Source organism: Pan paniscus, chromosome 11 (assembly GCF_029289425.2).
Source record: "Pan paniscus chromosome 11, NHGRI_mPanPan1-v2.0_pri, whole genome shotgun sequence".
Taxonomy (NCBI): Eukaryota; Metazoa; Chordata; class Mammalia; order Primates; family Hominidae; genus Pan; species Pan paniscus.
In genome coordinates, this window is record NC_073260.2 from 24,658,925 (window position 1) to 24,802,274 (window position 143,350).

At 45.0% G+C, this 143,350-nt stretch overlaps 4 protein-coding genes across 12 annotated transcripts; 2 read left to right on the forward strand and 2 right to left on the reverse strand.

The window, feature by feature from the left end:
• The first annotated feature begins 36,481 nt into the window (after positions 1–36,481).
• On the forward strand, positions 36,482–52,644 carry TEX48 (testis expressed 48). 2 transcript variants are annotated; one of them, XM_003833077.5, is made up of 5 exons: positions 36,482–36,982; positions 47,243–47,350; positions 47,565–47,687; positions 50,735–50,866; positions 52,332–52,644. In XM_003833077.5, the coding sequence occupies exons 2-5, from the start codon at positions 47,347–47,349 to the stop codon at positions 52,433–52,435; spliced, it is 363 nt and encodes a 120-aa protein (XP_003833125.3). In that variant the 5' UTR covers positions 36,482–36,982; positions 47,243–47,346; the 3' UTR covers positions 52,436–52,644. The 2 variants fall into 2 exon arrangements, with proteins under 2 accessions (XP_003833125.3, XP_034784816.2); XM_034928925.3 differs by lacking the exons at positions 36,482–36,982; positions 47,243–47,350 and having other exon boundaries at positions 47,487–47,687.
• An 8,606-nt stretch (positions 52,645–61,250) lies between these two features.
• Positions 61,251–62,751, forward strand: TEX53 (testis expressed 53). The gene is made up of 2 exons (XM_024930132.4): positions 61,251–61,390; positions 62,423–62,751. The coding sequence occupies exons 1-2, from the start codon at positions 61,282–61,284 to the stop codon at positions 62,524–62,526; spliced, it is 213 nt and encodes a 70-aa protein (XP_024785900.1). The 5' UTR covers positions 61,251–61,281; the 3' UTR covers positions 62,527–62,751.
• A 10,622-nt stretch (positions 62,752–73,373) lies between these two features.
• On the reverse strand, positions 73,374–107,890 carry TMEM268 (transmembrane protein 268). Of its 8 annotated transcripts, XR_004664297.3 has the most exons (10): positions 106,956–107,890; positions 101,761–101,944; positions 94,655–94,764; positions 92,115–92,225; positions 90,869–91,018; positions 85,219–85,329; positions 82,022–82,102; positions 80,367–80,549; positions 75,669–75,934; positions 73,374–75,001 (listed from the first exon to the last, which is right to left on the reverse strand). XR_004664297.3 is itself a non-coding variant. In XM_034928922.4 (9 exons), exons 2-9 carry the CDS (start codon positions 101,864–101,866, stop codon positions 75,755–75,757), a joined length of 1,029 nt encoding a protein of 342 aa, XP_034784813.1. In that variant the 5' UTR covers positions 101,867–101,944; positions 106,956–107,890; the 3' UTR covers positions 73,374–75,754. The 8 variants fall into 8 exon arrangements, 7 of the variants coding, with proteins under 7 accessions (XP_034784813.1, XP_063449995.1, XP_034784811.1 ...); XM_034928922.4 differs by having other exon boundaries at positions 73,374–75,934; positions 92,115–92,222; XM_063593925.1 differs by having other exon boundaries at positions 73,374–76,402; positions 92,115–92,222.
• A 12,225-nt stretch (positions 107,891–120,115) lies between these two features.
• On the reverse strand, positions 120,116–131,820 carry ATP6V1G1 (ATPase H+ transporting V1 subunit G1). The gene is made up of 3 exons (XM_003833076.5): positions 130,269–131,820; positions 125,534–125,634; positions 120,116–120,922 (listed from the first exon to the last, which is right to left on the reverse strand). The coding sequence occupies exons 1-3, from the start codon at positions 130,348–130,350 to the stop codon at positions 120,749–120,751; spliced, it is 357 nt and encodes a 118-aa protein (XP_003833124.1). The 5' UTR covers positions 130,351–131,820; the 3' UTR covers positions 120,116–120,748.
• Between the last annotated feature and the right edge of the window lie 11,530 nt (positions 131,821–143,350).

A 143,350-nucleotide genomic window follows, 5' to 3' on the forward strand; every position in this document is an offset into this window, starting at 1 on the left:
TCCACATGGGTTCAGAGCCTCAGGGCAGCACTCACCCACTGGAGATCCTAAGCAAATCATCCCACTTAGCTGGGCCTCAACTTCCCTCACGTATTGAGAGAGCCAATGTCAAGGGCCTAGCAGTGAGAGGTGCCCAGGGAATTCCTCTGTCTGTAAGCAGGATAACCAGATTTGAGTCCCAGTTTGGCCACCTTCTAGCGCTGACCTTGGGCAAGTCACTCTCAGTCCCTTCAGCTCTTGATGCGGAACAATAATCCCGCCTCATGGAGTTGTCGTAGGGTGGAAATGAGTCAAGGTATGTGAAAGTGCTTTGTAAACTGCAAAGCGCTCTGCACAGGTCAGCTGTTGCCCTCCTTTGAGGATGCAACCCTGCAGAGGTCTTCGTGAGAGGGCGCTCACACCCACACACCCGATTCCAAGAAAAACACAAGAGGTGGGGCCCCTGTGGTTTCATGACTCACAGAGGCCACTCCTGCAGGTGCTTTTTGACTATGCGACCAGGTTTGCTAACCACTCCCTAAGGCTGCAACTCACACCCCCTCTTCCCTGGTCCAGAAAGGAGGCATGGCAGACCAAAGATGACTTGGAAATTTATTAGAAGGCAGGGGGAGTGGGGTGTCAAGGATGTAAACAAGGAAGTCAGGAGGGCCATGAATTTTCTGGTTGGGGAGAGTGGAGAGGACACCATCTTTGATGAAAGGAAACCCAGGTAGAAAACTTCAGGAGGTGGCTGGAAATGCCAGATAGGAGTCAGGAGAGAAGTAATGAAGATATTACCTACAGTGAGGCTAGAACTGAAGATGTGAAAGCCAGAGTATAGAAAAGAGAAGAAAGAGGGAAGAGTGGGAACAGGAAAGGGGAGAAGGAAGGGCATGGTGTAAGGGGCAAAACCTTGAAGAATGCCAACATCTAGGATTTTAGGGAGAAAAAGGAGACAGAGGATTAGACAGGTAAAGCAGTCTGAGATAAGGGGAAGAGCAGATCTATCAGGATTGAGAGATGTATTTTTCAGCTCAGGCTGTCATAACAAAATACCATGGGCTGTGTGACCTAAACAACAGACATTTATTTTCTCACAGCTCTGCAAACTAGAAGTCTGAGGCCAGGGTTTCAGCATGGTCGGGTCCTGATGAGGGCTCCCTTCCTGGCTTGCAGATGGCCACCTTCTTGCTGTGTCTTCATATGGTGAGGGGAGAGAGAGAGAAGAGAGAAAGAAGAGAGAGAGAAGAGAAGAGGAGAGAAAGAGAGAGAGAGAGAAGAGAGAGAGGAAAGAGAGAGAGAGAGAGAGAAAGCTCTCTAGTATCTCTTAAGCACCCTAAAATCCTTTTGGATCAGGGCTCTGCCCTTATGACGTCATTTAGCCTTAATTACTTCTGTAAAGGGCTTGTCTCCAAATACAGTCACCTTGGGGGTTAGGGTTACAACTTTTGAATTGGGGAGGGACACAATTCAGTCCACAGCAGGAGGGCAGAGGTAGGATGAAGATGGGAAAATGGTAGCCCAGGAAGCACACCTGCCCTAGAACACACACTGCCAGAACAGCACCTATTGGTAGCAAGAGCCTCTGCCGGCACTGGAGGAACTTTAAGCGCTTCCCCTATCTGTGTCTCTATTTCGCTGGTACACAATGTAGGAGTAGTGCTGTTCTCAAATATCCCCAGGATACAACCAAGCTCTCTTCCAAGGGCAAATGTCCCAGGGGCTCAAAAAAAGAGCCAGATAGTCTTTCAAACAAGCCCATTCAAGGCTAAAAGAAGGGAGGGGAGGTAATGCTAAGTTTAGAGACTCTAAATCCTCCCTTGGGAGTGAGTGAGCCTGTCTCATGCAGCCCAGGAGCAAGAGAAGAAGACACCTCCTGTCACTCTGAGCTGTAAGAGAAGAGAGAGGGGGGCTGCATGCCTCACCCACCCAAGTCCACCTCACTCCTAAATACAAACTTGTGTAGTGTTTAACTCTAGATGTAATTATGAGAGCCACTACCTTCTCGAAAAAGTTTTGGTCATCAAAGCAAAGGCTGACTTCCATTTCTTTCCATGTTTAATTAGGGAAAGGCTGTTTCCATGATGTGAGTCTGTGAGTCTCACCCACTGAGTCAGATTGTCATCCATCCTGCAGACTTTGACTGGAGCCCACGACTCCCCTGCTGGGCCATAAAAGGGTTCCCAGCAACAAGAACAATGGAGAGGGGAGGGCTGAGGCTGGGACAGCATAAAGAGTAGGAGGAGCCAAGAGGAGGACCTCTAGTTGGGACTAGAGTCGGGTAGGGTGAGAGAAGCCTGGGTGGGTTGGGGGGCTCCACGGAGGAGGTGCTATCTGAGATAAACTGAAAGAGGAACAGGAGTTCACCTGGGGAGCATTTGGGAAGTAGGACAGTGTTCCAATCAAAAGTACAGAAGGGGCCAGGTGTGATGGCACATGTCTATAGTCCAAGCCACACAGGAAGCCAAGGAGGAAGGATTGCTTGAACCCAGAAGGTCAAGGCTACAGTGAGCCATGATCATGCCACTGCACTCAGCCTGGGCAACAGAGCAAGACCCTGTTTCAGAAAACAAAACGAAAGTGCAGAAGGGAGATAAAAGCTGTTTCAGGTTGAGGGGGTCTATGGTAAAGAGTGGGCTCTTTCCAGAGGGCAATAGGGAGCAACTGGAAAGTTTGAGCAGGAGAGTGGCTTGATGCAACTTGTTTTGTTTGCTCCTTTATGTGTTTGGATGGGGTGGCAATTGGACAGAAAATACACTCATGGTGCTATTCATCTACTTTTGTGCGTGCCTTCCTCCCCTTCTCTTTTCCCATTTTGATTTACTTTTTGTTTGAGGTAAAAGAGTTTTACTGTTCAGTTTCAGCAAGCCTCCAAGACACACATAAAATGAAATTACAATAGTTGTTTTGCAGAATAGAACAAAGAGCAAAAATTACCTATCTCATTTTAAAGCTATTATAACCTTGATGCTTAAACCTGACAGGGATGGCATCATAAAATAAAATGTGAGACAAATTTCAATGTGGCCATAGCTTATTTTTATCTTATACAAAATGCTAGCAATTTGAATTCAGCAATGCATAAAATACCTCATGATAGTAGTACCACAAGAATATTTCAATATAAGATACCTGTTCTGAGCGGAATTATGTCCCCCCAGAATTCATATGTTGAGGTCCTAACACCCAGTACCTCAGAATATGACTGTATTTGGAGATAGAGTCTTTAAAGTGGTAATTAAGTTAAAGTGAGGTTATTAGGGTGGGCCCTAATCTGACTGGTGTCCTTGTAAGAAGAGGAAATTTGGGCAGAGGCATAGATATCTGCAGAGGAAACACCGTGTGAGGACACAGGGAGAAGACAATCATCTACAAGTCAAAGAGAGAGGCCTCAGAAGAAACCAATCCTGCTGACACCTTGATCTCAGACGTCCAGCCACCAGAACCATGAGAATATAAATGTCTGTTCTTTAAGCCACTCAGTCTGTGGAACTTTGGTAGGGCAGCCCCAGCAAAGTACTAGAGTAAAAGACCAAAGTAGAAAACCTATATAAACATATCAGTAAATGCAGAGAAAGCAGTGGCTACAATTCAATTCTTTTTAAGGCTTTCAATGAAGGATAACATACCTACAAAAAAAGTCTACAAATCCTCACTGTACAGTGAATTTTCACCAGCTAAACACACCTGTGTAATGAGCACTTGGATCAAGAAACAGAACGCAAGAAGCATCCCAGAGCCCTCCCCATGTCCTCTTCAACACCAGTCGGGCTGTGTGGGCTGAATTGTGTCCTTGTAAAGTTCATTTGTTGAATCCCTAATCATCAAAGTGACTGTATTTGGAGACAGAGCCTCTAAAGAGGGTAATTAATGTTAAAGTTATAAAGTGGGGTCCTGATCCAAAAGGACTGGTATCCTTATAAGAAAAAGAAGACAGCAGCAAGCCACAAGAGAAAATGCCATGTGAGGACACAGGGAGAAGGTGGCCATCTACCTACAAGCCAAGGACAGAGATCTCAGGAGAAACCAACCCTGCTGACACTTTGATCTTGGAATTCCAGCCTCCAGAACCATGAGAAAATAAATGTCTGGTTTAAGTAAATGTCCAGCCTATGGTATCTTGTGATGGCAGCCCAAGCAGACTAATGAATGCTTCTCTCCTGTTTTAATTAATTTTTATTACACACACACAAACACACTATATATATATATAAGTATATATATATACTTATAATAAGTATATATATATACTTATTAATCTAGTTTCTTGTGGGGGCATGAGGAGGTGAGTAATAAAAATAGTCCCTGGCATACAGTTCTGTCTAAGTGTTCACCGATAGCATAGTACTGAGTAAACAAGGCATAGAAGGAATTTAGGTAAATTTACAACACACAGGCCAGGCGCGGTGGCTCACGCCTGTAATCCCAGCACTTTGGGAGGCCGAGGCAGGCGGATCACGAGGTCAGGAGATCGAGACCATCCTGGCTAACACAGTGAAACTCCGTCTCTACTAAGAATACAAAAACAAAATTAGCCAGGCGTGGTGGCGGGCGCCTGTAGTCCCAGCTACTCAGGAGACTGAGGCAGGAGAACGGTGTGAACCTGGAAGGCAGAGCTTGCAGTGAGCCGAGATCACGCCACTGCACTCCAGCCTAGGCAACAGAAGGAGACTCCCCTCCAAAAAAAAAAAAAAAAAAAACACAGGTGCATGTTCTAGCAAAAACATATAGACATGTATTTTAAATTTATCTAACTGGCATGTGCAAAGGTATTTTTCAAAGTTAACTTGTGTGCCAGCTATGATTCTAATTGATTTCATTTAATTCTTACAATTGTTTAAGGCCTATCCATGTTGGTGCATGTATATCAAGTGGATGGATTCTGACTGTTGCATAGTATTTTAGTATATGCCTACACCATATTTTACTTTTCCATTCCCCTAGTGGAGGACCCTAGGGAACTCCAATGTCCTGCCACCAAAAACAATGCCACAATGAACATGCTTGACGATGTCCCCTTTTGGAGCTATGTAGCAGGGCTGGGGATGCTCATCAGTGAGATTGCTGGATCCTTCGTATGGACATGATATCTTGAATAAATTCTCCCTGATGGCTCTTCAAAACTCCTGCATTGGTCTACATCCTCAACAGTGGTATACAGGGGCTCCCAGTTCCTTTCCATCCCTGCCAACATTTGGCATTATCCAACTTTCTCATTTTTGCCAGGCTAGTGAATGTAAAGTAATAATTCACTATTGTGTTTATGTGTATCTAATTATTGAGTTTGAGCATCTCTTCATATACTTATGAGCTATTTGTGTTTCCCCTTCTGTGAATTGCTTATTTGTATACTCTGACTACTTTTCTTTCAGGTTCCCTGCCTTTTTCTGGACAATTTATAGGACTTCTTTGTGTAGTCTAGGATTAGGTTACATGTGGATTTTAAACTTGGAGTCTGCATATGGCATCCATCTATAGCATGGTTTCTCAATCTCAACATTATTAATATTTGGCCAGATAATTACTAGTTGTGAGGTATCCTGCACATTGGAGAATGTTTAGCAGCATTTCTGGCCTCTACCTGACAGATTTACCAGTAGCACCTCCCACCCAGTTGTGACAACCAAAAATGTCTCCAGACATGATCCCAGGTGAGAACCACTGGTCTATAACCAGCGGTTACTCATCCTATTGGGTTATAATTACCTAATTCTGTTGATTAGAAATCCATAACTTTTAATAAAATCCACTTTTATGTCGTGCTTTGTGTTTGGGAGGTATTATTTGAGAAGACTTTATCATTCCTCGGTTATAAAAATATTTCCCTATAATGTCTGGTCTCAAACTCTTGACCTCAAGTGATCTGCCCGCCTCGGCCCCCCAGAGTGCTGGGAATATAGACATGAGCCACCACACCGGGCCCTACAGTGTTTCTTATCAGATTTATTGTTTAACCTTTGACATTTAAGTCTTTAATTTATGCTCTACTTTTATATTCTGGATAAAGTAGGTTTCTAGGTATAATTTGATAGACATAGTCACCCAGTTTTTCAAAGCCATCTGCAAGTCAGTGAGACCTTTCCCATTAATGCATGATACCATATTTATCATATGTCAAGTTCCCATGTATGTGAGGTCTGTCTCTGAGCTATCTTATCTATTCATCTATTTTCCTGTCCTTCCATCAGAACCACACAATTCTTCTATTACTGTGACCCCGTAATATATCTTAATATCTAGAAGACAAGTCCCTCCTCTTTTTAAAAGCTGGCTCAGCTATTTGTGGACCTTTATATTTATTAATTTTAGAATATTTGTCAAGTTTATCAACATAGCCATCTGGAACTCTAATTCAATTATATCAAATTTATAGATTACTTTGAATAAAATTGACATTTTTACAAGGTTCTGTTATTCTATCACAAACATGAAATATCTCTTCACTTACTCAAAACTTCCTTTTATGTCCTTTGATTGAATTTAAATTTTTCTTCCATAGAGAACTTCTTCATTCCTTGATAAATTAATGGCTAGGTATATTTAGTTTCTCTTGCTACTGTGAATGGCATTTTATTTTCTTAGGTTTGATGGTTGGTTCTGTATTTTCTGGTATGGACACATGCTATTAGTTTTTAGTAGTTGATCTTGTATCTGGAAATCTTGTTGAATCCTCTTATCAGTTCTAAAACAGAGTCTGCCGATTCAGTTGGCTTTCTATGCAGATTACTATAGCACTTACAAATAATGATAGTTTTGCCTCTTCCTTTGAGACAGAGTTTCCCTCTGTCACCCAGGCTGCAGTGCAATGGCGCAATCTCAGCTCACTGCAACCTCCGCTTCCCAGGTTCAAGCAATTCTCTGCCTCAGCCTCCCGAGTAGCTGGGACTACAGGCATGTGCAACCACGCCTGGCTAGTTTTTGTATTTTTTGTAGAGACAGGTTTTTGCCATGTTGGCCAGGCTAGTCTCAAACTCCTGGCCTCTAGTGATCCACCCACCTAGGCCTCCCAAAGTGCTGGGATTATGGCCAGGCGCGGTGGCTCACGCCTGTAATCCCAGCACTTTGGGAGGCCGAGGCAGGCAGATCACAAAGTCAAGAGATCCAGACCTTCCCGGCCAACATGGTGAAACCCCATCTCTACTAAAAATACAAAAATTAGTTGGGCGTGGTGGCACACGCCTGTAGTCCCAGCTACTTGGGAGGCTGAGGCAGGAGAATCGCGTGAACCCGGGAGGCAGAGGTGGCAGTGAGCCGAGATCGTGCCACTGCACTCCAGTCTGGTAACAGAGCGAGACTCTGTCTCAAAAAAAAAAAAAAAAAAAAAAAAAAAGTGCTGGGATTACAGGCGTGAGCCACTACACCCAGCCTGCCTCTCCCTTTTAATCCTCACACACTTTTATACTAATTTGCTAGGGTGCCATTAAAAAAGAAACACACACACACCAGACTGGATGTCTTAAAGAATAGAAATTTATTTTCTCACAATTCTGAAGGCTCAGATGTTTGTAAAATCAGAGTCATCCAACAACAGTAGAAATTTATTTTCTCACAATTCTTGTGATCTTTTTGGCTTGTGGATGGCTACACTCCCCGTGTCTTTACAATGTCTTGTCTCTGTACCTATATGTGTCCTAATCTCCTCTTCTTATACAGATAACAGTCACATTATATTAGGGACCAACTTAATGACCTTATTTAATTTAATTACCTCTGTAAAGACCTTGTCTCCAAATACAGTCCCATTCTGAGGTTCTGGCGGTTAGGATGTCAACATGCAAACTGGGGATACAATGCACCCATAACAATCTCACATTGCTTGTTCTTGGTTTCAACTGTAGTGACAATCCAAAGTGCTCACATACTTTTCCATGTCACAGTTATGCCAGGCAGGCACTGATGCCCTGAAGCAATGCATGGGATAGAGGAAAGAGTAGGAGTCATGCCTGTCCCCTGGTGAGGCTCCCCATCCATCCCCATCTGTCTCTGGCTCACATTTCCTTCTGAGTTAAGATTCCTTCCCCTGCAGTACCCCAGAGTTTTCCCACAGGTTTTGTGCTATTTCTTCAGCATCTCCATGCTTCCCTCTCCTTCCATGTGCCTTCAGAATTCAAGTTTTTGTGGTGGGGGTGGGAAGAGGGGTAGGGAGAATGAAGAAAACTATCTAGCCAGAAATCCCCACAATCTGATTGCACTTTAGAAAGGTCTCTTCGGCTGGAGTGTAGAAACTGAATCAGACATGGGCAATATTAGAGGCAGAGAAACCAGATAAGGGACTATGGCAGCAGATGACCTGTTGACATCCTACACAGAGGTCCTGGCAGTGGGAATAGAGAAACAGATGGTATTGACAGGACTCGGTGCTTTTTTACATGTAGGATAGAAGGCAAGGGAAAGGTCAAGAATGATTCCCAGGTTTTTGGCTTGGGCCACTGGGCAAATGGTGGGGACTTTCACTGTGATACAGGATGTAGCAGAAAGGGGAGGTTTGGGGGTTGAGAGAGGTGGATGGGGAGTGCCCATAAGACATCCCAATTGAGGTGTTTAGCAGACAGTTGGAGCTCTAGGCCTTACACCCAGGGGAGAAATGTGGACTTGATGACTTTGGAAGTCAGCAGTATATGAATGGTAATAGAAGCCACTGGAATGGATGAGCTAAAGTGAGCTTCCTGGGATGGTGTGAGGAGGAGAATAGAGGGCCCAGGATATAAACCCTGAAAACCACAACATTTAAGGGCTGATCTGAAAAAGAAGAGACAGGAAAGGAGGCTCAGAAGGAGCTGCCAGTGAGATGGCAAGAAACCCAGGAGTGTCAAAAGAGCCAAGAGAAGAGCAGGTGTCAAGAAATGTGACCAAGATGGGTGCAGAGGCTCATGCCTGTAATCCCAGCACTTCGGGAGGCCAAAGAGGGAGGATCACTTGAGCCCAAGAGTTCAAGACCAGCCCCGGGCAACATGATGAAACCCCGTCTCTTCAAAAAAATATATATATACAAATATTAGCCAGGTGTGGGGACACATGCCTGTAGTCCCAGCTACTCGGGAGGCTGGGGCAGAAGGATCACCTGAGTCTGGGGAAATTGAGGCTGCAGTGAGCTTTGATCACATCACTGCACTCCAACCTGGGCAACAGAGCAAAACCCTATCTCAAAAAAAATAAGTGTGACCAGAGGACTGAAAGGTGTTCCCTGGATTTAGGGACATGGAAGTCATCAGCTACCTCTGCTCCCAATAGGGGAGGTTGTCATTTTCACCGCTGTGACAATAACAATGGTCAAAATGGTATCACCTTAGAATTATGTGACATTTTATACTTTTGTAAGCAGTTTATGTTCCACAACCTTCTTCTGTTTTATGGAAATTGTAGATCATAAAGTCACATATTAAGGAACTAGGGAAATTTGTTCCATAAACAAATTGGGGGATATTCTGAACATGCTGAGCATCTTCAAATTCCCAAAAGGCTGTGCAGTCTTCCAAGCAGAGCTTCAGAAGGCTGTGGGCATCAGGGCCTGACTCAGATGTCTGTAAAATCAGAGTTGTCCAATAACAGGATGTGCTACCTCCAAAGATAATGACAGCCTCACCCTCACTCTACCCACTCCACCTTCTCAAGCACTTTCAAGTTCATTGTCTCATTTCACCTTCAAAACAGTTCTGTGGGGAGAGAGAGGTGGTTTTCCCTGAACTTAACAGATGGAGAAACTGAAGGTCCACTTCTTGTTCCAAGAGCAGTGTTTTGGCCATGCCTTCCATTGGAGACATCTGGGCTGAGCAGTCACCTGTCAGGGAAACCCAGCAAGAATTACTGCCCAGGAGGTAGGGCGTGGTGGCTCACGCCTGTAATCCCAGCACTTTGGGAGGCCGAGGCGGGCAGATCACGAGGTCAGGAGATCAAGACCATCCTGATAACATGGTGAAACCCCGTCTCTACTAAAAAATACAAAAAAATTAGCTAGGTATGGTGGCAGACGCCTGCAGTCCCAGCTACTCGGGAGGCTGAGGCAGGAGAATGGCATGAACCCAGGAGGCAGAGCTTGCAGTGAGCCGAGATTGCACCACTGCACTCCAGCCTGTGCAACAGAACGAGACTCCATCTCAAAGAAAAAAAAAAGAATTACTGCCCAGGGGAAGGAGGGAGCGCATGTAGGGGCTGGCAGCGCATGTACTAGCTGAGATTACTTCTAGCTAAATAATCAGTAACAATGGTTTTCTTCATCACATAGGGTAACACTCTTTACAGATGAGGAAACTAAAGTACAGAGGAAATGTTATTGAAAAATAAAGGTCCTCCTAGGTTGCAGTGAGCCGAGATTGCGCCATTGTATTCCAGCCTGGGCGACAAGAGTGAAACTCCATCTCAAAAATAAATAAATATATATATAAATAAAATAAAGCTCCTCCCACAGACCCACCAAAGGCAGTGCTTCTACAGACCTCAGCAACAGCATTCTAATCTCACAGGGTTCAAACAATTATTGATCGGTTATTGATGGGTTTGCCTGGAGAAGTGTTCTCCACACTGATGGGGCACTGGTCAGGGAATCTCTGTCCATGTGCCCTGCTGCAACAACCCCTTAATGACTATGCCCTGCATGGGATCAGCAGTGCCCCACACTCAGACTCTGGGTTACTGCTCTTTTGTTCATACTCAGAAAACTCAGCTCTTCTTCTAAGAGTATCACCATGTCAGGGAATAAGGACACAAAGGACTGTGTAGAACAAATTATGAGCAGTGACACAACGCTACTATCCAGAAGCAAGGGCAGCCATGGACTGTTTCAACTCTTGAGCAGAACTGATCTCTTCAACCTAAGAAAGTCACTGAGACTCCCGGACATCTTGGTGGAGGGTGGGGGGAGGGGGGAAGTGGGAAGGTGGATCCTCATGGATGCAATGGAAACTTCCTGCTAATTGGGACAGGGAATGCTTCTGCAATTAATTTGAAAGAAATGATAAGCAAACCAAGTATCTGTCAACAAGAGAATGAATTAATAAATTAAGGTATTTTCACATAGTGAAATACTATATGGCATAAAAAAGGATAAAAAAGGATATTCACATGTAAAATATCACAGTAGATTTAAAAAAGGCAAATTGCATAAAAATCATGTCATATATGCAGTATGACATAATTTAATGTAGTTCAAAACCTGCAAAACAATGCTTTACATGGCTTAAGGACACACATGTGCCAGTGCAGTAAAAGTATAAGTAAAATGACCAGGAATGATAAAAAGCTCATTCAGCGAATTGGCTACTTGTTGAGAAAGGAGGTGGCACAGAGGAGGATGTGGTAGGAAAGGGATGCACAGGTGGTTCTACCATATTGGAAATGCTTTGTTTCTTAGAATTGGTTGGGTATACCCACCTTACATTATTCTTTATGCCTTATTTCTTTCAAAATATGTTTCCTAATAAATTTTTGTGACCATGCTTATCCCCAAAGCTAGTAAGACAAGTCACAGATATCACGTTTATTAACAAACCTGTCTCCTCTGCTGAAGTGTGAGGATATTCTTTCTTGAGGCCAGAACGACCCAGCTATAACCTGGTCCCAGATTCCTGGTCCTCAGAAACTGTGTAAAATACTAAATGTTTATTGTTATATCAAGCTGCTAGGTTTGGGAATAATTTGTTCCACAAGAATAGAAAACTATTACGAGGAACAACTGAGTATTTTTGAGAAAGCAAGGACACGATGAAAGTGGTATTTTTCCAGACTATCTTGTAACCTCCTAAGGACCAAATAACCAAATTTATTTTTGATCTGCAAAGCCCCAGGGGTTAGCACAAATCGGGAAGAGCTGGTGGCCCCAGGCTTGGTGGGGGACAGACAGCATGTTAGTAATTTCAGTGCAGCCTCGGCAGACCATTCTTGGTCAACTTTGCACTTTTTTCAATCAAATCTACTTGCCTCAAGGGGACACCCTCCCAAGGACAAAAAGTAGACCTTCAGGCTTCTCTGCAAACCTCCAAAGCTCAGGCAGGCATAGGGGAGGGGCAGATGATTAATGATGTTTCAGAGGAGATGAGGAAAACATCCTCATCCTGGCCAGGAGATACTGTGCAGCCATAAGGGACAAGATGGCCAGGAATGGAATCAAAGACCTCTGACCTTCCAGCTCTCCTTGCAGCCTGGAAGGACACGATTCCTGGTTTGATGTCTCATTTACCATCTTAGGCCAATGCTTCCCGTTAGCACAAAGGTGAGGGTAGGGTAGCGATGGGTACAGGGATGCCTGTGAAAAAAAATATGCAAAGGGAAAAAGAAAAACAATTTGGTAAAGCAAAGGGAGCAATCTGTTTGCCTGGGCTGCAGCATCCAAAGCTGATTCAAAAAGAAAGCTCTGCTGTCAAGTGGAAAATGGGTTTTTCCCTAAAGCAAGCTCTCGAAATTGTCCAAGAATTGAGTGTTCTGTCAGAGGGGGAGGGATGAGATTGATCACAGAAATAGATACAGTCCCCTGAGTGGAAAACATCTTCATTCTGATGTACTGTTAGGAGCTCAGCTCAAGGGCATGGTAGGGAAATATTGTACTGGGTTAGGAGTAATCGCTCTAAAGCTAAATTCATCTTCCCCATTTCTTGGGGGTAGAGTAGAGAATAATCAATTATATTTGGGTGCAGTTCACACTATAACAAGGAAATATGCCCTCTGCCAAAAAAGGTTTGAGAGAGAAGGAGTTGTTGCTTGTTTTGGGTGTTTTTATGAAACTAGTCTTTTAACAGAGCAAAATGTAAAAGACTAAGTAAGATCTTAGAAGTTTACACAGAAGCCAAAGAGGCCTCAGCCTGTTCCCTTAGAAGCTCTCCAAGGATCCCGTCCATCTGCGAATGGGAAAGCTGAGGTCCAGAAAAGGGAAGCTGCAGAGCCAAGGTCCTACAAAGATAGTTGGCAGAGCTTACACCAGAACCCAGGAACCCACCTGGAAGAGGGCAACAGCTATGAAGTGTTTGAGCCTTTGCAGTCCAGATGGAGGATGAATGTGAGTATGAAGCACTGCTCATTTTGTAGCCATTACTAACACTAGTCTTCTTGGAGAAAGCCTACTCTGGTCATACAAGATGCTGGTAAGGGAAAGAGAACTAGAAAGCGGGAGCTCGCTGACCCAAGCAGAGCTTATAACCAAGAGCAGCATCTTAGCCTCTGGGAATTGAGTTTTCTTGTGCCTGGGCCCAGCATGGACTTCCTCAGAGCTGTGTTTGGGGAAAAGTCAGCTTAGAAATATGGCAGCAGGGGCTACTTAAAAGAAAAGTAGCCATAGGCTGAATGAAAAGGCAGATAAAGATAGCAGGTGGAGTGTCTCAGTACCAAAGAGACCTGGGTGTAAATCCTAGTTCTGCCCCTTCCAGCCATGCGAGCTTGGCCAAGTCACTGTATATCTCTAGCCTCCATTTCCTCTGCTTTAAAATGGAGATAATAAATATGTATCTTGCAGTAAGCTTCCGGGTATATAGGAGGTGCTTAATAAATGTTTTTAACTTTTTCATGCTGAGCTTAAGAAAAAAAAAAGCAGGGGGAACAAGACACTGATGCATGCACAAACACATCACCTGCCCAGATTGACCCTACTTGCCTGCTGTTTGTAGACCATCCTTTTAGCTACCTTAATACATACTAATTTCCTAATGACAGAGATCTAAATACACACTGTGTGTATCTTGATCACCAAACTTAATGTAGGTCCTCCACCAGACTCACTCCCTGGCCACATAAAATTCCAATGGATTGGGCCATGTGTGGTGGCTCATGCCTGTAATCCCAGCACTTTGGGAGGCTGAGGCAGGCAGATCACAAAGTCAGGAGATCGAGACCAGCCTGGTCAACATGGTGAAACCCCGTCTCCACTAAAAATACAAAAATTAGCTGGATATGATGGCATGTGCCTGTAATCCCAGCTACTTAGGAGGCTGAGCAGGAGAATCGCTTGAACCCGGGAAGTGGAGATTGCAGGAGCCGAGATCACGCCACTGCACTCCAGCCTGGTGACAGAGCAAGACTCCATCTCAAAAAAAAAAAAAAAAAAATTCCAATGAATTTAGAAGCCAAGATACCCTATGCTCTCCCCTCCCCATCACCTAAATTTTCCCTGGCGGTTCCAGTGACAGGACAGAAAACAGTGGGCAAGCATGTAGGTCCCAGAGCAGGCAGAGCTGGGCTCAGATCCTGCCTCCAACTGGCTGAGTGAACTTGGGCAAAGTGTGGGCCCCTGTAAGTCTTAGTTTCCTCATCTGTGAGACTGCAGTGACAATCAATACCTATTTTGCTGGTTTTTATGATGTTTAAAAAAGAAGCAATTAAACATAGAGTCAGCCAATGTTTGTGGTGGTTGCCACTATTAATATCATATACCATGAAATCAGGGTAGGTTGCCCTCCCCAGAAGGGCAGCTAGGTGTGGCCAGTCTTGGGAATCCAGCCTCTGCTGGGGAGTCGTTACGTGGTTCTAAGCAAGTCATTTAACCTCCCTGAGCCCCCATTCCTTCTTATGGGCAATAGATTTTTTTTTCCCCCAGAGTTTTGCTTTTGTCGCCCAGGCTGGAGTGCAATGGCATGATCTCGGCTCATTGCAACCTCCGCCTCCCAGGTTCAAGCAATTCTCCTGCCTCAGCATCCTGAGTAACTGGGACTACAGGTGCGTACCACCACTCCTGGCTAATTTTTGTATTTTTTTTAGTACAGATGGGGTTTCACCATGTTGACAAAACTGGTCTCAAACTCCTGACCTCAGGTGATCCGCCTGCCTCGGCCTCCCAAAGTGCTGGGAATACAGGCATGAGCCACCACGCCTGGCGTGGAAAATAGATTTTAATACTATCCAGACCTCAGAATGTTTCTGTAATATTCAACAAAGACAATAGAAATAATAGTGGTTAGAAAACTCTGTAGCATGACTCCATAAAAGGAAAATTATGATTTAGATGTGACTGGACAACAGTAATTCTAAAATGCTTTCATTCCACAGTTACTCAGGATGCAGGCAGAAAAGAGATGAAAATTAGCAGTGGGAGAGGTAAGATAAAATCAAAATATTTGGGGCCTGGAGCAGTGGCTTATGCCTGTAAACCTAGCACTTTGGGAGGCCAATACGGGAGGATTGCTTAAGGCCAGTAGTTCGAGACTAGCCCCATCAACATAGTGAGACCCCATCTATGTTGGAAACCTCTAATAGCACAAAATCTACCCAAAGCAGAACATTTGGATCCCATCTTAAACCCTATTTCGTTATTTCTACTATTATTTCATTTTGGATTACAATCTTTTTTGTCTGTTTACTTCCCAAGAACAGTTGTCTTTTTTCTGTTCTCTGGTGTTACTAAACAATAGAAATACTCCAGTTAAGAGCTTTCATAGCAACAATCCTCCACGTGGCTAGTCAGGAGCCAAGGTAAAATTCTATGGGACAGCAGACACAAAGCACCTCTAAAGCAATACTGGTCTTTCCCGCAAAGGGAATGAGGAAGCCAGCTGAGCAAATGCAGGAATCCTTATGGTGGCCTAAAAACATCAGTTCCAGCCATGCATCATCTTTCCAGGTCTTAGAAAGTGGACAAGACCGAGAGATCACACTATGCCCGATTGAATCCAAATGCTGCCCTTTAAAAAGTTACCTTATGCATTAAAATGGTCTCCTCACCCAAAAACAGGGATAACAACATGTATCTAGAGGATTGTTGTGAGGGTTACATGAATAAACTATGTAAAAGGTTTATCCAAGGGCCTAGTGCCTAATTCCTAATTAAGTGCTCAATAAACAGTAGGGTTTTTTTTTTTTTTAATCTCCAGCTGGAACTTTGAGGCTTTCTGTTCTTTGCTGTTTGTATCTGATTTTCCACATAGTATCCTCTTTTGCTTTCCCAATAACCCAACCAGATGTCTATAGATAGGACTCATTAGCACCACTTGACCGTTGGAGAAATGAAGTGACTTGGCCTAGGTCACACCGGGGATGACTAGAGGGGAAGACTCAGTGCCTTCCAAGGCCTGCAGTAAAAGCTGGCCTCACAGGCCCCAAGGAGAAGCCCCGGAATCACCAGAGGAACAGAGCAAAAGCCAAGGATGCCAAATCCCATACAAAGCCCCCTACATAGGGTGAAATTCCAGACTCAGTACTCTTATGGAAGAGCAAATGTGACTCAGTTTCCCCACCCCCATCTGAGCCAGGGCCTGGTGCCAGTGCTGCCCAGCTGACTGCCGTCGGAGCCACCGGCACCTGACCACAGACAGGCACCCATCAGCTTCCCACAAAACTTGTCCTGTCGGCTTCGGATGAGCAGGCCCCTCTGTGACCGGAAAACCAGACGTTCTGCACCACAGTTTCCAGACTCTGACGTGGGCGCCCGCTGCTCAGCTGCCGTGGGAAATCTCTTTCCACAGACCATATCAGCAGGTTTACCATAAAGTTACCATCTCACAGCTTCCAGCCCGAGTCCCTAGTTAGTCATGCTCCTTCTGGTTTCCCGTTAGATATGGGAACAGAGAGACCCCAGAGATGTGGGAAACTGCTCCCATGATTTTCACTCTCATGAGCCCCATAAGGCCCTGAACTTGAACAGCACACCCTGAATTGTCTAGGCTACCAGGGCCCTAGACTTGTAGACTCTTGACAGTTGGAAAAACCCTCAGAGAACACCTAATCCAGGCATGGGCCAAATTTTTCTCTAAAGGGCCAAATTATAAACATATTAGTTTTGGTGGGTCACACCCAGTTTCTGTTGAATATTCTTCTATTTTTATTATGCCCTTTAAAAAAAAAAAAACCACTCTTAGCTCAAGAGCATACACAAACAGGCCTGGGGCAGAATTTGGCCTGAAGACCATGGTTGGTGGATCCCAGCTTCACCCAACCCTCTCACCACACAGAAGGAAAAACCAAGATCCAAAGAGGTTAAGTATGCTTGCCCAAGGTCACCCAGTGATTAAGACAGGCATTTTTCAGATCTGACTCCTGGGCCACTCTGCCTCCAGGATTAAGACTTCTTTACTGTATTTCATTTTTTTTTAAAATCTGCCAACTTCTGGTTCTTAACCAATATGCTTGATTAACTGCTTTTTCAATGCTCATAGTGCAATGTTCATAAATGTGAGAAGAAAAAAAAACATGTTATTTAAAATAAAAACTAGCTGTCATTGCTGCCTTTCAAAGATGATGTTGTTTCTATCAGAAGGAAGATAAATCTGTGTGGTGCCCTGTTGTCTGGCAGAGCTGGTAGGGAGAGAGAAAGGAATAGACTGACATTTCAGAGTCTTTCCCAGGTTCTCTGGCACCAGTGAAAGTAGTGGGAGGTGGGGAGGCATTGAAGAAGACTGCCCATGGCTTTAAAGAGTCTTTGGGCGTGCAAAGGGAGGCCCCATGCCACATGATCTGTGGTATCAGCCTACATTACTTAATAAAAACAGGGAAATCAGGAGGCCTGATGGGTGAAGATCCTAATAAGAGGTAAGTAGAGAGTGAGAGGAGAAACAGCCACATGACAGAGTGGTACAGACAGAATGTAAAGATCAGGAATGTCTGATGTTAGCATGAAGGGATTTCTGTTAACATGATCTAAGCCTCCTTTATGTCCCCCGAACCTCTAATAAAGGGCACTGCACACAAAAACCTTTGGTGAGCATTTTTAATTTTGCTTTTTTTGTTGTTTTTTGAGGAAATCGAAGACAGCTTGTTGGGGAAAGTGAGGTGGAATAGATCAGCACCTATAGGAATAGTCCATGTGCTGAACAAATCCAGCAGAGTGGGGCATCTCAGAGTAGGGGTGGCCAGGAAAATATAAACCTCTCCCAGTGCAGCGTCTCCTGCCCAATATCCTTCTCTCTTCCTTCTGGCTATCCACACCCCAATTCTTTTAGTGTCTCAAAATTTCCAGCCCTATTCAAGATTCTCATTTTCCCAGTTTTCCTCGCAGCTCAGAAGGGCCACTTGACATGGTTCTGGTTGATAAGATACTGACAGAAGCCTTGTAGGAATTCTAAAATAGTGTTTCTTTTTTAATAAAAAGGAACAAACATGGCTAACAGCATCAGCTTCTTCCTTTCTTCTTTGAACAGATACACGACACCTCCAGCAGGAGCCTTCTTGCTGACACTCACCAGAACTTCCCCCCATGATGGAAATGTTCTACATTTGCACTGACCCAGCACAGTAGCCACTGGCCACTTGTAATGTTGCTAGTGGGAAGGAGGAACTGGATTCTTTTCCATTTTTCTTTAATTTTAATTCATCTCAATTTAAATAGCCACCTGTGGCTAGTGACGACCTTATTAGACAGCTAATGTGAGACATTCCTAGAATCTCTACTCAGTGTTGAGCCACATGTCTTCAGACTCCATGTTATATAAGAGAAATAAATGCCTAATTTTTAAATCACTGTAAATCAATACATTTACCTGCAGTTATATGTATTCTAGCAGATCCTACTGAAATGGGACAATTCCCTTGACCCCTTCATCGGACCCCTCGTGAAGGGGGTGGCTTGTTTCCTCGGCTACCATGCTCCATCCCTTACAGGAGGGAGCACATGAGCAGATGGGTGCAGGAACCAGAGCAAAAAAGGCTGGAACCCCCAGCCATTCTTTCCAGCAGGAGCAGGCCCTGTATAGGCCTCATGGCTGCATCAAAGCATATTACAATGCTCTTTTAGCTCTGCCGTCCAGGATGGGGTGCCTGCAACCCCTGAGCCCCAGAGGGCATGTTACCAGCTTAGTGGCCCTTTTGCCTCATCGTATAGAGCAGCTGCCCCCTGCCAACAAGGGCAAAGGGCCAGTGTGACAGCCTTTTGAGGTTCCCACACCCAGTGGGTCCCAAATTCTTGTCCAGTGTTCAGGAAGAATCAGGTCACACGAACGGTTTGAAAGGTGATGAATGCGGAGTTTTTATTGAGTGACAGGGTGGCTTTCAGTGGCATAGGGAGCTGGAAAGGGGATGCAATGGGAAGATAATCTTCCCCTGGAGTTCAGCCGTCCCAGGATGAACTCCTCTCTGACTGTCCATAGCCAAACTCCTCACCACGTTCAGATGCTTCTTCTCTCCTCTGCCGCGCCACTCTGCTGCTCTGCTGCTCATGGAGCCTGGGATTTGGGGTTCTTACGGGCATAGGATAAGGGGTGGAGTGGGCCAGACTGGTCTTGGAAAGGCAACATTCAGGCACAAAAATAGGAATACCTGTTCTCATTTAGGGCCATAGGTCCAGGCTTGAGGGTGGAGCCCTCACCAGGGACCCTGCCCTCCTGCCTGTGTCACTACCAGAGAGAGAGAGCTTAGGAGATCCCCAGGGCTTCCACTGCCCATGAGATAACATTCAAGTCAATCAATCCCATTTTATCTGCATCACAAAGGATGGTTACTATCAGCTATCAATGAGTTAGGAGACTATCCCAAACAGAAAGGAAGGGGTAGAACAGAGTTCTCTTCTCTCACTCAGATCCTCTTTTTGACCAAAGTCACAAACTTCTGTAACGCCCAAGGTTGGGGGAAGCTGGCTGTCTAGAGTCAAAGTGAAGAGTAGAATGAGATGTGCCAGGTCTGTCATGTCCCGGCGCCGGTTCTTTTCCTGCCACGCCCACCTTGAGCAAGTCACTTCTCTCTGAAGTTCACATCCCTCAAGTGTAAGGTGGAGGATAATCAAGTTTTTCCTGCGTAGCTCAAGGAGTCATCGTAGGCTCAACTCAGAATGGATGGAAGTACATTGTGTAAATAGTAAAGCACTAGCGAGGAAATTTCTAGAGAATATCATTCCAGGCAACACTGAAGGCCTCAGCAAGTCTCACCACCTGCTCTGAAAAGTAGAGACACCTAACATTCTGCACTGGTTGGATGTTCGCCTCTAGCTGTACTCTTCACTTTGATTCTAGATGGCCAGCTTCCCCCAGCGTTGGCTGTTGTAGAAGTTTGTGACCTTGGTCAAAGAGAGGATCTGAGTGAGGGAAGACTCTGTTCTACCCCTTCCTTTTGGTTTGGGATATTCTTCTAACCCAATGTTAGCTGATTGTAACTGTCCTTTGTGATGCAAATAAAATGGGATTGATTAACTTGAGTGTTATCCCATGGACAGTGGAAATCTGGGCTCTTTAGGCCCATATTTCGTTTCCAAGTAGTAGAGGATTCCACCACCTTGCCAGGTGTTGGGAGAGTCCCACTCTCATAAATGAAGATGGAGTAGGCACAGGCACCCGTTAGTACCTGGAATGACTGCAGGTCAGTAACCTCAGACACGTGCAACATAGCTGAACCCTTATCACTGCCCCACGGTAGGTATTTATTCCCCCCAAATGATGATAAGTCAAATCTGAACACAGATGTAGGTAGTAGGCTAGCAAAGCTTCTAGTGTAGCTTGGAAGTAGGGAGCTGGGGAGAATGGATTCCCCTCCAGGAAACGCAGAGAGAGAAGCCCGGGATCCCAGAGCAATGGTAGCGCACAGGATAAGCAGAAGCCATAGGAAGCCTGCCGGGAGGGAGGGTGTCATGAAAAACGGTTTGGGCCAGAAAAGCAGCCTCCAGGCTGAAATACATAGGAAGGTTTATGTTAATATACCCCACCATCATCCTTTACCCACCAACAATGCCAAATATAATTGGATTATACTTACCTATATACCATTAAAGGATACTTGCTAGAAGAGCACATAATCATAACACTCACTGAAATATCAAAGAATTGCATATCAATGATTTAGCTCATTAATTTGTGAGAGAACTAGTAGGACGTCACATCTAGTCGCAAGGATAATTCCAAGAACCACATATACACAAGCAAGAAATACTGAAATGAATAAAGATGCAAAACTGGTTTATTCCACAGGAGATGTGGTAAGACAATTGTATTACCACCAGAAAATGTATTTGCATATCTACGGACAAGAACCATTTGCATCACTCTCAGTCATCTACAACTTACAGTTCTGAAACAGTTCAAAGGCAACGAAAGGCCCAGAGGCCCCATAGAAACACCTAGTTTTCTGATGAAGACACCCAGTCATCTTTTCGGTCCATTTCAAAGTCATTCACCATTTTTCCTACAATATCAAGATCTTATCCCAATCACCTTATGTCCTCACTCTCAGTTGTCCATGGGAGCATGGGAATGGACAGAACTTTCCAGGAAGTGATATGGCCTATTCTGGAGCTAGGGAAAATGAAAGTGAGCAGTAAGAAGTGGGCATGAAATATAGAATCCTTGAGCACAAAAAGACCTCATACCAAAGACTTTATTTTACAGAAGCAGAAATAGACCAGAGAGGAAAGGGGATTTTCCTAAAGACACAGAGCAGAGTGGACATGACACCTCCCCTTCTATAGCACACACTTTTTAAGGCAGATGGGCTGAAAAATGGAGGGTGCCAAGGGATTATTTATTCTCTCTGGTCTAGGGAGAGTGACTACCAGAAACCTCTCCCCTAAGATGTGTTCTTTACCTTCCTTGAGCCACATCTACAAAACAGGGGTGGTACTCACACCTCCCTCACTGTGCATTGTCAGGTTTAAATAGGACAGGTTTAGATAGAATGCCTATCCCATAGCAGGTGCTTCATAGACATCATTTTCTCTCACCCTCCTGAGTAGCTGTGTGACCCCAAAGAAGAGACAGGGGTCATTCTGCTTTCACTTGGCCAGGGGTTACAATCATACAAAAAATACTGTGGCTTCTTACCCACGATGAGTCATATGCTGCTTTCCATCTCAGTTTCAATTCATCTGGAGACAATTCTGATGATTTCAGACCCCGGGCTCTTTCAGCCCCAAGGCCTCAGGCCACTACCACATTTCCTATGCCAAGCTGCCCCCTTATAACAAATTTGAAGAAAACACAGAAAAAGAGGAGAAGACAAAAAAAAATTAAGTATAAAAGACTCCCCCCCATTCTCCAGGAGTCAGTTGGTGGGTGGGTGGGTGGAGAGATGGCCAGGCCATGGTGGGAAGAGCCCCAGTGAATTATACCCTTGGTGCAGGGAACCCACAAACAGAGACACTGGCCTTGTTTCCCATCACTGCGAAGCCATCATGACCTTCAAACAGCTTGCAGGGCGGGGCCCTTCACATCTTCTGAGTCCTGATATGACTGAGCATCCATTATATAACCATGTTGTGAATAACTTGGTCTCGGTCCTCGACCACAATCTCAATTTCGGGGCATCCCTGATCTCTCTCTGCAGAGAGATTCAGAAGAGGCCCCAGAGATAGTAAAAGTTGGGGGATGGTGGGAGTTGTTTTTTGCTGTTGTTTTTTTCCGATTCACACCACCATGTGATAATGGGACCTTTCCCTTTCTCTGGGAGTGAACCTTGCAAAACCACCCAAAGTCAGAGCAGGAAGGGACCCCCAAAGCTCCTGGGATTTAGTTCTCCACCTTCTACCAGGTGAAATGGCAAACCTAATAAGGGCAAAATCCTGGCTCTTCCAGAACTGATAAAAATGTAGACCCTGCCAGGCACAGTGGCTCACACCTATAATCCCAACACTTTGGGAGGCCGACATGGGTGGATCATCTGAGGTCAGGAGTTCGAGACCAGCCTCACCAACATGGCGAAACACTGTCTCTACTAAAAATACCAAATTTAGCCAGGTGTGGTGGTACATGCCTGTAATCCCAACTACTCAGGAGGCTGAGGCAGGAGAATGGCGTGAACCCGGGAAGTGGAGCTTGCAGTGAGCCGAGATTGCACCACTGCATTCCAGCCTGGGTGACAGAGCGAGACTCCATCTCTAAATAAATAAATAAATAAATAAATAAATAAATAAATAAAATCTTCAATGGAACCTTTGTGAAGCTCAACAAGGCTTCGATTAACATGCTGAGGATTGTAGAACCATATATTGCATGTGGGTAGCCAAATCTGAAGTCAGTAAATGAACTAATCTGTAAGCGTGGTTATGGCAAAATCAATAAGAAGCGAATTGCTTTGACAGATAACACTTTGATTGCTCAATCTCTTGGTAAATATGGTATCATCTGCATGGAAGATCTGATTCATGAGATCTATACTGCTGGAAAATGCTTCAAATAAGCAAGTAACTTCCTGTGGCCCTCCAAACCATCCTCTCCAGAAGGTGGAATGAAGAAAAAGACCACCCATTTTGTAGAAGGTGGAAATGCTGACAACAGGGGGGACCAGATCAACAGCCTTCTTAGAAGAATAAATGAAGATGTCTACCATGATTATTTTTCTAATCTGGTCAGTTAATAGACAGTACCTGCTCTTGAATTGAAAAAAAAAAAAAAAAAGGAAAACTCAATTATCAACCTTAGTTTTATCTCCTTTAAAATTTGTATCTTATTTAAAAAATATATTATCAGAAGCTCAAAGAACCATGAAGCCTGGGTTAAAATGCAGTGAGCCGAGATCGTGCCACTGCACTCCAGAGCCTGGGCAACAGAGCGAGACTCTGTCTCAAAAAAAAAAAAAAAAAAAAAAAAATGAATTCTTAAAACTTTTTCTGGCTGAGCACGGTGGCTAACACCTGTAATCCCAGCACTTTGGGAGGCTGAGGTGGGTGGATCACTTGAGGTCAGGAGTTCAAGACCAGCCTGATCAACATGGTAAAACCCCGTCTCTATTAAAAATACAAAAAAAAAAAAATTAGCCAGGCATGGTGGTGGGTGACTGTAATCCCAGCTACTCGGGAGGCTGAGGCAGGAGGATGGCTTGAGCCTGGGAGGCAGAGGTTGCAGTGAGCCGAGCTCATGCCACTGCACTCCAGACTGGGTGACAGAGCAAGACTTAGTCTCAAAAAAAAACAAACAACAACAAAAAAAACTTTTTCCTTAGCCTTCTCTCTTGCTGACAAGTTCTATAGTACTTAGAAATTGCCCAAGAGAGATTCCTACTTCTGATGTGTTTTGTTCTTGGTTTGCTTTTGTTTTTTTCCTGAGTTGGCAGAGGTGGGACTGAAACACACGTCCCTTGCTTCTCAGTTCAGTTCTCAGGCCACAGCACAACTGTTTTCATGTTATAAGCTCAGGACCTCTGAAAAGGCTTCTCATCTCCAAAATAGACTCTTCCCAACCTGAAAGTGAAGCTTAAGAAGCCTTTCGCAATGACTCACTCAGAAGCAAAGGTTCCCCAACAGAGAAGCAAGTCATGAAATAAACACCCCACAAGCTCCAAGCACCCCCGTGTGCCATGCGCAGTCTCCAAGCCAGGAGGGTCTCAGAGAACAGTAGAGCCATGGGAAACTGCTCTCTAGTGCTTACTTTCCCCCTGTATTGGACATGGTCAAGAGAACTTCCTCCCCTGTCTGCCTTTTTTCGCTGCCTTTCCATCCATCCCTCCATTCATTCAGTCATCCATCAACAATAGATTGGATCCATTAAGGCCCCAGCTTTCCTTCTACCCTACACCCATGACGTAGATATAAAAGTGAGGTGTCCTCCTACTCTGTCTCTGGGCCCTAGCCATGTGTCTTGATTTAGCCAGCAGAAAATCAGAGAACATGACACAAGCAGAGGCAAGAAAAATTACTAGCATGTTCCTATTTATCCCTTGTAGCCTCTTCCATGGGCATAAGCCAGCCTGCTGGAAGATGAGAGACATGAACCAGGGTCAAGTCACCCAGCTCTCCCAGCCATGCCCATTATAGACCATCCAGTAGCCAGCCAACTGCCCTGATGTATGACCAACCCCAACCAATTTCAGCAGAACTGGCCGGCCATCCCGGGCACAAGAGCAAGAAACAGGCATTGCCATAAGCCACTGCGGTTTTGTATTTATTGCTAAGCATTATTGTGGCAATAAATCACCTCTACATTCCAGCTAGCAGGAAGGAGGAAGGACAAAAGAATGTTTCCAGAAGTCACATAGGATGCTATCAGTTATTTGTCATTGTCAAGAACTCAGTCTCACAGCGGCCTCCACTGCAGAGAAGATTGGAAAATAATGGTCTTTATTCCAGACAGTTACATTTCCAGCCACAAATTGCAAGTTCTATTATTAAGGGAGAAGTGGAGAAAGGAAACTGGGAAACAATTAGAAGTCTTGCTGCAAGTGCAGACAGGTTTGGGATCAAACAGACGTAGGTCCATATCGCAGCTCAATCAGGGACTCAACTTGTGACCATGGGCAAAATGTTTCCTTCTGGGGGAACTCAGTGTTCCTATCTATACAGTGGGAGCAAGGGAGAGTTAGTCTGCATGGGCTCTTAAGCTCCTCCTGGCTCTTTCCTTGCTAGAAATCAAAGTGAAGATTTTGAAGGGGTTGGCCTTCCATCAGATGCTAGCAAAGATGTACCTATTTACACACCTAGGTGACATTGCCCCTTCAGTCTGAAGCTATTTAGTGAACAAAAAGGCCAACACCTAGCAGAAACTTGTGTTGGAAAAAGATCTGCCTGGGCTCGCTCTTGCTGCTTTTCAGGTTACATAGAAGCAGCTGTCTGGTGCAGGCATCTAGTCCATTAAGGCCTCTAGCTATAACCCTCAAGCACCCAGTAGAGGTCAGAGAACAAAGATCCAATTATGTTGCTCAACTCCTGCCTGGGACTCCATCTAAGGAAGCAGAGACCCAAAAAGACACAGAAAGGGAGTGGTCAGATAGTCAAAATCCAGCCAGGCAACATTTATATGGTCCTGTTTGGAGTAGGAATAGAGAAAACTACATTTTAATTTACCATCATCAAATTACATAGCCCATATGTGTACTTTATAAAGAGGAAAGAAACCTTTACTCAGAGTGTAATTACAGCTTTCTAAAAGTCCTATAAATCTTTATAGTTCTGCAATGAAAGAAACTTCCCACTTTATATTTGATAAATCAGACTTATGTAATTTACAACTCAAGAATCCTCTTACTTTTACTCTAAACCTCAAGTGTACTTATCTCTCCCCTTGAGGAAAAAAAAATTCAAAATAGCACTGAAGCCCAGGGCCCTCAGAATGCTCTATCTGCCACAAAATTCACGACTGTCCTGAATTTTGTAAGAAATGCATGAATTATAACAACAAAACAGCAAGATTAGGTATTGAGTGTTTACTCTGTGCCTAAAACTTTGAGTTCAATGTTTCAATGCATCCTCAAAAAGCCATTAGGCATTACCATGCCACTTACAGGCATGGACACTGAAGCTCAGAGAAGCCATATAAGTCATCTAAGGTCACACAGCTAACATACGGTGAGCTGGGATTTCACCTTAGATAGTTGTCTCCACAGCAAAGCACTTGGCACAGTGTCTTACACATAGTTAACATCACAAATGTTACTATTATGCTTACTTTCCTTAAAATGATTTCTGCCAGTCAGGCACAGTGGCTAATGCCTGTAATCCCAGCAGTTTGGGAGGCCGAACGGGCGGATCTCTTGAGGTCAGGAGTTTGAGACCAGCCTGACCAACATGGTGAAACCCTGTCTCTACTAAAAATACAAAAAGTAGCCGGACTTGGTGGCAGGCACCTGTAATCCCAGCTACTTAAGAGGCTGAGGCAGTAGAATCACTTGAACCCCAAGGGTGGAGGTTGCAGTGAGCCAAGATAACGTCATTGAGCTCCAGTCTGGGCGACAGGAGACTCAGGCTCAAAAATCAATCAATCAATCAATAAAATGATTCCTGCATATATTTGGGCAAGGTGGTCCCACAGATTCCTTAACCCACAGTGTCTAGATGATTTTCATTGGCAAATCCATAATTTTTCCTGTAAGTTTCCCACATCCCTGCCAAAGCCAGAAGATTTGTCTTATTTTATTGGTTTCTGAGAATGTTGATTTCACTTTTTAGGGTTTCATCAGAACAATCTTAAGAAATAATCTCCTCCGGCCAGACGCAGCAGCTCAAGCCTATAATCCCAGCACTTTGGGAGGCTGAGGTTGGAGAATTGCTTGAGTCCCAGAGTTAGAGACCAGCCTAGGCACCATAGTGAGACTCCACCTCTACAAAAAATAGAAAAAATTAGCCCAGTGTGCTGGTGCATGCCTTTAGTTCCAGCTACCCAGGAGGCTGAGGTGGGAGGACCACTTGAGCCAGGGAAGAAGAGACTGCAGTGAGCCATAATAGTGCCACTGCACTTCAGCCTAGGCAACTGAGCAATACCCGGTCTCAAAACAAACAAAAGAAAAGAAAATATCTTCCATATCTCTGAAAATTAGCACACTGTCTTGAAATCAGTTATAAGGCTCAGTATAGAATCATCATGAAGAAGCTTTTGAGCTTCATGAGCACAAAAGCATAGAGAGGTGGGTGGCTACCGAAAGACAGCACAGTGTGTCATCGGGGAAGGCACAGAAGTCTTTCCAAGATACAGCACACCGTGCAGTTCAAAATATAACTTCATACGTGCCAGCTCTTTTTGCCCTGAGCAAGGTGGGAATTGTGGGTGCCGTTTTAAAGATGAGCAAATGAGACTCAGAGAAGGAAAGTGATTTGCCCTGCATGGGAAAGGCAGAAGTCTGAATCCAACTAGGGGTGGGTAGTATGTTTGGCCACGGACATTCCAGATGACTTGGTGACAAGAAGAAAGCATGTGTGGAAGGAAAGGGAAGCCATATTGACTGTGAATCACATGCTGCCCTACACTGCGGCGGCTCCTTCCTCCTTCTCTTCCAAAAGGGAAGCACAAAACACAGCACCAAGAGGAATGCCCACCAGGTGCTCCTGAGAGATGACCTGCACTGTAACACTGTTCCTTGGGCCATCTATTGGGGGAGACAGCCTTAGAAAGGGACGGGCACCACCTCTTCGGAACCTAAGCCCTTTCCAATGCTGCCCAAGAAGCCTCAGAGTGATGCTCTCTAGCTTTGCTCCACAGCAAATAATGGCACTGTGAAGTTTCACTGTAATAAAGAGATGATTCAGTGATTACTCAGAGAAACCATAGAATTTCAGAGATGCGCTCCTTAACCACAAACGTGTACAGCGATGCCAGCTTCATCTCCCTGCTGCAGCCTTCGCATTTGGGGTCAGATCTGAGTAATAAATGACATCTTAAATGACTGGTGACAGTGTTCACTCTTCCTTCCTCCCCAGCCCCACCACACTCAGAACTCAGCCACTGTGGCAAAATTTTAATACAAAGCCTTCAACAAGAGCAGTGAAACTTGTCTTCTCTCCATTTTCTCACAAGCCTCAAACTGATACTGGAAATTTTTTTCTCTGTCTCCAGTGTAATCGAAAAATATATTTTTATTAAGCAGAAATCCAAAAGTCAAGCCTATTTTTAGAATGGGAAATTACATTACAGGGGATGATTTTTTTTCCAAAAGGTTTATAAGTATCAATTATGTATGAGCCACAGAAGGGTTTTGTTTGTGACAATCACCTTGGGGCTTTGAAGAGAGCTTAGGTGCTAGGATTCTTGGAAATCAAGAATCTGAAGTAGTTTGAAAGAATAAACCAAATTTCCAGCTCAGAAACCATGGACAAGTGACGAGTTTACATCCACAGTGATGCCCTCCCACAGCTTCTTAGGAGGGAAACAAAACACCATCCCATAACATTTAGTATATAGGTCATGGATACAATGGCTGTGACAGTTAATTGTATAAGTCAACTTGACAGGATCATGAAATGTTCAGCTATCTGGTTAAACATTATTTCTGGGTATGTCTGGAACAGATCAGCCTTTGAATCAGTGGACTAAGTAAACTGGTTTGCCCTCCTCCATGGGGGTGGGCAGCATCCAATTTGTTGGAGGCCTGAACAGAACAAAAAGGCAGAGGAAGGGAGGAGTCAACTTCTCCCTGCCTGACTGCCTTAACTTGGACATCCACCTTCACCTGCCCTCAGCACTTACAGTCCTCAGGCCTTCAGACTCAACGCGGGATTGTACACCATTGGCTTTCCAGCTTGTAGATGATAAGACATACATATAGATGGCGAGAGAAAGAGAGAGAGGTCGAGAGAGAGAGACTGAAAGAGGGAGGGAGGGGAGGGAGGGGGAGGGAGAGGGAGGGAGAGAGACAGAGACAGACAGAGAGAGACGGACAGAGAGAAAGAGAAACAGAGACAGAGAGAGGGAGACAGAGAGACAGAGAAACAGAGAGACAGAGACAGACAGAGAGACAGAGACAGACAGAGAGACACTGAGAGAAAGAGAGAGAAAGAGAGAGAGAGAGACACCGAGAGAGACAGACACCGAGAGAGAGACACCAAGAGAGACACGGAGAGAGAGAGAAAGAGAGAGGAAAGCAGGATCCTAGTGGTTCTGTTTTTTGGAGAACCCTAACACAATGATGTACCTCAAAAGAGTGTTTTCTAAACCCCATTTATTCACACATCACTGTGACTCTATTACCTCTACTCTTATTTCCTTAATATTTTTCTTTAAACCATATTATTCTTTTATATTAAAACAAAGGTACATACCACTACCATAAATAGAAAAGATCAACACAAAAATAAACATAACAAAAACAAAACAATGAGCTTAAATTCTAGCCTGATGCCATCACCTGCCAAAGACTCAGAGCCTGCCTGCTGTTCTCTTTTTATTGTGAGGGAGGTCAGCAACTGTTTGGAGGCATTACTGAGGGGGTAGCATCCAGCTAAATTTAGGTAACTGAAAGGACTAAAAAGGGAGTCATTCCTTCATGATGTGAACCAGTGCTATAGAATGTCATGTCCATGTTTGGCCTTAAATTTCCCCACTTCTCATCAGGGGACTGGGCCCCACACTGCAGGAAAATATTTCACTAATGTCTTCACCTACGAAATGTCCCAAGATCTCTGATTGATTAGAGCTCTTGTTCAAAAACAAAGGTGGAATGAAATAAATTTGTTCAACCATCATGGAAAAGTGTGGTGATTCCTCAAAGAACTAAAAACAGAACTACCATTCAACCCAGCAATCCCATCACTGGGTATATACCCAAAGGAACATAAATCATTCTATCATAAAGACACATGCACATCTATGTTCATTGCAGCACTATTTGCAATAGCAAAAACATGAATCAACCTAAATGTCCATCAGTGGTAGCCTGGATAAAGAAAATGTGATACATATGCATGATGAAATACTATGCAACCATAAAAAAGAATATGATCATGTCCTTTGCAGGAATATGGATGGAGCTGGAGATCATTATCCTCAACAAATGAATGCAGCAACAGAAAACCAAATACTGCATGCTCTCACTTATAAGTGGGAGCTAAATAATGAGTATACATGGACATAAAGAAGGGAAGAATAGACACTGGGGCCTACTTGAGAGTGGAGGTTGGGGAGAAGGAGAGGATCAGAAAAAATACCTATCAGGTATTATGCTTAGCACCTGGGTGATGAAATAATCTGTCCACCAAACCCCCAAGGTGTGAGTTTACCTGTATAACAAACCTGCACATGTACCCCTGAACCTAAAATTTTTTAAAAAAGAAGAAAGGGGAGTGAGTGATCTGTCCTCCCTCTCATATGGACAGTACTTCGTAGATATAAAGAGATCTTGTGCCCTGTATCTCACTTAACCACTCTGTGTAACAAACCACCCAAAAATTCAGTGACAACACCCAGTTTTCATCACTTTCTTATCTGTGAGTAGCATGGGGGTCAATGCTGGGCCTAGCTGGGTGCTTGCCTGGAATGACTGATCTATGTTTCTCGTTGTCCTCCAGGGACTAATAGGTTAGGGGGGGCATACTTTTTCTTGACACTGGCAGAAGAGCAAGATCATAATTGGCAGCATAGGGGAACTTTAAGGCATAAGCTCAGAACCCTAATACTATTCTTCTGCCCACAAGCCATTGGCCAAAGCAAGTTACTTAGTCAAATCCAAAATCAAAAGCATGGAAACACATACTGTCCACGATGAGGCCATGGCAAAGGTATAACCATAGGCAGGGATAAAGAATTGGGGACAACAGTTCAATCTATCACACTCAATATCTCCTTTGATCTTTCTGGAAACCTCCATTTGAGTATCCTTTAGAGCCAAATGCAACATGCTCAGAACTAAATTTAAATTCTTACCTTTATGATCAGTTGATTTTCAACAAGAGTACAATGACCATTTAATGGGGGAAAGAATTGTCTTTTCAACAAATGGTGCTGGGACAACTAGTTAGCTCCAGGCAAAACAATGAAGTTGGACCCCACTTCACACCATATACAAAAATTAAATGGATGATCCACCTACATGTAAGAGCTAAAGCTATACAACTCTTAGAATAAGACATAGGAGTAAATTAGGCCAGGTGTGGTGGCTCACGCCTGTAATCCCAGCACTTTGGGAGGCCAAGGCAGGTAGATAACCTGAGGTCGGGAGTTCAAGAAGAGCCTGACCAACATGGTGAAACCTTGTCTCTAATAAAAATACACAAAATTAGCCAGGCATGGTGGTGTGCCCCTGTAATCCCAGCTACTTGGGAGGCTAAGGTGGAAGAATCGCTTGAACCCAGAAGGTGGAGGTTGCAGTGAGCCAAGATCGTGCCACTGCACTCCAGCCTGGGCAACAAAGTGAGACTCCATCTCAAAAAAAAAAAAAAAAGACAGGAGTGAATAAATCTTTATGACCTTGGGTTAGACAATTGGTTTGTTAGATGTAACACCAAAAGCACAAGCATCAAAAGAAAAAAAAAAGATAAATCTAACATCAAAATTTAAAATTTTTTGCTTCAAAGGACACTATAACTATTAAGCAAATGAAAAGACAATCCACAAAATGCAAGACATATTTGCAATCCATAGATCTGACAAAGGTCTAGTATATAGAATATATTTTTAAAACTCTTAAAACTCAACACTAGAAAGACAAATAACTCAATTTCTTAAAGGGCAAAGGATTTGAATAAACATTTCTCTTAACAGGATATGAAAATGGCCAATACATACATAAAATGATGCTCAACATCATTAGTCATTAAGAAAATACAAATCAAAACCACAGTGAGATAATACTTAAAACACACTAGGCTGAAATTTAAAAGACAGACAATATAAAGTGTCATCAAGGATGTGAAAAGACTGGAACCTTGAAACATTGCTGGCAGCATTGCAGAATGGTGCAGCACATTTGGAAAAAGTTTGGCAATTCCTCAAAATGTTAAACATAGAATTATCATATGACTTAGCAATTTCACTTCTAGGTATATAGTCAAGAGAAACAAAAATATCCGTCCACACAAAAACTTGCACACAAATATTCATAGCAGCATTATTCATAGAGCCAAAATGCGAAAACAACCTAAACATTTGTCAACAGATGAATGAATAAACAAAATGTGATATATCCATACAGTGAAATTTTTTTTTTCTTTCTTTCTTTTTTTTTTTTTTTTTTTTTTTGAAACTGGGTCTTGCTCTGTCACCCACACTGGAGTGCAGTGGTATGATCATGGCTCAATGCAGGCTCAACCTCCTGGGCTCAAGATATAAGAATGACAAAAGTAAAAAATAGTGAAAACAAACAAACAAACAAAAAAAACCCTGGAGAGGATTCAGAGAAATGTGATTACTCATATATTGTTCGTGGAAATGTAAAATGGTACAGTCACTCTGGAAAATAATATGGCAGTTTCTTTTAAAACTAAAAATGAATTGACCATACAATCCAGCAATTGTATAGTAAATTGCGCATTTATCATACAGAAATGAAAACATTTTCACCGGAAACTAGTACACAAATGTTCTCAGTAGCTTTATCTGTAATAGCCAAAAACTGCAAACCATCCAAATATCTTTCGATGGGCGAATGGTCAAAAAATCTTTGGTACATGCATTACTATGGATTACTACTCAGCAATAAAAAGGAGCTAACTACTGATACATGTTCCTCATGTATATGAGGAACAAGGAAGTTGTGCTGAGAAAAGCCAACCTCAGAAAGATACATATATACTGCATGTGTCCATTTATGTAATATTCATGAAATGACAATTATAGAATGTAGAACAGGTTAGTGGTTTCCAGGGGTTAGAGATGTTGGGGAGAGGGGGTGGGTGTGGCTATAAAGAGGAAGCAGAAAGGAACCTTGTGGTGATGGCACAGTTAAGTACCGTGATTGTGGTGGTAGTTACACGAAGCTACACATATAATAAAATTTCATGCAGCTATACACATACACACACAAATGAGTACTTGAATAACGACTGAACTTTGAATAAGCTCTGTAGATTGGGCCAATGTTAATTTCCGATTTTGATCTTGTAATATAGTAAGGCAAGATGTTAACATTGGAGGAGGCTGGGGGATGGGTTCATGGGAACTGTCTGCAGAGAGAAAGTTACAAAGTTACCTCTTCGTTTCTCTCTGAAGAGAGAAAGTTACAAAGTTACCTCTTTGTTTCTCTCTGAAGAGAGAAAGTTACAAAGTTACCTCTGTAACTCTCTGTGCATTTGTAATTATTTCAAAATAAAGTTTTGGGCCAGACACAGTGGCTCAGCCTGTAATCCCACCACTTTGGGAGGCAGAGGTGGGAAGATTGCTTGCGCACAGGAGTTTGAGACTAGCCTAGGCAACATGGCAAGATCCCCTCTCCACAAAATTTAAAAATTAGCCTGGCGTGGTGGTGTGTGCCTGTGGTTCCAGCTACTCGGGAGGCTGAGGTGGGAGGATGGCTTGAGCCCAAGAGGTCAAGACTGCAGTGAGCCGAGTTCATGTCACTGCACTCTAGCCTGGGCAACAGACCGAGACTTTATTAAAAAACAAGGCTGGGCGCGGTGGCTCACGCCTGTAATCCCAGCACTTTAGGAGGCCGAGGCGGGCGGATCGCGAGGTCAGGAGTTCGCGACCATCCTGGCTAACACGGTGAAACCCCGTCTTTACTAAAAAAAAAATACAAAAAAAAAAAAAAAGAAAGAAATTAGCTGGGCGTGATGGCGGGAGCCTGTAGTCCCAGCCACTCGGGAGGCTGAGGCAGGAGAACAGCGTTAACCCAGGAGGCAGAGCTTGCAGTGAGCGGAGATAGAGTCACTGCACTCCAGCCTGGGCGACTGAGCGGGAATCTGTCTCAAATAAATAAGTAAATAATAAAAATAAAAATAAACAAAATAAAACTTTTGAAAACCTAAATTGAATTCCCTGATTTCACATCCACAGGTGTGAAAGCTAATCCTTCACTCTCAACACCAGATAATAATAAGGAAAATTTATTGAGTGCTGCCTCTCTAGCAGGCACTACATTTACAGCTTTCCATGGCTGGTCTAATTTACTCCTCACACCAACTCTATTATTATTTCTATTTTAAAGTTAAGGAAACTGAGAATTAGAGGAGTTAATGGCTATGGCCAAGGTCATGCATTAAGTTACGAAGGCAAGCGTCCCACCCAGGTACTCGGACCCCAGAACTTACGCACTGTGAAATCACCAGAGTAAAAATCCACCCACTTGTCTTAGCCCAGTGCATCAGGTCAAGATTTCATTATTCCCTACCTGAACCAGAAATTAATACAGAAGCCTGTTGGCCCATCTCCCCTCCCAGACCCAAGGAGAAGAAAGTAATCACACCATACATGCTTGAATGGTAAACCACCCCAAACAGAAGGCAGTTTCTTTATGCAAAGATTTTAAGTATTTTCTCCAATTTGAATATATACACATTTAGTGCTATGGGTGAAATAGTCAAGCATCAACTTATAAGTAGTCAGTACCTGATATGTGTTTGCCAGAGCATATTATATAAAATACATTAATTTGGAAATACCTGTGTTGCTATCCATATTAGTCTGTTTTTACACTGCTATAAAGAAATACCCAAGACCAGGTAATTTATAAAGAAAAGAGGTTTAATTGACTCACAGTTCTGCATGACTTGGGAGGCCTCAGGAAACTTACAATCATGGCAGAAGGGGAAGCAGTCTCATCTTACCTGGCAGCAGGTGAAAGAGAAGAGAGCGGGAGCAACTGCCACGTATAAAACCATCAGATCTCGTGAGAACTCACTCACTATCAGGAGAACAGAATGGGGGAACCACCCCCATGAGTCAATGACCTCCCACCAGGTCCCTCCCCCAACGTGGGGATTACAATTTTGATTACAAATCCAGAGGAGATTTGGGTAGGGACACAGCCAAACTATATCACTATCCTCAATCTTTCGTTTTCTGAAACAATTTCATTCAAATGCTTCATACACATCTTTAACCTCATCTAGCACAGGTTTTCAGAATATATTATCTTCATTTCTAAGTTATTTTTTAAATAATGCTTTTGAATCTGTATATAAATAATGCTGTTCCTGAAAAGCTCATCCCAAGCTAAAAAGCATCCATTTGTATCACATCAATGAAATTTATGATTTAAAAAAAACCTCTATAAATCAGTAGTTCTTAATGCTGGCTGCGAATTAAAATCAACTGGGGAGCCGTAAAATCTATTGACACCTGGGCCCTTGCCCCCAAAATAGTGATTTTACTGACTGGGAGCAGGTGCTAGGAGTGGCATTTTCTAAAGCTCCTCCCATGATGCTAATATACAGCCTGATCTGAGAACCACCGCTTACCTGTATATAATGACCTGCACGATGGAATTCAGCAGTTCTTGATTATACTCAAGAATCACCTGGAAATTTCTGTAAACATACTGCTACCCAGTTTCCACACCCTACCAAAATTATAATTTATCTGGGGTTAGGCCCCAGGTATTCTTTGTTTTAAAAACACTTCAGGTGAATCTCACTTGCAGCCAAAATGGAGAACCTTCAATTACCATTTAAGAGTGTGGCTTTAATCATTCTGAGCAAACTATCGCAGGGACAGAAAACCAAACACCGCATGTTCTCACTCATAGGTGAGAATTGAACAATGAGAACACTTGGACACAGGGCGGGGAACATCACACCGGGGCCTGTCGTGGGGTGGGGGGAGAGGGGAGGGATAGCATTAGGAGATATAACAAATGTAAATGATGAGTTAATGGGTGCAGCACACCTACATGGCACATATATACATGTGTAACAAACCCGCACATTGTGCACATGTACCCTAGAACTTAAAGTATAATTAAAAAAAAAAAAGAATGTGGCTTTACCTGTGAGCTTTCAAAGGCTGTTTAACTCACCATCAAATATTTATTAAAGGAATTCAGCACAGCTGTGGAGTCACATCACCCGCCCCAACCACATGAATGACCCCACAGCTGTGCTGAATTCCTTTGCTTTCTTCTGTTTCTATTGTATCCAGTGACCTCTCTATGCATCAAATGATAGCACTGATTGAGAATATGTTAATCCAATGTGGCTTCCCCATATGTGAATAGTACTTGGTTGTCCTAAATAAAGGAATGGAAAGAGTGACCCATAAGCTGAGAGATTTTGTCAGGACTCCAATACAAAGTGATTCCCTCTTTTCTGAAAAACAAATAGGGAAGAAAATGTCACTTTATTTTTGCGTATGTTATTAATAACTACCCTTTCTTAAAGTGCTTACTACATCTAGATACCATGTTAAATGTTTACCTGATTTCATTTAATACTTAAAAATGCAAACAGGACATATAATTATTATTATTCCTGGCCAGGCGAAGGCCACACCTATAATCCCAGCACTTTGGGAGGTCAAGGTGATGGGCTGGGGGGGGTCACTTGAAGTCAGGAGTTCGAGACCAGCATGGCCAACATGGTGAAACCCTTTCTCTACTAAAAATACAAAAATTAGCCGGACCTGATGGTGCATGCCTGTAGCCCCAGCTATTTGGGAGGCTGAGGCATGAGAATCACTTGAACCTGGGAAGCGGAGGCTGCAGTGAGCCAAGATTGCACCACTGTGCTCCAGCCTGGGTGACAAAGTGAGATTCTGTCTCAAAAAAGAAAAAAATTATTATTATTATTCCCATATTGCAGAGGGAGAACCTGAGCGTGAAGTCCCTTTGCCTAAGGTTACTACCCAGTGGGCGGACAGAGAGAGAATGGCACCCAGATCTACAGCGTCCAGTGTTGTACTGTCCCCTTCTGGCCATCCTCTAGGTGCTTCCCGAGGCCCCAGGACTTGTGCCCCAGTAAACAGTCTGGTGGACAGCATGGCATCGTGCTCAGCAGAACTTCTCCCTCCTCCTCGCTGTTGTGGTCCAGTCCAAACACCCCAGCCCCAACATTCCCTGGTTCCCCAGCTCTGTGACATCACAGACAGCCTGCTCTCTACTCTGCCAGCTGCAGGTGAGTGGAGCTCACAGTTTAAACCAAAGGGCGGGAGGTGATAGTTTTTCTGTACTAAAAGGCACAATGTCCCCACCACTCCTGGACGCCTATTCATTTTGCTCCAAGCAATCCCCATCCTTCATTTGCTCTAACCTCACTGTTTCTCTCTCTCTCTGGGTCCCAGTCTCCACCTGTGCTGAATGACCTCCCCCACCACCACCCGCCGCGCCAGAAGCCTTCCTGTTTGACCTCATTGATCTTTCTTCTGATCAAAGTGCAATGGGGTCACTAGAGACCTGAAGTTCATACCCACTAGGGACAACCCAAGGGCCCTCTTCTTTGGTTTCTGCTTCCCTCTAGAGGGGGTCACTGGTAGTGCAAGAAGTGCCACACATCCCCTAGGCATCTCCCTACATATTCATCAGCATCAGAACCTTCATCTGTATTTATTAAGCCTTTACGACACACCAGAAAGCTGTGCTAAGCACTTTCCATCATTATTTAATCCTCAGAACTACCTTCTATTGTAGATACTATTATTCTCATCCCCATTTTACAGGTCAGAAAACAGAGATTCAAAGAGGTCATAAATTCTAAATTTCCTAGCTAACAGTAGATCTCCAAGAATTATACCCCCAGAGAATGTGCTTGTAACTGATACACTGCTCTCCCTAAGAGCCGTTTCATTTCTGAAGAGGGTTCAAAAACTCAAAGCTCTCTGCTGTCAACACTTAGAGGAGAAAGTGGTTCTACTACCCTCTTTCTTGCAAAATTTTCTAGTAAAGATGTGGAGAGAGCATCAGCACAGGGTGTCAACAAACCTACGCTTCAGATCCCTGCTGATAATACGGACGATCTCCACGGTTTATTTTTAATTGAAAAAAATCAAGGTGCAAAACGTGGTGTATAGTAAGCTATCATTTGCATTAAAAAGAGAGAAAAAGAGAATTTGAATAACTACATTTTCTTGTATATCCATAAGCTGCTTTGGTGGAAGATGCCTGCATTCACTACATGAAACAAAAACTGAATTTATTTCTGGTTAAACAAGGGAGAACTGTGCTTGTATGGCAAAGTCTCTGAACAAAGCTCATGGCTGATGCATAAGGGGCTTTGGGAGGTGTTGAGTTAGTGGACTGGTGGTGTTTCAGAGGCAGCAGTGTTTAGGAATGGTAGACCTTTAGCTATGAAATGTACCTACTGGCATGTGTCTGTTAGAATGGTTACCAAGGGAGTTTCATTAATAGATTAAATGGGTGTCACACAGGTTCTGGGGATTCGTTGTTACCGTGGTTACAGGGCAATCCATCGTCACCTAGGAATGTGGGAGCTTCTCTTTTTAATTCTCATTATCTGCCTTCTGGTCTCCCTCAACTAAAGGTGCAGGAAAGACCCTCCAAGATTGTCCAGATCTTCACCACCGTCATTGGCTTTTCTTGAAAACACAGTTCCATTTTTCCATGTACAGAGATCTGGTTTTCATTTTGAGTATCAGTCTGCCTCATTTCTTCTCATTTTTTCTTTGAATCATTTGTTTCACCATTTGTCAAACCAGAGGCTACATAAAAGCATTCAGCTCTCTGGACAACAGAACCTGAATGATGCAAGACAACGATAATTAAGGCCAGGCACAGTGGCTCACGCCTGTAATCCCAGCTCGTTGGGAGGCCAAGGCTGGCAGATCACCTGAGGTCAGGAGTTCGAGACCAGCCTGACCCAACATGGGGAAACCCCATCTCTACTAAAAACTAAAATTAGCCATGTGTGGTGGTGCATGCCTGTAATCCCAGCTACTCAGGAGGCTGAGGCAGGAGAATCGCTTGAACCCAGGAGGCGGAGGTTGCAGTGACCCGAGATCGCACCATTGCACTCCAACCCTGGCAACAAGAGCAAAACTCCATCTCAAAAAAATAAAAAAATAAAAAATAAAGGACAATGACAATTAAAAGTATTTTCAAAAAGATCTGAAAGCCTCTCTGGAGTCATGCCCCATGATTTCCCCGGCATGACCATCTACCTTAGATAGCCAGGCTGCTTTTTCTTTGGGCTTAGCTATAGATTAACCTCACCTGTGATATTAATCCAGGCACAACAGGGAGTGTTAGCAATGGGGCAGACTCCCCTAATTAGCTAAAATAAAACCCGAAGGTTTCTGTGATCCATAATTACTCAAACTAAGGATTTTAAATTGGTCAGGTGTACCCTAGGATGTGGGCTACATGATTTGCTGTGTCAGTCAAGGTGAGGGGGAAAAAGGCACTTTAAATTGTTCAACTCAGAATCCTCAGAAGTCTGTTTCATCTACTAGTAGTTAAACCCCCCAAGAAGGGTTTCATCCCTTCAGACTCTGTGTAAGAAGACATAGTCCACCGTGGGTGCTGGAGAATCATGCACTGGAATGGTCTAAGTATTCATCATGCAGAACAATTAGTCTTAATTATAGTTGGAATAGAAGAGTCTGATCTCCACATAAGAAACAAACCATATCAACAAGCAAGCAGTATAGCTGTTCATTTATATTTATAGACAATGCCCTTTGGGAGTTTAGAGGCAAAATAGGAAAATGTTAAGTGCAAAGTTCTCCTCAGAAAGACTCAGCAGACAGATATGGACAGCTGTCCTTCTGACATGGAACTAATTAGTTCTTCTAATGGCCTTTCTGCATACAGTAAGTGCAAGTGTTCTCCACAGACTCCAAATTCTTAAAGAACAGAGGAGATTTGGGTCCTGTCTTTATTTCAGGGGCCAGTTGTTTTATCTAGTGGGCCAAAAGATTATCTCGATTTCTAGTTAACATTTTAGGACTCTTGGAAAATGATCAAGATATCTACACTAATGGAATTTCCCATTCCAATTGATTTTTTCTAAATCCTCTATTTTAGATATGAGCTTTTGCATAAAGAAAGGGCTCCTTTTACTTACACTTTTTGTTTGCCCCAGAATGTCCTTTGAAAGTGTCCTGAAGTCTATTAACTCACCTATTGATTCATCATTTTGTTTGTTATTCTTGAATCTTTGCCCTATCCACCCTTAAGAGAAAATCTTTTAAAATAGTTTCATGTGGCATACTTCCTATTTTTCTTACCCTCTCAAGTCCATGTTTATAAATATTATGCATAGATAGGTTATTTGAATCTTCTGACCTTTTTCATCCTGCTACTCTTAAACATTTTCCCCATTGTTGAAGGTCAACAATTTTTTTTTTTTTTTTTTTTTTTTGAGTCAGGATCTCCTGTTGCCTGGGCTGGAGTGCAGTGGCATGATTATAGCTCACTGAAGTCTTGATTTCTCAAATTCAAGCAATACTCTCTCCTCAGCCTCTGAGTAACTGGAAGTGCAGGTGCACACCACCATGCCCAGCTAAATTTTAATTTTTAGTAGAGATGAGGTATGTTGTCCAGGCTGGTCTCAAACTCCAAAACTTAAGCAATCTTCCTGTCTCAGCCTCCCAAAGTGCTCGGATTACAGGTGTGAGCCACTGTGCCTGGCCTAAAGGTCAACAACGAAATGAACTAATTGGTACAAATATGATAGTCCAAGACAATAAGTAACGAACAGAATCCTGAATTACACAGGATATACAAAACAAACTTTCTTTTGTTCTGAAATTTGGGAAGATTCTATTTTTACCCAACTCAACTCTTACTCAGAGTTTAAATTCGCCCTCTCTTGATCTACCTTCAGTGCAGAAGTTTTAGGTGGGTGTTGTGCAATGTGATTGTTCTTCTCTAGAAAAATGCTCCCTGAAAAAGTTTATTTGGGCAGCCAGGGGAAGGAGTAAGAGGAGTATATGTGGATCGTAAAGATCAAGTTGGGTGGAGAGAGAAAGACAGAAGCAAAGAAAACAGGTGTCAGAAGGTTTGAGTAAGAGTAAGGTCTTTTTTGTCTTTTTCTTCCTGAGGCCAGAGCATTCCAGACAAAGAAGCCTTCTATTTATGTTTGGCATTTTTGTCTTCTCTCTTCTCTAGAGCTCCTCTTAAATCTGATTTTTGACATCAAAACTTTGTCATCATGGCTACAGTAATCCTAAGTCATCTAGTGAACTTTTGCCATTTATTAAGACAAATACATGAGAGTACCTATAGTGAGAGTATATATACGGAGTTTTTCCAGGAAGAGGCAACAACCTTAATGCAGATGAGACCACGACAAGCAGGAAAGAGCACGCTACAATTGATAAACAGTTTCTACTTGTGCAGTGTCTTGAATTTCTTGGCCAAGCAGAGCCTAAAAGAGGCCACATGATCAAAAACCTGAAAATTACTGACTCCCGAATATAAGCTAAAAAAAAAAAAAGTGACCTTCTTTTATGATTTACCAAGACAGAACACATGCTGACAAAGGTTTAGAGGGACACAAGTCCAGGTTTTAGCAATTTCTTCTAGACAAATCAATTACCACTCCAGGAAAACTCCAGACACGCAGGGCTGACTCATGGTGGGGGCTTGTCAGAGCTATGCTTCCATTCCTTTCTTATGAAGTGCTTCCTTCTACATTCAACATACACAAGGCAGTCTGGAACAAAGCCAAACCCGGTGAGGCAAGCATTTTTATAAGTGGATGAAGACAACTGAAACTAAAGCAAGTAGCAGAATACGAAGCAGATTAATGGCAAGGATATTTGCTAAATGGTGTATCTCCAAAACAAAAGATCTAACTGCCTGTATAAATTTCTATTTCTTTATAAATTATAGGAAAATGAAATAAATCCACTAAAGAGAACCCAATGAAATACATCAGAGCTCAAATCATGTTAAGAAAAAAAAAAATCCCATGACACTGACACTAGGTCTAGGGAAAAACAAAAAAACAAACAAACAAACAAAACACCTCACCTGGCAGCAGATCCAAAAGACTATTGGAGATTGGAGCTAAATGGACCTAGTGAGTGCCCCCACTTTGACCAAAAAATCCACACAATGGTGACATCTGTATGTGTCTAGCCTGCATCGTATCTAACCACAAGGAAGAGCTTATGTGCAGAAAGTTAAAAATCAGTTAGTGGAAGGGAGGAAGGAGATCTGTTTGGCATAGTTTTTTTCCAACAGTCAGAGAAGGTTCATGTGTTTATTCAACAGATATGTATAAAGTACCTATTCTGTGCCCATCCCTGGGCTGAGTGCTGAGGATACAAAAGTGAATAAAGGCCAGGCGCGGTGGCTCACGCCTGGAATCCCAGCACTTTGGGAGGCCGAGACGGGCAGATCACTAGGTCAGGAGATCGAGACCATCCTGGCTAACACGGTGAAACCCCGTCTCTACTAAAAATACAAAAAATTAGCCAGGCGTGGTGGCAGGCGCCTGTAGTCCCAGCTACTCGGGAGGCTGAGGCAGGAGAATGGCACGAACCCGGGAGGCAGAGCATGCAGTGAGACAAGATTGCGCCACTGTACTCCAGCCTGGGCAACAGAGCGAGACTCTGTCTCAAAAAAAAAAAAAAGTGAATAAAATACTGTCCCTGCTTCCATGGACATTTGTCTATCCTGTGTCTTGTTCACTGCTATATCTCCAGCACCTAACAGTACCTGGATCATGGCAGGTTTTCAGTAAATACATGTGAAATAAATGAAGAAAAAAAAAAAGAAAAAAGCTTGGCTGGGCTCAGTGTCTCAAGCCTATAACCCAGCACTTTTGGAAGCTGAGGCAGGAGATCTCTTGAGCTGAGGAATTCGAGATGAGCCTGGGCAATACGGCAAAATCCCATCTCTACCAAAACAAAAACAAAAACAAAAAAACTATAACCGGGCATGGTAGTGCGAGCCTGTAGTCCAAGCTACTCAGGAGGCTGAGGCAGGGAAATCGCTTGCACCTGGGAGGTTGAGGCTGGAGTGAGCCCTGATGGTGCCACTACAGTCCAGCACGGGTGTTAGAGTGAGACCCTGTCTCAAAAAATAAAAAAAGAAAAGAAAAAGAAAAAGGAAAAAGCTCATGAACTAGTATCCAGACTGTCAACAAGAGGCAGTTACAAGACAACGTTTCAACAAGTATTTATTAAGCATTTACCATGAGTTAGGCAGTCACTGTACAATAACAGGCTGTGTACAGGAAAACATGGTGGGCCAGCAGGGGAGTGCTGTGGGAGCACAAGGGAGGGACTCCTAACTTATCCCATGCCTTCCTGTAGTCCCTGAGCTGAATCCTGGAGTTTGATGACTCAAGGATTGAGGTGAGAACATCCCAGGTAGAGGGAACAGGATGTGAACAGGGTCCATTCAGTAAAAGGTGATTGGGGAAGCTGCCTATACAGCATCTCTTATGGCTGTAGGGCGGTGAGTGCAACCCAGAGAAGATGAGGATGAAGAGAATAACAGTGGTGATCACAAAAGGAGTTGGATCTGCAGACTTGGGGACCCCCTTGGTGGGGCAGAGGGTTGTTGGGGCAGAAGAGAGATAGGATTTACATGTCTACCAGATAACTCTAGCTTTAGGTGGAGGCAAACAAACCAATGAGAAAGTTTAAGCAGTGGTCCAGGTGAGAAGTAATGGTGGCTTACACTACGGTGAAGGAAATGGCAAAGGATTGACTGGGCAGACAGACTGTTTGGAAAGTAAAGTTCAAAGACTGATGAACGTGAGCAGATGGCAGGAGGCTGGCAGGCTTCTGACTCTAGAGACAGAGTGAATAATAGGATCATCCCACGAAATAGGGAACATGGGAAGAAGATAGATATGCTTTGCAGTGGACGGGGAAGAAAAATAGTCCCAACCAGTAAACAGAGAGCAGAACTAAAATTGACTCATGAAACCATCAGAGTAAGCTTAGCATGTGAATGAGGTAAGCTGTGTCCTACAGCTTGTGATGTTCCTGGCACAAAAACTACCACCCACCTCTCTACTGCCCCCAGGGCCTGCAAGTGCTTTTACTCAAGACAAGAATAAATGCTAGTTTATTCTACAAACACCCTCAATTTTTATTCTACAAACAGTTATTGACTTCCCACACTGCACTAGGTACTGCTCTAGACACTGATAATAGAGCAGTAAACCAAACAGCTAAAATCCATGACCTCATGTGACTTCTAATTTAGTGGGAAGAAGCAGACCTTCAACACAGTAATTTAGCAAATTATGTAGAGTGTTAGGAAATGAAGCTGGGCACGGTGACTCACACCTGTAATCCCAGCACTTTGGGAGGCCAACATGGGAGGATCACTTGATTTCAAGACCAGCCTGAGCAATACAGTGAGACCCCTTCTCTTAAAAAAAAAAATAAGAAGAATTTGCTGGGCATGGTGGCATACACCCGTAGTCCCAGCTACTCAGGAGGCTGAGGCAGGAGGAGCCCAGAAGTTCAAGGCTGCAGTGAACCATGATTGTGCCACTGCACTCCAGCCTGAGCACAGAGCTAGACCCTGTCAAGAAAGAGAGTGAGAGCAAGAGAGAAGGAAAGAAAGAAGGAAGGAAGGAAGGAAGGAAGGAAGGAAGGAAGGAAGGAAGGAAAGAGAGAAGAGAGAAAAAAGAAAGAAAGAAGAGAGAGAAAGAAAGAAAAGAAAGAAAGAAAGAAAGAAAGAAAGAAAGAAAGAAAGAAAGAAAGAAAGGAAAGAAAGAAAGAAGAAAGAAAGAAAGAAAGAGAAAATGTTTGAAAAGTAAGCAAGGAAGAGATTAGGAAGTGCTGGGGTGCTGGGCAAGGGGGTTATAATGTTAAATACAACAGAGAAAGTCTCACTAGAAAAGGTGAAGCAAAGACTTGAAGGTAATGACAGAATGTTGTTATCTAAGAGAACTGAATTCCAGGCAGAGAGTAAAACAAGCACAAATTGTTGAGAGCTTGCTGTGTTTTAAAACTCAGCAGGGGGGGCAAATGGAATTGGGGTATTGGAGGAATTGAAGACAGAGTTGGTGATGAGGGTTGTGGGTGGACAGGAGGGAAGAAGGATGATTAGATTACAGAGTATCTTAAGACCCAGGTGAGAACTTTGGTTTTTCTTCTGAGGAATATGCAAAACCACTGAATTTTGGAGAAAAGAAAGACTAAGAGAAAAAATCTTTCTGGCTAGGCACGGTGACTCACTCCTGTAATCCCAGCACCTTTTGAGGCCAACGTGGGAGGATCACTTGAGCCCAGGAGTTCAAGACCAGCCTGGGCTACATAGGGAGACCCCGTCTCTACAAAAAATACAAAAGTTAGCCAGGTGTGGTGGTGCACACCTGTAGTCCCAGCTACTGGGGAGGCTGAAGCAGGAGGATCACTTGAGCCCAGGAGTTTGAGGCTGCAGTGAGCTGTGATCACGCCACTGTACTACAGCCTGGGTAACAGAGTAAAACTCTGTCTCAAAAAAAAAAAAAAAAAAAAGTTTGCATTTACCCCCACATATTTGCTATTTCTTATCCTATTCATCCCTTTCTGTAAATGTGAATTTCCATCTGGTATCATTTTCCTTCGATCTTAGCATTTTTTACAGCCTAGGTCTTCTAAAGACAAATTCTCTCTATTTTTGTTTATCTTATAATGTCTTCATTTTGCCTTAATTATTGAAGGATATTTTCATGGAATATGAAGTGAAAGGTTTACAGTTTCTTTTTTTCATGTTTATTTGTTCCAGTTGTTTTAAGAGCCTGTTCTTTACTTTTTAGCCATTTGACTAAAATGTGCCTAGGTGTGATTTTCTTTTTTTCTTTTTTTTTTTTTGAGACAGAGTTTTATTCTTTTTGCCCAGGCTGGAGTGCAATGGCGTGATCTCAGCTCACCGCAACCTCCGCCTCCAGGGTTCAAGCGATTCTCCTGCCTCAGCCTCCCAAGTAGCTGGGATTACAGGCATGTGCCACCACACCCAGCTAGTTTTGTATTTTTAGCAGAGACGGGGTTTCTCCATGTTGGTCAGGCTGGTCTCGGACTCCTGACCTCAGGTGATCTGCCAGCCTCGGCCTCCCAAAGTGCTGGGATTACAGGCATGAGCCACCGCGCTCGGTCGTTGTGATTTTCTTTTTGTTTTTCATGTTTGGTGCTCACTGAATACTTATGTTGATGCTTTCCATCAAATTTAGTAACTTTTCAGCCACTATTGCCAAATATTTTTTCTGCCCTTTGTCCTTCTGAGAGTCCAGTAACGCGCGTATGTTATACAGCTTGGTAGCATCCCGCAAGGTCAGTGGGGTACTCTTCATCCTTTTAAAATCTTTTTTGCTTTCTCTGTTTCAGTTTGGATAATTTCTATTGACCTTTTCGCAAGTTTACTGATCATTGCTTTTGCTTTGTCCAATCTGTTGTTAACCCTACCCAATACATATTTTCTTCAGATACTGGTTTTTATAGAACTAGAATTTCTATTTGATTCTATTTGAGTTTCCATTTCTTCCTTCCATATTATATCGCTCCATCTACTATACCCATTTTTTCCTATCCTTGGAAGTTTTGAGCTGAAGAGTGACATGATATATTTTAACAGAACTACCCCAACTTTTGTATTAATTATGGAGGAAGTTCAGGTTAAGAGAAATAAGGAGACCAGTCAGGAAGCTATTGCAGGAATTCAGGCAAGAGATGATGGTGGCTTAGGCCAGGGTATGGAAGTAGAGAAAATGGGACTCAAGTGCCTATAATGAAGGCAAAACTCACAAAGCGAAGTGAATTAGGTATTGTGAGGGACGCCTAAACAATACGATGATAAGAATTTCCTTTTAAAGGGGGTTTTGCCACAAGAAGGGGAGTGAGAACAGAATGTATCCAGAGATCTAAAAACTTGATACACAAATAAAGGGATCTGGGACCAAAGCAAGGCCTTATAATCCTGGACCTTCAAAACTAGAAAGATCCTTGCGGAGATCATCCAGCCTAACTTCTTACTACTGACGAGGAGCCTGAGACACAGAAAAAAGCATGGACCTACCCAAAGCCCTCCAGCAAATTAGTGGCAAAACCAGAATTTAAACCTACAAGTCCATATGCTTCCTTTCCATAGGACCTGGACCAGCTGGGATCATTGGAAGCCAGTGAGCTACATAAAGAGAAGGGAGGAAAATGGAATGACCATTGATTGAGCACTTACCATATACCTAGCTTCACAGGAGCTACTTTTCATATATATGATTCTTTACTCCTGCAAAGTAGGCACTGCTATTCTCATTTTTCAAGTGATAACAGTGAAGTTCAAAAAGGGTAAAGAATCCACCTAAGAACATGCACCTGTTCATGGGGTAGGACACAGAGCTATCTGAAACCTGAGCATGTTTATGTGCATGTCTGCATGAGGTGGGATTTTGCTGTCATTAGATCCTATCTGGAGTGTGAACACAGGTGAAGGACTAGCATTTTTCAGCCACGGTCTTATGTTTACTTAGGAAACAGCCCAGCCCAGTGAACTGGGCTCAAACTCAAGACTGGCTGATTCAACAAGGCACCCCTGCAGACAAAGCTGGCAGAGTAGAAGTTTCAACTCCTTTCCATGGGTAAGAAAACTTTGTACAGAATAGGAAAAAATGGCCTAGGCAGAAGGATCTGCTGGCCATGGGAAACTACAGAAGATTTGGGAGAGGGGAGGAGTATTGTATTAATGCCTTGGGAGAGGCTGACCCAATGATACCCCCACCACAGTCAATTTCCAATAGGCATCTGGAATTCAGATTCCAGAACCCATGCCCCTCATTCCTTTGCCTCCAACAGCAGCCCACCAGAACCTGATCTTGAAGATCTTCTGTTTATGCTGCAGGGACTGTCAGGAGCCCTATGCCATCAATGACTCCAAGGTTCCCAGTCAAACCCAAGAGCACAAGCCATCGACCCAAAGTAGGTATCAGATAAGGACACTCTGCATGGCCTCTCTAAACCTCACTTTGCTCACTCTCTGCCTGCTGGGATACCCCCAAACTGCCGTCATCACTATCACTGAGTGATAATTCCAATTTAAAATGAGGTGGGTGTTGGATGGCTAAGTACTCAAACCAATAAACAAGAGAGCTTAAACTCTTGTGCTTAAAGTGTAGTCTATGGGCCAGCAATATTGGCATCACTTGGGAGCTTGTTAGAAATGCATTTTCAGACCCTGCTCTGGAACTACTGAATCAGAACTGGCACTTTAACAGGATCTCCAGGTAAATTTGAATGTACATGATAGTTTGAGAAGCACTGGATTAAAGACTACAAAAATAGTGGTTAAGATCCCTGTTTTGGGGGCAATACATGTTAGTTCAAATCTCAGCTCTGCCACAGAAATTAGGCAAGTCTCTTGACCTCCCTGAGTCTCACTGTCCTTGCCTCTAAAACAGGGATATTCACAATACATTATTATTGTGAGGCAATATAAATAAGCATCTAGCTCAGGGTCTGGCACAGAGTAGGCACTCAACATGCAGAAAAAATATATAGGTATTGATCAGGATAGAGTATGTTCTGCTGCTGAAACAAATAAGCCTTGAAATCTCAATGGTTTACAAAATAAAAATGTATTTCTTGCTTGAACAAAGTCTAGTACAAACCAGCCACCCCCCTTTAAATCTTTAGCCAGGGCCTCTGGAATATGAGACTTCCTAGGCTACCATGTCAAGGGAAGAGAGAGAGACAGAGAAGTCACCCTGGCCTTCAGTTTGTAATCAAAACCTTCTTGAAGATCCATGAAAAGAGATCAAGCAGAGAAGATCAGGGATCAAAATCAACAATTTCAGACAGAAAAAAAAAAAAGAAGCACTATTGTCAAAATCAGCCAAAGTTAGGACTCACACAGGTGGGAGGGGGTGAGCACAGATGGCCAGGAACGTGGCAGAGTCCCACTGAGAGACAGGATAATACAATGATGTATTTTGACAGAAATCCACATGTGAGGGTCTTTAAAATACTTTCCCTGGAAGTAGAGTCACGATAAAAATCAGGAACCTTAAAAATATCAATGCCTTTTCCCAAGGTAAGAATGATGATAATTACTGAAACTCTATAATATGCAAAGCGCTGTCTAGACACTGGGGACCCAGCTGTGATCAGATAAATCCCTTACTGTTTCAGAGTGTATATTTCATATTTTAACAGTAAAATGATATTATTTAATCCCCAGGATAACTCTAAGAAGCACACATTAGTATTCAAATTGAGCATACCATTTTGCAGATATGAATGAAGAGGCAGGTGGGGGTTAAGCAATTAGTTAAGGCATGCAGCTAATAAATGACAGAGCTGCCTATCACAGAACACAGCTCAGACTATTGACAAAATTCTTTGTTGTTCTTCTAGAAACCTAGAACTATATAAAGACAAAGTCTCATATACAACAATGTTCATCACAACAGTATTTATGGTAGCAAAATCTGGGCCGGGCACAGTGGCTCACACCTATAATCCCAGCACTTCGGGAGGCAGGAGGATAACTTGAGCCCAGGAGTTCAAGACCAGCCTGGGCAACATGGGAAGATCCCACCTCTACAAATAATAAAAAATTAGCCAGACTGGGCATGGTGGTTCATGTCTGTAATCCCAGCACTTTCGGAGGCCAAGGCAGGTGGATCACCTGAGGTTGGGAGTTTGAGACCAGCCTGACCAACATGGAGAAATCCCGTCTCTATTAAAAATACAAAACTAGCCAGGCATGGTGGCACATGTCTGTAATCCCAGCTATTCAGGAGGCTGAGGCAGGAGAATCGCTTGAACCCGGGAGGTGGAGGTTGCGGTGAGCCGAGATCGTGCCATCGCACTCCAGCCTGGGCAACAAGAGCGAAACTCCATCTCAAAAAAAAAAAAATTAGCCAGCCATGGTGGTGCACACCTGTAATTTCAGCTACTAAGGAGGCTTAGGTGGGATGATCACTTGAGCCCAGGAGGTCGAGGCTGCAGTAAGTCATGATTGCACCACTGCACTCCAGCCTAGGTACCAGAGTGAGATTCTCTCAAAAAAATAAATAAGTAAATAAATAATCCAACATTGGAACTTTGGTTAAATAAATCTTACATTATTCAAAAACTAGAATATTGTACAACCATTTTTTAAATTTAGTGACATGAGAAAAATATTTATGCCATAATGTATATGAATAAAGTCAAATGCAGGGCTGGGTGAGATGGCTCACAACTGTGATCCTAGCACTTCGGGAGGCTGAGGCTAAAGGATTACTTGAGGCCAGGAGTTCAAGACCAGCCTGGCAACATAGTGAGACTCCCGCTCTCTACAAAAAAAAATTTAAAAATTAGCTGGGCGCAGTGACACATGCCTGTAGTCCTAGCTACTCGGGGGGCTGAGGCAGGAGGATTGCTTGAGCCTAGGAGTTTGAGGTTACAGGGAGCTATGATCACACCACTGCACTCCAGCCTGGGCAACAGAGCAGATCCCTGTCTCAAAAAATAAATAAATAGATAAGTAAAATTCATCCATAATACATAGGATATGATGGACTATGTAAAATATGCATAGGAAAAGACTGGAACTGTGATAATAACTTGGGGAAGAGATGTTTGGGGCACTTTTTCCTCCCTTATACTATTCAATATTTCCTAACTTTTCTATAAAGTGTATGCATTACATTTATAAATGGAAAAAAGTTAATGTTTTAAAAAGAATACATACTTTGCCCTGAATTGATCATTACACATTCTATGCATGTAACAAAATTTCATATGTAGCCCATAAATACGTACAAATACAATGTACTATTTTAAAATACACACTTTGAATCCAGCACCTGCTTATGAGGGGAAGCCCTCAGAGGACAGGAGGTGGTAGTTTCAGGTACACCCCCATCCCATAATAACCCCCACTTGCCTGTGTGTGCTGCTTCAGAGCTTGCAAAACACCTTCACTTCCGTGATCTCACCTAAGCCTCCCCCACGTGACCCTGTGGAATTCTCATTGCCAGATTTGCAGCTTCAGAAAGATGAGCTTGACAGACAAAATCCCAAGCGCATTAACGCAGTCTCCCATTTGCCTTCGAGAACACCCCTGATCCAGACAAAAAAGAGCATTTCCTCCAGCAGCAGTCAGTTTGAGGGTGAGTCCCAAATTGGGGTCCTAACACTGACCAGAAACTCCCAGACAGGGAGCCTGGTCCTAATAACCAGACCCCATTGATACTTCAGCTAAGCGAGATGAGGAGATGGAATTGCTCCCATCAAGCAGCCCCAGTCATATTCCAGAGCACACTGGGGAGACCCTAGAGGCTAAGACCTGACTCCACTATCTTCCAAGCTAGGAAGTGCATGAGAAGGAACAGGTCTGGGGGGAAGGGCAAACATCCATGCTTTCCTTTCAAAGCTTTGTGGCATCATCTTTTTCTTTCTTTCTTTTTTTTTTTTTTTGAGATGGAGTCTCCCTCTGTTGTCTAGGCTTGAGTGCAGTGGTGCAATCTCCAATCTCAGCTCACTGCAACTTCCACCTCCCAGGTTCAAGTGATTCTCCTGTCTCAGCTTCCTGAGTAGCTGAGATTACAGGCGCCCACCAACATGCCTGGTTAATTTTTGTATTCTTAGTAGAGAAAGAGTTTTACCATGTTGGCCAGGCTGGTCGCGAACTCCTGACCTCAAGTGATCCACCTACCTTGGCCTCCCAAAGTGCTGGGATTACAGGTGTAACCACTGCACCTGGCGGCATCATCTTACACGTGTATTTTTCATATGCTTACTTGATGTCTACTTTGGCCACTAGACAGTAAGTGCCAGGAGGGCAGGGGCCCACATCAGTTTTGTTCCCTGTTATGCCCCCAGATCCAGCCAGGTGCATGGCAAGTAAACAATGCCAGAAAACACTTGTGGATTGAGTGTAGTTCAACTGAGGGTGAAATGCCTCTGGGTCACAGAAGAACAGATGCCCAATCCCGGGACAGTGGCACAACCCAGGAAGAAGAAATGCAGCCACATTGCTGGGCACCAGTTCTATGCCCAGGTGGTCTCACATAACTCACAACCACCCCAGGAGTCCTGTTGAGAACTAAGGATTATCCAACCCAGTCATTTTGAATTCTCCTAACAACTAAACCCCCTTGAAAACAACATTTCACAGAGTCCAATTTCTATAAAAGATCAAAGAGGAACAGCTCTGCTTGAATCAAGCTTGAGAAGGTAGGAACCCCACTAGCTCGCCCACTCCTTCCTTCTGCCCTTCCCACCCCCCATAGGGGTGAGGCTCACAGAGGGAAAGGGACTTCCCACGAGTGCGCTAGGGAATGACGTAAGTGTCAGAGCCAGGATGGGCCCAAGTCTCCTACCTTCCATATCACTGTGCTTTGCAAGACAGCCTACTGTCACTGAAGCCACCAACGTAGCACGATGCAAAATACGCTGCAAGAAACTCCTCCTATCACAAAAGACTACCAAGTCCTAGACTAGGGTCTGCCTTGGGTCCCTTGAGATTCAAGAATCTGAGGAATGATCAGCAATGGATACAAACAACCAAAACAGTTCATCAAAGCCCAATTCAAAGGCCTTCACCCAGCATAATTTTTTCCTTTCTTCTTTCAGATCTGAATGCATATGCTTCCCAAAGAAATTTTTACAAGAGAAACTTAAACCGCTACTGCCAGGAGCGCTGGCCATTCCAGCCATGCCTCACTGGGAGGCCCTGAGCATTCTAGCCGGCGGCTGCACAGCTGCTGGGGCATCTCCATGAGGAAGAGGGCGGTGGACAGGAGTCATGAAGACTAATTCGGAAACTCCCCTGAAGGAGGAGAAGACGTCTGAGCCATCCTTGTGCCACCAAGCAAGAGTCACTCCAGCTCCTAAAAAGCCACCATGGGAAGAGATGCCTCCAATTAAAGTTCTTGATTGCACCAGAGGATGTGTCCTTCTCTTTTCCTTTCCCCCTTACCAACTAATGTCTTATTATTTTTAAATATATTGTCACATCTAACTAAGCTTAAAAAATTTAGCCTATTGGCTGGGCGCAGTGGCTCACGCCTGTAATCCCAACACTTTGGGAGACCGAGGCAGGTGGATCACATGAGGTCATAAGTTCAAGACCAGCCTGGCCAACACGGTGAAACCCCATCTGTACTAAAAATAAAAAAATCAGCCAGGTGTGGTGGCGTGCTCCTGTAATCTCAGCTACTAGGGAGGCTGAGGCAGGAGAATCACTTGAACCCAGGAGGCAGAGGTTGCAATGAGCTGAGATCTCGCCACTGCACTCCAGCCTGGGTAACAGAGCGAGACTCCGTGAAAGAAAGAAAGGAAGGGAAGGGGGAAGAGGGAAGGGAAGAAAGAAAAAAGAGAGAGAGGAAGGAGAAAACAGCTTTTTGGATACCTTCTGAAATAATTCCAAATTTACAGAAATGTCACAAGAATAATACAGAGAACTCCCATTTACCTTTTACCCAGAGTCACCAATTGTTTAATCTACATTTTCCCCATTTGCACCATTTCAGCTCACTGCAACCTCCGCCTCCTGAGTTCAAGTGATTGAACTCAGTTCAATCCTGCCTCAGCCTCCCGAGTAGCTGGGATTACAAGTGCCTGCCACCAGGCCTGGCTAATTTTTGTATTTTTAGTAGAGATGGGGTTTCACCATGTTGGCCAGGCTGGTCTCGAACTCCTGACCTCAGGTGATCCGTCCTCCTCGACCTCCCAAAGTGCGGGATTACAGGCGTGAGCCACTGTGCCAGGCCAAGGTATATCTTTATTAACAGCATGAGAATGGATTAATGCGGTGTATCTTTAGGGTTAATTTTTCAGCATGGACTTTTGAGCCAAATGGAAAAGATATATACAGTTTTGTTAGATGCTACCAAGTTCTGTTCTGTAAGAGTATATGATATCTGAGATACCTGTTTCCTCATGCCCTCAGCAACTGTTTAGGCTCTCCCAATCCTACAGGTGAGAAACGGTATCTCATTTTGGTTTTAACCTGCATTTCCCTTACCATGAGTGAAGACTAACATCTATTCATATGTTTAAGGGTCATTTTTATATGTTTTTATTAATGATCTGTTTATGTCTTCCACTCTTTTTTCTTTTTCCTGTTTCCTGTTAATTTTTGCGTGCTCTTTATATACTAGAAATACTAGCTCCTCAAAGTCAAGTTTATTAATGTTTCATTGAATCTGGACTTTGGGTTGTCGTTAGCCTTTCCCTACATCCAGTTTATAGAGGAATTCACCCACACTTCTTCGTTTGCTTGTATAGCATTATACATCAGAAATATAACCTATTCCATTTGGCATTTATTATTATGTATTTAGGAAGTATGGATCTAACTTTACACTTTCTCCAAATGATTATATAGTCATTTCAGCATATTTATTAAGGAGAATATCTTTGGTCCAATCATCCATCTGAGATGACACCTTTATTATCATATACTAAATTTTCATATATATTTGTGTCTCTTTCTGAACTTTCTATTCTACTCCACTGGGGAGTCTGCCTGTTTTTTTGTTTGTTTGTTTGTTTTTTGAGACGGAGTCTCACTGTCGCCCAATGCCTGTTTTATTCTTGCTTGTTTTTTCATGTAAATGTTAGGATCAATTTGTCTAGCTTCAGAAAAAATCTTGATGTTATTTTCGTCATGATTGTGCTAAATTTACAAATTAGGGAAAATTATAAATCAGGAAGAACTGACACATCTATAACATTGATTCTTCCTAACCACCAACCAATGGCTTTTCATTTGTTCAAACCTACTTTGTTGGCTTTCAGGACTATTTTCAAGAGTTCTTTATATTAATTTTGCAAATTTCTTATTAACTTTACTCCTAGGTATTTTATCTTTTGTTGCTATTGTAAATGAAGTTTTCTCTCTCACTATTGTTGTAGTTAGTTATTGCTTGCGTATAATAACACTATTGAGTTCAGTATGCTAATTGTATGCCTTGCTTCCCTTCTGAATTCTTTCATTGTTTGAGTAGTTTTGTTTTTGCTTTCCGATGGTTTACCAGTAATACTATTATGTAATCTGCAAGTAGAAATACTTTAACTTCTTCTTCTTCTAATTTTTATGTCTCCAATTTACCTTTTCTGATTGCAATGGTTAATGCCACCGCTACAATGTTAAAGTCAGTAGATATCTGTGCTTCGTTCCTGATTTTAAATAGCTCCAGTATTTGCAAATTAAGGAAGAAGTTGGGTTTAGGACAAAGGCATAGAGGTAGAGATAAAGAGAGAGAGAGAGAGTGCCATTTTATCATATTAATATAATATCCATCAATTCCCTCTTCTTTTTTCAGCATCTATAAAAAAAATCACAATTTCTTTACTCATATCGAATCAAACTTCCATTCCACAGATAAATTTCACCTGATCATGATTTATTATCTTCATACTGTGAGGTTGGATTCTGTTCACTAATATTTTATTAAGAATTTTTGTATCAGTATTGGTAGGTAACATTGCCTTGTAATTTTCTTTTGGATTATCCCTATCACATGTGGTTATCAATATATACTTGCTTCACAAAAAGAATTTGGAAGTTTTATTTTATATGCTCTAGAACAATTTATGTAGTACTGTAACTGGTCTTTAAAAGCTTGGTGAAACTCTCCTTGTGCAACCTTCTGGACCTGTTGCCTGTTTGGGGGAGGGTAGTTGCTTAATAAATTTCTTCTACAGAAATTGATAGTTTCTATCTTTAATGCAGTCAATTTAATAAACTATTTTCCCAGAAAACTATCTACTTCATAGTTTTTCAAAGTTTTTTACATAAAAGTATATTATGGACTCTAAAGATTTTTAAAATTTCTTTTGTTTCAACAATTTTTCCCCCTTATTCTTTCTAATTTTATATATTTGTGCTTTCTCCTTTTTTTCCTGATTAAGCTACATAGTATTTCTATTTTGTTAATTTTTTTCAAAAAAAGATTTTGATTAATTAGATCTGCTTTTTAATACTCTAGTAAATTCTGCTTTTAATCTTATACTTTCTTTTCCTTACTTTGTTGCTCTTTTTCCAGCTTTAAGAATTGGGAAATTATTTCATTCTTTTATTTTCTTGATACAAGTGTTTAAACACAGTGGTAGACAGAATAATGACCCCACTGCAAAAGATTAAAGTTGAAGATACAATTAAGGTTGCTAATCAGTGACCTTGAGATAATTCACAATTACCTGGGTGGGCCCCATCCAATCACATTGGGAGAATCTGCAGCCCACTCTGGGGCAGGTTTCTGCCACAACAGCACAGAGGCCAGGACAGGAGAGGAGGTGGCAGCAGTCAGGAATTCACCAACATCCCCTTCCTGGGGAGAGGGAACTAAATTGTCAAGTGACTTGCTTGGCCAATGAAAACATAACAGATAGGACACTAACAGGGGCTTAGAAATGTGTTTTCACAGTGGGGCTTGCTGTGTCTTCCTCTAGCAGCCCCAGAAGAAGAACACACCTGGCTAGCCTACTAACCCAAAAGGGGTAAGAGACATGTGAGGCAGAACCACTCCAGCCAACCTGATAGGCACAGTGGACATTACAGCATGGTGGACAAAGGAATGGACTGCTGGAGAGGGGTTCAGCATATGTCCTCCCTCCTCCCTGCCTTTGTGGTTCAGTCCAAACCCCACTGTCCCCAACATTCCCCAGTTCCCCCACTCTGTGACATCACAGACAGCCTCCTGTCCACTCTGCCAGCTGCAGGTGAATGAGGCTCATAGGTTAGACCTAAGGGTAAGAGGGGGTAATTTTTCTGTACTAAAACAGAAAATGTCCCCGCAACTCCTGGACACCTATTCACTTTGCTACAAGAAGCACCCCTTATTTGCCTTGACCCCACTGTTTCTCTGTCTCTGGGTCTCAGTCTCCCCCGCTGTGCTGAAAGACTCCTGAGGGCTCCCCTAGCTCCAGACGACTTCCTGTTTGACTTCATTGATCTTTCTTATTCTGATCAAGGTGCTGTGGGGTCCCTAGAGACCTGAAACTCACAGCCCACTGGGGACAGCCCAAGGGCCCTTTTCTTTGGCTCCTGCTTCCCTCTAGAGGCGGGCACTGGTAATGCAAGAAACACCACACCCGCCCCTACTCTGTCCCAGCCAGCATCTCAGTGATATTAAACGCCTACTGTGTACCGCATACCCTGCAAAGCACTTGACATCTTTATGTCACCAAATCCTTACAACGGCATTCTGCGGGTAGGTTTCACCATACCATTGCACAGACTGGAAAACTGAGGTTCAAGGAAGCTAAACGGCCCGAAATTACACAGCAAGGTGCAACAGGAATTAAGAACTGAAGTCCATCTAAGTAAAAAAGGAGTGTGCTCTTAACTGTTATGCTGTTCTGCCAGGCTTCAGATGGAGCCTTTCCATTTAAAAACCACTTACCATCAACTCTTGGAGGTCAAAGTGGTTCTGAACATCTCATTCTGGAATTGTATAGACAGAATAGAATCTGGCTTCAGATAAAACTACATTAAAATCCCAGCTGTTCCTCTTGGCTGCCACACCTGAGCAAGTCACCTTTCTTAGGCTCAATTCCCTCCATCTGGAAAATCAGACAAAGTCCTGCTTTGCAAGGTGGAGAGGAAAATGAAATGAGCTCAGCAATGTCAAAGGACCTGCCCAAATGCTCAATGAATGTCAGTGTTCTGTTTCTATTCCCATAACTTTCTGAGATTAAAGAAAAAAAAAAGCCTGTTCATGGAAGGGAGAACGGGGTGAAGGATTGAGCGTACCATTGTCCAACAGTCAGACAATGTTCCTGTATTTATTCAATCAGTATGGAGAGCATACACGTTCTGCACACAGCCCCGTGTTGCATCCTGGGACCCGAAGGTGGGCTGGACCCACCCCTGCCTCCTCGAGAGGGAGGCTCTGTTGCTCTTGTCCACGGCAGTATCCCCAGCACCGCAGTCAGTGCTTGGCACCAGTAGGTCCTCAGAAAGTATATGCTGAACAAATTTTTTTAATCACTGATTTTTTGTAGGCAAATAGGCAGTGAAAATACAGTCCATTCAACAAATATTACTGAGCATCCACTGTGGTTTAGGCAGACACTGGAATGACAGTCAGGTCCAGGACACAGGGAAGCCCAGGGGACAAGGGAACCATAAAGGAAATGCCTCAATTCATCCCAGGTTTAAGAGATGCCTTCCTGGCTGGGTATGGTGGCTCACACCTGTAATCCCAGCAACTTGGGAGACAGAGGCGGGCAGATCACTTGAGATCGGGAATTCAAGACCAGCCTGACCAACATGGCGCAACTCTGTCTCTACTAAAAATACAAAAATTAGCTGGGTGTGATGGTGTGCACCTATAATCCCAGCTACTCAGGAGGCTGAGGCAAAAGAATCACTTAAGCCCAAAGGGTGGAGGATGGTTGAAGTGAGCCAAGATCGCACCACTGCACTCCAGCCTGGGTGATACAGTGAGACTCTGTCTCAAAAAAAAAAAAAAAAAAAAAGGAATGGCTTCTTGAAGGAAGTGACACCTGAGCTGTCTTCAAGTGTGATGAGGAGAGGACATGGAGGTGCAGGTTTCAGCTTGTGCAGAGGCACAGAGATGGAACAGTAAGAAACAGTCTGGAGCACAGCCAGCAGCTCCTATGGCCGAAGAGTAGTGACTGAGTTGGAATGAACGGACCTGGCAAAGTCGACAGGGGCAGATCCTCAGACAAGTTCGAGCAGCAGAACAGGGGAGCCACTGAGGGGTTAAGGCAGAGGAGGAGTGACCTAACAGGATTTGCACCAGGGGCAGATCTTCTGGTTGCAGATGAGCCACCAGAGAGGCTAGTGGGAAAGCAGTGGTCAGGATCCAAAGGCAGGAGGCGCTAGTGGTGAGGGCAATGGCAACGGAGGGTGGCTGACAATGGAGATATTTATGGGATAGATTCAAAAGGCCTTGATGAATGTGAGCGGAGGGGAGGTAAGGGGTGCCCCATTTCTAGCTGCAGACACAAAATGAATAGTGGTACCTGTCCCCAAAATAGGAAACATGAGAGGAGGAAAAGCAAGTTTGGGATGGAGAGGGTGGAGAAGAGAGGTGGTCCCATCAGAAGGCAGCCAAAAGCAACCCTATAAGTCATCCATAAAGCCATCCATCAGCTTGGCAGGTGGATGAGGCAGGTGGTGTCTTACTGATTGTGACATTCTTTGCTGCTCCCCGGTGACAGCACCTGCTTGGACCCTGGACCAAAGTGAGATACATACAGGTTCATCCAACCATGCCCTAAAAGCTGTTAACCACCTGTCCTACACCCTGCACTGGGGACCCAACAGTGAACACAGGAGACTCCCTGCCTTCCTGGGTTTACTAATGGGAAAGTGAGTACGTGCTCATAAATAAATTCTAGGCTACTTCTGAACATGACAAGGGGTGCAGAGAAGCATGAGGTGAGGAAGGGAAATAGAGAGTGCTGGGAGCAGGGAGGAGGCTTAAACAGAGGGAATAAACAGAGAGAATTAAATAGAGTAAATAGGCCAGAGAAGGCCTCACTAGAAAAAGTGTTCATGGCCAGGCATGGTGGCTCACGCCTGTAATCCTTGCAACTTGGGAGGCCGAGGCAGGCAGATTTCCTGAGGTCAGGAGTTTGAGACCAGCCTGGCCAACATGGTGAAACCCCGTCTCTACTAAAAACACAAAAATTAGCCGGGCATGGTGGTGCGCACCTGTAATCCCAGCTACTCAGGAGGCTAAGGAATAAGAATAAGGAATAAGAATCGCCTGAACCCCAAAGGCGAGAGCTGAGATCGCCCCACTGCCCTCCAGCCTGGGCAATAGAGTGATACTCCATTCAAAAAAAAAAAAAAAAAAGATAAAGTGTTCTTTAAGCAAAGGCTTGAAACAAGTGAGAGAATGAGTCTTGTGGATTTCTAGGGGAAGAGCGTTCCAGCAGAAATGCAAACAGTGGTGTGTTTGGTGTGGCGGGAAAGGGGTGAAGGGTAAAGTAGCAGGAGACAGTGAGGGACAAGTGGATAAATGGTTAGATTATGAGTTTTTTCAAGACAGGCCCAGGGAAAGACTTTTCTTTTATTCAACATGATACTGGAAGCCACTGGGAGGTTCTGGGCAGAGGTGTGACATGATCTAATGTCTGTAGGAGGAGGATTCATCTGTGTTGGTGCTTAATGCTGATGCTTAGGAGCCGTTGCAATAATCCAAGCAGGAGATGCTGGTGACTGAGGCTGGAGAGGAGCACTGGACGGGTGGGAAGTCACTACCCAAGGATGAGGCCATGGAGTGAACCCAGTGTGCTGTGATCGACACACGACCACCGATGATGGAAATTTCCAGAGTGGGGCTTTGGCCACAGAGAAAGGGGAGCAACAGCAGATGGCCAGAGCCTGGAAAAGAGAAAGGAGGTTGGGAATAAGATAGACTTACAACCTTCGGTCATCAGAGCTGGGAGAATCCTTGGAAAGATAGATGACGCAGCCCACTGACTTCCTGTTGCAGATGCGGGGGGCCTCAGTATGGGCTAGCCCAAAGCCACACAGCAAGTTAGTGGCAGTGCCAGGACTGGGACCAGCAAAGCTGGGCTTCATCACCATGCTCCTGTGGGACCTGGGCCCAGCTGGAATAATGGAGTCAACAAACCATATGGGAAGACAATGAGCACAGAAAGTACTTTGGGGCACCTCCCATCAGAGCGGCCAGTTTACAGACAATTAAACACTCATTACTCCAAGGTGGTATTACTGTTCCCATTTTCCAGATAAGAAAGGGAGGCCAGTGGGTGGGCAAAGTGACTCATGCCTGTAATTCCAGCACTTTGGGAGGCTGAGGCAGAAGGATCTCTTGAGGCCAAGAGTTTAAGACCAGCCTGGGCAGAATAGCAAGATCCGGTCTCTACAAAAAGTTAAAGAAAAAAAAAATTAGCCAGATACGGTGTCACACACCTGTAGTCCCAGCTACTCAGGAAGCTGAGGCAGGAGGATCACTTGAGCCTAGGAGTTTGAGGCTGCAGTGAGCTATGATTATGCCACTTCACTCCTGCCTGGGCTACAAAGCAAGACCCTGTCTCAAAAAATAAATAAATAAAATAAAATAAAGTGAGGCACAAAGAGATTACAGAACCAACCCAAGAGCACACATACACCTAGAGAGAAGGCAAATCTGACCTTTAAACACAAGCTTGTCTGTGTGGGCTGCCGCATCTCCTGGGGTTCTGCTGCCATAGGACCTGGCAAAGCAGAGATTCAGTTTTCCAGCTACAGTCTTAAGTTCATCTAGAAAACAACCCTGCCCAGAGAACTGTGCTGGACCTCCAACATCTGTGGTTCAAGAAGGCAACGCTACAGGGAAAGACTGGCAGAGTGGAGGCTCCATGTCCTTTCCACAGGTAGGAGAAATGTGCACAGTTGAGGAAAGACTGACCCTCAGAGTGGTGGGCCCAGGCAGGTGGGCCTGGAACTGCTGGCCACAGGGAGCTACAGCAGGTCAGAGAGAGGGGAAGGGCCCACTATGACCCAGCGCTTAAATAACAATGGGTTTCTGGGATTGGAGCTGCAGAGCCAGGAGCCCCAGTGCCCTTTCCTCCTCCCACCACCCACCAAAACATGGGGTCCAAGATCTTCTGTTGTTGCCGCAAGACCAGCGAGGGGTCTTCCACCACTGTTGGCTTCCACAATCCAAGAATGTTTGAACAGCATCATCCACGGTCCTTCAGTAGGTTCCAGACGTGGGTGTGTGATAGTGTCAGGAACACCTGAATGATTCTCTGCGTCTCGGCCTCCCCGGCCACCTCCTGCTGGGACATAGTCAGACTTCTTTCAGCCTTCTGGGAGTGTGGAAAGGGCGTAGTTACTCAAGCCTGGAACAACACAGCCTAAAGACTCTATCAGTTATTAGAGATTAGTTATTAGGTGGTAGATATTCGTTGAAATCACTGGCTTTAGTCCTCCATGGCCGTTTGTTGATTTATTTAATTTCTCACTGAGTTTGTGGTACTTTATTAGATGGTAGTTTAAACTCTGCCTCTGCTGCTTACTGAGTTTGGGCATGTCGCCGACCCTCCCTCTCTAAGCCTCAGCATCCTTCTCTCCAAAATGAGGATAACGATAATATATTGCCCACTGTGCAGGCTGTTAGGAGGATGAAGGCAGGCACCGTGTGTAAGTGAATGCATATGGCCCCACACAAAGAAGACATTCAACAAGGCCGGGCACAGTGGCTCACGCCTGTAATCCCAGCACTTTGGGAGACTGAGGCGGGCAGATCACGAGGTCAGGAGATCGAGACCATCCTGGCTAACATGGTGAAACCCCGTCTCTACTAAAAATACAAAAAATTAGCGGGGCATGGTGGTGGGCGCCTGTAGTCCCAGCTACTCAGGAGGCTGAGGCAGGAGAATGGAGTGAACCGAGGAGGCGGAGCTTGCAGTGAGCCGAGATCGCGCCACTGCACTCCAGCCTGAGCGACAGAGCGAGACTCCACCTCAAAACAAAAAAAAGACATTCAACAAATGATATCTGTGGATGTGTATAAGGATCAGCTGGGCCACGCTGAGGTAATGAGTAAACTCTAAAATCTCCATTGCTTCACCCAGCTCGAGATCATTCTTAGCTCATACAAGCAAACTTTTATTTTTAAAGCGATTAATGATTTGAGGAGTCTCTGAGTGGAGTATGGCCAAGATAGGTTATACGCGCATCACTCAAAGCCTTTACCCAGGATAAGTTTATTCCTCTGTTCTTTCAGATCTGAACACAAATTCTCTCCACAGTGCTGTACCAAAAAGACATCCACGCCTCCCCTATGACAACCGCATGATGCTCAAGGCGTGCACCCTTAGGAGGCCATGAGCATTCTAGCCGGCGGCACCCACGTGGTCCCTGCGGCTGCACAGCTGCTGGGCTTCCATGAGGAAGAGGGCAGTGGACAGGAGTCATGAAGACTGATTCAGAAACTCCCCTGCAGGAGGAGAAGACGTCTGAGCCATCCCTGTGCCACCACCAAGAGTCACTCCAGCTTCTGAAAAAGCCACCGTGGGGGGGAGCCGCCTCCAATTAAAGTCCTTGGTCACATCAGAGGAAGTGTCTCTCCTCCTTCCCCCTTTGCCAGCCCTACCTCTGAGATTCCCAAAAACATGGAGCAATTAGACCCTGGCACCTCTTGGAAAGAAATGTGGTTTTGTCATTTTAACGCATTAACACATTTGTTTCAGTCACTCCTAACCAACCTAACAGGGAAGTGCTATATTAGGAGAGGCCAGTTTGTATAACAGGCCACTGTCATAAATGTCCAGAGCTCCAGGGCACAATTCTGCTCGCCTACTGTGCGACTCCATTTGATGCTCAGGGCCATAGGGAACAGCAGGGCATGTTGTGAAAAACTCTACAAACAGCAGCCCTAGAGTTATGCAATGCATAGCCAGTGCAGATACGCAGCACCGCTTGTGCTGAAACACGGAGTATGCAACTGTGAGTAATATGCAGAAGACCCCACATGGTTTCCACATTAGCCAGGGAGCCAGGCACGGAAGTGTATCACTCTGACATAATAGGGCAAAAACTTGGAAAGCAAAATGACAAAGGAGCATTTTGCAACTGACTCGGGGATTCATGGAAGGCTTCCTGGAGGCGATGGTGCTTGAAGGGAAGTTAGCTAAAAGGAGAAGGGATGATATTCCAGAAGGAGGGAATACAATCAGCAAAGTTGGAAAATAGGGACACGACCTGGGAGGGCATGAGGGTAGCAAAGTACCAAGTCTGGAAAGACTCAAGTGAAAACCTGAGCCAGGGTTTGGTGGGAGGTGAAGTGGGCAGAGCATCAAGAGCTTTGTATCCAGGGAAAGGGAGCTGAACTCTATCTTGAAAATAATGGGAAGCCACAGGTGAGTTTTAAGCAACAAAGTGACACAGCCTGATTTCCAACTTTTGTACTATGAACAGTGCCTTAGTCTGTTCAGACTACTAAAAGAAGATACCATAACCAGGTGACTTACAAACAACAGAAGTTTATTTCTCACAGTTTTGGAGGCTGGGAAGTCCAAGATCAAGGCTCCAGCAGCATCAGTGTCTGGTGAGGGCCTGTTCCTCATAGAGGGCGCTTCTCGCTGTGTTCTCACATAGCAGAAGGGGCGAGGGGTCTCTCTCAGGCTCTTTCATAAGGGCACTAATCTCAATCGTGAGGGCTCTGCTCTCATGACCTAATCCTCCTAAACCTCCCAAAGACCCCAATTCTTATACCATCACCTTGGGAGTTAAGATTTCAACACATGAATTTGGGGGAACATTAACATTCAGACCATAACAAACAAGGCGAGTTGGAAGACAACACTTTTTTTGTTTGTTTGTCTGTTTGTTTGAGACGGAGTCTTGCTCTGTCACCCAGCCTGGAGGGCAGTGGCATGATCTTGGCTGGCTGCAACCTCCACCTCCCAGATTCAAGGATTCTCCTGCCTCAGCCTCCCAAGTAGCTACAGGAACGTGCCACCACACCCAGCTAATTTTTTTTTTTTAATTTTTTTTTGAGACGGAGTTTCTCTTTCGTTGCCCAGGCTGGAGTGCAATGGCACACTTTCGGCTCACAGCAACCTCTGCCTCCCGCGTTCAAGCAATTCTCCTGCCTCAGCCTCCTGAGTAGCTGGGATTACAGGCACCCTCCACCATGCCTGGCTAATTTTGTATTTTTAGTAGAGACAGGGTTTCTCCATGTTGATCAGGCTGGTCTCGAACTCCTGACCTCAGGTGATCTGCCCGCCTCAGCCTCCCAAAACGCTGGGATTACAGGCGTGAGCCACCGCGCCCGGCCTAATTTTTGTATTTTTAGTAGAGACGGGGTTTTGCCATTTTGTTCAGGCTGGTCTTAAACTCCTGACCTCAGGTGATCCGCCCATCTCGACCTCCCAAAGTCCTGGGATTACAGGCGTGAGCCACTACACCCGGCCAGAAGACAACTTATTAATTAGCACTCCTTATGCCTTCCCCACCTCAGAAAAGAGAAGAATAAAGGAATATGATGTCTATGCCATGGCATTGTGGAGTAAAATTCATACCTTCAATGAAAAGCCCATCCTGGCTATAATGTGAAGGATGGATTTTGTTTTGTTTTGTTTTGTTTTTTGAGACAGAGTCTCCTCTGTCATCCAGGCTGGAGTGCAGTGGTGCGATCTCAGCTCACTGCAACCTCCACCTCTCGGGTTCAAGCGATTCTCCTGCCTCAGCCTCCCAAGTAGCTAGGACTTACAGGCGCATGCCACCACGATTTGAGTGTAATAGTAATCACAATAGACAGCCTGGTTCCTTGCTTACTCTGTGCCAGATCCTCTTCCAAGTGCTTCATCAATATCAACCCAATCAGCACAATAACCCAACAAGGTTAGAACTGTTACTACCTGATTTTACAGATTAGGGAACTGAGACACAGGTTAAATAAATCTTTTAAGGTTTACACTAACTCACATTAAGTGCCAGAGCTAAGACTTGAACTCAAGAAACCCAACTGCAGAGTCCACACTCTTAACAACTTGGTTATGCGGCCCCTCGATAATGGTAGAATGACATTCAGTTATTACTCTGGACCCCAAATTGACTGTTCATCGCCTGCTCTTCAAAAATGGAGCTGGCCCTTTAAATATTTTTCTTTTGGTAGTTGGTGCAATGCTAGGCTCTGTCAGGAGGGGGAGCTAGAGACACGGGAGGAGGAAGAGGCCTTCCTTCCTGGTTGTGCTGGGCTCATCTTAACAGCACAGAGCTCACAGCTTCTCCAACATCACCCTCCCGCAGTGCAGGCAACTTTTCCAGAACAGAAATCCTGCAGAGGATGGTGGTCAGTAGCACTTTGCAACTAGCAGCTTCTCCTAGTGTCCCCCACAAATAGGTGTGCCTCTAATCAGACACTGTTCCATGACAGCTTTCCCTGGCACCCAAGGGCAGTCTTCTAGAACATTCTCCCAGACTTCTCTGCCACTGTGAGTCACAGCCATGCCCTTCCCAGCAACATCTGGATCTCAGCTGGGGATAGAGCCTGGGGGTGTTCTTTCTTAGTTCTAGGGGTGCTGGCTGCTCCTTATGTCCATTATTCCTATATTCTTTAAAGCTCTCCTGACTTCTTACCACTCCTTCATTACTCCAATCCCCTGTTCTAGTTAGTATTTATATTAATCTTCTCATATTCAAATTGTTATGTGGTTTCTGTCTCCCAAGTGGATTATGACTAATGCAGAAATCAAATTAAGAGGCTGGGCTTATGTCTGTGGCCCCAGAAATACAGGAGGCAGAGGCAGGAGGATCACTTGAGGCCAGGAGTTTGAGATCAGCCTGGGCAACACAGCAAGACCCCATCTCTACCAAAACAAAACAAAACAAATTAAGCGACTGCGTAGGCAATCAGGACAGACAGTGATACAGGCCTAAAGTAGGGCAGCAGCAGTCAGGATGAAGAAGAGGACCTTGAGTCATATTTATCAGGCAAAGCTGGCCAATTCTAACTCAGAACCATACAGGAAAGAAGATTCTAGGGAATGAGGTCCTTGTGGTATTGAGGCCAAGTTGACAACAACAGCAGATCACTTAATTTTGGGCTATTCCAAGCTGGAGGGGCCTATGGGACATCCAGATGACCATATTAAGAAGGTTGGCAATATTTAGCAGGAAAAGGTAAAAGAACTATAGCTGGAAGGAAGCAGAGAGGCCTACCACATGTGTGTGGAGTTGTCAGCTCACTGCATCGTGGCACCTCTTCCCCATGGGATGAGACCCCACTGGCATCTGTTGGGGGAAGATACAGTTCACTTTCCCGGACCTCATGTCCAGAGTCCTCTTCCACTGCCCATTCTCATACTGTATCCCCTGGACCCACCCTCTTACCCAGATTCCCCTTGTCGTATGCATTCCTCACCTCCTCCCATGCAAAGGTCCCACTTTCCTTCCCCAGCAAACCCCATATTCCTTATTTCTTGGACTGCTTTCTGCAACAACTGTAGCAGGTGCTTTACACAAAAAAGATGCTCCTTAAATGTCACTTCCTGCTTTGATAATTTAGAAACTCCTTCACAGAAGGGATGCAAAGAAACCTCCATCCTGTGACTTTTTTAAAGGGCTCTCAGCCACAGGGTGACATCTTTCTTTGAAGGATTTTCAAATAGTAACAATAAAAATAATCATGGAAACCACAGCTGGATTTACTTCTGATCATGGTAAACTAGCTTGTATCAGACCAACCCTCCTGCTGACAGCAGTTTAAAAGCAATTGTTCTTTTCTCTTAAATGTGTTTGAATGCATCAGAGAGATATCAACATAGTCAGGACATGAGGGGCCAAGATGCTGAAGAGAAAAGTAGAGAGAGGAGATGAGCACCGAAGCCTTCTTATCCCCTTGAGGCACCTGCCGAGTCCTAAGCAGAGTCCAAGTAGCTGAAAAGTTGAGTAGAGCTTTCAGAAGTCTCACAGCGGCCAGGCGCGGGGGCTCATGCCTGTAATCCCAGCACTTTGGGAGGCCGAGACAGGTGGATCACGAGGTCAGGAGATCAAGACCATCCTGGCTAACACAGTGAAACCCCGTCTCTACTAAAAATACAAAAAATTAGCGGGGCATGGTGGTGGGCGCCTGTAGTCCCAGCTACTGGGGAGGCTGAGGCAGGAGAATGGCATGGACCTGGGAGGTGGAGCTTGCAGTGAGCCAAGATCGTGCCACTGCACTCCAGCCTGGGAGACAGAGCGAGTCTCTGTCTCAAAAAAAAAAAAAAATAGGTCTCACAGCTTGGGGTAACAAAAATTGGAGGTTTAGGACTCACCATGAAAGAGGAGTCCTGGTTTTATACACACACACACAGACACACACACACACACACACACACACACACACACAGGTTTTCAGCTAAAACCCCTGTAGGGCTACAACCTGAGAGTAAGGTTTAATCACAACTAGACTAGCTCTCACAAAGCCCAGGGTCAAGTTTATCTCAAGCCTACATTTCCCAGAAGCAAAAGTAAATCCTGCCTGAGGGAAGATCCAGAGCCTTGTATATCTCTTCAATATTTCATTTTTCAAAATGTCTAGCATTTAATGAAAAATTACCATGAATATCAAAAAATAAGACCAACTGACTGAAAAGCAAAAGGAAAAAAAAAGAACCAGATATTAGAGTTTGCAGACATGAACTTTAAAAGCAGTACAATTAAATATTGAGGAGAATAGAGGACAAGATTGGTAATTTCATTTGAGAACTGGAAACTATTTTTAAAAAAAACAAAATTATAGAACTGAACATTATGATGGATGAAATTAAAAACTCAGGCTGGGCATGGTGGCTCATATCTGTAATCCCAGTGCTTCAGGAGGCAGAGGCAGGAGGATTACTTGAGGCCAGAAGTTCGAGACCAGCCTGGGCAACACAGCAAAACCCTGTCTCTACAAAACATTTAAAAACTGGCCAGGCATGGTGGCACCTGCCTATAGTCCTAGCTACTTGGGAGTCTTAGGTCCCAGGAGTTTAAGGTTGCAGTGAGCTGTGATTGTGCTACTGCACTCCAGCCTGGGCAACAGAGCAAGACCCTGCCTCTTAAAAAAAAAAAAAAAAAAGATAAAAAAATTAGAAACTGGATTGATTTTTAAATGAAACATAGGGTTAACAAAAAAACTCCATTGATAGGATTAAACACAAATGAGGGCAAGATTAATGGAGAAGACGAGTCAGTAGAAAATATCCAGGCTGAATCACAAAGAGCCAAAAGAATGGAAAAATACCAAGAAGGGTCTTAGAGATATAGTGAAAAGGTCTAACACTTATCATTAGAGTCCTGAACAAGATGAGAGAGAAGAGCGTGAATGCTGTGATGAAAGATATTATGTCACAGTTTCAAGATGTGCTATGAACAAGCACAAGCAGGAAAAATACTTTAAAAGCTACAGCTAGGCACACCAGAATATAACTGCTAAAACTCAATGCAAAGAGAAAATATTGAGAGCAGCAATGGGGCTGACAGATGACTTCTCAACAGAAGCAACAGAAACCAATGACATCTTCAAAAGGTTGAAAGAAAATAACTGCACTAACCTAGAATTCCTTACTTACCAAAAATATCTTTCAAAAATAAAAACAAAATACAGACTTCTCAGCAAACAAAAATTGAATTTGTCACCATAAGATCTGTACTGAAAGGAAAATACTAAAGGTATTTCTAAATATACTATACTAAATATGATACTATATTGAAGAAAAATTCTAAAGTTAGTTCCAGAAGCAGGATCCAAAATAGATGTATGGAAATACAGAAAGGAACAAAGGGCAATAAAATTGAAGTAACAAAGAGCAATAAAAAGTAACATGTGAATAAATCTAAATGAATATTGACTATAGAAAGCATTAATAAGAATGTCTGTTGTGGCTTAAAATACATAGAAAATTGAAATCCATGACAAGACTACCGTAACAGGTAGAAAGGTGAAAGAATTGTATAGTTGTTGGGGCCAGGCACGGTAGCTCTCACCTGTAATCCCAGCACTTTGGGAGGCTGAGGCAGGTGGATCACTTGAGGTCAGGAGATCGAGACGAGCCTGGACAACATAGTGAAACTCTGTCTCTACTAAAAATACAAAAATCATCAGGGTGTGGTGGTGCACACTTGTAATTCCAGCTACTCGGGAGGCTGAGGCAGGAGAATCACTTGAACCTGGGAGGCAGAGGTTGCAGTGAGCCAAGATCGTACCACTGCACTCTAGCCCGGGCCACAGAGGGAGACTCCGTCTCCAAAAATAATAAAAATAAAAAAAGAATTGTATAGTCGCTGGGTTATCCAGGAAATGATAGAAGTGATCATGTATAATACACTTCAATAAGTCAAGGATGCTTGTTAAATCTAGGGTAAGAACTGAAAGAAAAGTATACTTCATATGCTAATAAAGGAGAAATTACCCAAAACAAACAACCTTAATCCAAAAGAAGGAAAAAAGACAGAAAAAAGAAAAGAACACAGTAAGAGAAAAACCGATAGAAAGAATTATTAGTAAGATGGTACATTCAAACCCAAGTCTATCAGTAAACACATTAGATATAGTGTAGTAAATACTTTGAATTAGAAAAAAACTTAATTTCAAAAAAGCAAATCTTACATGCCTACAAGGGTGAAACCTTAAATGTAAGAATGTGAAGAGGTCAAAAGTAAAAGGATGAACAAAGATATACTATGCAATGACTAACCAAAAGAAAGCTAATTTCCTCTCAGTAAGCAAGGAATAGAGAAGAAACTTTCTCAACTTGTTAAAGGATATCTCATCTAGGCATGGTGGCTCAGGCCTGAAATCTCAACACTCTGGAAGGCTGAGGTGGGAGGATCAACTCCAGGAGTTCAAGATCAGCCTGGGCAACATAATGAGACCCCATCTCTACAAAAAACTAAAAAATTATGGCTGGATGTGGTGGCCCAGGCCAGGCACAGTGGCTCACGCCTGTAATCTCAGCACTTTGGGAAGCCAAGGTGGGTGGATCACCTGAACTCAGGAGTTCAAGACCAAACTGAGCAACATCAACATGACAGAACCCTGTCTCTACCTTTTGGTAGCCAAGCATGGTGGTGCATGCCTGTGGTCCCAGCTACTCAGGAGGCTGAGGTGAGAGGATCACTTGAGCCTGGGAGGCAGAGGTTGCAGTGAGCCAAGATCCCACTACTCCACTCCAACCTGGGTGACAGAGTGAGATCCCATTTCAAAAACAAAAATAAATAAATGGCATATAGACCCAGATACTCAGAAGGATTGCTTGAGCTCGGGAGATCAAGGCTGCAGTAAGCTGTGATTGTGCCACTGCACTCCAGCCTCCAGCCTGGATAACAGAGTGAGACCCTGTCTCAAAACAAAACAAAAAACCTACTAGGGCCGGGCACGATGGCTCACACCTGTAATCCCTAGCACTTTGGGAGGCTGAGGCGGGCGGATCACAAGGTCAAGTGATCAAGACCATCCTGGCCAACATGGTGAAACCCGATCTCTACTAAAAACACAAAAAAATTAGCTGGGCGTGGTGGCACACGCCTGTAGTCCTAGCTACTCGGGAGGCTGAGGCAGGAGAATTGCTTGAACTCAGGAAGTAGAGGTTGCAGTGAGGTGAGATCGGGCCACTGCACTCCAGCCTGGTGATGGAGCAAGACACTGTCTCAAAACAAAACAAAAAAAACCTACCAGAAAGTCCGGAGCTAACATTATATTTAATAGTGAATGCCAGGCATGGTGGCTCACGCCTGTAATACCAGCACTTTGGGAGGCCAAGGAGGGCAGATCACCTAAGGTCAGGAGTTTGAGACCAGGCTGGCCAACATGGAGAAACCCCATCTCTACTAAAAAAAAATAAAAATAAAAAAATAAACATATAAAAATTAGTCGGGTATGGTGGTGCAGGCCTGTAATCCCAGCTATTCGGGAGGCTGAGGTAGGAAAATTGCTTGAACCCAGGAGGTGGAGGTTCCAGTGAGCTGAGATTGTACCACTATACTCCAGCCTGGGCAACAGACCAAGACTCTGTCTCAAACAAACAAACAAAAAATAGTGAGACACTAGAAACTCCCACTACAATCATAAACAAGGCAAGAATGTTCCCTCTTACCACTACTCTTCAACATCATACTGGAAGTCCAAGCCAATGAAATAGGACAAGAAAAGGAAATAAAAAGTATACAGATATACAGATGAGGAAGGAAGAAATAAAACTGTGTTTGTCTACAGGTGAGATGATTATCTCATCAACAAAAGAATCAACAAAGAAACTCCTAAAACTAATAAGAGATTATAGCAAGGTTGCAGGATACAATGTGAGTAGATAAAATTCAATCACTTTCCCATATACTAGCAATGAACAAATGAAATTTGAAACTAAATACACAATACTATTTTATTAGCACCCCCAAAAATAAGATATTTAGGTATAAATCTTATAAATCTAACAAAATATGTACAAGATCTATAAGAAAAATTACCAAAAAAAAAACTGTAGGAAAAGGGAAAAACCCCTACAAAACTGATAAAAGAAATCAAAGAACAACTAAATAAATGAAGACAGATTCTATGTTTGTGGATAAAAATCAATATTGTGAAAATGTCAGTTCTTGCAACTTGATCTATGGATTTGATGCAATCTCAATCAAAATAAACAGTGAGTTAGTTTGTGGATATTGACAAACTGATTCTAAAGTTTACATGGAAAGGCATAAGACACACAATAGCCAAATCAACATTGGGAGAGAAGAACAAAGTTGGAGGACTCACACTACCCAATTTCAAGACTTACTATAAAGCTACAGTAATCAAGACAGTGTGTTATTGGGAAAGAACAGACACATAGATCAATGGAACAAATAGAGAGCCCAGAAACAGACCCACATAAGTATAGTCAACTGATTCTTGAAAAAAAAAAAAAAAAAGCAAAGGCAATACAATGGAGCAAAGAGAGTCTTTTCAACAGATGGTGCTGGAACAATATGCAAAAAATTAATCCAGATGGAGACCTTACAACCTTCAGAAAAACTAACTCAAAATGAATCACAGACCTAAGTGTAAAAACACTCAACTATAAGATAACATAGGATAACATAAACTAGGAGCCAACAGCAGCCAGCAGCTGCAGAAGAAACGCCCCCACTGACTGAGCCCTTACTGTGGACCAGGCTTTGTGCTTCACATCAATCACTCCCATTAATCCCCCTTATTATCACACTCCCCCCTTAATACATGAGGAAATTAGGTACAGAAAGTACAGAAAGAGTGAGTATCTGGCCCAAAGTCACCAGCTTGCTCTTTATCTCCTTGCTATATTATCTCTGGATGCTGAATTCCAGAGATTTGACTAAAATCTTTATTGACATAAATATACCCCATGGCACTGAAATAGCTGAGGTCTGAGGCAGACTGAATAATCTTAACGGTTAATGACCTGCTAGATCAACAAAAATATACATCAGGTATCTACAATATACGAGACAAAAAATTTTTTAAGTAACAATTTATTGAGCTTTCACTCAAGTTTGGTATTCAAAGTTGCAAGCACTTGACATTTTTTTACATCATTTAATCCTTACAACAACCTGCCAGGTACATGCTCTTATTCCCATCCTATAGATGAGGAATGAGACTCAATGAGAGGAAGAACATTGTTTTTAAGTGGAAGAACTTGGATTAGAATAAACAGAACTCTAGAATCCATGCAATGAGTTACCACCTTCACTCTCACTCGAAGACATCGCACTGCCTCCACCATGGCCACATCTATCACTAACACAGAGCCTTAAGACTTAGGAGCTGGCTGGGCATGGTAGTTCACACCTGTAATCCCAGCAGCATGGGAGGCCAAGGCAGGAGGATCACTTGAGGCCAGGAGTTCAAGACTAGGCTGGGTAACATAGCAAGACCTTATCTCTCTGAAAAAATTACATTTAAAAAAAATAAATAAAAATTAAATAAAATTTAAAAACTGATGAGCATTCCTGTGTGTAGTATGCGATCTTCACAGCAACCCCGTAAAGTAGGTGAGACAGAGATCATAGGGATTTTATAAATGAGGAAACTGAGGCACAGATGCCGAGAAATGTACATTGTGGGCATACCCTGAAAGCCCCACCCACCAGGTGAGACCATCAAAAATTCTAAAGAAAGGAAAAGTCAGGAAAAGAAACACACATCAAAGGCTCTCAAGCAGACCTTACAATTGAAAAACTGCTGCTTTGTCATTTAACAAACACATTTTTATTCTCTGTTAATTACTTACCAGGGTTCTAGGACTGACTGAGAAATACGGGCTTCTTTCTATTGGTCACATTCACAGCCAACATTTCCTCTGTGCCAGGTCAGAAAGACAGTGGTCACCTTCGTGAATAATTTCCTTGAGCAAAGCTGCTCTCAGCCTTGACCAAAGCAGCCTTTCCAGGGGCTGGTCTATACCCATGATCTCTCTTCTCTGGCACACAGAAAGTGAATGGTCAGACTCATCTCTTGAATGGCAAGCCACGTGTTTATTACATTTCTTGTTCACCAGAACCACTTTATTAAAAAGCGAAATGACAATCAGAAAGGTTAAGTGACTTAGCCAAGGTCACACAACTTGGAAGCAGCAGATCAGGAAGAAAAATCCAGGTCTGCTAGGTATGCCAGTCTTCTGTCCAAGGGTGTCCTAGGACCAGGTCATCTCAGCCATGTGGGGTTGCCAGATGTTTCTGCATGTGGATAAAGATAGATAGGCCAAGGGCTACGAGGGGGCAGAATAAGCTAGAAATTCCCAGAACTTTGGTCCTAGAAGGGCCCTTAAGAATCATCCAGGCCGGTTGTGGTGCCTCACGTCTGTAATCCCAGCACTTTGGGAGCCCGAGGCGGGTGGATCACCTGAGGTCAGGAGTTCAAGACCAGCTTGGCCAACATGGCGAAACCCCATCTCTACTAAAAACACAAAAAATTATCCAGGAGTAGTGGTGCACACCTGTAGTCCCAGCTACTTGGGAGGCTGAGGCATGAGAATCACTTGAACCTAGGCGGCGGGGGTTGCAGTGAGCCAAGATCGCGCCACTGCACTCCAGCCTGGGTGACAGTGCAAGACTCCATCTCAATTAAAAAAAAAAAAAAAAATCATCCAATCCACCCATTATATTGATGGGCAAACTGAGGACCAGGCAAAGAAAGCAACTTGCCAAAAATTACACAGCTTGAAGTGGCAGATCAGGTCCAGAACCCAGGTCCATAGCAATGTCATCATTCAAGTGAGTTTGGAAAGCAATTTGCAAAAGCTGCTGTGGGGATGGCAAAGCAATCAATCCACAGGATTTTTTTTTTCCTTAGCAGGTCCAGGTCATGCACAAAGAGTACAAGGTGTAGTCTCTGTCCTTAAGGAGTTTACAGTCTAGCTAGAAAAACTGGCATATACACAGGAAAACAGAATCAATACCATAAAACATCAGAACAAGCAGCAGCTGTATCAAGAATTTAAAGGAGGCAGAGAGCAGCAGGGTTGGCTGTGTGGGAAGGCTTCCTAAAGAAGGGCTTCAGAAAGCTGGACTTTGAAGCATGAATAGGAGTCCAACAAATGGAAAGGAATAGGTAAGTCAGTCCAGGAAAGAGCGTGAACTCATAAAGGGGTTTTGTGGGAGATGAAGCCAAAATCGCAGACAAAGGCTAGGTCTTGGGGGCTGGGGATCCTTTAGATGCGTTTGGTCTTGGGTCTATGAAACAATAGGTCTTCAAACTTGTTCAGGAGCAGATCACTTGGAAGCCTCTGAGCTCTTCAAAGAATTCCACAAGTGGCTGATCACGCTTCATTCCAGGACAATGTTCATGTCGGGAAACATAACCGTTGTTCTACATCTGTAATATAAAACCACAACCACAAGCGTGCATGCCTGTGAACAAAATAAGTCCTCAAGTCAAACAGGATCAATCTTTCTCAAATATTCCTATCAACAGTTATCTGCCCTTGATCTCTTTCTTCTGTCTCTGTCTTCTGCAGCCTGTGTACTGGTAGACAACACGTACACATACCACTGCTTTTCACAAAATATGGGGGAGAAAAACTTAAAAATTGAGAGAATTCTGAAAACTTACTTTTTTTCTTTATATTGGAAAAAGGCAGTCTGATAATTTTAGGGGTTCAAGGCAATGCCACATAGAGCAGTATCCTCTCTGAGCCTCAGTTTCCCCATCTGGCATGAAGGGGTTGGAGATGGAAACATCATCTGAGGCCAAGTTTTGGACACATAATTTGCCCAGTCTGGTCATCTTCATGTCTCCTGGGTTCTCTGAACAATGAAAGCAATGGGGGTCCAGTCTTTCCATACGTGTCCACAGTTCTAAGCAGCAGAGAGAGTAGCTTTGGTGGGACTAGCTCTGTAACCATCAGCTTCTGCAAAGGCCAGGGGGTCAGCATGAGATGTCAAACAAGGATTTTTGTGCTGGGCCCTGAAGTGAGCACAACACCCCAGTGGCTGACATCACAGGCCCCTTTTGGAGTGCCCCCAGATGCTTCTCTCCTCACCTGGGGCTCCCCATTGGCCATCTTGGGCTCCTGAAGCCTTCCTGACTGCTCAGTCTTGAAGGAAGATGAGTACCTTCATCCCTAGGTCACCTCGCCAGGAACGGGCAGCACCCTGTGCCTAGGATGTAGGCTTCTATGAGCTGGCAGGGGCATGGAATTCTCGGAGAGTTCGTGTGTCGTGTCCCCATTGCCTGAGGGAGCTGGGAGGTCACTAGAAGCCGGATGTAGTAACCGCCAAACACTGCCAGCAGCTGGCGGGCCATTTCCTAGAAGAGGCAGGGAAGCAGATTGAATACCACAGGGGAGCCCCTTGAGGAAAAAGGGCTTAGGCACCAGGGGAAGGCCATGCTGCTTTCTTGCCCCTGGACCCAGCAGTGATGCTCACTAGGAAGAACCAGGCCAGGTCAGCACCTGGGACTCTCAGAAGATGCCAGCCTGGTCCAGAAGCCCAGTTCTGCAACTCATGGCCTGTGGGGCTCCTGCAGCCTCAGTGTCCTCGTTGCCAAGGTGGGTAACTAACTGCTGAATGGCAATAATAATACGCACAAAAAAAATATGCAACCTCGAAGCCCTAGAGAAATTACCTAATTTCTAATTATCTAATTTTTTAAGCCTAGCTGGCCAGTCATGGTTGTTCAAACCTGTAATCCCAGCACTTTGGTAGGCCGAGGTAGGAAGATCACTTGAGGTCAGGAGTTTGAGACCAGCCTGGGCAACAGAGCGAGACTCTGTCTCTACAAAAATAAAATTAAAATTAAAAATATATTTTAAAAATATAAAAAGAAAGTAAACCTAGCCAGCCACAAATACATTTTTTCCACTTTCAAATGTCTATGAGTCTGTAAAGTACATGAGATCAAAGTGACTCACTTGAAGAAAATTACTAGTTAAATGTGGAGGCGGGGAGAGGAATATTCCCATTATAGCAGAATTATTTAATTCATACAAGGTACCTGGTAGATTTCTTTACACAAGTACTCCTAACATATTAAAAGAAACTGCTTACATTGAAATATGATCACTGACAGTAAAAAAAAGAAAGAAAAACATAAAAAAGGGAAAAAAAGAGATTGCTTATAAAAATTAGGTTTATCACAAAAGGACATGTACTGTATGATTCCACTAATACGAGGCACCTAGAGTAATCAGTTCACAGGGAGAGAAAGTAAAATGGTGGTTTCTAGGGGTTGAGGGTGGGGAGGAAGGAGGGAAGGGGAAGTTAGTGTTTAATGAGCACAGAGCTTCAATTTGGGAAGAGGAAAACATTCTGCAGATGGCTGATGGTGATGGTTGCATAACGATGTGAATGTACCTCATGCTGCTGAACTATATACTTAAAATGGTTAAGATGGTACATTTTATATTATGTATATTTGCCACAATAAAAAAATTTTAAGTAAAAAAGGATTAAAAAATTGAATGTAATGTACTTTTTTTTCTTTTTTAAAGACACAGTACAGCCGGGTACAGTGGCTCATGCCTGTAATCCCAGCACTTTGAGAGGCCAAGGCAGGAGAGATTACTTGAGGTCAGGAGTTCAAGACCAGCCTGTCAACATGGTGAAACCCCGTCTCTACTAAACACACAAAAAAAATTTAGCCAGGCGTGGTGGCACATGCCTGTAATCCCAGCTACTTGGGAGGTTGAGGCAGGAGAATCACTTGAACCCGGAGGCAGAGGTTGCAGTGAGCCAAGATGGCGCCATTGCACTCCAGCCTGGGCAAAAAGAACAAAACTCCGTTTCAAAAAAAAAAAAAAAAAGACATGGGATCTTACTATGTTGCTCAGGCTGGTCTTGAACTCCTGGGCTCCTGCCTTGGCCTCCCTACAGTGTTGGGATTACAGGCGTGAGCCACGGCGCTAGGCCTTAATGCACATTCTTATTAACACAGTTGGTCTGTAAAGATCCATTCACTGGTCTAGAAGATGGGATCTCAGGGGAAATGCTTAACTTCCTTAAGCATGGGGTTGAAGCTCTTTCGCAATACTTGTGTCCACTCTGAATGTAATGAAATGAAGTGTGGGTTACACTAGGTATGTCTGTAGAGTTAGTAATTAAGGATAGGCTTTAAAGTCAAAAAGGCCAAGAGGGAGTTTCAACTCAGCCACTCTATGACTAACCCAGAGCAGTCACTTCACATTACTGAGCCCATTTCTTCATTGGTAGAATAAGGAAAATAGTGGCACTGACCCCTCTAAGTTAGAGTGAGGATTAAAGAGACTAATAGAGGCCGGGCGCGGTGGCTCACACCTGTAATCCTAGCACTTTGGGAGGCCAAGGCAGGTGGATCATCTGAGGTCAAGAGTTCAAGACCAGCCTGGCCAACATGGTGAAAGCCCATCTCTACTAAAAATACAAAAATTAGCCAGCCATCATGGCGGACGCCTGTAATCCTAGCTACTTGGGAGGCTGAGGCAGGAGGATTGCTTGAACCTGGGAGATGGAGTTTGCAGTGAGCCGAGATCACACCACTTCACTCTAGCCTGGGCAAAAGAACAAAACTCCCTCTCGAAAAAAAAAAAGAGAGAGAGAGAGACTAATAGACAGAAAGCATTGAGCCCAGTGCCTAGTGCTCCACAAATGGCATCAATATCTTTCCATCATTATCACTCAAAAAAGCAGAAACCCCACATGGTTCATAAGATTAGCTTTTGTTTCAAGTTATCCTTTGTGCTAGAAAATATAAAACACTTCAAATAGTTTACCACTCACTAACTCAGATTGGTCTTCTCGCCAGTTTACTCTAAAATCAATAATGTAAGAAGCAAGGAACTGTAGCCAGAACATTGGCCTACTTAGAATCAGCAGGGCTGGCTTCTGCCATGGGCTTACTGCACTCTCCCTTTCTGGCAACCTTGGGCCAGTCAGCTGACCTCTTGGAACCTTATTTCACCCACCAAGGAAAAAGGGAAAATAATTCATACCTCGAAGAGTATGCTAATGAATTTTATGCATGAGAAAAATCTGTAAAAATGTAAGAGGTCATTATCACTATCTTTCCATCTTTTACAGACACTAGGTTCCTACTGAAATGTGACCATCTGGCCCAGGTTGAGACTTGGGCATCGATTATATTTTCATTAACTAAATTATAAGGGCAGCTACTTTAAAAACATGTGCACACACTTGATACTTATGATAGGAAATTATATTACTATTGGTTTGAGTAAATCTAAAAATAATCACTTAAAAGACCCATATTTAATGGGCTATTGCACAAAAACCCACACACGCATGTCACAAGAAAGTACACAACCTTATCAATCTCTTCTCTTTAAAAAAAAAAAAAAAGTCAATAGGATAAAGTGAAGAGGTTAATACAGTTATCATTTCTCTTTTTGTTTTTTTAAATATTTTGGCAGGGCACGGTGGCTCACACCTGTGATCCTAACACTTTGGGAGGCCGAAGCAGGTGGATCGCTTGAGCTCAGGAGTTCAAGACAAGCCTTGGCAACACGGTAAAACCCCGTCTCTAAATAAAAATTTAAAAATTAATATAAAAAGATAAAAGATTGTAATAGAGGCCGGGCATGGTGGCTCATGCCTGTAACCCTAGGACTTTGGGAGGCTGAGGCGGAAGGATCAACTTGAACTCCTGGACTCAAATGATCCTCGCGCCTCAGCCTCCCAAGTGCTGGGATTACAGGCCTGAGCCACCGCACGTTCCTGTCATTTTCTCTTTTAAATAGTACTACTTGCAGGCTTCCTACTCCCCACCAGCACAAAAGAGTAAGCCTGGACTGGTTTGGACCTTGAATCCCCAAATCTCTTGGCTGAAAAGATATAAGTGCTCTTCTGAAGTTTCAAACGTCACCTGAGGTCACCATCACTGCTTGTCTCCCTGACAGTGGGTCTGTCCTCATCATGAGAAGAGGTAAGCACAAGCTGCACATTTTCAGATTTCTGGTCTGCCAGTGCTTAGCCATAGCCAAGAGACAGTATGGATGGCAGGACCCAACAGAACTCTGGGGCTGCAGGAACTGAAATTCAACAGAAATGCAAAGAAGTGGGAGGTTGAGGTGGGTAGATCTCTTGAGCCCAGGAGTTGGAGACCAGCCTGGGCAACATGGCAAAACCCTGCCTCTAATAAAAATACAAAAAATTAGCCAGGTGTGGTGGCACATGCCTACAGTCCCAACTACTCAGGAGACTGAGGTGGGAGGATTGCTTGAACCTGGGAAGTTGAGGCCATAATGAGCAGTGATCACACCACTGCACCCCAGCCTGGGTGATGGGAGTGAGACCCTGTTTCAAAACAAAAAACAAAAACAAAAAAAAAATTCAAAGAAGAGTCAACTCTCTAACTGCAATTAAAGTAGATGGATGAATGGTTGGATAGATGAATAAATAACTGATTAATTGACTGAGACCCAAATGTTCATCAATATGTTCATGGTTAAGTAAGCTATAATCTATCAACATGCAACTACCCATCCAATGCAACCATCAAAAAGAATATCCAAGATATTAAATAATGCAACAAAAAGTCCCAATAAATATAAAATGCTTCCTGTTAACTATCTTTTTAAGTGCTAGGGTGAAGAATGAAAAGATTGAAAACTCCTGAGCTAGATTTGAATGGTGTCTACTAACTGAGAGAAGCATGTCTCAGGGAATCTAAGAAGCCCCCACATAGGCTTTCTCTATGCAAATTCCCCCGAGGGAAGATGGCCCCAACAAGCCCCAGTGCCTGTTACCTCCGGCTCAGCCTCAGGAACAAGCTGATGAAGCTCAGTCTGCATGAGTGGCCTCTCGTTAGGGCAAGAATTGCCGGGCAGGAGAGGAGCATCCTCCAAGTTCTCAGGCCCCTCCGCTGTTGCAGGGCTCACCCCAGTCTCCATGACAACACACAACTGGCTCAATCTGCTTCTCAGCAAGGACTGCAAAGGAAACAGAGAAGGGGCTCAGGAGTGCCTAAATCAGGTGGTATCTGCGAGGCTGAGTCCCTCCCCAAGCTGCAGACTGAGCAGAAGATGAGGTCTCAGACTCGGATGATGACCTCAGAAAAAGCTAGTCGCATTCGGGATATTACATAATTCCCTACAGATGGTCATTAATAGCTCTAAATATTTTTCCTTTTATAACCAGGCATGGTGGCTCATGCCTGTAATCCCAGCACTTTGGGAGGCCAAGGCAGAGGGATCACTTGAGGCTAGGAGTTCAAGACCGGCCTGGCCAACATGGTGAAACCCAGTCTCCACTAAAAATACAAAAATTAGCCTGGTGTGGTGGCACGCACCTGTAGTCCCAGCTACTCAGGAGGCTGAGGCATGAGAATCGCTTGAACCTGGGAGACAGAGGTTGCAGTGTGTCAAGATGGCGCCACTGCACTCCAGCCTGGGTGACACAGCAAGACTCTGCCTCAAAACAAACAAACAAATATTTTTCCTCTCATGCTCTCACTTGCTCAAAGCAGCCTGGGATGTGGGTATCTTTATCCATATGTTGCAAATGAATAAACTGAGACTCAAAGGCCCTGCCTGAGGCCACACAGGAACTAATGAGCCAAATTCAGGGCTAAGTCACAACTCTGACTTCAAGACTCACTGCAGCCGGGGCTCAGAAAAGGCTGATCCTAGAGAAGGAGCCCAGGGCTCGGAGACAGGAGGCCTGGCCTCCAAACCTGGGCATCACCAGCCAGCTCCATGACCACAGGCTGGTAACAGGTCATCCCGGAGCCTGTTTCCTCCTCTGTAGAAGCAGAGCAAGATCCCTCTGATTTTCTTAATAAACGGTAGAAAGGCACTGTGAACAAGTAAAAGTTGCCTCAATGCGTGATACTTTGGAATTCACCAAAATTTATTAATATTATAATTATAAAGAAATATATGGCCGGGTGTGGTGGCTCACACCTGTAATCCCAGCACTTTGGTAGGCCAAGGCAGACGGATCACCTGAGGTCAGGAGTTTAAGACCAGCCTGGCCAACATGGTGAAACCCCGTCTCTACTAAAAATACAAGAAATTAGCCAGGTGTGATGGCAGGCACCTGTAATTCCAGCTACTCAGGAGGCTGAGGCAGGAGAACCGCTTGAACCCACGAAGCGAAGGTTGCAGTGAGCAGAGATCACTCTACTGCACTCCAGCCTGGGCAACTGAGTGAAACTCTGTCTCAGGAAAAAAAAAAAAAAAGAAGAAGAAATATATGCTCACCATAGGAAATGCAGAAGAAGCGAGGCATTAAAAAGAAGCAGAAAAGCAGCCATAATTCCCTAGGCAAAACAACCACTGATTGCTCGTAGGTATTCTTCCAAGTAACTTCTTCTCAGACATTTTCCCACCCTTAAGATAATGCAATTGATACAACTTGGCCTCCTGGTTTTTGTTTTGTTTTTTCACTGAAGATATCTTACCTCTTGGCTAGTCTTCATTTCTTGAACATGATCAGACAAAAACTGCACACAGTTCTCCAGGTCGAAGTAGACAAACCAAAGCTGTGGGGAGAAGCAGCAGTGACCACCGTGGCTCAAGGGCAGCCCAACCCTGAACTCTTCCTCCCTGAGACAGTCCTATTTAGCCTGCTGTCTGGCAGGAAGGTGCCATTTGGCACCATGACAACGTCTCATTTGTATGGTTGGTAGAAAAATGGCTTTGTGTGCAAGTTTAGAAAAGGTCAAACCCTAGGCCAGATGCAGTGGCTCACACCTGTAATCCCAGCACTGTGGGAGGCCGAGGCAGGCAGATCACTTGAGGCCAGGAGTTCAAGACCAGCCTGGCCAACATGGTGAAACCCCTGTCTCTACAAAAAAATACAAAAAATTAGCTGGGTGTGGTGGTGGACGCCTGTAATCCCAGCTACTCAGGCGCCTGAGGCACAAGAATCACTTGAACCTGGGAGGTGAAGGTTGCAGTAAGCCAAGATCACACCACTGCACTCCAGCCTGGGTGACAGAGAAAGACTCTGTCTGAAAAGAAAAGAAAAGAAAAGAAAAAGTTAAACCCTGTTCAAAATGGCTGCGGCCCCATTTCCCACAAGCTGCTGAGCATCCCAGACAGACTCCGAACCCTCCTGGACATCACCTGTCCACCTGAGGCCACCTTCATCCTCAATGGGCGGGGCGTGAACATGCAAATGAGTGAAACCCTTCAGAGCTGACACCTGTGGCCCACAACCAGGTCTGAGGTAATCAACCTGGGTGCCTGTGGGGACAGAAGCAGGGCGAGAAGTCCGTACCCCACCCGTGCCTCCCCTTCCACCCCAGGGGCCGGCCAAGCTAAATTTAACCAGGCTGAAATCTTCCACATTCACATTACGACAACCTGTCAAGACCACAGCTGCCACACATCCTAATTGAAGTTCTTGGAGAAACTGGTGGCCCTTGCCCCAAACTCCCATCCACTGGCCACCTCCTCTGGTTCCCAGACCTCCTTCCTCCCACTGACTGACCCATGAGACCCAAAGTCACAGCCTTCTTGCCAACTAGTCTCCCAATGTCATACCCACAAGGGAGGATTTCTCAAATGGTTCCTTTAAAGCTTTTTACTATGAAAATTTCCAAGCATATACAGAAGTAGATGACAGCAACCCATCCTCCCGCTGCAACTGTTAGGTCACCTCATGGCCACTCTTGGTTCATCTCCATCCTCACTTGGTACCCATCCCCAACACCCTAACCTCCACTGCACCCCCCAGTGAATCTGAAGGACATGCCAGATAGTGTATCACCTCATCCCAAGATACTATTTAGAAACTGAAAGACTCAAGTTGTCTAAAAAGATGTGTCCATTCTTTTTTTTTTTTTTTTTTTTTTGAGACAGGGTCTCACTCTGGCACCCAGGCTGGAGCGCAGTGGCGCGATCACAGCTCACTGCAGCCTTGACATCCCGCGCTCAGGTGATCCTCCCACCTCAGCCTTCCAAGTAGCTGGGAATACAGGCATGCGACACCATGCCCAGCTAGTTTTTGTACTCTTTGTAGAAACAGAGTTTGCCATGTTGCCCAGGCTGCTGGTGTTGAACTCTTAGATTCAAGCAATCCACCTGCCTCAGCCTCCCAAAGTGCTAGGATTATAGGGGTGAGCCACTGAGCCCACCTGATGTGTCTCTTTTTTGTTTTGTTTTCTTTCTATTTTTTTTTGAGATGGAGTCTCGCTCTGTTGCCCAGGCTGGAGTGTGGAGTGCAATGGCACAATCTCAGCTCACTGCAACCTCTGCCTCCCGGGTTCAAGTGATTCTCCTGCCTCAGCCTCCCAAGTAGCTGGGACTACAGGCGCACACTGCCAAGCCCTGCTAATTGTTTTATATTTTTAGTAGAGACGGGGTTTCACCACGTTGCCCAGGCTGGTTTCGAACTCCTGAGCTCAGGCAATCCATCCGCCTCAGCCTCCCAAAGTGCTGGGATTACAGACGTGAGCCACCACGCCCAGCCCATTCTTTAGTCATCTATCCATCCGTGCATTCATCTAACACATGCCAAGCCACTCCTATGTGCCAACGGATAAAGGAGATTCAAAGATAAACGAGGCTAAAAAGGACCCCCACATTCCAGGAGCTCCCAGTCTACAATGTCACACTTGAACTGCCGAGAATCTTGTGATGTCATCTGCTTCACTCCAATGATAGGCAAGATCATCTTATACCTACACCATCTCGGGTGTGATAGGCTCCACAAACATAGGGACCTGCATGTGTTCTCTGCTGCAGCCTCAATCCCTGGGACAGTGCCTGGTACACAATAGGCTCTCAATAAACATTCGTGGAGGAACTGAGGCAGGTGCATGAGGAGCCTCTTCCCAGGTCCCCCGTGCACACCTACCTCTGGGCTCCCACCAGGCAAGGGGCCATGACTGGTGAGAATGCAGATGTGGTGCCGAGGAGGTTTTGCAATTCCACTGGGCAGATCAGGCATGGATGGAGGAACAGGAGAGTTCAGCCAGGATCAGGAGATCTGGCCTAACTGTGTTCTGACCCACCCTGCCACGCCATACTAGTCACTTTCAGATCTCCCCCCCCAGCGTTCGGGGCAAAGAGAATGACCAAGCCAGGCAAACAAGGCCTTCAGCATCTGACCTGCCTCTCCGGCCTCATCTCTCCCCGCTGTGTCACTCTGGTGTAGCCCCAGCCATGGTGAGCTCCATGCAGCCCTTCAAAGGGACCCTGTGTACCTTGCCTCTCAGCCTTGTTGGGGGCTGTCCCTTTGCTATAAGGCCAGAGAGGCTACTGTTGACTGTCTCACTGTATGCCTGTCATCCTCTGCCAGGACAGGGACCTTGCATGGGCCCCTCAATGTCGCCAGTGTCCAACCGAGGGCACAGCACAGAGGAGGCTCCGTCTGCTGAATAAATGCCAGGTGAGCAGCAAGGTGTGGACATTATCTGTGCTTCCCTTCCAGCCCTGCCACGTGGAGGTTCCAGGCCACTGGTTACTGCACAGAGAAGGTGTCTTGAGGAAGAAACACCAGGGCAGGGAGGAAGGAAAGGGCTGCCAACAGCCATCTCATTAGCAGACTACTGCAAACACTGTGTAGGCTGGGAGAACATGAGGCCACTGCTCTCCATTAGCCCAACATAAAACTAGGCCATCAGGAAGAGGTCACTATGAGACACAGCACCTGAATCACACTCTGGCATCCTTCCACTGTGTCTGTCACCCCCAGCAGCACCCGGTGTCTCAGGAGGGCTCCATTGGCAGCTGCCAGCCTCAGGTCCGTGTTGGTGTTGGCCTGTAAGACAAACGCCAGGCCCATCACCAGACCTCCATGCTACTGGGGAGCTCCCAGGCTCTGGGCAGTAGAAACACACCATCCCACCCCCAGATGCCAAGGGACAATCCCCACCCTCAGGACTGTCCCATTTCCTCCCCTATTAAATGGTCAGGGGTGGAGGCAGGCGCAGTGACTCATGCCTGTAATCCCAGTGTTTTGAGAGACTAAGGCAGGAGAATTTCTTGAAGCCAGGGGTTTGAGGCCAGCCTGGACAATGTAGCGAGATGCCGTCTCTATAAAAAATTGTTTAAAAATTAACTAGGTGGGGCCAGGCGCGGTGGTTCACGCCTGTAATCCCAGCACTTTGGGAGGCCGAGGCAGGTGGATCACAAGGTCAGGAGTTCGAGACCAGCCTGGCCAACATGGTGAAACCCCTTCTCTACTAATAATACAAAAATTAGCTGGGCGTGGTGACACACGCCTGTAGTCCCAGCTACTCGGGAGGCTGAGGCAGGAGAATTGCTTGAACCCAGGAGGTGGAGGTTGCAGTGCACAGAGATCACGCCACTGCACTCCAGCCTGGGCAACAGAGTGAGACTCCGTCTCAAAAAAAAAAAAAAATTAGCTAGGCATGTTAGCGTCCACCTGTAGTCCCAACTACTTGGGAGGGTGAGGCGAGAGGATCACTTGAGCCCAGGAGTGTGAGGTTATAGTAAGCTATGATTGTGCCACTGCACTCCAGCCTAGGTGACAGAGTGAGACTCTATCTCTTAAAAATAAGGGAAGAAAAATAAAATGAGATGGGGGATAGCTGGAACAGTAAATTCAATAGTGTCAGACAGCCCTGGGATAAAGCCCAGCTCTGCTGCTTCCTAGCTATATGGCCCTGGACAAGGTATGTCCCTTCCCTGAACCTTATTTTCTTCAGTTGTAGAATAAAAGAATGTCTCTGCCTCCTAGGAATGGAGTGAGATTTCACTGAGATTGTGTGTAAAGTACTTAACCCAGGGCCTGGGACTCTGTCAAGGTTCATAAGATATTTGCGGAAGATGGGAGATCAAATGGGTTTGATCTGTTTGAGCTGACACATCAAATCTGTTGTGTAAGTGAAGCACTCACTCCATCTAGAAAGCACCTACTTTAAAGTACCTAACACAGCGCCTGGCCCTCAGGAGGGACTCTGGGAATCAGCCTCCTGCTCTCCTACCCAAACCAATGGACGCCACACATTCAGCTGGGAAAGTGGATGCTAAACAGGTGGGGGAGAAGAGGAGGGACAAGGGGACCCCAGATGCTGGTTTGGGGAAGTGAGCACAAGAGGACTTTCAGACTCAGTTAGAAGAGAGCAGCCTGATCAAGAATAATAGTTCTCAAAAGGGGCAGCACCCTGTAAGGGAGATTTTGGAAATGCAAGGAGGACCCTTTGGTTGTCACAGGGATCGGATGGACAGTGCTGGCACTTAGTGGAGGAGGTACAGGGGTTCTGAACCCATGCCTTCCACTGAAAGACATGTCCTATTAGAAACCATTCTGCATGTTCAAGACTGTCCCCTGGGCTGCCTGGACTCCAAATGTCCCACTGAGCATACATGCAGATAAAAAAAAACTACTTAGAATTCTCTGGTCAGCCAACCTAACTCCAGTTTACATTTATACCTAAAGTGATTGTTTTTTTGTTGTTGTTGTTTTTTGTTTGTTTGTTTTTTTGGAGACCTAGTCTCACTCTGTCACTCAGGTTGGAATGCAGTGGTACGATCACAGCTCACTGCAGGCTTGACCTCCTGAGCTCAGATCTTCCTGCCTCAGCCTCCCAAGCAGCTGGGACCACACATGCATGCCACCACACTCAGCTAACTTTTAAATTTTTTGTAGAGATCGAGTCTCACTATGTTGCCCAGGCTGGTCTCAAACTCCTAGGTTCAAGCAATTCTCCCACCTCAGCCTCCCAAAGTGCTGGGATTACAGACATGAGCCACCACGCCCAACCACTTAACGTGATTGTTTGCATGAGTTTAATGTACACTGAGTTTTCCAGGAATGCCTCTACTATGAAAATTGAGGAATAATTATATTTTGTTTTGCCTAGATCTGTAGTAAGAAGATTTGGATGTGGATTTGGATTTGATGTGGATTTCTTCCTTCTAGAAATCTATATCACCAATAGTTCAATTCCTAACGTATCTCTCACTGCCCATATAACCTTGGGCAAATTACTAAACATCTCTGTGCCTCCATCTCCTTACCCCCAAATGGAGATAATAATGCCCCTACCTCAGAGGAGTATAATAAGGATGAAATGAGTTAATCCACGTAGAATAATTGAAAGAATTGAACACTTAACACATGTCAGCTGATAATATCACAGTGAGGATGACAGTGAACTTAAATCATTGTGTTTTCACTGTGCCATATTAGCCACAAATATTTGTAGGAACTTGGAACTTCTCATGTGTCCTAGCAATGTGCCAGGACTTGCCTGCCTTTACAAACCAGCCAATCTTTTTTTTTTTTTTGAGGCAGGCTGGAGTATAATGTTGCCATCACAGCTCACTGCAGCCTTGAACTCCTAGGCTCAAGCAATCCTCCCACCTCAGCCTCCCAGGACTATGGGCATGTGCCACCACACCCCGCTGATTTTATTTTTTGTAGAGACAGAGTCTCACAATGTTGCCTAGCCTGGTCTCAAACTCCTGGGCCCAAGTGATCCTCCCACCTGAGCCTCCCAAAGTACTGGGATTATAAATGTGAGCCACCATGCCCGGCCCAAATCTTCCAATCCTGAGAAAGGCTAACAGTGCGCCAAAGGGAAAACGAGACAGTTATGCCAGACATTGATGCTCTCAAGGACATCAAGTAACAACACAGAGAGGATGCTAACAGTAAGAGTGACAATGGTCAGGAAGAGGGGATCTGCATAGTCCTGAGTGACAAGGGATCTAGGGAGGAGGAGGTCCTGGAGCTGAGACCCAAAAGAAGACCTGAGAAGGGCTGTGTGGCCATGGACTGGTTACTTAACCTCTCTGAACTTCCGTTTCCTCACTGGCAAACAGAGTTAATAACAGTTAATACTTACAAAGCATTTACTTTACACCAGGTACTATTATAAACACTTTGTGTGTCTAAGTCATTTAATTCTCACAATAACCCTATGAGGGAGCTACAATTATTATCTCATGTTTTAGATGAGGAAACTGAGGCCCTGATAGATTAAGTAACTCACCCCAAGTTGCAGAGCTAGCAAATGGCGGCGGTATCCTGCCTCCTTATAAGGTTGTTGTTGGGTATAGACGTGAAGCCCCAAGCATACAGCACACAATAGGTGCTCATGAAATGATGGACATTATTAGGAAGAAAATAAGGAGTCTCCTAAATGAGCAGACAGTGATGATGGCATTGCCAGGATGCACCTGGGACCTCCATGATGCACACAAGCCTTGCGCATTTTCTGGGATCTGTGCCTGGCACAGAGTAAGACCTGTCTTGGATGGATGGATGGATGGATGGATGGATGGATGGATGGATGGATGGATATATATTGTTGGAACAGTAAATTCAATAGTGTCAGTCCTGGGCCAAAGCCCAGCTCTGCTGTTTCCTGGCTGTGCGGCCCTGACAAGGTATGTCCTGGTACTATCAAGGGCTTCATAAATACCAGCTGAATAAAAGGAGGAAAGAAAAGACAGAGGCAGAGAGCCAAAGCAGGCATTCCCTCCACCATGTGAATTACATCCACATCCTCGAAGCACCTGTCAGGTGCCAATCTTTTTTGCTTGCTCCTGCTAACTAAAACAAAACACTTTGCTTCTTCCCCTCCCCAAGACAAAGTTCTTGCTGCAGGAGTAGCCAGCTCGATTTATGTTTTATAGGCCAAACACAAGGGCCATGAAAGCTTCAACAGACCCCAAGGGCAGCATTATTTTGTCAGTCTTGTGGCAAAGCCCAACAAAGATCCTTACAGAATGAGTACACCATATAGTTCCCGTTTGTCTCGTGAACACACGCACTAAGTGGAATTCACACCCCAAATGCTGATTTACATTTCCCAACATCCTGCCCCCTCTTTCTGAGTCAGGCAAGATCAGAGTCCAGCACTGTGCCAGGGATCGGGGGATGGAGGAACAAGAGCTTCCCAAGTAGGTGGAAAGACAACATAGGTGTGGTAGCAGAGAAATGGTCCCCAAAGATGTCTAAATCCTATTCGCCAAAACCAGTGCAAATGTTGTTACACAGCAAAGGGGAGTTAAAGCCACCGATGAAATTTATGTTGTTAATCAGCTGACCTTAAAATTAGGAGATTATCTCAGATTATCCAGCTGGCCCAATGTAATCACAAGGGTCCTTAAAAGTAGAAGAGGGAGGCAAAAGAGCCAGAGAAGGAGATGTGGAAAAGACTGGATCTGCCATTGCTGGCTTTGAAGATGAAGAAAGGGATCACGAGCCAAGGAATGCAGAGGACCACTAGGAGCTAACAGGCAAGAAAACAGATTCTCCCCCAGAGCCTTCAGAAGGAAGCAGCCCTGCCTGTACCTAGATTTTAGTCCAGTGAGACCTATGTCAAATATCTAACCTACAGAACTGGAAGATAATCAATTGGTGTTGTTTTAATCCAGTAAGTTCATGGTAATTTGTTACAGCAGCTTTGGAAAACCAACAGTTTTCTCTAGCGTTGTGGCTAAGAACACGGCTTGGAATCTGAGGCCCTGGCCTTGATTTCCAACTCTGGCATTTATTAGTAGCATGGCCAGGGCTACTCTATGAGCCCGAGTCTAGGGTTCCTCGACTGCAAAGTAAGTGTAACAGCCTCTACCCAGATTTAATGTCGAAGGATTTAATGAGTTAATGTGGTAAGCATTTAACAGGGGACCTACTACATATGATGTGCTCAGTACATATCAAAAGACAGACACTGAAGAGACAGAATACAATTAAAATCATACATCAAGCTGGGAGGTATCCACCTCCTTTCTGAACATGATCAAGAACCAGAGGGCTCAGGGTTTGAACCCTGGCTCTGTCACTAACAGTGGGATCCAGGACAAGTTACCTAAACTCTCGGACCACCCACCTTGCCTCAAAGGTCATTGCTGGGATTAGAGACATGACTGTCAATAGAGCACCAGGTCGGCATCTGCCCGTCACAGGAGGGAATAATGTAAATTACCTCTCCCCAGACGTCAACTTTAGGCACCCTGTGCTGCAGGGTGGGTTCAGTAACCCTCCCTTGTCCACAGGGCTGTTGTGAGCACCCAGGGAGAGGAAGTGCATGAGAGGGCTCAGTTAACTAAAGTACTGTCAGGATACGGGCAATTACTGCTCTCCTCTCACATTCCCAAAACACAGCTTGCTTCCAGAAAAACAATCCACAGGGATTAGACAGGAAAAGCAGAGAGAACAATCACATACACAATTTGATTTCTTTTAGTCACTGGGCTTATGGGCTAGTGTGAATTTTCATGGCCAGGGAAATTCTTTGAGGGAGGCAAAAGGGAAAAATCTGATTGTCACGCCTGCACCGCTCTTCTGGAGAGAGTGTGGCAGGGATCTCCAGACATCTCACCTTCTTCTGGTGTCTTTCAAAGACCAGCACAAGAGTCAAGGTCAGGCTCACCGCGGCCAGGGTCACGAGCAGCATGCCAGCCCAGTGGTTCCCCAAGGCAAACATCTGACTGGTAGAGTAGATATTGGCCCACACCACCACGTAGAAAACCTACAAGATGCCAGACAGAGAGCATGGTCAGGAACTTCAGTCCTCGCATAAAGCAGCTCCATTCAAAGGGACACCTTTCAGACACGACTGATACCCTCCTTGGATTCAGACAGCTCACAGCACCAGTAAGAGATTGATGCAGACACCTGGATCTGTGAGAATGAGCTAATGTTCCTTGTTTATAAGCAAAAGTAGACAAAAAGGGTTAGTAGCTACTCCTAATCCTTGTTTACCTTAATTTTAAATAAAACAGAAAAAGGCAGGTGGATCTGAAGTGAGACAAATATCAGTTCAAAGACCATAATGATCCTTCAAGCACTATATGGCTTTGGACAATTTATAACTCCCCTAAGTCTCAGTTTCCTCATCTGTAAAATGGGGATAATAACACCTATTTCACGGCATTGTAATAAGGGTTAACAAGGCAACATAAGTAACAGCCCAGCACTCACCACGGAATGAATCAATGCTGGTTCCCACCCTTTTCCCTTCTCCCTAGAAGTGGGACCTGGGAGTCAGGTGTGCTATTTGACCATTTATACATACAAAACAGCAGCAAATCACAGTGGTTCCAAGCACAGACGCTGAAACCAGACTGCCTGGGTTCAAATCCTGGCTCTGTCATTTATGTATGTAAGTGTTTATATGTATCAATATGAAGATGTATACATATATTTTATATATATATATACATATGTGTATACACACATATATATGTACATGTATATATGACTAGAGCTGAAATAACCCATCTGTTGAGCAGATGGGGAAACCAAGTTCCAGAGAGGAGGAAAGTCTTGGCCAAGGCCAGATATTGAGCCCAGAGCCTGGGTGGATCTGCAGACTCCCAATCCCAAGCTCTGCCCACAGTAAACCCTGACTCCCACCCTTTATGCAACGACCTGGTTACAACTCTCTCCCATAAATTTCCTCTGATCCCAAATCAATGTCCATATGTACTGCTCGTTTCCAGGCACCTGGGCCAACAGTCCCCAAGCCCCTGACCCACACCAACAGGCTCCAAGACACGGTGCTGAATTTGGTGGTGCCACAAGCTGTCAGGGCAGGGTCAGTGTGCGGGCCACCTCCCCCTTACCACGGCAAAGGCCAGCCGCATAGGCCTCGAGTTGTAGATGATATATCTTCTCACTTGGGGCTCCAAGAGGGCACTCTCAGCCAAGCTCCTGTACTGGTCGGCCGGGACCTGCTTGGAACCCAGGGAAAGAGATCAGTCAGCCGCAGGACAGCCAGTTTCCAGTGCATGTGACTATCATGTGGAAGGGGGATTAGGCACATTCTGGGCTGTCCCAAAGGCAGAATGAGAAGCTTGGAGCACTGGGTGGAAGTCACACGGTGCAGCTCTCAGCTCAGGGAAGAACAGGCATCATGACATCTGGAGAAGGATCCACACAGCCTCAGACTCAGTACCTTGTAGCAGACACAGGGCAGCCTGATGGTTAAGGCATAGGCCCTGGAGTCAGACAGCCCTGGGCCCAAACTCTGGCCCTGCCACTCATGTGCTGTGTGACCTGGAGCAAGTAACCCCACTCCTCTGAGCCTGTTTTTTCCTCTGTAAAATAAGGATAATAAAAGTACCCACTTTGTAGAACTAAGGTACATATTAAATAATACATGTACAGTGCTGAGCAAAGGGCCAGTCCCTCAGTGAACACTCAATATAGAGTTGCCATTATCAATACTGCAATATCAATATATATTAATGCTGTCCAAAAGACTGAACACTCACATCTTCCTGCCCAAACAAAAGCGTCTATAGACTATAAAGGCCCCGTGAGAGTAGAACTAAGAAAACAGAACTTAACCATTAAAATGATATTTAGGCCAGGTGCAGTGTCTCACACCTGTAATCCCAGCACTTTGGGAGACCAAGGCAGGTGGACTGCTTGAGCCTAGGAGTTCAAGACCAGCCTGGGCAACATAGCAAGACCCTGTCTCTTTTTATAAAAATAAAAAAGAATGCCAGGCACGGTGGCTCACACCTGTAATCCCAGCACTTTGGGAGGTCAAGGTGGGCGGATCACGAGATCAGGAGTTCGAGACCAGCCTGGCCAATATGGTGAAACTCTGTTCCTGCTAAAAATACAAAAATTAGCTGGGCATGGTGGCACGTGCCTGTAATCCCAGCTACTCGGGAGACTGAGGCAGGAGAATTGCTTGAAGCCGGGAGGCGGAGGTTGCAGTGAGCTGAGATCACACCACTGTACTCCAGCCTGGGCCACAGAGCAAGACTCTGTCTCAAAAAATAAATTAATTAATTTAATTGAATTGAAAAAAATTATATTTAGGAACACAGTAGAACAATACATAAACTGTTCACCCATAAGAAAACCCAATCTGCCAGGCGTGGTGGCTCATACCTATAATCCCAGCACTTTGGGAGGCCGAGGCGGGTGGATCACTTGAAGTCAGGAGTTCGAGACCAGCCTGGCCAACATGGTGAAACCCCGTCTCTACTAAAAAATATAAAAATTAGCCAGCCGTGGTGCATGCTTGTAGTTCCAGCTACTTGGGAGGCTGAGGCATGAGAATCACTTGAACCCAGGAAGCAGAGGTTGCAGTGAGCCCAGATTGCGCCACTGCACTCCAGCCTGGGCAACAGAGCAACACTCTATCTTGAAAAAAAAAAAAAAAGAAGAAGAAGTAAATTCTAAAATCTTCAGGCTAAAATTAGCAGTATATCTTCCCTATTCATAATTAATCCTTAATCCTCCTTGGCCTTGACTAGCACAGGAAAGGCCTGATCATGTTGGGGGCTTTGGGAAGAGAGTAAAACCCATACATATAGGTACTTCATAACAATAATAGCTACAATGTATTGAGCATTTACTATATACTAGAGACAATGCCAGGGTTCCTCAAGCATTATTGCATTTAATCTTAACAAAAACCCCTTGTAATAGGGATCAATATTATCCACATTTACCGATGATAAAACTGAGGCTCAGAAAGGTTAAATCACCTTCCTAAAGTCACATAGGTAGTGAGCATCGGAGCTAGATCTGCATCCAGTTCCACAGGTCTGTGAAGCCTGGCCTCAAATCACTATGCTTGAAGGTACTGCATCATTATCTAATGAATTCATATGCACTTTCCCTTGTATATGCAGTTCCCTCTCCTAAAATGCCCTTCCTCCTCTCCACCCAGCATATTCCTATTTATTCAAGATCCCAGATCAAGCATCTGCTCCTCTGCAAAGCTTTCACAACCACTGCCCTCTTCCCCCAGGCAAGTTTCTCATTTTCTCCTGTGAATGTCTTCACTGCCTGTGCATTCCTCTTCTGTGGCATTTATATGATACTGTCCCAATTTCTCCCACACACGTCCATCTTCCCCACTGGGATCTGTGGACATAGGTACTGTGTCCTGTCCACCCCCATTATGTTTAGCCAGTTAAGTGCCTGGCACAGAGTGGGCACCCAAAAAAATACACATTTGTTAAGTGAGTTAACCGGGAAGAGAGGAAAGAGAGGGCACTTCTAATATACCTTCCTTATATACCCTACGACAGCTGGTACAGACTGTTTCATAAAGATTTTGTGAAAAACTGGATGAAAAGATAGAGGGATGAATGGATGAAAGAGAAAATGGTAGGGATTCAAGGAAATCAGCACTCACCTGGATGCCCCAAGTTTGCAGTTGCTCTTCTGCGGCTCCCAGGTCGAAGGAGATGGGTGCACAGGTATTGTCAATCCGGAGAACAGTGAGGACCTGGCCATTGTGGAGCTCTGGAAGCAGACCAGAAGCTTCATCTGGCTGAGTGATAACCATACCAGGCTCGTGGGGTGAGCCCAAAGCCTGGCGGCATCACACCTCTGGCCATGAGAACCTCCTCGCAACAAGGAGGGACACGGTGGCCATCCTCAAATCCTCTTGAGAGAAGGACTAGATTTGACTGGGAAGCCCCCAGGAGGCAGAATTAAGGCCAGAGGGAGGAGGCTCCTAGGACCACAATGTGAGACCGTATAAGGAAGAACTTTCCAAGAGCAAAAGCTGTCCCCATAAAAAATAGGCATTTTTTGTCCCCACAAAAAAATGTTCCCCAACACAAGGAATATTTAAACAGAGACTGAAAAACTACATTGAGGGGGGTGATGCAGTGGACCTTTATTTAAGCATTGCAAAGAATGCTCAGCTGAATAAGTTAAATTCCCAGTAGGCTCAGAGAGTCTAAGTAAGAAATAACTGGTCACAGTAGGCAGAACAATGGCCCCAAAGATGTCCACACCCTAATCCCCAGAGCCTGCAAATATACTGCCTTCCATGGCAAAGGGTGGAAGTAAGGGGGCTCATTACCTGGCCTTTAATAGGGAGACTATCCTGAATCATCCGGGTGGGCCCCATGAAATCACAAGGAACCTTAAACATGGAAAAGCGGGACAGAAGTAGAGTCAGAGGGAGATTTGACTATGGATGAAAGGCAAGGAGGGATGTGGCATCGATCGCTTTGACCATGGAGGGAGAGGGCCATGAGCCAGGGAACGTGGGTGGCCCCAAGGGGCTGGACAAGGAAAGGAAATGGATTCTCCCCAGAGCCTCCAGAAAGAAAAACAGTCCTGCCACCAAGGGGATTTCGGCTCAGTGAGATCAGTGTCAGACTTCTAACTTACAGAACTATGAAATAACAAATCCAGCTGGGTGCAATGGCTCACGCCTATAATCCCAGCACTTTAGGAGGCCGAGGCAGATGGATCACCTGAGGTCAGGAGTTCGAGACCAGCCTGGCCAACATGGTGAAACCCTGTCTCTACTAAAAACAAAAATTAGCCGGGCATGGTGGCATGTGCCTGTAATCCCAGCTACTGGGGAGGCTGAGGCAGAATTGCTTGAACCTGGGAGGTGGAGGTTGCAGTGAACCGAGATCACGCCATTACACTCCAGCCTGGGCAACAAGAATGAAACTCCATCTCAAAAAAAAAAAATAAATAAATAACAAATCTGTGGTTGGTTTGGCTTGTTGTTGTTGTTGTTGTTGTTGTTTGGAGACAGAGTCTCTCTCTGTCACTCAGGCTGGAGTGCAGTGGCACGATCTCAGCTTACTACAATCTCCACCTCCCAGGTTCAAGTGATTCTTGTGCCTCAGCCTTTCAAGTAGCTGGGATTACAGGCATGCACCACCATGCCTGGCTAATTTTTGTATTTCAGTAGAGACACAGTTTCGCCATGTTGGCCAGGCTGGTCTCAAACTCCCAGCTTCATGTTATCTGCCCGCCTCGGCCTCCCAAAGTACTGGGATTACAGGCATGAGCCACTGCACCTGGCCCAAATCTGTGGTTTTAAGTCAGTATGTTAGTGGTAACTTGTTATAGCAGCAATAGAAAACTAATACACTGATTTACTGTAATCCCTCCTACGTATGGCTGCAACACACTCCGCATTTCAAAAGCATAAAATATGTGTTTATTCCCTCAAAAAACACGCATCAACCCAGGCTGCTCACAACTGCTACCAAAGCCCCCGCCCTCCAAGGGTAGGATGAAGCCAGACCATGAGACCAGCTGGAGAGAAAAGTCTGGACTGAAATCCCCTCAAGACCAGGGAGGAATGGCAGCAGCACAAAGCCAAACCTACCTGCCTGCAGTTCCAAGTAGAGAAACTGGACAAAAGGATCGAGATCTCCTTGCACCACAGTACAAGGCCCTGTGAGCCACTGGTCAGCAGCCAGGAGGTCTGGGGGGTGGGAGAGATTCCAGCCCTGGGATTCTAGGATCCCAGGTTTCAGCCATGCACTGCTGAGGACTGGATATTTTGGCATATTCTCTATGGCAGCTGCTTAGACAATGAGGCAGGACAGAAGAGATTAAAGCATAAGTGTGTTGTCTGCTGATCCAAAACTCCTGTCACCCCAGTCTAGCTCTGAACAGTACTTGAGTCTTCAAAGCCAAATGACTCACTCCACTTTCCAGGAAATTCCTGGCCTATCCAAACCCTCTCTCTCCCCGCTCCCCCAATGTATCACCAAGCCCTGCCAACTAGGCAAACAAAACATCTGTCCACTCTGTGCCCTCCTGGCATCCTCACCTCTCCCTTGGCCCTGGGCAGTAGCCTCCTAAGTGGCTTCTGCTGCAAACCTACCTTTACTTCTACAATGCATCTTCCACACAGTGGCCAGGGTGCAGATCAGATGATACCAATGCCTTGAGAAAACTTTCAATCGCTTCCTGGTGCTTTGCAAAAGCCAACCTTGTTACCACATTCTTCCAGCCCTTAGGAAAACTAGCCTCCTGCCAGACTCAGCTTGAGCCCCTCAGCCTCGTTCTATGTCTCACCACACCCGCCTCCTTCAGTCCCTGAACACGGTGTTCTCCCCCACCCCAGGGCCTTTGCATATACTGTTCCTCTCTCTAGGACACATCTACCTAGCTTCACCCAGTTACAGCCCATGCATCATTTATATCCCAGCTCATGATTCACTTTCCCCAGAGAGGCCTCCTTGACACTCTAAACTCCTAACTGATCAAATCCTCTGCTAAACCTACCATAACTGACGCTCTTCTCCTTAATACTCGCCCAAGCTAAATACCTATGTATGCAATTATTTGATTACATATGCATGAAATTACTTGAATAAAATCTATCTTTTCCACCAGACTATACACTCTCACACTGGTTTGTTCATCACTGAATCCCCTGATCTGATACAAACAGGAGGCACATTAAATACATGTTTGGTGTATAAACAAATTAATAAGATAGGAAAAGGTTCCTTTTTTTTTTTTTTTTTTGAGACGGCATCTCACTCTGTCACCCAGGCTGGAGTGCAGTGACACTAACATGGCTCACTGCAACCTCCACCTCCCAAGGCTCAAGCAATCCTCCCACGTCAGCCTCCCAAGTAACTGGGATCATAGGCATGCACCACCACACTCAGCTAATTTTTTTTTTAATTTTTTATTTTGTAGAGATGAGGTCACTATGTTGCCCAGCCTGGTCTCAAATTCCTGGGCTCAAGGAATGCTTCCATGTCAGCCTCCCAAAGTGCTGGGATTACAGGCCTGAGCCACTGCACCCAGAGAGGAAAAGGTTCTTTTTTCATACCCTGGGATATCATCTCTGATCTCAAGGGTTCCACAGAATTCTAAATTCTACCTCCTGCCAAAAAGAAATTTATTTTGCTTTTTTTCTCTCTCTCCTGTTTTTTTTTGGAAGTGGTGGGGGACAAGGTGGTGAGTGGTGAAAACACAAGCTAGATAGCTTTGGAGTTCAAATTGGAGCTCGGCCTCTCACTAACATGGTAAAGTTGAGGAGGCAACTTAAACACTAGAGGACGCACACATCCACTGCAAAGGACTTTACAAATAATTAACGTGATAAAAATAAAGTGCTCAGCACAAGATGGGTACAAAATAACTGGCTGCTATTTTCATAATTTAAAAGCAAGCTTGTCACAACTCAAAAGTTACAATCAAGCAACATTGATTTATTTGTGTTTTTACCCTCCCACACCTTGTTCCATATTTTATTTCATAAAAATAAAATATGAAAAGATAAAACTGGCCAGGCATGGTGGCTCACGCCTGTAGTCCCAGCACTTTGGGAGGCTAAGGCAAGTGGATTACTTGAGCCCAGGAGGTTGAGATCAACCTGGGCAACATGGTGAAAAACACCGTCTCTACAAAAAAATACAAAAAATTAGCCAGACGTGGTGGCACGTGCCTGTCGTCCCAGCTACTCGGGAGACTAGGGTAGGAGGATCACCTGAGCCTGGGAGGTCAAGGCTGCAGTGAGCCAAAATCACGCCACTGTATTCCAGCTTGGGCAACAGAGTGAGATCCTGTCTCAAAAAAAATAAGTAAATAAAACTATAAAAATAATTTTTTTTTTTGAGATGGAGTTTCACTCTTGTCACCAAGGCTGGAGTGCAATGGTGCGATCTCAGCTCACTGCAACCTCCGCCTCCCAGGTTCAAGCAATTCTCCTGCCTCAGCCTCCCGGGTAGCTGGGATTACAGGTGTGCGCCACCACACCCAGCTAATTTTTTGTATTTTTCATAGAGATGGGGTTTCACCATGTTGGCCGGGATGGTCTCAAACTCCTGACCTCAGGTGATCCGATCCACCCACCTAGGCCTCCCAAAGTGCTGGGATTACAGGCATGAGCCACCATGCCCAGCCTAAAAATAAATTTTAAAATAAGCAAATGAGGAAAACCAGAAAAAACAAACAAAAAAAAGGCAGACAATAAGAACAGGTTCCGGATATGGAGCCATTTACTAAGCACCAGGCACTATGCTTGGGCTTCATTCATGATTTCATTTCATCCTCCAAGAGCCCCCGAAGCTTGGTACCATCAGCATGGAAAAGAAAACTGAGCCTTTGAAAAGTGAAGAAACTCCCTTGTAAACAGGGAAAATGAAAGTGAGAACAAGAAGCGAGAAGGGAAGGTAGTGCAAAAATGCAGGCAGTCAAGCAGATCCGGTCTCAGACCAGCTCTCCAGTCCACAGCAAGAATGAAAACTCCACGTTGATTTGGACTCCACGCATGGAGACTCAGAACCATTCCCAGGTCTAGGTCGTTGTACACTGAATTACGTGTTTGCCCAAGCAATGCAAAGATCTTTCAGGATGTCTTTGTTTGCCTTTCGAACCAAGAGTTCCTGGATTCTTGGCAATACCAGCTCTCATCTGTTCCTTAAAGTGAGAACAGCAAGTCCTCCGCTTAAAAATACTTGTTTTTACACCTAGGCTAAGTAAAGCTACCAAAGAAAAATGTGTGTGTCTGTGTGTGTGTGTGTGCACGCGTGCACGCACACGCAGAGGGGGAAGCAGTTTCCTACAAAGGAACAAGAACTGACGTGCCAAAAATCAGTGAAGCAATGTCTTCAAAGTTCTGATAGAAAAATTATTTCATTCCATCTTGTTCTACTTTTGTGTGTGTGTACACACTGCTTTCCTTACATATATACACACACATTGCTTTCCTAACAACACTAGTAACAAAAGAAGCCTTTGTTTTTAAGCAGTCAAATTTCAAAGCCTCTAAAAAACCCTCCACATTCCCGTGGACCCCCACAATTCTGGATGCTGTTTCCCCTTGCCCATATCCAGCTACTCATTAATTCTTTCATTCAACAAAATATTGATTGAGCATCTACTATGGGCCAAGGTCTGTGCTAGGTACTGTAGATACAGGGATGAAAAAGACAGGAGCCCCTTCCTTCAGGGAGCTTATGCTCTAGTGAAGAAGCCAGACTTCAACACTTTATACATAATTATTTACAGACTATGATAAATGCTAGAGGGAGAAACAGGAATATATCAGAGGGTCCTGACTTAGGCTGAGCCATCAGGAAGATTCTTCAAGGAAGGGATATTGAACTAAGTTCTGAAGAATGAATGGAAATTCTTTTTCTTGCTTTTTTTTTGAGATGGAGTCTCACTCTGCCACCCAAACTGGAGTCCAGTGGTGTGATCTCGGCTCACCGCAACCTCTGCCTCTCCAGTTCAAGTGATTATCCTGCCTCAGCCTCCCTAGTAGCTGGCATTACAGGCGCCCGCCACCACATCCAGCTGATTTTTAGTAGAGAAAGGGTTTTACCATGTTGGCCAGGTAAACATGTACTCAAGTACTGTTTGAACTCCTGACCTCAAGTGATCTGCCCGCCCTGGCCTCCCAAAGTGCTGGGATTACAGGTGTGAGCCACCATGTCTGATGGATGAATAGAAATTCATCAGGAGAAAGGAGGCAAGGGAAAAGCACAACAGGCAGAAGGGAACGCAGGTGCAAAGGTCCTGAGGCAAAACAGCACAGCAAAGAATATGAAGGCAGGCCTTCACACTAAGCCCCATGGAAAACACTGAGCAGAAACTGACATGGTTGGACTAAATGTGTATTTTAAAAAGATATCTGGGGCCAGGTGTGGTGGCTCACGCCTGTAATCCCAGCACTTAGGCAGCCCGAGGTGGGCGGATCACCTGAGGTCAGAAATTCGAGACCAGCCTGGTCAAGATGGTGAAACCCCATCTCTGCTAAAAATACGAAAATTAGCTGGGCGTGGTGGTGGGTACCTGTAATCCCAGCTACTCGGGAAGCCGAGGCAGGAGAACTGCTTGAACTTGGGAGGTGAAGACTGCAGTGAACAGAGATCATGCCACTGCATTCCAACCTGGGCAACAGAGTGGGACTCCATCTCAAAAAATTAAAAATTAAAAATTAAAAAACCTCTGGGCCCCATTCCTGTAACCCCAGCATTTTGGGAAGGCAAAGCCAGAGGACTGCTTGAGGCCAGGAGTCTGAGACCAGCCTGGGCAACAAAGTAAGGCCCCAACTCTACAAAAAACATTTTTAATTAGCAGGATGTAGCGGTGGATGCCTGTAATCCCAGCTGTTCAGGGGGCTGAGGTGGGAGGATTGCTTGAGCCCAGGAGTTCCAGGCTCCAGTGAGCTACAATCACGCCACTGCACTCCAGCCAGGATAACAGAGCAAGACCCTGTCTCTAAATAAGTAAAAACAAATTAGAAATATAAATAAATAATAAAGAGCTCTCTGGCTGCCATGTAAAGAATAGATGGAAAAGAGAAGATCAACAAGCAAGCTACAGCAGGGGCTCAGCAGAGAGTGATGGTGGCTTGGTCTAAGGCCAAGAGACAGAACTGGTAAAAATGACAGAATGTGGCCTCCAAGACACCTCCCCCTGACCTTATCTAAAGGAACTTCTGTGCCCTGTGAGTCCAGTTCAGCATGAGGTAGAAAGGGGGTGGAAAATGAAAGGTCATGATCTTACCTTGCCCCCAGCCGGGAGGGCTCCCTCCAGGCAGGGCACTCCAGCCAGGGGAGGAGGGGGGCAATGGGCCAGCGGCCCCCGGGTCCACCTGTGGTTCACAGGCCATGGCAGGGCGCCAGCTGTTTCTACTTCCCCTTCTCAGAGCTGTGGTTCATTCTGGAGCAGCCAGCTCAGCATCATATGCCTTCAGAAAACAGCACAAAAAAGAACTTCAGGCCTGAGCCTGGGCAAGCCGGGGTTCCTAGGGGCTGTCTCCAGGGCCAAAGTCACCAAAGGCCAGGGAGAGTTACCCGGAGTCTTTTTGCCGACTTTGGCCTTTTTGAACATGCTGAGAAAAATTCCCAGGAGGAGAAGGAGGAGGAAGAGAAACTAAAACCTTCCAAGGCCCAAACTGAGAACTTCCCTTCTGGTCTTGGGTCTTCTCCAGCTCAGGCACAGCCAGGGGCCCACAGGGAACTCAAGAGCTGACCAGGCCCCACTGCCAGGCAGTTGGGATTTCTGTTCCCTTACGGAGGATGCCCCAGGCAACCAGGCACAGGACAGGTATATTCATTACAGGGAGTCTTGTTTACACACAGGATTTCAAGTAGCTTCCTGTAAGACACTGCAAAATACACATTAAAAAAAAAAAATCAGCCAGGCACGGTGGCTCACGCCTGTAATCCCAGCACTTTGGGAGGCTGAGGTGGGTGGATCACCTGAGGTCAGGAGTTTGAGACCAGCCTGGCCAACATGGTGAAACCCCATCTCTACCAAAAACACAAAAATCAGCCGGGTGTGGTGGTGTACACTTGTAATCCCAGCACTTTGGGAGGCTGAGGTGGGTGGATCACCTGAGGTCAGGAGTTTGAGACCAGCCTGGCCAACATGGTGAAACCCCATCTCTACCAAAAACACAAAAATCAGCCGGGTGTGGTGGTGTACACTTGTAATCCCAGCTACTCAGGAGGCTGAGGCAGCAGAACAGCTTGAACCCGGAAGGCAGAGGTTGCAGTGAGCTGAAATCGTGCCACTGCACTCCAGCCTGAGAGAGCAAGACACTGTCTCAAAAAAAAGAAAAAAGTAGCAGCCACAGAGAACAAAAATACCCAGATATTCAAGCAATCAGGCTCCCTAGCAGAGACAGTGGTGGTTTGTTTTCAAGAACATGGTCTCCAAAGTCAGACTAACCAGTTTAAATGCCAGTTCTAGGCTGGTCTGAAAGTAGTGCATTATCTCAATTGCGTGTTCACAGTCAGTTACAGACCAAACTCCTTGTTCTACTCTTTTCTCCCCTTCTCACTACTGCACTTGACTAGTCTCAAAAAAGAAATTTTTTTAAGCCAGCTCTACCACCCCTTAGTTATGTCAACTTGGGCAAGTGGTTTAATCTCAGACAGCTTCAGCTCTCCAAATCTGGGTACCCTCCCCACAGGGTTGCTGCAAAGGATCAATGGATGACACATATAAAGGACATACAACAGCATCTGAACAAAGGACACACTCCAAAGCCCCCACAGCCAGGTCATTGAGAGGCATAGCAGGAATCACTCAGTCACGTTCATCAGCAAAAGCAGTGACACCACCCAGCACGGTGGCTCATGCCTGTAATCCCAGCACTTTGGGAGGCTGAGGCAGGTGGATCACCTGAGGTCAGGAGTTTGAGACCAGCCTGGCAAACATGGTGAAACCCCGTCTCTACTGAAATTACAAAAATTAGCCGGGCATGGTGGCAGGCGCCTGTAATCCCAGCTACTCAGGAGGCTGAGGCAGGAGAATCACTTGAACCCGGGAGGCAGAGATTGCAGTGAGCTGAGATCACGCCACTGCCCTCCAGCCTGGGCGACAGAGAGAGACTCCATCTTTAAAAAAAAAAAAAAAAAAAAAAAGGCAGTGACACCTGTCATGGGTGTTTCTTTAATGAGAAACTGAGTTTCCAGTGCCACTCCCTCCAGCAGCAACCTGCACATTTACCTCTGTTATGTGTCCTCCAGCAGGCCTGAAAATCACCCCTCACCAAGGAAAATCAGGCCTAAGTCCCCTGGGATGACACAGCAGCCCTGCTAACTAACCATCTTGGTGAAAGGTCTACTAGAATCGTCTTTTGCTGCCATGGTTCTAGATGTTTGTGAAGATATGAAGTGGCCAGTCAGCACACATCTTCATGATTCCAAGCTGGCCCAAGGGCTGATGGCCACTGATCAGGCCCCCTAGAGGGGGAACAGGGCTCTCATGCCCTCACCATTTTTCACTTCTCTCAATACTTTAAACAGCAGCAGCTACAGAATGGGCCCAATGCGAAATGAAAATGTGGGGCCTCTTCTACAAAAATAATGAAGAATTTCAAGATGGCGACAGCACAGCATTAAACCAAATGGGAGGGGCTTCCTAAGTGGGGGACCCTATGTGACTGCACAGGTTGCATGCACCTGAAGCTGGCCCCGATTTTCAGCTCTGGATGATCACTTAGGAGCCCCCTCTCCCAACCAAGACTACGTAAAAGACAAGCCTTTAACAATTATCATGTATCTGCCCTGCACTGGGCTCTAAGGCTACAAAGCAGCAAACTATGAAAACATTGAAGACTTTAGAGCCAGAAAACCTGGACTTAAATTCCCACTCTGCCACATACATGCTCTTTGACATTAGCTGTCAAGGTACTTAACAACCCGAACCTTGCTGTTCTCATCTGTAAAATGGGGATAGAGAGGTCTACCTCCTATAGCTGCTGTGGGGATGTAACAGAAGGAAATGCAAGCATAATATCCAGTACTCTGCTCACCAGACAGGCCCCTTTCCTCAACATGATTTTCCTATTTTACAGGAGAAAAAACCGCAGGTCAAAGATGTAAAGTGACTTGCCCAAGGTTGGGAAGCTATGCTACCAGCCATGGACCCAGGAGGTAAACCCAAGCCATCTGGCTCCAGGGTCCAAGCCCATAATTTCCATGCCCTTGCCCCTCTGCACTCTAGTGTGACTGTCTCTGAGAATGTTCATGAAATCACCCTTACAAAACAAAACAAAACAAAAAAGAGTGAGTCAAGGGAGACTGCATTTCCCAGGCAAGATCAAGCAACAAATGCAAGTCAGCCCTGAGATGCTACACTGGGGATGGCAGGGGCCTTCTCCTCCTCACCTGGCCCACAGCAGGAGACTCTCCTAAATATGCTAAGTGTTTCTCACTCTCATCACGCCTTACTTTCTTCCTGTACCAACAAAAATAGCCACAAGGATCTCTGCCCTGCACTTGATAATCACTGAAGCCCTTCCCTCCTTCATTTGATCATCTCTTAGGCCCCTGAGGCAGATATAATTCTGAGATCCATGTTCCAGACAAGAAACAAAGGGACATCGTAGCTAGGGGCCTACAGCCCAGAGAAGCTGTACTAGAGTCTCAAAAAGGCCTGGGGGACCGAGCAGCCACGAGGGACCATGCCCAGGCTGGAGTGGCACAGGTAGCCTTCCAGACTGCGTGGAAGGTTCCATTTGTTGCAAAATCCCACCATGAGGCATTGTCTTTCAGAAGAAACCACAGCACTCTACTTGGCCCCATCAGCCTCTCACAAAGTACTAATCAGCAGGCTTTATTCCATTCACCTGGAGGCTGTTTCCTGTAATAGCTAAGTAACCGGCCCTGTCCTGCCGCTTCCCACCTGTGTAACCTTGAGTAAGTTACTTCTCTCTGCCTCAGTTTCCTTACATGTAAGTGGGGATAACGACAGTAACTTCAGGTGGTTGTGAGGTTTAAAGAGTTCACACATGTAAATCACTCAAAATAGCACTGGGCAAATAGGAATCATTGAAGAAATATAGCTGCCATCATTTTTACTCCACAGACATTTCCTAAGCACCTTCTCAGGCCAGGCCCTGTGCTATCTTGAGCACGAAACTGGAAATAAAATCTGAAGTTCCTACTCAGTCCTCCCTGCTAGGGATTACCATCTGGTAGGAAAGACAAACTCAGGGAAAGACACTTACAAAACAAACAATTGCAACAAGGCAGTGAGAGGGAGCACCTTGGTTGGGGTGGGGGAAGGGTTCTCCGGAAGGCTTCCTGGAGGAAGGAGGCTCCTGGGCTTGGCAAAGGTGGAGGTGAGAGCCAAGAGAGGCCAGTGCCAAGCAGAAAGGGATACGGACCAGAGGCCAGGACATGCCCATCAGGGCAGCCTGTGTGGTCACCTTGCAGCCCCTCATTCAACCAGGAAGCTGCAGAGGGCAGGAGGGGTGCTGGCAAGACCTCAAGGGCAGATGCCTATCATATGTGCTGAACCCCATTTCCTCATCCAGCTCAGCCCTGCACCAGCCCTAGGATAACACAGAAGGTCAGACAGACAGCAGGGTGGAGGCAGAGCAGGGGGAGTGAGCACAGCCTTGAGGCCCCTGCAACTAAGCAGGAAAACTAGAGCTTCTCTGGGTCTCTTTTGCTGATTCTGCATTTTAACCAGAACTTCCAGATATCCATCTTGCACAAGGTCAACTCCCCTCTTTTTCAGCCCGTAGAGAGCATCTGCAAAGGAACATACTCTTGAGTCCTATTGCGCAAAGGCCCCCAGCTCTGCAGACACCGAGTGCCCAGCCTCCCCGGGAACTATGTGCAGCACTGAGATTCGTCAGTTTCCTAAGTCAGGTTTTGTTTTGTTTGTGAAAAACCCAACACGAGACCCTAAGAGGGCCTGTTACAGAAGTTTCGGGGCGGAAAAACCTTGAGACACAATGAGTCCGAGCTCTCCATTTTACAGGTGAGGACGTTAAGACCCAGAAAAAAAAGTGTACCATCCAAGGTCAAGGAGCCGGTCCTGGACTGGGCCAGAATTGAAACCCAGGCTCCTTCACGCCAGCTGGAGCTGTCTCGCCATACACGGCCTTGGCCTTGGGCAGCTGTCTCGTCCCAGTCTCAGTCTCCGCCCTCTGGAACTGTCCAGGTCGGCTGAGGATGGGGGATCTCCTTCTCCCCAGAAATCAGTCTGGCCCTCCCCAACCGCGGGCCCCCAGGAGGCTTGTCAGAGCCGCTCCCACGGCCGGCACGCGGGGGAGGGGCCCCAGGGCGCACGAAGGACCCCCCCCCCGCAGGCTGCCCGCCGCGCCGACCCCGGGCCGTCGGGCCCGAACGCAGGCCAAGGCGGAGGCGCCCAGGCTGCTTCCCGGCCCCGGAGCCCCACAGCACCAAGCCCGGATCGCAGGACACGGGCGCGCGCCCGGGCCCGCGCACACTCACCGCCCGCGCCGCCGCCGCCGCCGCCGCCGCCGCCACCCCGGGACGCGGAAGGTCGGGGGCGCCGAGCCCCTAGTGCCGCAGCCTCTGGGCACCGCAGCCCCGCGCCCCGCCCGCCTCCCGCGCCGCGCGGCGCCGCCTTCACGGGCCCGCCCCCCTCCCGGCCGACCCCGCTCGGTCGCCCAACCCCGAGGAGCCGCCGGCCGGACTCGCTTTGGGGCCAAGAGGGAACGCGCCTCCCGGGCCCGCGGCGGAGCGGAGCTGGAGGCCGCGTTTCATCAGCCGAGCGCCCCCCCGGGACGCCGGAAGTAGCCTCCGCGCGGAGCCGACCACGTGCACGGCATCTTGGGGCACGGGTTCCCGCCGTCTCCCCACTGTAAAGGAGCGGCTTACTCCAGAGGTCCAGCCCCCTCACACACAATCACGGAACCCGTGGATGAGGCAGTATTTGAGACCAGAAGTTTATTGGGGACTTGGGTTTGGTTTTTGTTTGGTTGGTTTTGTCGTTGTTTTCGCTGTGTTGCCCAGGCTGCTATCGGACTCCTGACCTCAAGCGATCCTCTCGCCTGGGCCTCCCAAAGTGTTGGGATTACAGGCGTGAGCCACCGCACCTGGCCGGGGACTTGTTTCTAATGGAAAATTGTGTATGTGCTGTATTATTAAGAGCATTGGTTTGGGGTCAGACTATCTAGGCTGTGATTCGGGTCTCTCCACTTCTTATTATCATCTTTGGTAAATTATTTAACCTCTTTGTGCCTTCGTTTTCTGTAAAAAGCAGATAATTATAGCTACTTCATGAGGTCGTGTGAAGATTTAATGAGATAGTGTGTGTGAAATGTTCACAGCTACCAGACACATACTCACTCGTGTTCCCGATTGCTATACTCACAAGGGCTCACTCCCATCGCCATCATTCGTAATTTCAAAGGGTCTACGGTTAAAAGTAAGTAACCTTTCCCCTGAGGAAAACACTAACCTTGTGCTTTCCTTGTATTTTTCCTTAGAGCACATATGTACCTGTGCGTGTGTGCGTTTACACAAAGGAAGGCCTTTTCTATTCTGTTGGGCACTCTGCTTTTTCATTCGACAAATTACCTTGGCGCTCATCGGCCAGAACGCGCCACACTGCCTCATTTCCTTTTAAGGGGCACATAAACGTCCCTATATTAATATTAGGTTTGCGCAAAAGTTATTGCGTTTTTTTGCCGTTAAAAACATTACAGGCTGGGCGCGGTGGCTCACGCCTGTAATCCCAGCACTTTGGGAGGCTGAGGCGGGAGGATTACCTGAGGTCGGGAGTTCGAGACCAGCCTGATCAACATGGGGAAACCCCGTCTCTACTAAAAATACAAAATTAGCCGGGCCTGGTGGCGCATGCCTGTAATCCCAGCTACTCGGGAGACTGAGGCAGGAGAATCGCTTGAACCCGGGAGGCGGAGGTTGCGGTGAGCCGAGATTGCGCCATTGCACTCCAGCCTGGGCAACGAGCAAAACTCCATCTCAAAAAAAAAAAAAAAAAATTGCAAAAACCGCGATTATTTTTGCACCAACCTAATAGAAAGGGTCTTTGTTTTCTTAACCCTTCTTTCTTGGTGGACATGAAGGTGATTTCCAGCCTTGCTGACAGGCCTTGCCCTGATACACATAGCAGCATTGTTGTGTACACGCAAACATGCCACAGCCTGCATTTCTTTCTTTCTCTTTCTCTTTCTTTCTCTCTTTCTTTCTTTTTCTTTCCTTCTTTCTTTATTTCTCTCTTTCTTTCTTTCTCTTTCCTTCTTTCTTTCTTTCTCTCTTTCTCTCTTTCCTTCCTTCCTTCTTTTTCTTTTTCTTTTTCTTTTTCTGAGACAGGGTCACTCTCTGTTGCCCAGGCTGGAGTGCAGTGGTGCAGTCACAGCTCACTGCAGCCTCGGCCTCTCCTCTCAGGCTCAAGGGATCCTCCCACCTCAGCCTCTCTGGTAGATGGGTCTAAAAGTGCATGCCACCACTCCTGGCTAATGTTTTTGGTTTTGTTTTTGTTTTGTAGATGCAGGGTCTTACTATGTTTCCCCAGCTAGTCTCAAACTCCTACACTCAAGTGATCCTCCCACTTCAGCCTCCCAAAGTGCTGGGATTACACGTGCAAGCCACCATGCCTGGCCCATTTCTATAAGTAGATGTGCTGAGTCAGAATGTACATGCTTTTTTGTTTTGTTTGTTTGTTTTTGAGATGGGTTCTCGCTCTGTCACCCAGGCTGGAGTGCAGTGGTGCGATCTTGGCTCACTGCAGCCTCCACCTCCCGGGTTCAAGCGATTCTCCCACCTCAGCCTCCCGAGTAGCTGAGATTACAGGGGTGTGCCACCACGCCTGGCTAATTTTTGCATTTTTAGTAGAGACGGGGTTTCACCATGTTGCCAAGGCTGGTCTCGAACTCCCGACCTCAGGTGATCCACCCGCCTTGGCCTCCCAAAGTACTGGGATTACAGGGGTAAGCCACCGCACCTGGCCTATGCATGCATTTTTTTATTTTAACAGATATTCCAAATTGTTGGGAAACTCTCAGACCCCAGAACTTAGCTGGCTGCATGCTCGGCTAGCCCTCAGAGACAGCATGATTGGAGGCAGGAGCAGGAATTGGCAACCTGAGCAGTAGATACCACCCAGACACCCTCATTCACCAGGTAAGTAAGGATCCAGGTAGTGGGCTACTAAAAATGAAGTTCATTCATTTATTTATCCACAAATGGACATTCAGTACCTGCTAAGGGACAGGCATTGTACTGAGCAAGAGTGAACAATACACACCAGGTCCCTATTTAGTGTGCCTGATTTCCAAACAAAACAAAAACAAAAAACAAATTAGACGCGTGGGAGCAAGAGCCTCAAGAGATATTGAAGCTTTACTCACTGATGATAGGATATTAAAAGGGATCCTGCAACAGGTGTGTGGCCTGATCACCATCTATCTAAACCCTACCTCTCCAACAAGGTCGCCCTCCTCCATGAAGCCAGATGTGGTCCCCCTGCCCTTTCTGCCAGGCTGCCTTTACTCTTCATTCTCACTGCTGGTCACTCCAGTGTGAACTTAGTGCTGACACATCAATCTCCTATACCAGGGAGGCACAGAAGACAGGGGCCTTTGGAGCTGGCCCACCAGGCTCTACCACTTACTGGCATGTGGCATTGGCAGGCAGCTCAGCTCACTCTCTGAGTTTCAATACCCTCATTTATGAAAGGCAGATAACTGCTAATCCGGGAGATTGCAAGAATTAATTGAAGTGATGAAGTGCTTAGAAGAAAATGCTCAGTAAAAGTGTGGTGCATTCTTGGACAACAAGGTATCATGTGTTTGCATCTCTGAAATGTCACCAGTGTTCAGTCCTGGCATAGCAAGGAGGAGTGGGTGCTCATGTAGAATGGAGAAAGGACAATAAAATCCAGTGAAAGTAGGGTGAAATCCAGTCAGGTGTGCTGGAAAGCAGACTTCAGTAGTGATCATCTTGAATCCACAAGGTCCTTGTGGTGGGCCCAAGCCTCTCCCCACCCACAGCCTACCCTGGACTAATCTTTACTCACTCTCTCCCAACACGTAAAAACCCTATGCTCCAAAAATACAGAGCATCTCTCAGTTCCTCCTATAACCCTCTCCCCGTTCTCTCACTTCTAGTTCTCAGTGGTTGCCATTCTCTCCCTTCTGGAAAGTTGTCTCCAAACCCCAGCCCCATCGTTCCACCTGACCAGCCAACTCATTCTCGGGTTTCAGCTGAAAGGGCCCTTCTTCTGGGAGCCCTGCCCTGTCCTGGGCCTAGGCCAGTTCCCCATTCTCATAGTTCATTCTCATAGTTACTCTTGTTTGTTTGTTTCTGGCTTTGTTTGTTTTTATTTTTTGAGACAGGGTCTCACTCTGTCACCCAGGCTGGAGTACAGCAGCACGATCTTGGCTCACTGCAGCCCCGACCTCCTAGGCTCAAGCGATCCTCCCACCTCAGCCTCCCAAGTATCTGGGACTACAGGCATGCACCACCGTTCCCGGCTAATTTTTTATTTTTAGTAGAGACAGGGTTTTACCATGTTGCCCAAGCTGGTCTCGAACTCTTGAGCTCAAGCAATACACCTGCCTCGGCCTCCCAAAGTGCTGGGATTACAGGTGTAAGCCACTGCGTCCAGCCCTACTCTTGCTTAACCTACACTTATCCCATACCCATCACATGGTATTGTCATTGTTCAGTGTCCCCTTTCCCAAAAAGAGAGTAAGCCTTTTGGGCATAGGGCTGTTTCTACCCATGTTCATAGCTATCCCCCTGCCCCTAACCCTGTCCTCAGTAATTGTTAAATGCATATGAAGTAGTGAATGAATAAATATGAATGAAATCATCAGGGCCTCAACTATAGATGAATCCAAATAACCACAAACCCCAGCCAAAGCCACCCTTACTCAGCAGTTGCTCCATCTGTCCTGTTGTGTCTGTAAGGGTTACAGACCCAGGGCTGAGGGCTAGCTGCCAACACTGTTTGATAACTTGGATGAAGTAAGAGAATGAACTTTTTTCCAGCCTGGCAGAACCTTAGTGTTGCAGCAGATGGTACTGGGAGAACCTCAGAACTGCTGGATGAGTAAGTGAAAAGGCAAAGATCAAAAGATCAAAACTTACATCTTGGTGTTTTTTGGTGTTTTTTTTTTTTTTTTTGGAGCTCATGTGCCAGTTATAGATTCACTAACTTCCTAAACTTTTCATGGAGACATACTACTTGGAACATTGCCATGGCCTGAACAAATTGAACCAAAGAATGCAGTATTAGTAATTCAGGCTGGGAACTCAGACAGACCTGGGTTTAAATCCAGACTTCACCACAAATTGGCTCTGTGACCCTGTAGCCTCAGTTTCCTAATCTGCAAAATAGAAATAGTAATACCTACCTCATAGAGATGGTAGGAAAATTAGATTATGTATATAGAGTACCTTGAATGCCATCTGGTATAAAGTTGATGTTAATAAATGTGAGCTATTTTAGAAATTATTTCCGAAAGTGTGTCCCACAGAATGTTCCGTTGCTAGTGGCTCCATTACATTGATTTCAGCTCCCGGAAGTCACATCCTCAAATGACGGACTCCACTATGGGAGAGGTAGACTAACTGTACGTGAGAGCTTGGGACTAAATACATAGCTGTGCTTGGCAGGAGGTGTGCTGGAAGTCAGACAGATCACATGCTGTTTGTCAGGAAACCAGGCCTAAGTCAGAAGAAAAAATCCTCTGAATTCCTATCAGGAAGGCCAGCAATCCCCCCGGGGCAGATAGGGGTCAGGGATCTGTTTCTACACTATGAACAGAAAGACAAGTGCCAGGGTCAGAAGAGTCAGAAGAGGGAGAACTCCCCTCTAGCGGCTGTGGAGAACAGGCAAGGGCAGTTGAAGGCAATTGGGCTTTTTTAACTAGGTAACTAGACTATCGGTCTTTTCATCTTTAAAAACCACCTAAGATAATTGTAGACAACCCAGTCATGCTCTCTGAACAACCAGCCTTGTTTCTCTCCTAAACTTATCATCAACAGTAGCATCTAGAATGCTGCCATCCTGCTTTGTAAGTTATTTTCTTTTCTTTTTTGTTTTTTTGATACAGGATCTCAACTTTGTTACCCAGGCAGGAGTGCAGTGGCACAATCTTGGCTCACTGCAACCTCTGCATCCCAGGTTCAAGCGATCCTCCTGCTTTAGCCCCCACAAGTAGCTGAGACTATAGGCAGCGCCACCACCATATCCAACTAATTTTTTTCTTTTGTATTTTTTGTAGAGACAGGGTTTCCCCCTGTTGCCCAGTCTGGCATCGATCACCTGAGCTCAAGCGATCCACCCATCTTGGCCTCCCAAAATGCTAGGATTATAGGTGTCAGCCACTGCACCCGGCCGTAAGTTATTTTCAAGTAGGAAAAAAAGGAGGCTGCCTGCTCCTTAACTCTTCAAGCCTACCCATCCCTATCAATCATCCCTTCAAACACAGTAAACTATGGCTTTAAATTCACAGCTGACCCAGGAGCCAGTGGCATCTGAAATTTTTTTAAAAGCCAGAGAAGATCTATGTTGGCCTGATGATCTTTCACCTTCTAGATCTCCCTGAACCACTGGCCAAATCTTTCAATAAAGAATGTGCTTAACCTGCCTCTTAAGACCTATGTATTTGCACAAGAAGGAAAAAACAAAAACAAAACAAAACAAAAAAACAGAAAAAAAAGCAAAACTAGAGCTGCCTGCCTGTGCTGAAGCTTTTTCAGTAATTTCAGAGCCACTGAAGTGATGTGAGATCAGTTGACAAGAGAAAAACACTCTGAGATCTGCCAGAATGACCCTCAAGGGGAGAAAAATAATTAAACAGGTGGAAAAACAAGGAACACGCAAGACTGATCAAAGCGTTTCTTTTCTGTTGAACAGCTTTTGCTGACCTCTGGTACCATCAGTTTTCTTGAGTACAATAAAGACCAAGAAATGCAGAATGTTAGTTACAGGCCTTACTCAATCAGGCTCAAAGGCTTTACTGGGGTTACAGGAAGCCAAGTACCCAGTCCACTAATGTCCTGGGAGAAAAGCCTGAAGGCAGAGCATGGTAGGTTTTCTCTTGCAGCCTGCAGGCTGATCTGATGGGACTTCAATTCTGTCACTTCCTTGCTCTGTGACGTTGAACATTCTGTAAGCCTCTGGGCCTCAGCTTTCTCATCCATGGAAGTGGGATTACAGTGTCTAACCTGCAGGGCTGCTGTGTGTTTATATTATGTGCATAGAACATAATGGGCTTCCCTTGATAGAAGCAGAGATTGGACATGTGGCCTCTGACAAGTTACTTTTTTTTTTTTACAAGTTTTTTTTACAAGTTTCCCTCTCCTCTCCCCCATTCAGAAAGTGGAAGGGGTAATTCTTCAGGGAATTTGTGAGATGTTACCACAAGGTTACACAATGGCTTGCTGTAAACTATTTTATGTCTTTTTTTTTTTTTTTTTTTTTTTTTTGAGACGGAGTCTTGCTCTGTCACCCAGGCTGGAGTGCAGTGGTGCGATCTCGATCTCAGCTCACTGCAACCTCCAACTCCCAGGCTCAAGCGATTCTCATGCCTCAGCATCCTGACTAGCTGGGACTACAGGTGCACACCACCACGCCCCAGTAAATTTTTTGTATTTTTAGTAGAGACAGGGTTTCGCTATGTTGGCCAGGCTCGTCTCGAACTCCTGGCCTCAAATGATCCACCAGCCTCGGCCTCCCAAAGTGCTGGGATTACAGGTGTGAGCCATATTTTATGCCTTTTATCAGGGCATCCTCTGTAGGTTTACATGACATAAAATTGCCCAGAGGGCAACTGAAGAGCATCACTCTACAATTTGGGAGAGGTAAAGGGAAAAGAATCAGATGGGTAAGATACATAAAAGGTATATAGCTATGAAGTTGTTCAATACTCAGTACACACCGTGGTTAAACACAGATGCAAAAGCCAGATTGCAAGTTTGAATCTTGGCTCCATCACTGCACATCCTTGGGCTGGTTCCTTAACCTCTCTCAGTCTCATATCCCATAAAAAAAGAATTAAATTAGTCAATATAAATGTAAAAGTTCTTACAACTAGCTGGCACATAGAAAGCTGTTAGCAGGCGGGGCATGGTGGCTCACGTCCATAATCCCAGCACTTTGGGAGGCCAAGGCAGGCAGATCACTTGAGGTCAGCAGTTCGAGACCAGCCTGGCCAACATGGTGAAACCGCATCTCTACTAAAAATACAAAAATTAGCCAGGCGTGGTGGTGGGCGCCTGTAGTCCCAGCTACTCAGGAGGCTGAGGTGGGAGAATCACTTGAACCTGGGAGGCAGAGGTTGCAGTGAGCCGAAATCATGCCACTACACCCCAGCCTGGGCAACAGAGTAAGGCTCTGTCTCAAAAAAAAAAAAAAAAGCTGTTAGCAGTTGTAGCAGAAACATGGTTTTACCCATGGAATATCCATGGGCTCCCCCTTATTTCTTAGCCTCCCTTGTGTTGGGTCGGGACACGTGACCTACACCAATATGCTGAGAACAAGTGTCATTTGAGGACTGAAGCAGGTGAGAGCTGATGCATGCTTGCGAACTTTTTCTTCCCATCACTGAAATTTCATGGAAACCATGTGGTGAGATGGTAGAGACACAAACTGGAAGTAATCCAAATCACTGAGCGGCCACATGGAGAACAGTCACCCTGAAGTCACCCAACTTGTATCAGATTTTGTAAGAAATAAACCTTTGTTACATTAAGCCACAGAGATTTCAGAACCTGTCCTGTCCTGACCGATGCAGCTATTATTAAACTTGTAATCAAGAATGATTAGTCTGAGAAAAGGACAGCAAATTTTAGAAAATTAGGAAACATTTGCTGAGTACCTAGAATGTTCCAGACATCTTGTATAGTGCCTTATCTTCTCTAATCTGGGGGTGGTTTTTGGCACCCAGGGGACATTTGACAATATCTGGAGACATTTTTTGTTTCACAACTGAAGGGGTTCTGCTGGCATCTAGTGGGTAGAGGCCAGGGACACTGCTACAAAGCCCTATAATGTATTAAGTGTACAAAAGGAAACCCTCCTGGCCAGGCATGGTGGTTCATACCTGTAATCTCTGCACTCTGGAGTCTGAGGCAGGCAGATGGCTTGAGCCCAAGAGATTGAAGCTGCAGTGAGCCCTGATCGTTATGCCACTGCACTCCAGCCTGGGCGAAAGAGCGTCTCAAAAAAATAAAACCTCTCTGCTGTTGGTTTCTGTGACTGGCAACGTTGGGTTGCTTGGCTCAGTATTAATAGTCAAGCAGTTAAGTAAATAAGCACAACTCCATTAATCCAGAATAAAAATACTGTTGGCAACCCATTTAAACATTGAGTCTAAGCACTTGAACATGAGTGTTGCTTCATGTTTCTCCAGTTTGGGAAATCTGTATTTGCAGTTGGCAGAGATTAGGAGTTGCTACACTTAGCAATAAGGAGAGTAAAGCCTTAACAAAACTGGATACAGTTTGGGACATGTTAAGATGGAGATGTTTACCAGACATCCAAGTCAAAATATCAAATAAGCAATTTAATGACTACAGCTCAAGAGAAATGGGTTTGAGATAGAAATTTGGGTCTTCAGTATAGGTAATAAAGCCTGGAAATGAATGTGGTCTCACCAATAGAATGTTAGAGAAGTCCAAGAACAAAACCTTGGTGGTATGGTTTGGCTGTGTCCCCACCCAAGCCTCAACTTCAATTGCATCTCCCAGAATTCCCACGTGTTGTGGGAGGGACCAAGGGGGAGGTAATTGAATCATGGGGGTCAGTCTTTCCTGTGCTGTTCTCATGATAGTGAATAAGTCTCATGAGATCTGATAGGTTTATCAGGCTGCTTTTGCTTCTTCCTCATTTTCTCTTGCCTCCACCATGTAAGAAGTGCCTTTCACCTCCCGCCATGATTCTGAGACCTCCTCAGCCATGTGGAACTGTTAAGTCCAATTAAACCTCTTTTTCTTCCCAGTCTCAGGTATGTCTTTATCAGCCGCATGAAAACGGACTGATACAGTATATTGGTACCAGGAGTGGGGTGCTGCTAAAAAGATAACCAAAAATGTGGAAGCAACTTTGGAACTGGGTAACAGGTAGAGGTTGGAACAGTTTGGAGGGCTCAGAGGAAGACAGGAAAATGTGGGGAAGTTTGGAATTTCCCAGAGACTTGTTGAATGGCTTTGCCCAAAATGCTGATACCAATATGAACAATAAGGTCCAGGCTGAGGTGGTCTCAGATGGAGATGAGGAACTTGTTGGGAACTGGAGCAAAGGTGACTCTTGCTATGTTTTAGCAAAGAGACTGGCAGCATTTTACCCCTGCCCTAGTGACTTATGGAACTTTGAACTTGAGAGAAATGATTTAGGGTATCTGGTAGAAATTTCTAAGCAGCAAAACTTTCAAGAGGTGACTTGGGTGCTGTTAAAGGCATTCAGTTTTATAAGGGAAGCAGAGCATAAAAGTTTGGAAAATTTGCAGCCTATGTGATAGAAAATTAAAATGCATTTTCTGGGGAGAAATTCAAGCTGGCTGCAGAAATTTGCGTAAGTAGCAAGGAGGCTAATGTTAATCCTCAAGACCATAGGGAAAATGTCTCCAGGCCATGTCAGAGACCTTCATGGTTTGGACATGGAATATCTATGTCAGAGCCCATGGATATTCCATGGGTAAAACCATATTTCTGCTACAACTGCTAACAGCTTTTTTTTCTTTTTTGAGACAGAGCATTACTCTGTTGCCCAGGCTGGGGTGTAGTGGTGTGATCTCAGCTCACTGCAACCCCTGCCTCCCAGGTTCAAGTGATTCTCCCATCTCAGCCTCCTGAGTAGCTGAGACTACGGGCACCCACCACCACACCTGGCTAATTTTTATATTTTTATTAGAGAGCCCTTCCCATCACAGGCCTGGAGGCTCAGGAAGAAAAAGTGGTTTCGTGAGCCAGGCCCAGGGTCCCTGTGCTGTGTGCAGCCTAGGGACTTGGCACCATGTCCCAGCCCCTCCGGCCATGGCTGGCTGAAAGGGGCCAATGTACAGCTTGGTCTGTGGCTTCAAAGGGTGGAAGCCCCAAGCTTTGGCAGCTTCCACGTGGTGTTGAGCCTGCAGGTGCACAGAAGTCAAGAATTGAGGTTTGGGAACCTCTGCCTAGATTTCAGAAGATGTATGGAAACGCCTAGATACCCAGGCACGTTTGCTGCAGGGGTGGGGCCCTCATGAAGAACCTCTGCTAGGGCAGTGTGGAAGGGAAATGTGGGGTCAGAGCCCCACACAGAGTCCCTACTGGGGCACTGCCTAGTGGAGCTGTGAGGAGACAGCCACCGTCCTCCAGACCCCAGAATGGGATCCACTGATAGCTTGCACCATGCACCTGGAAAAGCCACAGACACTCAACACCAGCCCATGAAAGCAGCCAGGAAGGAGGCTGTACCCTGCAAAGCCACAGGGACAGAGCTGCCCAAGACCACTGCAGGCTGTACCCTGCAAAGCTGCAGGGGCAGAACCCACCTCTTGAATCAGTGTGACCTGGATGTGAGACCTGAAGTCAAAGATCACTTCGGAGCTTTACAATTTGACTGCCCTGCTGGATTTCAGACTTGCATGGGCCCTGTAACTGCTTTGTTTTGGCCAATTTCTCCCATTTGGAACAGCTGTATTTACCCAATATCTGTACCCCCATTGTATCTAGGAAGTAACTAGCTTGCTTTTGATTTTATAGGCTCATAGGCAAAGGGACTCACCTTGTCTCAGATGAGACTTTGTACTGTGGACTTTTGGGTTAATACTGAAGTCAGTCTTTGGTGGACTGTTGGGAAGGTATGATTGGTTTTGAAATGTGAGGACATGAGATTTGGAGGGGCCAGGGGCAGAATGATATGGTTTGGCTGCATCCCTACCCAAATCTCAACTTGAATTGTATCTCCCAGAATTCCCACGTGTTGTGGGAGGGACCCAGGGGGAGGTAATTGAATCATGGGGGTGTCTTTCTGTGCTATTCTCTAAGTCTCATGAGCTCTGATGGGTTTATGAGGGGTTTCCTCATTTTCTCTTGTCATCACCATGTAAGAAGTGTCTTTTGCCTCCCACCATGATTCTCAGGCCTCCCTAGCCATGTGGAACTTTAAGTCCAATTAAACCTTTTTCTTCCCTGTCTCAGGTATATCTGTATCAGCAGCGTGAAAAGACTAATAAATTAAGCTGAAGGAGGCTGGGTGCAGTGGCTCACACCTGTAATCCCAGCACTTTGGGAGGCCGAGTTGGGCAGATCATGAGGTCAAGAGATTGAGACCATCCTGGCCAACATGGTGAAACCCTGTCTCTACTAAAAACATAAAAATTAGCTGGCCACGGTGGCGCACACCTGTAGTCCCAGCTACTAGGGAGGCTGAGGCAGGAGAATCACCTGAACCCCGGGAGGCAGAGGTTGCAGTGAGCCGAGATCATGCCACCACACTCCAGCCTGGGCAACAGAACAAAACTCCCATCTCAAAAAAAAAAAAAAAAAAAGTTGAAGGAAGAATGAGGGAGAGAATGAGAAGCAAGGAAGCACAATACTGCACGATGGAAGCTAAGTAAAGTGGGCTGGGTGCAGTGGCTCACACCTGTAATCCCAGCACTTTGGGAAGCCAAGGCAGGAGGATCGCTTGAGCCCAGAAGTTTGAGACCAGCCCAGGGAACATGGAGAAACCCTGTCTCTACTAAAAACAGAAAAAGTAGCCAGGTGTGGTGGTGTGTGCCTGTAGTCCTAGGTACTTGGGAGGGTGAGGTGGGCCGACTGAACACGGGACACAGAGGTTGCAGTGAGCTGAGATCACACCAGGCCACTGCACTCCAACCTGGGCCACAGAATGAGACCCTGTCTCAAAAAAAGTGCTTCAAGGAAGGAATGGTCAACCCTGTCAGAGTACTGAAGGTCAAGGAGGAAGAGGATGAGCTTTCTCAACCTGGACCACATTGCTGATCTTGACATACAGCTTCAGTGGCACAGCAAGCCTTGAGGGTTTTAACAGTTTAAAAAAAAAAAAAAAAAAAACAGGAAAAGCTCATCCAGTCAGTCTTTTGAGGAATTCTATTAAAAAGGAACAGAGAAATGAAACAGTAACTAGAGACAGTAGTGGTCTGAAAAATAAAATCCTGAGTCATATTAAATATGAGGGTTTTTAAGGTCATCTAGTTGTATTGTATCAGAACAAGCAAGGAAATCCCATAATGTTCTTTCAACTGTTTTTACCTATAAGAAAGTACTTTTGCAACCAAAGACTTTCGGCTAAGATGGCCACAGGACATTTAACTTGTAAGGGCTAGTATGAAGGTACTACAGGTATAATGCACATCATCTAGCCCACCAGGAAGGAAATATGCTTAATAACTTGCCCCAGGCTGTCCCAGGACAAGGATCTCTAGAGAAAAGACAACCTACAGACTAGTTGCTTGCTGTTTTCCAAAACATTTGTTGGATGAAATCACACATGTATCAGGAACATTTTCTAATTATGTATATAAATGGGTATGTGATATGTGTGCTATTTGTGTGCTAATGTCCTAAGTGAAGTTCTGCAGACCATCTGGGTCAAAGTGCATTTTGCATGATCAAAAATGAAGAACCACTGGTTGTCACGGAGACAGGGAAAAAAAAAGAATGGGGAAAAATGCATGACAGAGTCTTTACTTTTAAATGATTATCGATACACCAAGTAATACATGTAACAAGTTCTTGAATTCTATCATCTAGTAATTTTGATTAAGAGAAACTAAAAGCAGCCCAAACAATTCCACTAGTATTCACTGTTCTAACCATTAGCAAGAATGGACTACTTTAAGGCTGGCTGCTGCTTCACACAGGTTACAAAGAACTATTTACTACTTTTTCATAGATAAAGCCCCTGACCTTCAAGAAAGTGTTAGGGAAAAAAATTATTTAATCCCTTCCTTTCTTCAAAGAATTGTTATGTGGTTGTTTTTTTTTTTTTTAAACTAGATCTAAGAAAGAAAAAGTCAACACTGATATACATGTTGCTTGAGCCAAAAGACATAGGAAAAAAAGACAACATATAACCATTAAATTCCTAAGAAATATGAGGTAAAAAGATGAAATCTTTAGATAATTTCTAAGTCTGTACAAAAAAGCTAGATTTGCTACTCTCCAAAAAGTGGAAGGACCTATTATATAATATATGGAAATAATTTAATGCCATTTCATAAGAATGTAACTAGAGCTGTGCTAAGCTTCATATTCGTGAGGGCATCTAAAATGCCACTCCACAGAACAGGTGCTTCTCTCTTCTATCCATTTATGCGGTAGTTTTCATGGATTTCTGGCCGAATGTCACAGACAAAAGCCAAGAGGTTGTCCAAGACTTCATCCCTGTTCTGCCGGAAGTATGTCTGGAGGATGGTCATCTTCTCCTGGGTCTCCTTCTCCACTTCAGTGCTGCAACTGCCACGGGATCCCAATGCCTGGAGATGGGGAGTGATGTCACGGAGGGACTATCAGAACAATGCTCTGGTTGGTCAGGTACATTTCGTAAGCTACTTGTTGACTTTTGGAGAAACCCAGGCTCACCAATCAGTATACTCAGAAGCTGGCAATATGACCTCATGGCTGGAGCACATGTGAGGTATTCTCAGAGTTAACGGGAGCCACATCTACCAAAAGTAAACTACACAGCATTTCCACTGCTAGGAAATTATTCCAAAGACATGTATTCGCATCTCTCCTCTAAGAATCTGCTATATAGCCTTAACCAAAGATAGGAATCAACCTAAAAACTCAACTTGCTTCTGTGCAAGAGAACTATTCAGGAATTGCAGTGAACTGTAAAATACAGTTTAAGGAGGGGGAAAAGCAAGATGTACAACAGTATCAATGTGGTTAGTATGTTTTTGTACCTGTGGTTTTAAATGTGGGGAGATACAAGGTTTTTAAAAACTCCTAAATAATAATAAACACAAGCCAGTCGTGGTGGTGCATGCCTGTAGTCTCAGCTATTCGAGAGACTGAAGCAGGAGGATCATGACTTGGAGTCCTACCTGAGCAAAACTGCAAGAAGACCCCATCTCCAAACAAGAATAACAAACACAAGGAAGATACAATTTAGGAGGAATATACAAGGAGTTTCACCATTATTGGTTAGTGTTTTAGTTCTTAAGTTCAACAGTGGATTCACCAGTGTGTCACATCTATTCTTGCAAATATGAATATTCTAGAAGAATAAAAAAAGAAACCTGTTAACAGTGACTGGCTCTGAGGAGGACTGCAGGTCTGAGAGAGAGGAAAACTAATTTCTCATTGCTGCCCCCACACTTTTTTTTTTTTTTTTTTTTTTTGAGTTGGAGTCTCGCTCTGTCGTCCAGGCTGGAGTGCAGTGGTGCGATCTCCGTTCACGGCAAGCTCCGCCTCCCGGGTTCACGCCATTCTCCTGCCTCAGCCTCCTGAGTAGCTGGGACTACAGGCGCCAGCCACCACGCCTGGCTAATTTTTTTTTCTGTGTTTTTAGTAGAGACAGGGTTTCACCATATTAGCCAGGATGGTCTCGATCTCCTGACCTCATGATCCATCTGCCTCAGCCTGCCCCTTTTTATTACCTGAATTTTTAGCGTAAACATTTTACCTCTTCAGTTTCTCTCAGCAATTTCACACACACTGACATGAATTTTCTTTTACTTTCTATGGTCTTCACAATACAGCCAGCTTTTTGTTAACTGCTGTGCCTTCTTTATTAGAACTTAACCTATAACATTCTGGAAGACGTAACTTTTTTGTCTGACCCTTTTTATTCACCTAACCTGTTCTTGCCTCACTATATATACATATATATATATGCTAATAACATCCCTTCATATTTGTATAATATATTAATTTGCAAAGGAGTCTCTCCATTACCTATTCCTCACAACGACCTATAAGGAGGCTATCACTCCATTTTTTTTTCCCGAAGAGATGGGATCTCACTATGTTGCCCAGGATGGCCTCAGACTCCAAGCTCAAGAGATCCTCCTGCAGAGCTGGGACCACAGGTGTGCACCACTGTGCCTGACTTTATCACTCCATTTTCTCTTTTTAAGAGATGGAGTCTCACTCTGTTGCCTAGGCTGGAGTGCAGTGGTACGATCTCGGCTCACTGCAATCTCCACCTCCTGGGCTCAAGCCATCCTCCAACCTGAGCCTCCCAAGTAGCTGGAACTACACGTATACACCACCATGCCCGGCTAATTTCTGTATTTTTTTTGTAAAGTCAGAGTTTCACCATGTTGCCCAGGCAGGTCTTAAACTCCTGGGCTCAAACGATCCACCCACCTTGGCCTCCCAAAATGCTAGCATTACAGGCATGAGCCACTGTGCCCTTAGGGCTCTTCATACTATACTATAACTGTTCATATTACAGGAATCTCCTGGGGCATTTCATTAACAGCTCAGTTGCTAACTCATTCTTTTATGTTCAGAACCCCATTACCTGTTTCTTGAATATAAACCATATGCCAAGCTCCGCTAAGTTGTCTCAAAAACTAAAGAGGTTACAATGGAACACTGCTAGAAAGATTCAGAGCTTGGCTGAGCATGGTAGCTCACACCTCTAATCCCTGCACTTTGGGAGGCTGAGGCAGGTGGATCACCTGAGGTCAGGAGTTCAAGACCAGCCTGGCCAACATGGTGAAACCCTGTCTCTACTAAAAAGACAAAAAAAAAAAAAACTGCCGGGCGTGGTGGTGGGCACCTGTAATCCCAGCTACTCGGGAGGCTGAGGCAGGAGAATCACTTGAACCTGGGAGGTGGGGGTTGCAGTGAGCCAAGATCGCGCCATTGCACTCCAGCCTGGGCAACAAGAGTGAAACTGTCGCAAAAAAAAAAAAAAAGAAAGAAAAGAAAGAAAAAAGGAATCAGAGCTTGTGCTTTACAGTGCAATACCAGTACCATCTCTATAATCAACTACAGCACAGAATGTAAGAATATGAGGGCACATGTCATTGGGACCTCCTAGGCCTGTGCCACGAAAAAGAAAAAAGAATGTAAAAATATGAAGATGGGCCAGGCGTGGTGGCTCATGCCTGTAATCCCAGCATTTTGGGAGGCCAAGGTAGGCAGATCACAAGGTCAGGAGTTCAAGACCAGCCTGGCCAACACAGTGAAACCCCCGTCTCTTCTAAAAATACAAAAATTAGCCGGGCATGGTGGCGCACGCCTGCAGTCTCAGCTACTTGGGAGGCTGAGGCAGGAGAATCATTTGAACCTGGGAGGTGGAGGTCGTAGTGAACCGAGATGACGCCACTGTGCTCCAGCCTGGGTGACAGAGCAAGACTACATCTCGGACAGGAAAAAAAAAAAAAAAGGGGCGGGGGGCGCTGGGTGCGGTGGCTCACACCTGTCATCCTAGCACTCTGGGAGGCCGGGGCAGGCAGATCACCTGCGGTCGGGAGTTCAAGACAAGCCTGACCAACAAGGAGAAACCCCATCTCTACTAAAAATACAAATTTAGCCGGATGTGGTGGCGCATGCCTGCAATTTCAGCTACTCGGGAGGTTGAGGTGGAAGAATCGCTGGAACCTGGGAGGCAGAGGTTGCGGTGAGCCGAGATCGTGCCACTGCACTCCAGCCTGGGCAACAAGAGCAAAACTCCCCGTCTCAGAAAAAAAAAAAAAAAAAATGAAGATGATGGCTGCCCTGACACAAGGGTATTTCTACATCGTTTTATGAGCAGTCTGACAACTTACAGCACCTATCAGCCCCAGTTCAAGAATCAAAGAAACATGTTAAGTTTTATTTGTATTTGTCTTATTTTTTTGTAGAGACAGGGTCTTGGTTTATTGCCCAGGCTGGTTTTGAACTTGTGGCTTCAAGCAATCCTCCCACCTCAGCCTCCCAAAGTATTGGGATTACAGGTGTGAGTCACTATGCCCAGCCACATTTTAATGGCACTGTAATTGCCAAGAACAAAGATGATCCAGCACTTTGGGAGGTTGAGATGTGAGGATCACTTGAGGCCAGGAGTTCGAGACCAGCCAAGGCAACACAGCAAGACCCTATCTCTACAAAAACAAAAAAAAAATTAGCTGAGCATGATGGATCATGCCTACAGTCCTAGCTACTCAGAAGGCTGGGCAGGGGAGGATCGCTTAAGCCTAGAAGCTCCAGGTTACCGTGAGCTATGATCACACCACTGCACTACAGCCTGAATGATAGAGTGTGACTCTGTCTCTTAAAAAGAAAAAATAAAAAATTGATCAAAATTTTTGCTACTTAATGCAAGGAGGGAGGTATGTGCCTTTACTCACTGGACTTGGGCCTGGAAGTGTGTATGCTGGAACTACTAGAGGCCACAGTGTAGAACTTGAGAATGATACAAAGCCAAACACAGAGGTGAGAGAAAGTCCTGAGCATATTATTTAAGCTCTTGGGTTTTTAATTATATAGGCAAATACATCCCATTTAGAATCAGTTTTAATTATATTTTGTTACCTGCACCCAAGAGTCCTGATAAGAGTCCTGATAAGTTTCTTTTCTCTGTGAGGCCCTTATCCATCCTTTCCCCTTTCCACAATTGTCCCTGCCTCCTCTACGCTCTCTGTGATCTGTTTTTGTACTATTATTGTATGCACCATAGTATAGCCTACATCACTGGTAAATGTCTGTACTATATACACTATACTAAAGTGGGGCTCCATTTGATTTATGTTTATGACCGTCACAGCATTTTTCAGTAGTAGCTCTGCATGATTTGCACTGTATTACTGAGTCTCCCTGACCACTGGATGGTAAGCTACACTCCATGAGGGAAGGGACCATGTCTATTCCTGGTCACAACTGATCCCTAGCATCTAGCACAGTACCTGGCGCATGTTAACTGCTTAACAGATACGTGTTAAATGAGTGAATAAATGAAAATTAGGAATCAATATGAATGGAAAAACTGATCATCCTAAAAGACAGATGCCTGAGCAGCCAATAAAACACACAACTACCAAATTTTCAAACTTCGACCAGGATCTCTGAGCTATGCTGGATATTCTGAAAGCCTTGGCGGGACAGGGGATCAGAAACTAAAGCAGTAACAAAAACAAATGGTGCCCCACCGCAGCTTCCTTGGCCTTGAATTCTTTCTCCCTCTGCAGGCGGTACTGTTCAATTTCAGCCTGAGCTTCTTCTTTGGCCTGCTTCAGCCTCCGGTTCTTTCCTGTTTTCAAAGGAGAGAGCTATATCAGGAAGTGATTAAAAGTAGAAAAGCAAGCAGAGACAAGATGGTATATTATAACAATAAGCCAAGAATAAATTATGACACAGTCCGAAGAGATGTGCATGGGAAAGAGGGAATTCAGAGCTAACAAACAGTACAGGTTCCTCCCTCCTATAGGCTGTACTTAACTAGGAAGTGACAAGACAAAAATGAATACCTTCTACAACTACAGCCCATTAAAAAGATGGAAAAAATTGTAGAATGTGTCAGAATATTCTCTCAATCTCAACTATTAAGAACCAACATAAAATGAGTAACATTAACCATCTAGGGAACTCTTCTCCAGAAGTAAACCCCTTAAGTATGCTGCTGATTAAAGCTGCAACCCTACTTAGATGCTTAGCAAGAAGGCTAATAAGCTCGCAAGGGACAGCAACATATAATGTAACTAATGAACCAACTATATAATGTAACACTGGAAACTAAAAGCAGTCCCTGTCACAAGGAAGTAAGGACAGTGGTGACTGAGAAGGAATGCTGAATGAGGAGCACTGGACAGTAAGACTGCACAAGTGGCTGACAGAAGAGGAGACACAGGTATTTTGGTTTCTAGAAGTGAGTGGCTTAACATACAGCTGGAAAAAATCTCTAGGTTTGGTCAGAGTCTACATGAAAACAGACCAAAAGGACAGCCAACATATAATCTCTGCTTTGAGTCTCTGCTCACCAATAAAAAAAAAAAGAGGGGTTCTAGACCATCAACCTATTTATTTGAGAGCAAAAGACATCCTGCATCTAAAATTAAGCTTTGTTATACAACACTGTACATCATTGTATACCAACTGTCTAGAACCCATGCGAATGAGTGAAAATGAACTTAACCTTCCACCTCCTGATTCAGAACAGAACTTTGGACCTGTAATGAAATGACCCCATGACATCAACATTCCCTGACGCTAGTCTGAAACAATTAACAGGTCTCTCTCTAAGCACTCCAAGAACTATTTCTGCAAGTCCACATTCACTCCAGTATTATTTCTGGCCTACTACTGTCTGCTTCGGCCACCTGTACCCCAATCCTTCACATGCTATCTTCCCATCAGCTATAATGGGCTGTATTTCAAAGCCAAAGATACTTTTGAAACCAACAATCTATAAATAACACGCATGGCCTGAACATTATGCAGTAGCTCCGCATGATTTCACAAGACATCACCTCCCAACTCCCATGGCTCCCTGCATTTATAACTCAGGATAATACCATTTACTGCCTTTGGCAAACATCTTCAACATTCAATTTTGACAGGGGCCTCTAAAAATCAAAAATATTTAAACAGAAAATCGTATTTCTCTTAAATCTTGTTTTTCTTGGGCCTTACATATGGGAGCCAGTGTTTTGTTTCACTCCAATGAAATATGCCATTAACACAAACTTTTTTAAAATTTTAAGGTCCATGCTGGGCACGCTGGCTCACGCCTGTAATCCCAGCACTTTGAGAGGCCAAGGTGAGCGGATCACAAGGTCAGGAGTTCGAGACCAACCTGGCCACTATGGTGAAACCCCGTCTCTACTAAAAACACAAAAACTAGCCAGGCATGGTGGCAGGCACCTGTAGTCCCAGCTACTCGGGCGGCTGAGGCAGAAGAATCGCTTGAACCTGGGAGGCAGAGGTTGTAGTGAGCTGAGATCACGCCACTGCCCTCCAGCCTGGGGGCGACAGAGCGAGAATCCATCTCAAAAAAATAAATAAACAAAATATATAAAATAAAATAAAAAATAATAAAAAAAATTTAAGGTCCAACTCAATGATTTCATTAAAAAAACTGGATGGGACCATTTTATATACTGCCTCTTCCCAACTCTTAACTGGGCAAATCAACCATAATTATAAATCAAGAAAGGCAAATTTTCAAACTGCAGTTCTTCTGAATACCTCTCTGTTCCTAACTATTAACAATTCTGAGACAGGCAAGGCGCAGTGGCTCATATCTGTAATCCCAGCACTTTGGGAGGCCGAGAGTTTGAGAAGAACCCGGCCAACATAGTAAAACCCTGTCTCTACTAAAAATACAAAAATTTATTTTTTTATTTATGTATTAATTTATATGTTTTTGTATTTTTAGTAGAGATGGGCATGGTGGTAGGCACCTGTAATCCCAGCTACTTGGGAGCCTGAGGAACAAAATCTCGAACTCTGGAGGTGGAGGATGCAGTGAGCCAAGATGGTGCCACTGCACTCTAGCCTGAGTGACAGAGTGAGACTCTGTCTCAAAAAAAAAAAAAAAAAAAAAAAAATCTGAGAAGTATGTAAGCCATAAACTAATACTTTGGTTTTTTTGGGTTTTTTTTGAGACGGCGTCTCCCTCTGTCCCCAAGGCTGGAGTGTTGTGGGACAGATCTCCGCTCACTGCAACCTCTGCCTCCTGGGTTCAAGCGTTTCTCCTGTCTCAGCCTCCCAAGTAGCTGGGACTACAGGCGCACACCACCACGCCCAGCTAACTTTTGTATTTTTAGTAGACACGGAGTTTCTCCATATTGCCCAGGCTGGTCTCAAACTCTTGATCTCAGGTGATCCACCCACCTCAGCCTCCCAAAGTGCTGGGATTACAGGCGTGAGCCACCACGCCCAGCCAAATTAATACTTTTTAAAACCAATTCACAGCTACCTGACATATACAAAACCCTGCACCAGGCTTGACAGGATAAAGGTATAAAACATAAATCCTACCTGGCTAGGGCACTCAGAATTATTCTTACCATATTCCAAGCATTTTTTCCTGCACTTCCCCAATCTATTCTCCTATCCCTCCCGACAGATACAACTTCTGTTACTGATGAGCCATCAGAACACAAACTGTGAGAAGTCATTCTGGAAATACTCTATCAAGGGCATGACTGGAAATATTCTGGGAAGAACAAAGAACTTTCCAGTCACCGGAGCAAGAACAAAAGGCTTCTTCTCATTCCCAACACCCTCAAAGAAAGCTTTCCAAGTACCACACAACCCCTAACTGCACAAGTAGAGGAGACATGCTTGAAATCTAGTTGGATGTCAGATAGAATAACTCCTATACTAGGAGAAACACCAAAGAATTACTAAGATCAGTATCTTAGCCTTGCATGGAAAAAGAGGCTTCTGAGTCCCAACTTGTTGCTTCCCAGGGTATGGATAAATCATTTCTCTCTGAGCCTCATTTTTACTATCTGTAAAATAGGGATAGAAGCATCTTTCTCACCAGACGGGAAACTGGATACATAAAGTTAAATGAGACATAGTTTCTGTTCTCCAGAAGCTTAGTCTAGTGACTGAGCCATATAAACAAACAGGTTATTGCACGGCAGTGGCAGAAATCAGCACTTGGGAGGGACTCCAAGCCTAGTCCGGGGGACAAGCATGAGTCAGGAAAGGCTTCCCGGGAAGAAGTGTTTCCTAAATGTTGAGGTCTGATGGAAGACTAAGGGTCAGAGAACAAAGGGGAGGAGAATTGGAAAAGGCTTCTCACGTCAGAAGAAACAGCGTGTGCAAAAACCTGCCGGTGAAAGAAATCATGGTGCTTCTGAGGGACCACAACGATTCAGTATAGCTGGAGGAAAGCACCAGGCCTGACCCACAAGAGCCTCCCCAACTTCATTAAGGAATTTGAGCTTTCTTCTGCAGGCACTAAACGTTTGACTACAAAGGCGGTAGGGAAATCATATCTGCACTTATTTATTTATTTTGTTCCTTACCAGCAGGAAGTCACATATTTGCATTTTAGAAGGATGACTGATTGCAGAGAGGAGAATGGATTGACTGGAGGGGACCAGAACGGGTTCTTCCACTCCCCAGTCTAGATTAAACTCACCTGTTAAATTCTTTAGCAACCTTACATTTCTCCACTCCAGCCCTCATCTCTCCTGCAATTAATTAACTGACCCAATACCTGCTTCCTTCACTGCGACACTGAATGCCACGTTAAGGGAGACAACTGATGCACTGGGCACTGCGCTTGCCACATATTAGAAACACACACACACACACTGCGCTTGCCACACATTAGACAGAAACACACACACACACACACACACACACACTGCGCTTGCCACATATTAGACAGAAACACACACACACACACGCCAACGATTTAGACAACTACAGTACCTTTAGAGAAACTGGTGTCCTGGACTAAGACGCTGGTAGTAGACATGGGGGAAAAAGTGAAAGATACGCAAGCCTTGGCGACTGACTAAACGAGGGAGGGAGAAGAGGCAAGCAGGACTCCAGGTTTCTAGACCAAGCAACTGTGTGGATGCTGGCTCCCTTCACCGAGACTGACCATCCCAGAGCGGTTAAGTGGGAGAGGGGAAGAACAAAGAGCTCCGTTTGGAGAGCCCATTTCACATGCCTCCAGGCCCCAAGGACGGTAACCCATTATTGTTTCCACGCCCAATTTACCATCTCACATCGTGGCTTCCAGGCGATCCGCAAGCCTTCTAGAGCCTCAGCTCCTCAAAGCTTCGAAACACACAACCTTCCGCGACTATACCCACGCCCGCACCCCGCCGTTTTTCGGGCCTAATCTACCCACCACCTGCGGCCCAGCGGTCTTTCTTCGACTCGCGCCACGCCGGGCAGCCCCACCCTGAAACTCACTTTTGCGGGCCTCGGACACCTTCTCGGCTGCCCGCTTCTCGGCCTGCAGCAGCTGCTGAATCCCCTGAGACTGACTAGCCATGGCGGCAGCGATTCTGAGAGCAAGGCAAGCGGCCTAAGGCACCTCGAAGGCCCCTTGGGTCAGCTGACACAGCCGCCCACAATCTGCGCTTGCTCCTTGCGCCTGCGCTTCGCCCCCCGTTGTCACGTGACCGCGCAGCGTAGCATCAGCTGACCGCTCTTGAACTTCTGTGATTCGGCAGAAATGGGGCGGGGCGGGGCTGAGGAGAAAGGAGCGGAGCTCCTCGACTGCGCCTGTGCAGTCTACTGCGCAGTACTCCCCTCTACTCCTCTGTCCGCTCCCTGGCCTCTTTTAATGGCTACCCTGTCGCTGGTTCACTCCGTAGCCGCCCTGCCACGTATAGTGTCTGTTTGCAGTATGCTCACATTAACGTCAAGAGAGGAGGGGCCAAGTCAAATCACTTTCCTCCTACTCTCCACACTGCTGTACTCCCTCCCTTTCTGGGACTTTCTTTGGCACTCAAAATTTTATCAGGGGGTAGTTTAGGAAGATTCTTGCCAGTTCCGGGGATAGAGTCTTGGGTTGCCAGTTAGGAGACTCGGGATCAAGTCTGCCGCTAACCTGTGTGATTTTTGACAGGTCGCTATCCTTTTCTGAACCCGAGTTCAGGAATGGACTGGACTGTTTCCCATAAATATTTGATGAAAGCCTGCCGTGATCCTAGTCCACTGTTGATACTGAGGACATAGCAGAGAGCAGGGCAAACAAGGTCCCGGCGGAGCTCACAGTTTATGGACACAGACAGGTTAATTAAAATAAATAGACAATTACAAACTGTGATAAAGTCATGAAGGAAAAATGCAGGGTGCCGTAAGAAGGAACCTTTAGTAAGGGGAGAGGAATATGGAGGTGTCTCTGAATGCTGTAGCAAGGAAGTGGTGTTTAAGATCTGAAGGCCAGGCGCAGTGGCTCACGAGCTTGTAATCCCAGCACTTTGAGAGGCCGAGGCGGGTGGATCACTTCAGGTGAGGAGTTCGAGACCAGCCTGGCCGATGTGGTGAAACCCCGTCTTTACTAAAAATACAAAAATTAGCCGGGCGTGGTGGCGCGCGCCTGTAATCGCAGCTACTCAGTAGGCTGAGGCACGAGAATCGCTTGAACCCGGGAGGCGGAGGCTGCAGTGAGCCGAGATCGTGACGCTGCACTGCAGCCAGGGCGACAGAGCAAGACTGTCTCAAAAAAATTAAAATTAAAAAAATAGGCCAGTCGCGGTGGCTCACGCCTATAATCCCAGCACTTTGGGAGGCTGAGGCCGGCGGATCACGAGATCAGGAATTTGAGACCAGCCTGACCAATGTGGTGAAACCTGGTCTCTACTAAAAATACAAAAATCCGGCCATGGTGGCGCGCGCCTGTAATCCCAGCTACTCAGGAGGCTGAGGTAGAAGAATCGCCTGAACCCAGGAGCTGAGGTTGCAGTGAGCCGAGATCACGTCACTACACTCCAGCCTGGGTGACAGAGCAGACTCCATCTCAAAAATAAATAATAAAAATTCTCAAAAAATAAAATAAGATCTGAAGAATAAGAAGTTATCCAGGAAAGGATAGTGGGGGATGGAGGCGGTGGGAGATGATTAGGGGAAAAGGACCAGCGTGTGCGGAGTTGGGGAGGGGGTCAACTTGGCACGGAGACATCTCCCCATCCACCGTGAAAAGGGAAATAGGAAGCCATGGTTTGAGTTTACAGTATGACGGGCCCTTGTCATCGCTTCACTCACTCCTCACATTAACTTTGATACTGTTACTAATTCCATTTTATATTGACCAAACTGAAGCTCAGAGAGTCGCAAAGTCTCTGAGCCAAAAGTCATGCCCCTATTAACACACAGACAGGGTATTTGAATCCAGTCAGGGCTGCAGAGTAAAACCTCTGAGCTACTGCTCTTCTGCCGGAATCTTGTGGGCTGAGGAAAGGACCAGGTGACCTCTTAGAGTCCACCGAGTGCTGAGAACGTAAAATAATGCCAGAATTTTTCTTGATACAAAGATTCTGCACTCCAGGAGCTGGATTCATGGCTCAGGACATTTTCATTTGATTGACGTAGTGGTGGGGTTGGAAAGAACAGAATTTCTATCCTTTTCTGATGTGAGAAACAGGACTGGAAAGAGGTTTTGAAGATAAAACAGAATAGAGCACATGGGCCCACATGTCTCCTGCCTGAGTTACTATATTCCTTAAAGGATAAATTACACTAATCCTTGCCTCTTTTACACATAAGATAACATCTGACAGAGTTAGTGATTATACTTCTGCAAATGTACCTTATTTCTTTTTCTTTTTTCTTTTTTTTTTTTTTTCTTTAGATACTCTGTAGCCCAGGCTGGAGTGCAGTGGCGCGATTTCGGCTCACTGCAACCTCCGCCTCCCGGGTTCAAGCGATTCTCCTGCCTCAGCCTCCCGAGTACCTGGGATTACAGGTGCCTACCACTGTGCCTGGCTAATTTTTTTTGTAGTTTTAGTAGAGATGGGGTTTCCCCATCTTGGCCAAGCTGGTCTTAAACTCCTGACTTCGTGATCCACCAGCTTCGGCCTTACAAAGTGCTGGGATTACAGGTGTGAGCCACCCCGACCAGCCAGTTAAAGTACATTTTAATAAAGAAATAAAGGCTGGGCGTGGTGGCTCATACCTGTAATCCTAGCACTTTGGGAGGCTGAGGCGGGTGGATCACAAGGTAAGGAGTTCAAGACCAGCCTGGCCAACATGGTGAAACCCCATCTCTACTAGAAATATAAAAATTAGCTGGGCATGGTGGCACATGCCTGTAGACCCAGCTACTCGGGAGGCTGAAGCAGAAGGATCCCTTGAGGCCAGGAATTAGAGGCTGTAGTGCACTATGATTGCCCCTGTAAATGGCCACTGCACTCCAGCATGGGCAATGCAGGGAGGCCCCATCTGCATAAACAAAAGGAGATCGAAAGAAAGAAAACACAGTTCACTTAGTCAATCAATGGAAGACAGCAATACACACTTCTAGAGGTGGCATGAAGATTAAAAGAGATGATGGTACTCCAAAACTGGAAACAACCCAAATGTCCATCTACTGATGAGTAGATAAAATGTAGCATATTCATACAATAGAATAGTATTTGGTTATAAAAAGGAAATAAAGCTACAACGTGGATGAAACTTGGTAATATGCTAAATGAAAAAAGCCAGGCACAAAAGACTACATATTGTACAGTTCCGTTTATATGAACAATCCAGAATAGGCAAATAGACACAGAAAGTAGATTAGTGGTTAACCAGGGGCTGAGGGGAGAGGAATGGGGGAGTGACTGCTAACTGGCATGGGGTTTCTTTTTCGGGTGATGGAAACATTCTGGAATTAGTGGTGACAGTTTCATACCCTTGTGAATATACAGAAAACAAAAACAAAAACAAAAACAAACCCGGCCAGGCACGGTGGCTCACACCTGTAATCCCAGCACCTTGGGAGTCTGAGTCGGGTGGATCACCTGAGGTCGGGAGTTTGAGATCAGCCTGACCAACATGGAGAAACCCCATCTCTACTAAAAATACAAAATTAGGCGGGCGTGGTGGTGCATACCTGTAATCCCAGCTACTTGGGAGGCTGAGGCAAGAGAATGGCTTTAACCTGGGAGGCGGAGGTTGCAGTGAGCCGAGATCACACCATTGCACTCCAGCCTGGGCAACAAGAGCAAAACTCCGTCTCCAAAGAAAAAAAAAAAAAAAAACACTGAATTGCATACTTTAAAAGTACAGTATGTGAATTATACCTCTATAAAGGTGTTATTAGAGAGAGATGATGATAGATGTAAAGCCCTTGCAATTTCTAGTCTGCAGTAAGAGCCAGGAAATGGAAGCTGTTATTTTTATCTGGCTAGGGGGTGATTGTTTGAATTACAAATCTGGTGCTCCACTTAACAAAAGACTTCACATTAGGGTTCCTCTAACAGTCCAGTCCCTCAAACCATCTAAATATCTACAAATTCCAGAATTCTTTTTGCTTGTAGCATTTCAAAAGTTTATTGTGTAAAGAGAAAAAAAATCAGACAATCCCGCCTCTGAAATTTTTAGACTGGTTTGGATTTTCCGATGATCTGAGTGGGTGTTTGTTGTCAGAACTCATGTACCCTGGGGAGGTGTCCCACAATAACTAGGAAATAAGGGTGAAGCCATTGCCCTCTGAGAGAAAGTTTTGAGCCAGTAGGGTAGATTCAGACAGTCGTCTGAAGGAAACAGAGTGGATCTCAGGCCTTGCTGCCCTGACCAAGGAATGTATTAGCATATCAAAGAAAGGAGTGTTTCCATTCTGAGAAGTAGTTATTCATACACAGGCTGGAAACAAGGAGAAGCAGCAAGGGTGTTCACACACCCCAGCTCAGCTAGAACTAAGGTAGGTGGAGCCTCTCACTGCCTTGGGTAAGAAAGCCAGGTGGCCCGAGTTCAAATCCCTAGCCCTGTAATTTAGCAAATGGAACCACTCTGTGGGTTCAACTCCTCGTATGTTAAAAATGAAGTTAGCCGGCCAAGGTGGGTGGATAGCTTGAGCCCAGAAGTTTAAGACCAGCCTGGGCAACATAATGAGACCTCTTCTCTACAAAAAATTCAAAAAATTAGCCAGGCATGGTGGCACATGCCTGTGGTCCCAGGTACTCCAGAGGCTGAGGCAGAAGGATTGCTTGAGCCTAGGAGTTGAAGGCTGCAGTGAGCTGTGATCACGCCATTGTACTCTTGCCTGGGTGACAAAGTGAGACCCTGTCTCAAAAAAAAAAAAATGAAGTTAATAATAGTATGATAATGTTATTGTGAGGATTAAATCAGTTAACACATGTAACTAGCTTACAATGCACTCACTGCTCACAAGAATTTAGATATCTGGACCCCATGTTGACACAAGAATAATACAGGGCAGTGGCAGGAGAATAGAAGATTCCAGGCAGGCTGGGCGCGGTGGTTCATGCCTGTAATCCCAGCACTTTGGGAGGCCGAGGAGGGTGGATAAACTGAGGTCAGGTGTTCGAGGCCAGCCTGGCCAACATGGCGAAACCTCATCTCTACTAAAAATACAAAAATTAGCCGGGCATGGTGGCATGTGCCCGTAATCCCAGCTACTAGTGGGGCGAGGCAGGAGAATCACTTGAATCTGGGAGACGGAGGTTGCAGTGAGCCGAGATCATGCCAGTGCACTCTAGCCTGGGCAAAAGAGTGAGACTCAGTCTCAAAAAAAAAAAAAAAAAAAAAGGAAAATTCTAGGCAGCAGATTCATATGACTAATAAAAGGCAACTTTTGAAATGGATGCATAAGCTAGGGGTTGATAAAAACCCTGAAAAATCAGGGTATAGGCCAAGCTGGCTAAGATCGACTGGACCCAACCTGGGGCTGAATTTGACCTAGGTTTCTCCTAGGACCTCATTATACGCTCATTAACATATCAAATCATACACCCACCAGCACCTGGACAGTCCCAGGAACACCCATATTTGGTGTAAAAATGGGCGGCAACGAGGCTGGACGCGGTGGCTCATGCCTGTAATCCCAGCACTTTGGGAGGCCGAGGTGGGGGGATCACAAGGTCAGGAGATCGAGACCATCCTGTGAATGGTGAAACCCAGTCTCTACTAAAAATACAAAACATTAGCCGGGCGTGGTGGCGGGCGCCTGTAGTCCCAGCTACTCGGGAGGCTGAGGCAGGAGAATGGCATGAACCCGGGAGGCGGAGCTTGCAGTGAGACGAGATCGCGCCACTACACTCCAGCCTGGGTGACAGAGCGAGACTCCATCTCAAAAAAAAAAAAAAAAAAAAAAAAGGGCAGCAACAGTTCTGAGAAATCTTCACCTTTTTCCAGGAACCTTCGTGAATATTCTGCCCCTTGGCTAAGGAAACCCATAAAGATAGAAACCCCAAACCCGATGGCATAGCTCTCTGTCTTGAGAACACCTGCACCTCCCTTTCTTGAGTGTGTACCAAGTACACATTTATTGCACTTTGCAATAAATCTCGGTACTTTCACTATTTTTCTACTAGTCCTTGAATTCCTTCTCATGACAGTGACAAAACCTGGACACCAGCAGGGGTCGAGGTCCCATTGGCTTTTGGGGACTTCACCACAGAAAATAAGAAATGACCTAGTGTATCTGGTCAATGAAAGGCCACCTTAGACAAGGGGACTCCTTCCAGAGACTCTGCAGGGCCACTGCAAATGGTGGGATAGGCTGTTTACTGCATAAGGAGCCAAGACTGGGCTAAATTCCAGCCCATACCCGGACCATTTGACCCAGAAGGAGCATCTTTTTAATTTTATTTTTTAAATTAATTTATTTATTTTTTAATTTTTAAGACAGAATCTTGCTCTGTCACCCAGGCTGGAGTGCCGTGGCGTGATCTCTGCTCACTGCAACCTCCACCTCACAGATTCAAGCGATTCTCATGCCTTAGCCTCCCAAGTAGCTGGGATTACAGGTGTAAACCATCACATCTGGCTAATTTTTGTATTTTTAGTACAGACAGGTTTTGCCATGTTGGCCAGGCTGGTCTTGAACTCCTGGGCTCAAGCGATCCTCTCGCCTCGGCCTCCCAAAGAGCTGGGATTGCAGTGGTGAGCCACCATGACTGGCTCGTCTATAATTTTTACTTAACAGTAATTATCTTCCATATAAATCAAGGGAGAGGAAGGGTTAACTATGTATTAATTCTCAACATCCATTAATTCTCAACATCCTGTCCACCTAAAGAAAGAAACTAAGGCAAAATTAATACAGAGAATTTATTTGGGCAGAGTTTGAGGACTCCAGCCCAGGACACACTTCCAAGTTGACTGGGAGAGTGCTTTGTTTGGCCTTTGTTATTAAACAGGGTTTTAAAAGCAAGAAGTGGGCTGATGCAAAGTTGTTTGACAGGAATTCTCACTGGTTTACAGAGATGACATTGGTTAGCAACTGGCTATGTTAGTAGCGGTGAATCAGTGAATCTGTAGGGTTCTGCAGCAACCTCAATTCTTGCCTCATCAGAAGAAAGAATTTGACCCAGGGGCATAAGGCAAAGTGAGAGACTGAGGCAAGTTTTAGAGCAGGAGTGAAAGTTTATTAAAAAGCTTTAGAGTGGGAATGAAAGGAAGGAAAGTCCACTTGGAAGAGGGCCAAGTGGGTGACTTGAGAGATCAAATGTGTAGTTTGACCTTTGACTTGAGGTTTTATATGTTGGCATTTTTCTGGGGTCTTGCGTTACTTCTCTCCCGATTCTTCCCTTGGAGTGGGCTGTCCGCATGTACAGTGGCTTGCCAGCATTTCAGAGGGGCTGCGTGCGCAGCGTGTTTACGGAAGTTATATGCATGCTCACTTGAGGCATTCTTCCCTTAGTCAAATACTCCTAGAAGGTCATATACCAGTTAAACTCTGCCATTTTGCCTCTTAGTGTGAATGTCTGAGCCCACTCACCCAACTTTGAAGGCTATTCATCACTAGTGTCCGGTTTTTCTATCTACTGGGAGACTGCTTTTCCCTGGCACTGGGTGTGACCAGTGGCGTGATCTTGGCTCACTGCAGCTTTGACCACCTGGGCTTAAGCCATCTTCCCACCTTAACTTCCTGAGTAGCTGGAACTACAGGTGTGCACCACCACACCCAGCTAATTTTTGTATTTTTTGTAGAGACGTACTTTTGTCATATTGCCCAGGCTGGTCTCAAACTCCTGGACACAAGGGATCTACCTGCCTCGGCCTCCCAAAGTGCTGGGATACAGGCATGAGCCACCATGCCCAGCCAAGTGATTGGTTAACATCAGTTTACCTCAGTTTACTTTTTTGTTAAGGATTAAAGCAGAGAGAACTTCATTATCATGCCAATTGAAACTGGCCTGTTCAGGAAGTTAGGCTGTTATCTCTCTCTTGATTTATGGGAAGGTCAGATAACAAATTAGTTTTGGTTTGGTGGCATGGAAACCTCAGCATGAGTGATTCCATTTTGATTTTTAGTCTGGTCTGCTGGGGCCTAGTACAGAAGCTTAGACCAAAAGAATGGCTATGTATATACATAGTTTACCATATGATCGAGCCACTGCAGTCTAGTCTTCTCATGTGTGCCTGACTAGCTACTATAACAGCTAGACATCGTTGAGCTATAGGGTATGGGATATGGCATCCAGCATATGGCATTTGGTGACTACTTGGCATCAGTTGATCTAGAGACTATGTAGCAAGTGGCTTCAAGAGGTAATTGTGGCTGGGTGTGGGGGCTCACACTTGCAATCCCAGCACTTTGGGAGGACGAGGCAAGAGGATCCCTTGAGCTCAGGAATTCGAGACCAGCCTGGCCAACATGGCAAAACACATCTCTACTAAAAATACAAAAATTAGCCAGGTGTGGTGGTGCACACCTGCAATCCCAGCTACTTGGGAGGCTGAGGCATGAGAATCACTTCAATCTGGGAGGCAGAGGTTGCGGTGAGTGGAAATAATGCCACTGTGCCCCAGCCTGGGTGACAGAGTAAGATTCTGTCTCAAAAATTTTTTAAAATTAAAAAATTAAAACTGATCACGAGGTCAGGAGATCGAGACCATCCTAGCTAACACGGTGAAATCCCATCTCTACTAAAAATAGAAAAAATTAGCCAGACGTGGTGGCGGGCACCTGTAGTCCCAGCTACTCGGGAGGCTGAGGCAGGAGAATGGCGTGAACCTGGTAGGCGGAGCTTGCAGTGAGCCGAGATCGCGCCACTGGCCTCCAGCCTGGGCGACAGAGCAAGACTCCGTCTCAAAAAAAAAAAAAAAATTAAAAAGATGCACCTTCTGGGCCAAATGGTCACAGTATGGGCTGGATTTTAGCCCAGTCTTGCCTCCAGTCTTGCACTCTAGCCTGAGCAACAGAGCAAAACTCTGTCTCTCTAAAAAAATAAAATAAAAAGTAGAAGTCTAAAAATTGTTTTTAAATTAAAAAAAAAAGACCAGGAAAAGGAAATTTAAAAAACAATCACTTATTTCTCTATAGTTCTGTTTCCTTGTGCCTGCCTTGCAGAGGAGAACTTTGAAATGACCAATCCGCCAGGCGCGGTGGCTCACACCTGTAATCCCAGCACTTTGGAAGGCCGAGGTGGGTAGATCACGAGGTCAGGAGACTCTGCTCGGCTCATTGGAACACTTATTCTATTTTATGGAATGAAGTGTTTAATTTATTTAGGATATTTAAAGATATTTAAATTTAAGATATTTAAACTCTTAGGTTGGGTGCAGTGACTCATGCCTGTAAACCCAGCACTTTGGGAGGCCAAAGCAGGCGGATCACCTGAGGTCAGGCATTTGAGACCAGCCTGGCCAACATGGCAAAACCCCATCTCTACTGAAAATATAAAAAAATTAGCCGGGCATGGTGGTGTGCGCCTGTAATCCTAGCTACTCAGGAGGCTGAGGCAAGAGAATCACTTGAACCTGGGAGGCGGAGGTTACAGTGAGCTGAGATGGTGCCACTGCACTCCAGCCTGGGTGACAGAGCAGGACTCTGTCTCAAAAAAAAAAAATTATTACAGATATTGTTTAATATTATAATTATATTAAATAAATAATATATTTAACATTTAAACACAATATATGTATATAATATTTATTATATTTCAAGTGCTCAATAGCTACATATATATACATATATACATACAATAGAACATTCTGCTAAGTGAAATGAGCCAGTCACAAAAGGACAAATACTGTATTAATCCATTTATAAGAGGTTCCTAGCATTGTCAAACTTATAGAGACAGAAAGTAGAATGGTGGTTGCCAGGAGCAAGGCGGGTGATGGGGGAGTAAGGAAGAAAGGAATCAGGGGTTGTTTAATATGTAGAGAGTTTCTGTTCTGTAAGATGAAAATGTTCTGGAGTTTAATCCCACAACTATATGAATGCAGTTAATGTTACTGAACTGTACACTTAAAAATGGTCAGGATGATAACTTTTATATTTTACTACAATTAAAAATAAAACATTGTTAAAACAAAAAAAAATATATTTTACTTTTTCTCTTTACTTTTAAAAATGTGCCCAACAGGAAAATTTATTACTACTCATGTGGTATGCATTATATTTCTGTTGATGCTACTCTAGAAAACAGAATTTTGATATCCAAGGGTTTTTTAACAAAGTAACTTGATCATGAGAAATAAAAATAAAATCCTAAACCTCCCAGCCAACTGAATGGGCCCCCTCTTGGCCAACCGGATCCCAGAAAATCTTTAAATGCTGAGCTCCCAGTCATGTTGGGACAGGAGGTCAGACACACCTCAGGAGGCCCCTTCCTTACTAACCTCAACCAGAATTCTTTCCTAAGGAATAAGCAGAGAGCAGCTCTAGAAAACAAGAAACAGATGAGGCGTGGTGGCTCACACCTGTAATCTCAGCACTTTGGGAGGCTTAGCTGGGAGGATTGCTTGAGCTCAGGAGTTCATGACCAGCCTGGGCAACATAGTGAGATCCTGTCTCTACAGAAAAATTTAAAAAATAACATTAATACAGAAAAAAAGGAAACAAGAAACAAAGAATTCATTCCTTTATCACCTCTAGTCAATCACCTGAGGCCGTGACCAGACTCCCCCTCTCTTTTGCAGTTTCCACACAGCAACTGACCAGCACTCCTTCCTGTTAAGAGGTCACCAACCATAGAGCAGTTCTGGGCAGGGTATAGAGGCTGCACAGTGAGGGACAGTGAGCTCTGTGTCCTCTGCTTCACCTTTTGACATCAGAGGGCTGAAAACACCTCCCTCAGATCATGCTAATGTCGCAGTTTTTGGAACATGCAACCCATGAAGAGGCATGAAGTTCAACTGTACATGTGCATGTTTCTTGTTTCATAAATATTCATGACTCCTTCTATAGCTTACTGCGTATGTATACTCAGCCAACCAGCTCAGCATAAATTTCTGTTTTACACTTCCCATTCTTTTTTTTTCTGAAGACAGAGTCACGGTCTGTCACCAGGCTGGCATGCAATGGTATGATCTCAGCTCACTGCAACCTCTGCCTCCTGGATTCAAGCGATTCTCCTGCCTCAGCCTCTTGAGTAGCTGGGACTACAGGCATGCACCACCACGCCCAGCTAATTTTTGTATTTTTTAATAGAGACAGCGTTTCACCATGTTGGCCAGGAGGGTCTCGATCTCTTGACCCCGTGATCCGCCCGCCTCAGCCTCCCAAAGTGCTGGGATTACAGGCGTGAGCCACTGCACCAGCCTCTACACTTCCCATTCTTGAAGCTCCTGTTCCCCATCTTCTGTCACAGGCTATGCTTCCCAATCTTTCAGAATGGCCACCTTGTGGATCACCTGAGGTTAGGAGTTCGAGACCAGCCTGGCCAACATGGTGAAACTTCGTCTCTACTAAAAATACAAAAATTAGCCAGGCGTGGTGGCGGGTGCCTGTAATCCCAGCTACTGGGGAGGCTGAGGCAGGAGAATCGCTTGAACCCGGGAGGCACAGGTTGCAGTGAGCTGAGATCGCCCCATTGCCCCACTGCACTCCAGCCTGGGCAACAAGCACGAAACTCCATCACAAAAAGAAAAAAAAAGAACGGCCCAACTTGCAGGCTGCAACTCTTTATGAGAAATAGAACCCTGCCTTCGAAATTTGTGACCCTCATCACTCTTCAGCTGACAATATAGACTGAAGAATGAGGAAGAGGTAACTAACCAAGCTTGAGGTGTCCACATTGGGGTAGGGTTTGAGGTTAGGAGGGTTGGAGAGCTTTTGAGGCAGAAAGAACAACTTGAGTAAAAGCCCTGAGGCAAAAGAGAGAATGGAGTGTTCCAGAAAGAGCAGTGAAACTGGAGTGCACAGACAGAGGGGAAGAAGGCCCTGAGGTGAGGCCGGAGAAGTAGGCAGGGGCCAGCTCAGTGGGGCCTGGAGGCCTTGCTAAGGACTTTGGCCTTTATCTCAAAGCAATGGGGGTCAGGTGCAGTGGCTCACACCGCTAATCACAGCACTTTGGGAGGCTGAGGTGGGCAGATCCCTGAAGTCAGGAGGTGAGACCAGCCTGGCCAATATGATGAAATCCTGTCTCTACTAAAAATACAAAAATTAGCTGAGTATGGTGGCAGGCGCCTGTAATCCCAGCTGCTTAGGAAGCCAAGGCAGGAGAATTGCTTGAACCCGAGAGGTGGAGGTTGCAGTGAGCCAAGATAGTGCCACGCACTCCAGACTGGGCAACAGAGTGAGGCTCCATCATAAACAAATAAATAAATGAAGTAAATAAATAAATCAAGCAAGCAAGCAATGGGAGGGCAGCAGGAGAATGGCAGGAATGCCTTTTAAGAGATTGCTCTTTCTGGCATCTCCGATGCAGGGAGCCAGAGCCTATGTGTGTGTGCCCCTTTTTGTTTAATTTTCACACTTTTTTCATGAGATTAACAACGTTGAACTTTACCTAAGCCCTATGCTCCTGGAAAACGGCAAGAGTTAAGACATCTCCCAACCTTTTGTTTTTCACACTCCCCTCATCCTTTTGTGTTCCCGGAAATTGCTTACCTGTAAGAACCACTGGCTCCTCCCATTAATTAATTAATTAATTATTTCTTTTTCTTCTATGTTTGTTTTTTGTTTTTGTTTTTGTTTTGAGACAGGGTCTCACTTTGTTGCCCAGGCTGGAGTGCAGTGGTGCATTCATAGCTCACTGTAGGCTCTACCTCCCAGGATCAAGTAATCCTCCCACCTCTGCCCCCAAGTAGCTGGGACACCTGGCTAACTTTTTAATTTTTTGTAGAGATGGAGGTCTCTCTCTTTTTTTTTTTTTTTTTTTGAGATGGAGTTTCACTCTTGTCACCCAGCCTGGAGTGCAGTGGAGCGATCTCGGCTGGCTGCAACCTGCAACCTCTGCTTCCTGGGTTCAAGCGATTCTCCTGCCTCAGCCTTCTGAATAGCTGGGATTACAGGTGTATGCCACCATGCCCAGCTAATTTTTGTATTTTTAGTAGAGATGTGGTTTCACCATGCTGGCCAAGCTGGTCTCAAACTCCTGACCTCAGGTGATTTGCCCACCTTGGAACTACCAAAGTGCTGGGAT

What these genes read in the sequence shown, in the direction of transcription:
- ATP6V1G1 (XM_003833076.5), bottom strand. Translation starts at nt 130,350, where the DNA reads ATGGCTAGTCAGTCTCAGGGGATTCAGCAGCTGCTGCAGGCCGAGAAG. An exon ending in GGTGTCCGAGGCCCGCAAAA is followed by an intron (nt 125,635 to 130,268) that starts GTGAGTTTCAGG and finishes CTTTGAAAACAG; the next exon opens with GAAAGAACCGGAGGCTGAAG. An exon ending in TCAAGGCCAAGGAAGCTGCG is followed by an intron (nt 120,923 to 125,533) that starts GTGGGGCACCAT and finishes CCCCATCTCCAG; the next exon opens with GCATTGGGATCCCGTGGCAG.
- TEX53 (XM_024930132.4), top strand. Translation starts at nt 61,282, where the DNA reads ATGGGGTCCAAGATCTTCTGTTGTTGCCGCAAGACCAGCGAGGGGTCT. An exon ending in GCATCATCCACGGTCCTTCA is followed by an intron (nt 61,391 to 62,422) that starts GTAGGTTCCAGA and finishes CTGTTCTTTCAG; the next exon opens with ATCTGAACACAAATTCTCTC.
- TMEM268 (XM_034928920.4), bottom strand. Translation starts at nt 101,866, where the DNA reads ATGGCCTGTGAACCACAGGTGGACCCGGGGGCCGCTGGCCCATTGCCC. An exon ending in TGCAAACTTGGGGCATCCAG is followed by an intron (nt 92,226 to 94,654) that starts GTGAGTGCTGAT and finishes CTGGGTTCCAAG; the next exon opens with CAGGTCCCGGCCGACCAGTA. An exon ending in TTCCTGAGGCTGAGCCGGAG is followed by an intron (nt 75,935 to 80,366) that starts GTAACAGGCACT and finishes TGCCTCTTCTAG; the next exon opens with GAAATGGCCCGCCAGCTGCT.
- TEX48 (XM_034928925.3), top strand. Translation starts at nt 47,537, where the DNA reads ATGCCCCTCATTCCTTTGCCTCCAACAGCAGCCCACCAGAACCTGATC. An exon ending in GCACAAGCCATCGACCCAAA is followed by an intron (nt 47,688 to 50,734) that starts GTAGGTATCAGA and finishes TCTCATTGCCAG; the next exon opens with ATTTGCAGCTTCAGAAAGAT. An exon ending in CAGCAGCAGTCAGTTTGAGG is followed by an intron (nt 50,867 to 52,331) that starts GTGAGTCCCAAA and finishes TTCTTCTTTCAG; the next exon opens with ATCTGAATGCATATGCTTCC.